General features: G+C 44.4%; 2 protein-coding genes across 4 annotated transcripts; both read right to left on the bottom strand.

Moving 5' to 3' along the window:
• Positions 1-39,878: 39,878 nt before the first annotated feature.
• Positions 39,879-59,347, bottom strand: rps21 (ribosomal protein S21). Of its 2 annotated transcripts, XM_086005631.1 has the most exons (6): positions 59,254-59,347; positions 55,728-55,811; positions 55,581-55,644; positions 50,517-50,588; positions 44,381-44,436; positions 39,879-39,957 (listed from the first exon to the last, which is right to left on the bottom strand). In XM_086005631.1, exons 2-6 carry the CDS (start codon positions 55,775-55,777, stop codon positions 39,948-39,950), a joined length of 252 nt encoding a protein of 83 aa, XP_085861757.1. In that variant the 5' UTR covers positions 55,778-55,811; positions 59,254-59,347; the 3' UTR covers positions 39,879-39,947. The 2 variants fall into 2 exon arrangements, with proteins under 2 accessions (XP_085861757.1, XP_085861758.1); XM_086005632.1 differs by lacking the exon at positions 39,879-39,957 and having other exon boundaries at positions 44,377-44,436.
• Positions 59,348-61,920: 2,573 nt separating this feature from the next.
• LOC147108793 (CDK5 and ABL1 enzyme substrate 2-like) lies at positions 61,921-140,570 on the bottom strand. Of its 2 annotated transcripts, none has more exons than XM_086005630.1 (9): positions 140,507-140,570; positions 81,140-81,232; positions 77,086-77,163; positions 74,281-74,389; positions 73,216-73,372; positions 72,227-72,330; positions 69,538-69,644; positions 65,463-65,667; positions 61,921-64,598 (listed from the first exon to the last, which is right to left on the bottom strand). In XM_086005630.1, exons 2-9 carry the CDS (start codon positions 81,166-81,168, stop codon positions 64,458-64,460), a joined length of 930 nt encoding a protein of 309 aa, XP_085861756.1. In that variant the 5' UTR covers positions 81,169-81,232; positions 140,507-140,570; the 3' UTR covers positions 61,921-64,457. The 2 variants fall into 2 exon arrangements, with proteins under 2 accessions (XP_085861756.1, XP_085861755.1); XM_086005629.1 differs by lacking the exon at positions 140,507-140,570 and adding an exon at positions 111,246-111,846.
• Positions 140,571-144,179: the final 3,609 nt, after the last annotated feature.

Genomic DNA, 144,179 nt, shown 5'->3' with positions numbered 1-144,179 from the left:
TCTACTTAAAATGTGGAACTTATGCACAAGGGCACCTGGAAAGTTGTGTGTACTTTTTATCAGAATCATTAAATTTACAACTGATATAATAATTTTCCTCTAATTTTTTTGATCCAATTGAACATGACAGAAGGACAGCTTCCATGCAAAGCCTTAGCATTCCGAAGTCAAATGTAGAAGGTGCAACTGTACATTGAAATATTAGATATAGCATTATCATCCCAAGTCATACAATGAATATTAAAGAAAGAACTTGCATTTATATAGTGCCTTTCATGACCTCAGGATGTCCCAAAACCCTTTACAGCCAATGAAGTACTTCTGAAGCGTAGTCGTTGCTGTAATGTAGGAAACGCGGCAGCCATTTTGCAAACTGCAAGCTCCCATAAACAGCAGAAAATAAGTAACCAGATCGTTTGCAAGCCTCATGCAAACATTTAATTGTGAGCTCAGTGTGCTTGTTAAAAGTGCAACCATCCATACTTCTGACTCTTGCTAATACTTTGTAATCATTACAATCGTTCTCGTCTAATTGAAAAGAACTACTGAGCTGGAAGAGCTAATGCCTAGTAACCCTTCAGTACATTCACTATTATAATTGAGTCACTCTTTTAATCGTGAAAGTGCTGAATATCATATCTCTCATTTTATCCTGTTATCCATGCAATAACTCAGGATAACGTGATTAATTCAAGGATAATCAAAGATAATTTCTCCTTATTCAAATGAGTATAGCGAGTATACTGGGTGCATTTGCAACATTGAAAGGCTTAGCCTCAAGGTAACTGTTGATAATTGAAGATGTTGCAGCTGAGAATTTTCCGTCGCACTTTTCCTCTAAGCTGTTGGACAGGTAGGCGCAGCCTAAGAAGTAGTTTAGGTTTTAACGACCATCTCTAATGTATGAGATTTTCTACTGTGACAAATTTTGCAGCATGTAAATAAACTAAGGCCGATATTGTCCACCGGGACTCCTATTTTGTCAGTTCCAAACAATAATTTGAAACAGAGTACAATGTGCTTGTATTTATGAAGGACAATCCATACAATTCACTAAAATGACTATCTGAGTGATAAGTACATCTTGTTAAATGCCTGATGTCATCTGTTTATGTCCTTTGTGGGTCACATAGTTGTGCTTGCAAAACTGCAGCGAGAAGATCCTAGCTGTTGTCATTATAGTAACACATTTGGAACATTAAACTGATTGGGGTAGACTTTGACTTTGTGCAATTGTGTAAAATGGATGATACCAAGTGGGTAGCCAATGGAAATAAAAACCAGAGAGATGTAAAAGGGGCTGCCGATTTGCTATCACTCGTTTGTTTACCATTACACGACGTCACAATCTATCCCATTGAGCCCATTACAATTGCACAATAGTAAATATTATTATGAATTAAATTGTGATTTACACAATAAATATTATTATTAATGAAATTGTGATTTAGCTTTTGCTAGATTCAGACCCTATTATTAGAAACTCATGGAGACTGACAACTCTTTTTATCAAGGGCTTCACCTCTTTTACTCACAAAGAAAGTCCATTAGAAATGGGGAAAAGTTTGCTATAATAAGAAGAATTTTTGGGAGGGTGTGGAACTCAACAGTGATGTGTCTTGTCATTTGACTTGCTCGCAATTTGCATGGGCAGGATTAGAAAGTCCAGCCATGCTGCAGGTGCGGAATGTGAGGCTCAGGTTACCCCTTTTGGAAGATGACGATGTTTCCTCACTTCTTCACATTAGGCTTCTAGTATTTCAGTGATTGAGCTGAAGCCAAATACAATACTGCTGACATGTGGCTAAGCATGTTGCAGACAGAAGTGGCAGGTCTTATTGGACAGAATTAATCTCTCTCATATCCTAATGGATCCAACTGATGTGGGTGGAAATGCTAAAGAAAACTACCTCAGGGTTTAATTCATCAGTTGAAGACAGAGGCTGACTTACGAATCCCAATTCAGTCTTGCATGGACTGTGGGACTGCAAAGACAGAGAGTAATGGACTACACCAAGCTGGAAATCTTCAGCATGGTTTTGCTTACGTCACTTCTCTTCCCTATGGTCATATATCTATATATCATGGACTATGGTCAAAATTTAAGATCATAACCTAGATTTTCCAATTGGCATTATTTAAACCAGTATTAGCCCATTTGAAATAAATCATTAATGTTTAAAGTAGTGCAATCACAAAATCTAGGTTCGTGAGTACAAACAGCAAATACTAGATTATTCTTCCAAGTAATATTTGAGCATAGGTTACAACATTTAGAATTTCTCTGGGAATTTACAGCAAAGTTTATTTCCCCCACTGGGGGGAAAGGTAGGGCAACTAAAGTCAGAGCTCCCTGGATGACGAAAGAGATAGACAGTAAAATGAAGCAGAAAAAGAGCGTGTATGACAGATGTCAGGTCGATTATACATCTGAGAATCAGGTTAAATATAGCAAGTTCAGAGGAGAAGTGAAAAAGAAAATAAGAGGGACAAAGAGAAGGGTATGAGAATAGAGTGGCAGCTAACATAGTGGTAATCCAAAAGTCTTCTGTAGGCATATAAATAGTGAACAGGTAGTAAGAGGAGGGGTGGGGCTGATTAGGGACCAAAAAGGAGACCTACATATGGAGGCAGAGGGTATGGCTGAGGTGCTAAATGAGTACTTTGCATCTGTCTTCACCAAGGAAGGAAATGCTACCATAGACATAGTGAAGGAGGAGGTAGAGGAGATGCTGGATGAGATAAAAATTGATAAAGAGGTACTAGAAAGGCTGGCTGTACTTAAAGTAGATAAGTCACCAGGACTGGATGGGATTCATCCTAGGATGCTGAGGGAAGTGAAGGAAGAAATTGCGGAGGTACTGGCCATAATCTTCCAATCCTCCTTAGAAATGGGGGTGGTGCCAGAGGACTGGAGAATTGCAAATGTTACACCCTTGTTCAAAAAAGGGTGTAAAGATAAACCCAGCAACTACAGGCCAGTCTGTTTAGCCTCGGTAGTGGGGAAGCTTTTAGAAACAATAATCAGGGACAAAGTTAACAGTCACTTGGACAAGTGTAGATTAATTAAGGAAAGCCAGCATGGATTTGTTAAAGGCAAATCATGTTGAACCAACTTGATCAAGGTATCAGAGGGTTGATGAGGGCAATGCGGTTGACGTGGTGTACATAGATTTCCAAAAGGCGTTTGACAAAGTGCCGCAAAATAGGCTTGCCAGCAAAGTTGAAGCCCATGGAATAAAAGGGACAGTGGCAGCATGGATACGAAATTGGCTATGTGACAGGAAACAGAGTAGTGGGGAACGGTTGTTTATCTGACTGGTGTTCCCCAGGGGTCGGTTCTAGGACCACTGTTTTTCTTGATATATATTAATGACTTGGACTTGGGTGTACAGGGCACAATTTCAAAATTTGCAGATGACACAAAACTTGGAAGTATGGTGAACAGTGATGAGGATAGTGAGAGACTTCAAGAGGACATAGGCTGGTGTAATGGGCGGACACGTGGCAGAAAAGTGTGAAGTGATACATTTTGGTAGGAAGAACGAGGAGAGGCAATATAAACTAAAGGATACAATCCTAAAGCGGATGCATGAACAAAGAGACCTGGGGTATATGTGCACAAATCGTTAACGGTGGCAGGACATGTTGAGAAAGTGGTTAAAAAAGCTTCACAGAGCTGTCAATCAAGGGAAAATAGCGTGGGTTGGCCACAAGTCGATGGAGGCAGGACTACAACCCACAAAGTGGGAGTCCCACCTCCGTCACGTCCCCATTGACAAAATCCAGCCCTCAAAGTCTTGTTAAAAGGTAGTTAAGCTCCATTTTCCCACGCACTTACCATTTTACCAGGTTTTTAACGAGGTTCCCGGAGAGCGTGTATCATGTCAGGTAAGCATGCCGTGTTCTCAATGACTCTCCATTGCTGGGAATAGGTGACAGCTGCAAAAGTGGTCTAAAACCTACCATTTCACAGCTGTCCACTTCCCAATCTTAGAAGCTGGAGCCTTCATGATTTGGAACCCACTTTTGAGCTTTATGCACTTTTGAAGTGTTTGCAGTAATCTCTCTATCCACTGTCACCTCCTTGGAACAACCTATCTCAACATTGACAGATTGCTTCTGTCATCTCAACTGCAGCTGCCATATATCACATCACAATGGACACGATTTATGTTATATCACCTTGGTCCTCCGAATCTGATGACGATCAGCCGCAGCAGCAGCAGAACCAGCAACAACAAGAGCGCCAACCTTCTCCTGAACCACCTGATGCTGCACAGGGCATCAGCGCAGGGCTGCACCGCACCAGAGGCGATACCCCCAACACAGGGTATACAGGCAGAGAATGAGCTTCCTCAACATGACTGAGCAGCAGTGCCAAAGGAGGCTACGGCTATCGCGCCAGGTCATCGCAGACATTTGCAGATTGCTGGAGCAAGACCTGCAGCCCAGAGGATCTGGTGGACACACCTTACCAGTGGCTGTCAAAGTCACCATCGCACTCAACTTCTTCACCTCAGGCTTATTCCAGGCATCTACAGCAGACATTTCCAGCGTCTCGCAGTCAGTCGCGCACAGATGCATCACACAGGTCACTGATGCCCTCTTTAACAAGTCCGCAAATTATACCCACTTTGCAAGTGAGGAAGGCAGTGTCAATGAACGGGTGTTCGGTTTCGCAGCTCTGGCTGGCTTCCCACGGATGCAGGGCGTCATCGACTGCACACATGTAGCCATCAGGACACCCCATCACAACCCAGTAGCATTTGTCAATCGCAAGGGGTTTGTAGTGTATGTACCTTGAAGAAGGAACTATATTCTGCAGCCCCTGTATACTGCAGTACCAGTAGTGACCACCCCTGTATATAAGCCTGTGTAGTAACTTTGTATAGTAGTTCCAGTTTTGTCTCCATTCAGTAAACACCTGTTATAACCAACTTCTGTAGTCCGTGTCTCAATTACACACGGACATTACAGGGTTCCACTCCCTCAACGTGCAGCTGGTCTGCAACCATAAGAAGATCATCATCCATGTGTGCGCCAAGTTCCCTGGCAGCTCCCACGACTCGTACATCCTGCACCAGTCCACGGTCTCTCAGTTCTTCGTACCGCCAAACAGTCTTTCTGGCTGGCTGCTTGGAGACCAGGGCTATCCACTAAAGACGTGGCTCATGACACCTTTGAGGAGGCCAGCAAACGAGGCTCAGGGACGTTTTAATGAAAGCCACATCTCCATGAGAAGTGGCATCGAGCAGACAATAGGCTTGCTCAAAATGCTCCTCTGATGCCTTGACAGATCTGGAGGAGCCCTTCAATATGCACCAGCCATGGTCTCCAGAATCATCGTGGTCTGCTGCGCCCTGCACAACAGAGTGCAGCAGCGAGGATTAGCGCTAGATGAGGAAGATGGTGCAGAGCGCACATCCTCTGAGGAGGAGGAGCATTAATCTAAAAACGGGGATGAGGAAGACCTGGAGGAGCCGGAGGTGCCATTGTGAGCAGTACGTGACCACATTGCTGCCTGGGATGCCCACAGCAATGGCACATTTACATAACTTTAAAAGCTCAGAAATGTATCTGCAACAGGCGTATGCAGGTTGCCATCACCCCACACCGTCAACATAGAGCAGTCTAACAATGACCATGCCATTCTTTTGACTCTCACCACCATTGGTGGATGTGAAAGGAGCCTTGACCGTTCACTCTGCCACTTCCATTTGAGCACACACATTTGGCAAGGACGGCAAATATTGAACAATAAATGGTTTATTACAGCTAAATCATAGAATTGCAACATCACATTATTAATGAAAAACACACCCGTGTGACTATCCTTGTGACTATTTGTGTGGGATCTTTCTTTTCCGAGTGCTTCTATGTGCTGCTACCCTGTGACTTCAGTAGAAGTAGACATAGCCTCTTCGATTCCCTGCTGCGCCTGCTTAGACACCTTTGGTGGTCGTCCTCTGGGTTTTGAAGCCTGTGAGGGCCCCGCTAAAGTCTGCTGCTCCTGCGACTGTGCAGGGGCGGACTCGGCCATCACTGTCCAGGGAGGCATCTGTGGCTCTGACCGAGGGGTTGGTAAGGGGGTGGAAGTCAGAGCGCTTGGAGAGGAGCCTCCACTTCCATGTCCCCTCCCACCATCATCCCGCACTTCCCTGCTAGCAAGGCGCTTGAGAGCGCCTTGCTGCACTACAGTGGGGCCATGAGGGCCCTCGTCTATACTGACACCCCTTCTAGAAAGGGCATCTATGAGCCTCTGGTTTCTCTCCTCCATAGAAGACCAACTACTTTGAAGTGAAACCATGTTCTCATGAGACTGGCGCCGTGTCTCCTCCATGCAGGTGGCCATCCTATCCATGGAGGAAGTTATAGTTGGCAGTGAGTGCACCACGGCGGTGCTCATGTTTGAGATGGACTCCTCCATTCTCTGCACACTCGCAGTCAAGAAACTGGTCAGAGCCACCTGCACTTGTTCCTGCAGCTCCAGGATCGCCCTCTTCCTGGATGGCCCCCGAGGCTCAGCATCTGCGTGCAGCTGAGCAGAGCTACGTGACACCTGTGCCCTCCGATGAGGAGTCTCCACCATCTGCTCTTGCTCACCTGTGATGTGAAATACACCAGGTGACAACATTACTGTATCTCGCGCCGGACCCACCGAGGTGTGTGTATCTGCGCTGGTGATGACTTGTGTATGAGGTGATGCTACACCCTCAGAGGCAGGAGGCTCCTCTGAGGAGTCTTCTTGCTCTTCGTCCTGGACAGTTGGTGGGGGTGATGGGTGGGGGGGAGGCTCTTGATGGACCTGTGGGAGAGTAAAGACATCATTTAGATATATGAGATGGCGACTGTTGACGCATACCATTATCCACTCATTTTCTGCTGACTTCAGACCCCATATGAGTGACTGATGAATGCCTTGCAAAAGAATTCTGTCACCAGTTTCTTCTAATGAGTCCCTCTCTCCGTCCCCCACTTCTGGCTGCTCCACCACTCCTGCTATATCGAGTGCTGCCTCCTCTGCTGTGGTCAAAAAGGCCATGGCTTGAGGTCCTCCTCCGGTTCTCTCCCTCTCCCTCTTATTGTGGGCTCTCTTCTCCTGCAAGGAGATAAAGAAGAGAAGGTTGAGTGAGAGTGATGGAATGAGTGTAAGGAATAGATGGGTTACTACTTTAGAGGGAGAATATGATACGGTGGGGTGCCAATACCAAGGTGCCTCTTTTTGTGTAGTTAGTTGATGTCATTGCATTACGATGAGGGTGAATGTGAGGGGTGCATAGTAAGATGGGGACATGATAATGTAAATAGAGAGAGAGGGATTGATGATGGTCGAAGGGATGTTGGGGTGAGTAACGATGTGCAGGAGTAGGGATGGCAATGCAGAGTGGTGGGGATGTAATGACAGGCAGAGCAGCATCACGGTAAGTGTGGCTTTATACTCACTTTTCCTTATCATAGAAGATCATTAAACCTCTTGCGGCATTGTACCCAGGTCCAAACCACAATTGACGTCACCAGATCCGCACCTTTTAACTGGGCCGGGAAACGCGCAGGGCGGGCTTAACAAGGCCCATTAAGGGAAGATCTTATTTTTCAGCAGGATCAACTCAGCGGCGGGGTCTCCATCCGCCACCGGCCTCTCCCGCCATGAAGCCGCAGCCTCTATCTCTCTTCCTGGGGTACTTGGAGCCCCAATCACATACCCTTTGTCTTCAAGTGACAAATCCCTCCATACAAAGATTGATGTCCTGGGCACTTCTATCAAGACCCTGGCTCAATCTATCAAACATATCTTCTTGCCTATGTAAGAACAACCTTTATTTCATTCTGAAACTCCATATGAACATCCTACCTCCAGATTTCTAATACTCCATTATCTTCTAAATGGGAACATGACTCCATAGCCATGGAGGATATTAAAGCTAGCGTATTATGGAAATTTATTTATCAGGACAGGACAGCATTCCTAAGTTTACCAAAGCTTTTAATTTGAAGGTTGCTAACCTCTGGATGACACACCTACAGAAGTTTCACGTACAAATATAGAGCACTTTTGCAATTTTCCCATAAGTCTTAGACAGTTTTATTCCCAGAATTCATCATGCTAGCCTTTTTCTGGGACATAGTCAACACCATCTGGGGAACATCTGGAAGCTGCTTAATGCTAAAGCTCAAGTGATTACAAATTATACATGTATTATGCTTTGGCTGAATCTTTGTATTACATTCTTGTTGCATACTCCATTGTGGTCCTGTCTTGCTTTGAGAAATCTGCCAGGCAACATTCATTAATCTGAAGCATTCTGAGCACAAATGCAATCTGGACATTATTCTCAAATGCTTATTCCCTCAAAAATCTAACCTAAGAGGGCGCTAATGGGTCGCAAAGCAACTAGCGCCTGGGCGTGGTGATGTTTGCGCCGCTTGCGAAATTGACCAGACATTTTGCGGCGGCGCTAAACACTACCGCCACGATCTCCTGTGCCCACAGATTGTGACATCAGTCGAGCGTGCAACGCCCGGTAGCGCCCCGGACTGGATATTGAGTGGCGCCCCCTGCCTTTCTGCCTGCCGTTAGCAACGACAGGTTGAGGGAAATGTTTTGCAGTTGGGAAGGGACTGGGGGAGCGCTGTTTAAAGGCGGCCGCTTCCTGCCTTTTTTTGTCAGTGACATTTTTGCACCACGCAGTCTGAGAGAGAGAGAGACTTCTGGAGAGATTCAACGCTGTGTGAAGGAGTTTTGGGTACTGAGCAGCACTTTGCAGGTTCATTTTGATTTGACCTTCCTTGCATCGATTTAGAAGAGACTATGGGGGCTGCACTCTGAGCTCTTTCCCTGGGCCTCTCCATTGTCCTTTCCAGCAGATTTGATGTACAGGTCTCTCCAGGCCGAGATTCAAGGCTGCAATGAGCAGGATGTGGATGGAGAGCAAGATCGACCCTCCCCTTTAAGAACTGGCCGACGCCAGTGTGTCTGTGTTCCATTGCTGACTGACATCGCATGAGCTTGCCAGCGCTCTGAGGTAGTGCCTCGCTCCTCAGACTTTGCGCCTTAAGACAGGTGTGTAGCGCCTGATTTAGCACTCCAATCACCTCCAGGGGTGATAGAAGCCAAGTTTGCAGTCGGAGGCAATAATTAGCGGCAGGCGCTAAACTTTGCGCACGGCTGATAATTGCACCCCAAACGGGGTGATATTGAATTTTCCCCCCCAAGTTTATATGAGGTACCGTCGGGCTCATTGGGCAGGTTTGGTTTATCACGATCCAGCATTGTCCCAGGACCCAAGCTATAGTTGGGTCAGATGACTCCTGTCTTCGGAACCAACAGTCCTGCATGCAATAAATTCCAGAGTCATCATTATGGCATTTTGCATTTTTGCCTGTAGATTGACCTGGCTGTAATTGTCTCACTCCTTGGGAAGCTGCACCAACAGTTCGTTGCAATTTCCACTGAAAGCAAAGCATCTTTGTTGAAACCCTGCTAGCCCCTTTTCTAAAGCACCATCAAAATCTTTGCATAAAGTCTGGAATAGACACCAGTGCCAGGGCATCTTTTCAGATCAGCTAAATTCCAACAAGATGGACCCCAACACTTACAGCCTCAATCACATTCCTTCTGTGGAACAGACCATGGTTTGAGAGCACCACATCACAACGCATCCTATTGTTCTGGTCACACTTCTGAAAGTTTCCAAAGCAACGCATGCAAAGGGAGATTGGAATGATGAAACCCTCCTGGAGGGGAAGGACCAAGACTCCGAGTGCCCTGAACAATTCCACTGGAAAAATACACTTTGTGGAGTTATGTGCAAGACAACGCGCCCAAAAATGTTCGATCCTGAGAGGGAGTGAGTTGCTATTTTGGTGTCATTGCTCAGTTGGTAGCACTCTCGCCTCTGAGTCAGAAGGTTGTGAGTTCAAACCCAACTCCAGAGACTTGAGCACATAATCTAGGCTGACACTGCAGTGCAATAGTGAGGGAGTGCTGCACTGTTGGAGGTACTATCATTTGGATAGTATATTCAATTCAATTTTATTTGTCATATATGCAGCAGACGTGTGTACTGCACAATGAAATGTTGATTTTTACGAGTCCTCCCAACATTGGAATAAATATGGCATAACAATGATAAAATACTAATAAGAAATACAGTAATAATAAAACAACAGTAATAAATAATAATAAATTATACGTTCATGAGTCTTATGGTCTGGGGGTAGAAGCTGTTTCGAAACCTGCTGGTACGAGACCGTATGCTTCGGTATCTCTTACTGGACGGGAGCAGGGCAAAGAGGTTGTGGCTGGGGTGACTCGCGTCTTTAATGATTCTCAGGGCCTTCTCCCGGCACCTCTCGGGGTAGATATCCTGCACAGCAGGTAGTTTAATTCCTATAGTGTGTTGTGCAGCTTTCACTACCATCTGTAGAGCCTTGCGGTCTGTGGCGGTGCAGTTGCCACACCAGGTAGTGATGCAGCCGGACAGGATATTCTCGATGGTGCACCGGTAGAAGTTGGTGAGAATCTGGGGGGCCATTCCAAATTTCTTCAGTCTCCTGAGGAAGAACAGGCGTTGGCATACCTTCTTGGTTACAACGTCGATGTGATGTGACCACGTTAAGTCCTCCGTAATGAATACACCCAGGAATTTGAAGCTGCTGACCCTCTCCACCTCAGCCCCTTCGATGTAGATTGGGGTGTGTCTCTCCCCCTGCCGCTTCCTGTAGTCCACGATCGTCTCCTTTGTTTTGCTGATGTTGAGGGAGAGGTTGTTGTACTTGCACCATTCTGCTAGAGCTCTTACCTCCTCCCTGTAGCCTGTCTCGTCGCCATCTGTGATCAGGCCTACAACGGTAGTGTCATCAGCAAATTTGATGATGGAGTTGGAGTTGTGCATGGCCACGCAATCGTGAGTAAACAGGGAGTACAGAAGGGGGCTGAGCACACAACCCTGGGGAGCTCCTGTGTTCAGGATCAGTGTTGAGGAGGTGTTACTGCCTATTTTCACCACCTGGGGTCTGCCCGTCAGGAAGTCCAGGATCCAGTTGCATAGGGAGGTGTTAAGTCCTAGCTCACTGAGCTTGTTGACAAGCTTGGAGGGGATAATGGTATTGAATGCTGAACTATAATCAATGAACAACATTCTCACATAGGTGTTCCTCTTATCCAGGTGTGATAAGGCAGTGTGCAGTACAGTGGCGATGGCATCATCCCTAGATCTTTTTGGGCGGTAAGCAAATTGGAGTGGGTCCAGTGTGTCAGTTAGTAAGGAGTTGATGTGGGTTTTGACCAGCCTCTCAAAGCACTTCATGATGACAGAAGTGAGTGCTATGGGGCGGTAGTCGTTTAAACAGGTTACTTTTGTTTTTTTGGGGACTGGAATAACCGATGTCATCTTGAAGCAGGTGGGGACGACAGACTGGTACAGTGAACGGTTGAATATATTAAACTGAAGCCCTGTCTGCCCTCTCAGGTGGACATAAAAGATCCCATGGCACTATTCGAAGAAGAACAGGAGAGTTCCCCTGGCATCCTGGCCAAAGGTTACCCTCAACCAACATCACTAAATCAGATGATCTGGTCATTTACTTCATTGCTGTTTGTGGGAGCTTGCTGTGTGCAAATTGACTGTTGCGTTTGCTACATTACAACAGTGACTACACTTTGAAAAAGTACTTAATTGGCTGTAAAGCGCTTTGGGACATCCTGAGGTCATGAAGGCCACTATATAAATACAAGTTCTTTCTTTCTTTCTATTTTTCTGCATTGAACCAGAAGTCCAACCCCTGGGTTGGATTTTCCCAGCGGAGGCGGGTTCGCAGTTTTGCTCCCGGCGGCAGCCGCTCTGTTAAAAGGATTTTCCATTAATAGGGCTTGTTAAGCCCGGCCTGCGGGGATCCTGGCCAATTAAAAGGAAGCAGGTCTGATGGTGTCATTTGATGACTCGTCATCAGCCGGTTTCCTTAAAGGGACCATGCCCACATTCATTTTGATATTTGTGCTGTCAGTGTTCTGCAGCATTGAGGTGCTGCAAACACTGACAAGCACTGCACAGAGGTGCACAGCTGCACCCAGGCTCTCCCATGACTCCCTCCATATGCTTATGGAGGGAGTCACAGCTGCAGGGAGATTCTCTTCCCTTCCCATGGGAAGAAGAGACTTCCCCAGGACACCAAAGCAGCCTGGTTGCACATTGCACAGGAGGACACAAACAGGGATGTCGTCAGGAGGACCAGGCTGCACTGGCGCAAGCCTTTCAATTATCTCAGTAGATCACAAAACGTTACTGCAAAGCCACACTCAAACTCATCCTGCTGTGCCACTCATCGCATCCCCATCACTCTGCCTTCCCTACCCTACTCTTGCACATCTTTACTCACACCAACTTACCTTGTACCTCCACCCAGCCCTCTATCTACATTATCACTTCCCCATCTCACTAGCCACCCCTCACACTCACCCTAATCCTAGTCCAATTATTCCAACTAACAGCACACAAAGGTAGGCATTTGGGTGTCTTATGCAATGTTTATGTAAATTTTCTGTTAATGTGTTGTCAAACATTGATATCTTTATTTTCAACACTTTGCCTTATTGTTCAGATCTGTGCGCACCTTTGGAAGTGTCTTGGTGAGTTGCAGTGAATGGTGAGACATAACAGTACCCCCCGCAATGGTGGTGAGTGTGAAAGGAATGGCTTGGTCATTGTAGGAATGCTTTACGGTGATGGTGTGGGGTGTTAACCTGATGCATCATGTGGCAGCCAGGGTGTACAGCGTCAAGTGAAGTAAATCTGGACATGGTGATGCCATCGCTGGCCTCCCGGGCAGCAGTGTTGTCGGGTACTGATGCCCTCTGTCCTGTGCAGCATCAGGTGATTGCGGAGAAGGTTGGTATTGTTGGTGATGTTGGTATGTCTGTTGGTGTTGGGCTGATCATGAAGGGATTCAGAGGACCAAGGTGAGATTTTTTCAAGGGCACCGATGTTGCTGGAATAGATGGCAGCTGAAGTTGAAATGACAGAAGCGATCTGTCAGTGGTGAGAGAGCTTGCTCCAAGGAGGTGACAGTGGCATAGTGGTTAGCACTGTTGCCTCACAGCGCCAGGGACCCGGGTTCGAATCCGGCCTCGGGCGACTGTCTGTGTGGAGTTTGCACATTCTCGCCGTGTTTGCGTGGGTTTACTCCGGGTGCTCCGGTTTCCTCCCACAGTCCAAAGATGTGCGGGTTAGGTTGATTGGCTATGATAAATTGACCCTTAGTGTTAGGGGGATTAAATACGTGGGGTTACGGGGATCGGGTGGGATATGTGTCGGTGCAGGCTCGATGGGCCGAAATGGCCTCTACCTGCACTGTGTGGTTTCTGTGATTTCTGTGAAACACTTCCAAACTGCATAAAGCTCAAAAGTGTCTTCCAAGTCCTGAAGGCTCAAGCCTCTGACATTGGAAAGTGACCAGCTGTGAAATGGTAGCTTTCATACCACTTTTGCAGCTGTCACCTATTCACAGCAATGGGGAGACATAGAGAACCCAACCTACTTACCTGACGTGATCTCCAAATGACATGAACACCATTAAAAATGTGGGAAAATAGAAAAACACTGGCAAAATAGTAGTTAACAAGCACTTAACAAGCAGTTAACTATCTTAAATGCCTCACCTGTCGCTTGGTGTCGGGTCTGTTCTGAAATCGCAGACCCGACACCTTGGAAACTTACATGGAGGCAGGTTTGTGGCGGGTTCCCAACCCGCCGTCAAATCATTTCAAATTTAACAGCTGATCCGCCTCCGAACCCGGTCTCTGAGTGCCGGCAAAATCGCGGCCCCTGTATCTCAAGAAGGAACTGCCGGACAGTGCACAGACACGATGGGTTGAAGGGCCTCCTTCTGTGCCGTAAATTTCCATGAATTTCTATAGCTAAGTGAATGGTTGAATATGTCGTGCCCTGCTACGACCTTTAGGACAAAAGGCCAGAAGTGGAATCAAAGCCCATTTTACCTGCTCCTAGCCGCACCAAAGCCCCTTCTCAATCAAGTGCCTATTGATGGCATCCATGAAGCTGCAGTGTGAAAAATCCCAATGCTGTACATTCAGGAAGCACTGTGTACTGGGTTATCACAGAATCACAGAAACCCCACAGTGCAGATAGAGGCCATTTTGGCCCATCGAGCCTGCACCGACACATATCCCACCCGATCCCCGTAACCCCTACACATATCCCACCCTATCCCCACGTATTTAATCCCCCTAACACTAAGGGTCAATTTTATCATAGCCAATCAACCTAACCCACACATCTTTGGACTGTGGGAGGAAACCGGAGCACCCGGAGGAAACCCACGCAAACACGGGGAGAATGTGCAAACTCCACACAGACAGTCGCCCGAGGCCGGATTCGAACCCGGGTCCCTGGCGCTGTGAGGCAACAGTGCTAACCACTATGCCACCGTGCTGTGGATGGTGAATCAATTGAAAGTTTCAAGGCTGAGATCGATAGATTTTTGTTAGGTAAGGTTATAAAGGGATATGGAGCTAAAGCGGGTGAATGGAGTTGAGGTACAGATCAGCCATGATCTAATCGAATGGTGGAACAGGCTCGAGGGGCTGAATGACCTACTCCTGTTCCTATGTTCCAGTGCCAGTCATAATGTGTGTTGATAAAGGTATACATTGACTCAGCTGTTGTCCACAGTGCTGGAAATAAAATCAATGCCACAATATTAACCATATTGGTTCATTAAATGATCAATAATGTTATTAGTAACACAATAATAAGGTTGTGGTCATATGGTTTTTATTTCCTATTGCAAATCAGTGAGCCGGCTTTCTGCTGAGAACTGCTTCACCTAAGTGGATTGCCATCCTTGCAACTGTGTCTGTGCAGCAGGTGCAAATGTGGACAAAATTATGAATGTCACATTTAACGCTTGAGTGTTGACGTGTATTGATCTACAGATAATTGGTTAATTAAATTATAGTTTCAAAATACTGTGACAGTGCAGGTATTATTGTGATGACTTCCACTTGACAGGTGAGCCGCCCTGTACTATGTCAGATGTGGGTTTGTGTTCTGCTGGGCAAGGCAGAGACAGGAGGATGTTTAAATAATAACCTCCGCATTTAACTGCCTTAGCTTGTTATTTCAAGCCATATACACACACCGGGGTAGATTTTTGATGGTACGACAGTGTAAAACAGGTTATAGCGAATCGGCAGCCCATTTTATATCGCTCCCCATTTTTATTTCCATTGAAGTCATGTGTTGGGGAAGAAACAACAAACAAAAGATTTACCAAATACTTTCCTCCCCCGCGCCCCCCCCCCCCCCCAAATTTTCACCCTGTTCTCCTGAAAGTGCTGCTGACCCTTACTGGGCTCTGGTGCTAAATGGTCATTCTTCATGAGCGAGTTCAGGCAGTTTGTTTGATTGTGGAGGGTATAACAGAACAGTCATGCACAATCTTGCCCTCACCCGATAATCACACTGTGCCTTTTCCACAGGGGTCACTAATAGCGATTGGGAGCAGAAACCCCAGCCTGATTTTACCCCTATTGTGCCCAGAGCCACTGAGGACAATTGTAGCACCCAACAGGCTGAAACTAGCCAACTCAGTACAGACCAACGGGTAGAAACTCATCTTGGGCGGTAGTGCAAAAATGGGCAGTGACATGAATCAGTCATTCATGAAAGAAAGACTTATGAAATAATACTGAGCGGCCTGCGGGTGGCGCTGTCCAGGGAGAGTATAAATACTCGGGCACGGGCCCATCTTGCGCAGAACGTTCTTAACAGGAACTAGTGAAGGACACAACTAGACCTCCGTGTTGTAAAACAGTTGATTAAAGCTTTGTTTAACGCTTAGACCAAGTGCCTAGTAGTTTTCTTATGTCAGGCAGTATCGCATGAGCCTCCCATTATACACCCTGCCTGATAGTCAGTTCTACTGAAGCCAATGGAACTGAATATCGGGCGGTGCGTATAACGAGTGGCCGATGCAATTATTTCCATCTTGCATTATTTCCCATGATGAATTTCTACCCCTGGAAATCAAACTTGGAACCCTTCAGGTCTGTAAGGCTTTGAACTATGCCAGTCAGTGCCTTTACCCACACCGCGCCAAGGGAAACCCTGCCCAACACTTATCAGTACCCCTTTCAAAGAAAAATCTGAAGCTTCCATTATTTAAAATGATACAACTGCTCTCTCTATAGTCAAAGGGTGTATCTGCTAAAAGAACATTGCTATTCAACGTGCCTTTAGCTTACTTCCACACCAATAGCTTCAAGTTGGGACGAGAGTCCGTTTATCTCATAAATTGGTTCTACAGTGGAATTCAGACAAAAGTCAACATTTACCACAAAATAAGTTGCAGTATTTCAATTAGTCTGGTAAGCTTCACTGCTGGAGCCGACATGAAAGCCAAAAAGAACGAGACAGGTTGGATGTTAATTATTATCATTGTCTGACTGCAAATGTGAACCAGACAAAACACAGCCTGTGGTTGGCCAAGTATGATCCCACTCACTTTGTGATGAAAGTACACTAAAATCAGCCTATGGCTAACCCTGAGACATTAAGCAGATCTCTCATACTTGTTGATAAAATGTTTCCCAAGCAACTGAAACTCTTGCTATTAGCTACCTTGGTGTGTGAGTATTGGCACCATCAAGATTCTGGATAGCAAATGATTGGTTGTGCTTGTATTTGTCAAGCAGCCATCACAATTCTAAGCCCAGAGTCAGTAAGTGTCTGAGTTTGCCCCTTCCCATCAGGCAGACCCAGAAACAGAGGAGAAAGCTACATTAAAAGGAGGAAACTTATCTATAAAAATACCCCCGCTGAAAAAAATCAATTGCAGGAGATTGTTTTTATAATTCGATAATAGAAAATCTGTAGTTTAAAAGATACAAAGGATATATTCAACTTTCCTATGGTTTAGAAACTGCAGAAAGCCAAGACAGCTACAGCAGCATAAATATCTCACAGAAATCTCACAAGGGGCATACCATCATCACTTCAGATGTTGTTGCGATTGCTCTGCCAAGTCCCTGATAGTTACTGAAAAGAATTTCTCAAGTTGGTGCAACATAGACATTTAAGGAAAAGATTGTGCTTGTCTTTTACTGCCAGCATTTCCTTTCATGGATGTCAATGAGGTTTCATTCCTTCCCTATTTCCACATGGCACGTTCCTTATTCCTTTTTTTTCCAAAAACACAGTCACAGTGAGATCACCTTACTCTGGTAAAGTGAAACAGAAAGAAATTGAAAAGTTGCTTAAAAAAATGGTAGGCTGTCAACATACCAGAGATGGTGAGCTTTATTCTACTGCTTAGTTTTTATGGGTGCATTTACATTCCAACTACAGGAAACTCTTTGGTATCCGGTACTGACGGGACCGGCGTGTTGCTGGTTGATCAAAAATTCCGGATGACGGAGAGGGTTATCTACCGAGGCTATTTTTAAACAAACAAAAATTAAAAAAATCAAGAAATATGCAGTATACAGTAATTGGGTACTCACCTACAGAATGTTGTGTTAAATGGATGGTGGAAGATGCTTGATTAAGTACAGTACTGCCAGTTGAGGGTAATCCATAACTCTTTAATTATTTAACAGTAAAACAAAACTTATACAGTAAACAGAAAAATGGAGGACCAGAAGAGACTACAGGCAGCGCGGGAGAGTCAGACTCCTGTTATTGAGGTGTTCCGACTTCCGACAGCGCCAAGAAGCCAAGTAGTGCCAGTTTGGAGGACTACCCCCACTGACTAACTCGGCCACCGCGGGAGACTCGGACTCGGCAACATTTCCAGTTATTGAGGTGTTGTTTTCGGAGTGTGAATTTCGCCGGTTAATAGAGAATTCCGGATATTTAGGTGCTGTTTAAACGAGAGTTTCCTGTACCAGGACGAAATGGTTTAGCTTCAACCCGATGCTACAGTTATATTGCTGCCTGAATTAGAAACCTAATCTGACACTGCGTGAAGCAGAGTGAGACTCCCTGGAGGAAAGTGTCTCTCTACTTTGCTCCAGAAACAGGTGGGGCCACAGATCTGGATTTACACGACATCAGTTTAGTCTTGCTGTGAAGTGTAAATCACTACACGTCGGTGCTCAACTTTAGGGGGTCATTTTAAGCGAACCTGCCCAGCGGGAAACTGATGGGATTGGGTCGGCGACCTGTTTTACACACTGCCTAATTATACTTTGACATCAAGTGGGTGTTAAATGGGTGGCGAGCCGCTCCAGGCAGTTTCACGCCAGGCGGTTTAGGTTAGAATTGCTCCCTCAGTGTGAATGGTATTCCAAGAAGGCTGTTCAAAGGAATAATGTTGAAATGAGAGGTAATCAAACAGTGAATTAAACATTGATTTTTATTATGTGGAGTATGGTGAATCTCTTTGTAATTTACCATGGAAATTAAAAGTGCATACCCTTTGGACTGAGTCACTCAGTTCATTGTGGTTTACATGGTGACAGCTGAAAGAAAGCCAATTCTATAGATCTGACACATAAGTTGTTTAAACATATCAGCTGTGCAGCATCACAAAAGCATAACTCCGGAGTCATGTCCCGATACGTCTCTGGAATGTGCAAAAAGCCAAGTGGTGTGAGACCCCCCTTGGGGAGGCCATCTTACACTGCTTGGGCCTGACACCATGTGGAGTACGATGTCAGTGCAGTATAATGCTGGGCTTAAATAGCGCTGAGGTGTTTGACGTCCTGAAAACTTTATAAACCTACAGCAGAGTCTTTCTTTCTTTCAGGTTTTAGGGACGTGGAGGCGTCTGTCTGCGCTCTGAAAACAAATAATTAAAAATTTGCTGCCTGGGGTGCGGTGTTTTGTATTTATGTGTAAGCACACATGAGCAAAGAGGGCAATTTGCAGCCCATGGTATAAAAGTAAGAACGTGCATTTACGCACTGCCTCTCACATCCTCAAGGTACCCCAAAGCACTGAGCGTGGTTCTTGCCAGCTGCACTTCATGCTGTCCAGTAGCTGATTTCAGACCAGTAGTACAATAGAACAACAGCCTAAATAAATCACAATGTTAACAACGCGTACCACAGAACTGTCTCTTTCCAGAGTAGCAAACAACTCCAATAAAGGATTTCCATTATATATTACTTAACGTGTATTGATTTGAATTTAAACTACAAGCAAAATTAGGATTTCATTGTTAGTAGGTCTGACATGTATGTTCATGCTTTGAAAAATGTCATTTGCAAACAGGATTCATGGTGGCACCCACTAAATTGGGTTTAAAACATGGACTGCTGGTGCTGGCCTAGTTCAATACAAACTAGTCTAACATCTGAGCTACCCTTCCCATAATTTAAGGTGGTGAAGGTAGTGAGTGGGGATGTAATAAAAGGGACAAAGGATGTTTAAATGTGTAAATTAGAAGAGTCACATTCAGTGTTTTTCTTTCAAATGATCAGAGGGTTCCTTCGGAATTTTTTTAAAGTAAATTGCTGCAGTGTTCCTGCCCAAAACAGATCAATCATTTGAGGTTCTCGACTTTCTGCCAGTGTTTGAAAAACCACACATGGCTCCGCGGCTGCTGGCCCAAACTGCACTGGTTTAGGTGTGTGCATTGTCTTTGCTGATTATTGGACAGGAGGTATGAAGTGTCTCCAATGAACAAAAGTTGAGTGTCTAAGCTGATTCCAATAGTTCTGTAGTAACAAATTAATTGGGCTCCTAGCAAAAGCAGGCAATTCAATATTTCACAGCCAAGTCGCACATTTTCTCACAGAAGAATGAGGATTCTCTGGAAAATGTTTGACAGGTTACAAAAGGAAACCCAAAACCATCCCTTAATTCGAGAAAGTGTGGGTGGATCAGGTAACAAAAGAAGTGAACCAATTTACTTGAGAGCATTTAACTTAAAACCGAGAACTGAAAAAAAAGCCCTCTTACTTATCTACAAACACGGACGGGCTTTTCACAAAAACATAATTGCTCTAGAAGTGAAAAGGAACTCTACCCTACTGATCCGAAAGGCAGTCCAGGAGCCCATTAGTAATACAATGTCTGAGAAAGCATAGGACTAGCTCCGTCCTCAAGGTCAAAAGTGTAATGGATGGGATTGTTGCCAAAGAGTGTAAACCGAAAGGAGACCGAAGAACAAGGTTTGTTCTTATTCCAATTGGCAAGATTCCATCGAGGTACTGTATCTTCTTTGGACGCAGCTTTGAAACGATGTGGGCGTGAGTTATCTCTTTAATAAGTAAGTCACTGTTAAGTAAATAATGACTTAGTAACACAAACTGAGTGGGTTTATCAGTCACGCTGTGCCTTCAATAGCATTAAAAACAGGTAAGTTCAGAATGATGTCATGCTTCATTCATGTTACTGCATGAATGACTCCAAGCTCCATAATTAGATGTAGGTTTTCTCTTTGAAATTTCACACAGCAACTCCAATTCACAATAACCTGGCCGATCAAAGATTGCAATTCTGAAATGAGGATCACCATTTCTGAAAAAGCACTGATCTAATGTAACTTGCTTAAGTGTGAATGTGTTTATACTTGAGCCACACATTCTGTCTTTGTGACTCAACTATTAGTGCACGCACGGATGACTTGAAGGAGTGTAAACTACATCAGCATAGACCTAATGGCAGCTTGCTTTAAGCAAGCAAATTGACCTTGGTGTTTCAATAATTTCAAAGGGGTTTTTATCAAATGATATGAAGACTTTCCTCCTCCACCACAGTAATCACTTGGAACCAAATGGCAATGCTTCAGACTACAGTATATTAGTAATATGCAGTTGTGCAGTTGCTGAAATGTATAAAACAACTGCCTCATAAAATATCTTAATAATGCAGAATGCCAAACATTGCATCACCAGTAAAACATTTCAGAAAATAGAGACAGTCAGCACCATAGTAAAGACAAGCTTTTGTATCCGTCGTCCACTATCTATGGAAATGACTAACTGAGGGAACAATGAAGCTGCATAACAGAACAAGAAATATATATGAAGGCAAAATACTGCGGATGCTGGAAATCGGAAATATAAACAGAAAATGCTGGAAATACTCAGCAGGTCAGGCAGCATCTGTGGAGAGAGAGAAACAGAGTTAACGTTTCAGGTCAGTGAGATCAGGTGAAAGGTCATCGAGCTGAAACGTTAACTCTGTTTCTCTCTCTCCACAGATGCTGCCTGACCTGCTGAGTATTTCCAGCATTTTCTGTTTATAAATGTATATGATTGTTCCTCACACGTTATTTCCCCTTTCAGTTTCTCTCAATTGTTGTTGACTGTCTATAAGATAGGTCTCCTTTATGCTTCTTCCCCCTTTCCACCATGGTTTTCTCCCCTGAAGTTACTCATTTCGTGGGGGCATCACAGCAAAGCCTGATCCTGTTGTCACCCAATACCAACAACTTGTGCCTTTAATAAATCTGTAAGTGTTAAGGTAAATAATGACTTAATATAATACAGAGTTCAGAATGACGTTGTGCTTTAGTTGTGTCCCAAGGTACTTCACAGAGGAGCAGCAGATGCTAAGCAGTACTGAAAAGGTTGAAAGGTTTTTGAGGAGACCTTTAAAGGTGAGGAGAGAGGTACAAAGGCTGTCGGATTTAGAGAGGCCGTCCCTGCGAGTAGCCTCTGCTATTGATGGTTGAGGGGAGATGAAAGTCAGAGTCGGAGGATCAAAGAGCACGAGCTGGGATGTAAGGCTGGAGCAGATTACACTGCTAGGATGGGGTGAGACCATGGAGGGATTTATAAATAAGGATGGGGATTTTGAATTTGAGGAGTTGGAAGTCAGGGAGCGAATGAAGTCAATGAGGGTGATGGGTGAATGGGACTTCGTGAGGAATTATGTGGGAGGTGAGGTTTTGGACATGGAGCTTGTGAAGAGCTGTATTTGGGAGGCAGTGAGGAGGCTGCTATATAAATACAAGGTGTTGTTGGAGAAGTTGAGGCTAGAGGTAACAAAGGCATTGATAAGTGATTCAGCAGCAATGGGAAGAGAAGAGGCAGAAATAACCAGTCGGAGATGAATAGGAGCGTGGTTCTCTATTGAACAAATAATCAAGATTGGACAGTCTTTGGTCTAGCCTGAGTGAGCAGCTAGAGTGTGAGATGGTGCCTGTGGTGTATGTAACCTGTTCCACCTTAAGAGAACTACCTTAAGAGATGTACTACTTTCTCTTGGCTGCTGTATACTGTAATACTGTAATACCAGTGGTGACCACACCGGTATATAAGTGTTGTGCAAGGATTTGCTGGGCAGTTCAGCCCTGACCTTCGAATAGTAAAGACCTGTTAAAAGTTATTCTTGTTGTCTGTGTCCAGTGATTGATCCTAAACCTAACTGGGACATACAGACTCAACAGTGGCGACGAGTCCGATCTTACCCTGCGGCAAATTTACATCCAAGGCAGCTTCGTCCTCAAAACGGGCGTCGAGAAGAGGCATCCGCCCTCATCATCCTGCTGAGCACCATCGCACGGGAGGCATCGAGAACCCGGGTTAAAAAGAAAAAGAATTCTGACCACGAAGCCCTCCATCAGCGACAGGCAGTGTTCATCCCTTCTACCACGGTGGTGGGTAAGCCGATCAGCGACACGAGCAGAAAGTCGGCCGCGTTGACTGTGGAGTAGGGGAGGGAAAACGGAGGAATAAGGGCGGAGAGCTCGACCACAGCCAGTAGAAAGGGCCAGGCTGCAATCGAGGCCGAGAGGCGCAGCGACTGGGGCAGCTTAAGGCTCGAGAGCCGCGGAGAACTCAAACGCAGCCGGTGTACAGGACCGGGCTGCGAGCGGGGCTGCGAGGCAAAACAGCGTCGGGGAGTTGAGAAGCTTAAGGCACGAGAGCCGCGGAGAATTCAAATGCAGCCGGTGTAAAGGACCGGGCTGCAAGCGGGGCTGCAAGGCAAAGCAGCGTCGGGGAGTGAGAACCGCTGGGGAGGCGAGAACGGCAGCAGCAAGGCAATCGCCATTGCAGCCAGTGGGGGAAGAAGGCAAACGCGGGAATCCGCCATTGTAGTCGGCGGGGGAAGAAGACTGTTAAGTATGTGTATTGTATTGAACAATTAACACAAAGACTTAAACGTATAACTCAAACAGGTCTTTACTGGTTGGAGGTAGGGACTGCACGTAGGTCTTTACTTCATGCCCACAGGCGGGAACTGAGGGGAGATCAGTACCCACAGTACTATTTATACCCCTATGGCCAGGAGTGGTACTGCGTATCACTACGCCCTACAAGTAGTGCAGTCCTGTCCATAGGTTCAAAGTAGCACACATATTACATACACAACATTCCTCCCTTCCTAGCTTTACAGTCATCTCCCCATTTAACATAACATAATAACATATATACATATATAACTTCAGGTTTACATAACAGAATAACATAGATACATAGATAACTTCATGTCAAAACAGATCACAGATTCAGTCTCTGCGGAAAACAGTTCACAGATTCAATCTCTGTGGTGTAGTCGGTTCACGTTGCTGGAGTGACTCATTCAATAGTCCTTCCATGGATTTAACAGTTTGAACTTCTGAACTGAATTGGCTCCGTTCGGAGGGACCACGTGTGTGATCTGGTAGAGGTAATAATGGTTCAGATGGGTCATCTTCTGTTTCGACTTTTTTCCTTTTCTGCTTCTTGGAGACTCTCTGGGCTCCACTGTCAGCTGCCAGCTGCATGCGCAGTTCCTCCTTCTCTTCCTCCTTTTTCCGTAGTAGAGCCACCTTCTCCCGATGTTCCGTAGACTTTCGGTGCTCCTCCATGATTTCTGTATGGTGGGAGTCGAAGTTACAAGTTGGGCAGGACAGGACATAGTAATATTCGGTGTCGTCCTGATTTAGGCCAGCGAGAGGGTCTTCTATTTCCTCCATACCCAGCTGGGCGTTAGCCAGCTTTTGTTCCAAGTCCAGACATCTTTCCTGAAGAGACTTCTTCATGCGTACCTCTTCATCCAGCTTTTTCTGGGCTTTCAGCAAGTCGTTTACTAATGACCTCATTTGAGATTTTACTACTTCAACTTCTTTTGGAGATTGATTGATCGGACTATTCAATCCCTCTACCGGAGCAGCTGTTTCAGCGGTCTGTTGTTCTACGTTGACGTGAGTCAGCGTACTTTTGGCATCCAAGGGCTGCTCTGTTGCAGTCATCTCAGTCTGTGTTGCCACCTCAGCTCTTCCAATAACCTTTGAGAGCTCCGAACCCCTTTTGTTTGAATATTGAAGTTCGTGTTCAAGTTTTTCCCATTTCAGAGTCCTGTCCTTCAGCATATGCAGGAGTTGGCTGACCGTTAACTCCTCTGACATCAGACGTTTTGTGTGCTCCTGCTCCATTTTCTCCATCAGCTGCTTCTGTTGTCTTTCCAGATTCTCCAGCTCTATATCAAAGAACTCTTTCGTTGCATTCAACTCTTGCTCAAAACGGCGAAGCATTTGTTCTAATTGCTGTTGTAGTTTGAAATGGAGTTGAGTTCGAGCCCGGTGTCCCTCAGAAATGGGCACATCAGTAGACTTGCCAGACTCAGAATCCACAGTTAAACTATGTTGTTGTTGCTCAGTGGAATTCTGTGCTGAAACTTTGTCTTTTGCACCTGAGTTGGGCTTACCATCATCCGTTCCAGAGTCTGGGCCGACTATCTTCACCGAGTTCTCACTCGTTATTGTTTGTAGGAAATGCCAGTCCATATTCATTTTCCTAATCCACTCCCGTCCTAGTAGTGGAGAACCTCCTTCAGATATCACATATAAGTCCATTATTTGACTGTCTTCGCCCTTGTGGACCACTGCAACCTCTATTTTCCCGATGGGGTACACTCTTTGCCCCGTGTATGTTTTCAATATAATCCCCGTATCCTGTAGGGGAATATGTTGGAATAACTTTCCGTAATCTTTCTTATTTATGACCGTCAATGCCGATCCAGTGTCCAATTCCAGTTTTACTTGGACTCCTTCTATCTGAAGAGTGACCCAAATTGTCTGGAGGTCTGCACCCTTACCAGCGTTGAGTACTCTTAAGCTAGCCAGTTCATTACAGCTTAAGCTAGCCAGTTCATTACTGCTAGCGTCTGAATCGGACTCCTGTTCGGTCACCTTGTGTACCTTTGCGTATTTTCCTTGCGGTGACTTCTTGTTGCTGGTCTTCTTCCCTGACCTGCATACTCTAGCTATATGTCCAAGCCTACCACAAGTTCTACATTCTTGGTTTTTAAACCAACACTGGTTCTGATCATGCGTTGTCTTTCCACAACGATAACATTTGCCAGAACTCACACCCAATTTGTGTGCACTGAGCTCCGGTGACCGTAGCTGCATTACTGCCGTGCCTCTCGCTGCGGCTTCGTGTGCTGCTGCCATAGTGACCGCCTTCTCAAGCGTCAGCTCATTCTCCTCGAGCAGTCGCTTTTGTGTATCCTGTTTAAATAAACCACACACAAATTTGTCTCGTAGTGCATCTGTCAGTCCCGTTCCAAACTGGCAATATTTCGCTAATTTACGCAATTCCAGCAAATATTCAGCATTGCTTTCATGCTGTAGCTGCCTTCTGTCGTAAAATTTAAATCGTTCCGCTAGCATCAGCGGCGTGGGGTTTAGATGATCTTTCAGGACAGTAACAATCTCATCGAACGTCTTATCCGCCGGTTCATCTGGTGATAACAGGTGTTTCAATTGCCCGTATGTCTTCGCACCCATTAAATTTAATAATGTTAGAGCTTTATCTTGGTCACGAATTTTATTGGCCTTACAATAATTTTTTACTCTTTCAACATATATGGCCCAATCTTCGAGGTCACTATCAAAGGTGCTAATATTCCCGTGTTTAGGCATTGTAGATTTGCAATTTCTCAGATTTTCTTTTCTTTACTTGTTATCAAAGATGGCGGCTTCCCGCTCTTGCCGTCGTCCTCCGCCCACAAAATGGCGGTTTTCCCGCGCTTGGCGGTCTTCACCCGTCCCCCGACGCCGTCTCCCTTCAGCCCCCGAGTGCGGCCCTTATCTTCGCCGCGATCGCCCGAGTGCGGCCCTTATCAGCGGATGCGATCGCTGGATCGCGAAGTGGCTCCCGACCGAAGCGGCTCTTGCTCGCTCCCTCCCGGGCTCTGGCTTACCCGCTCGCGCGTTTCACCGCGGCTCTTATCAGGGATTGCGATCGCCCTTATCTTCTCCAACTTCCCCAGCCCTGTCTTTGCAGCCAACGCTGCACGGCTTACCCCACCACCTAGGTTGAACAAGGAAACTGCAGAAGGACTTCTGTCAGTCGCTGGAAGCTGTCAGGATGGCTGCTGCACTCCAGTGCTCAGTCGCTGATGGAGGCTTCAGAGTCCTAAAGCCTGTCGCTTCTAGTGGGGTGGTGATGTTTGAAACCTCTCTTCAACTGCCGCAGGGTAAGAACCTGACTCGTCGCCAGTGTTAAGTATGTGTATTGTATTGAACAATTAACACAAAGACTTAAACGTATAACTCAAACAGGTCTTTACTGGTTGGAGGTAGGGACTGCACGTAGGTCTTTACTTCATGCCCACAGGCGGGAACTGAGGGGAGATCAGTACCCACAGTACTATTTATACCCCTATGGCCAGGAGTGGTACTGCGTATCACTACGCCCTACAAGTAGTGCAGTCCTGTCCATAGGTTCAAAGTAGCACACATATTACATACACAACAAAGACGAGCGCGGGAAAGACCGCCAAGCACGGGAAGCCGCCATTTTAGTAGGCGGGGGAAGAAGACAAGCGCGGGAAGACGCAATTTAAAAAAAAAAATTTTTTTTTTTAAACTTGCAAGGATGCCTAAACATGGGAGCATTAATACCTTTGATAGTGATGTCGAAGATTGGACCACGTATGTAGAATGCATGGAAGTTTATTGTCAAACAAATAAGGTACCAGATGATGAGAAAGCATTAACCTTATTAAGCTCAATGGGGGCGAAGACATACGGGCTATTGAAGCACCTTCTATCACCAATTAAACCGGCGGATCAGACCTTCGCGAATATTGTTACTGTCCTGAAAAATCATTTAAACCCCACGCCGCTGATGATAGCGGAACGATTTAAATTTTACAGAAGAACGCAGTTGAAAGACGAAAGCAACGCTGAATTTTTAATTGAACTACGTAAGCTATCGAAGTACTGTCAGTTTGGGACAGGGCTAGCAGATGCGCTGAGAGATAAATTTGTGTGTGGATTGTTAAAAGAAGGAACACAAAAGCGACTGCTTGAAGAGAATGATCTTACGCTTGATAAAGCTGTCACTATTGCAGCATCGCAAGAAGCCGCAGCAAGAGGCACTGCGGAAATGCAGCTACGGTCACCGGAACTCTGTACCAATCAAATGGTCTTGAGTACAGTAAAATGTTATCGTTGTGGAAAGACAACACACGATCAGAACCAGTGCTGGTTCAAAAATCAGGAATGCAGAAAATGTGGCAGGCTTGGTCACATAGCTAAAGTATGCCGGTCAGGAAAGAAGACCAGCAACAAAAAGTCACCGCAGGAAAAGTACAAAAAGGTACACAAGGTGACAGAGAACAGTTCGAACGAACAGAAGTCAGATTCAGACGCCAGCAGTAATGAACTGGGTAGTCTAAGAGTACACAATGTTGGTAAGGAAGCAGACCTCCAAACAATTTGGGTCACACTTCAGATAGCAGGAGTCCAAGTGAAGATGGAATTGGACACTGGATCGGCATTGACAGTCATGAATAAGCAAGATTACAAAAGGTTATTCCCACATATTCCCCTACGGGATACGGAGATTGTATTGAAAACATACACGGGGCAAAGAGTATACCCCATCGGGAAGATAGAGGTAAAGGTGGTCCACAAGGGCAAAGAAAGCCGAGGAATGGACTTATATGTGCTACCTGAGGGAGGTCCACCACTACTGGGACGGGAGTGGATTAGGAAAATAAATATGGACTGGCATTCCTTAAAAGCACTAACGGTAGATTCCGGCACAAAAGATGTCAAACCTAAACGATTGTCCAGAATATTGGACGATGCTAAAGAGGTGTTCCAACAAGGACTGGGAACACTGAGAGGAATTACGGCAAACATCAAGATTGAAGAACATGCAAACCCGAAATTTTTCAAAGCCAGACCGGTACCTTATGCGATACGACCTGCTGTGGAAGCTGAGCTGGAAGGGCTAGAACGTTCAGGAGTACTGTCTAAGGTAGACTGGAGTGAGTGGGCCACGCCCATTGTCCCAGTCATGAAGCGTTCATCGAGCAACAAGCCGGGGGAACCGGGGAAGGTTCGCATCTGTGGTGATTTCAAGATCACTGTAAATCCGGTGCTTCACATGGTGCAGTATCCGCTTCCACGGATTGAGGATATCTTCGCTTCATTGTCTGGCGGGAAATACTTCACCAAGATAGACCTGGCGCAGGCGTACTTACAGATGGAAGTTGAGGAAGAGTCATGCCAGTATCTCACGATCAACACGCATAGAGGCTTGTACCGGTATAATAGACTGGTTTTTGGAGTGGCATCGGCTCCAGCAATTTGGCAGAGGGCCATGGAGCAGGTATTACAGGGAATTCCAGGTACACAATGTTACCTGGACGATATTCTGATTACAGGAGATGATGACGAGGAACACCTTGCAAACTTGGAACTGGTGCTCACCAGATTGAAAGAATATGGTCTTCGAGTTAATCGCCAGAAATGTGAATTCTTTCAGAAGCGGATCTCGTACTGTGGTCATGTCATTGACCAGGAGGGGCTTCATAAGCCTCCTGACAAGATCGAAGCTGTTGTGAAGGCTCCCGCTCCGGATAATGTATCCCAATTGAGGTCGTTTCTAGGGTTGATTAACTATTACCATAAGTTTCTGCCAAATTTATCCGCTGAACGCTCTTTTGCAGAAGGGAGTACCATGGAAGTGGAGCGAGGACTGTAAGAGGGCCTTTCGCGAAAGCAAGGCATTGATCACCTCAGAGGAAGTGTTGGCTCACTTCAACCCAACGCTGCCTATTCGTTTGGCTTGTGATGCTTTTCCATATGGTATTGGGGCAGTACTCTCACACAAGTTGCCAAATGGCCAGGAGAGGCCAGTTGCGTTCGCATCCAGATCATTGACCTCCGCTGAGCGCAATTATGCTCAGATAGATAGGGAGGCTCTCAGCCTTGTGTGGGGAGTAAAGAAGTTTAATCATTACCTGCAGGGCCAAAAGTTTACGCTTCTGACAGACCACCAGCCGTTGGTATCCATTTTTAACCCTAAGAAGGGTGTTTCGGTGATGACAGCACAGAGACTCCAGAGATGGTCCCTTTTCCTAGGGGCACATCAATATCAGATTGAATTCAAAGGTACAAAGCAGCATGGTAATGCTGATGGGCTGTCGCGCCTGCCACTACCTACAGAGGAGGAGGCACCGACGGTTGGCCCTGTTGAGTTATTTCACTCGACCACCATCGAATGTTTACCAGTCACCAATGCAAGTATTGAAAGAGAAACCAGGAACGACCCGACACTGTCCAGGGTCTACGAAGTGACAGTGAAGGGATGGCCAGCACATGGTGATCCACTGTTACCGGCATTCTCAGCAAGACGAGAACAGCTGTCCGTCTGTCAAGGAACATTGATGTATGGAACAAGGGTGATTATTCCTCCTAAGTTAAGAGAGAGAGTTCTAAAGGAACTGCATGAAGGTCATCTGGGGGGAGTCAAGATGAAAAGCCTTGCTAGGGCTTATGTGTGGTGGCCGGGTATCGACCAACAGATAGAGGAGTTGACGAAAAGCTGCTCAGGGTGCCAAAAAGTGCAAAATGCACCTCCGATTGCACCGCTGCATCCATGGGAATGGCCTTCAACCCCATGGCAACGTGTACATATTGACTTTGCTGGTCCATTCATGGACTCCATGTTTTTAATTGCGGTGGACGCACATTCTAAATGGCCAGAAGTGATTAAGATGACTACCACTACCTTGGAAAAGACGATCGCGGTGTTAAGAACGATATTTGCGAGAAATGGATTGCCAGAACAAATATGTTCAGACAACGGACCGCAGTTCATGTCAGAAGAATTCCAGGGATTCATGAAGAAGAATGGGGTGAAACATTATACCTCTGCCCCATATCATCTGGCTACAAACGGGTTGGCCGAGAGATTTGTACAAACGTTTAAAAAAGCAATAAAGGCCATGAGCGAAGATCAGATTCCACTACAACACAAGGTGGACAAATTCCTACTGGCATATCGAAACGCCACTCATGCAGTGACAAACCAAAGTCCTGCCATGATGTTCTACAACAGGAGGTTACGGTCCAGGTTGGACTTGTTAAAACCAAATGTGCGGAGGGAAGTTGAAAACAAACAGTTCCAGCATATAAATAACAAGACCACTTGGAGTTTCGAAATAGGACAACCAGTGTTAGCCCGGGACTATAAAAACGAGAAATGGCAATCTGGAACAATTCGGGCCAGACAAGGACCCCTGATGTACACGGTAGATATTGGTGAAAATGTAATACGGCGTCATGCTGACCAACTGGTAGAATCGAGAACAAGGGTCGAACCCATGGTTACGGCAGAGACAACCGTGAAAGGAGTTAGTGAACCTGAAGCATCTACCTCAGAAGTGAATGTACCTGATGATGATGTCCAATCCATAAGAGACCAACTAGATGAGTCACCCCAGCAACGAGAATCAGAGACCCCTGAAAGGCGTTATCCAACTCGAATCAGGAGGCCTCCTCAGAGACTGAATCTTTGAACTGTTTTGCATGAAGTTGTATATATATATGTTATTATGTTATGTTAAATGGGGATATAACTGTTAAGCTAAAAAGGGAGGATTGTGGTGTATGTAACCTGTTCCACCTTAAGAGAACTACCTTAAGAGATGTACTACTTTCTCTTGGCTGCTGTATACTGTAATACTGGTGGTGACTACACCGGTATATAAGTGTTGTGCAAGGATTTGCTGGGCAGTTCAGCCCTGACCTTCGAATAGTAAAGACCTGTTAAAAGTTATTCTTGTTGTCTGTGTCCAGTGATTGATCTTAAACCTAACTGGGACATACAGACTCAACAGTGCCAGTGGCAATAGTATGGAATTTTTGACAGAAAATGAAAACAATGGCTTCAGCCGTCTCAATATTCAGTTGGACCAAATAGATGACTTGACGTCAGACAGGTACTCAACCAACACAGGTGATCGTGGACTCAAAGGAGATGGTGGAGTAGTAGGGCTGCACTCTGCACACACAAACTTTTCATAGAACATTGTCATTTTAATGGCTTGCAGAAAGGCCTGCGTGTTATATTTCAGCAGGCCTTTAGTGCCTGTCTGAAGCACTCCATTACCTACACTCATGCTTCTACGAGGTGCTCCCCCAGTGGTTGCAACATGGGAGGAGGAAGGCTGCTGTGGCTCATTCAAGGGCTCTTAAGAAACTCATGGTTGGTAACTCTAGGAGCTCAGGCCTGAATAGGGCCCAGCTGCAGACTGCAACAACTTGGTATCTTCCGAAGTGATCTGGCCCAGCTTGCTTACTGACACCAGGATGTCTGTTGCTTTAGGGAGTCGCCGGATTACAGAAGCGTTGTCATCATGGGAAATGGCAATCATATTCTATTCCCATTGTCCCTGCTACTTGGCCATAGCTCAGCACATTTTTTTTTTAAATTCATTGATGGGATGTGGGCATCGCTGGCTGGCTAGGCCTGCATTTAGTGCCCATCCCGAATTGCCCTTGAGAAGATGGTGGTGAGCCGCCTTCTTGAACCGCTGCAGTCCATATGGTGTAGGTACACCCACTATGCTGTTAGGAAGGGAGTTCCAGGATTTTGGCCCAGCGAGTGAAGGAACGGCGATACAGGTCCAAGTCAGGATGGTGTGTGGCTTGGAGGGGAACTTGTAGGTGGTGATGTTCCCATGTGTCTGCTGCCCTTGTCCTTCTAAGTGGTAGAGGTCGCGGGTTTGGAAGGTGCTGTTGAAGGAGCTTTGACGAGTTGCTGCAGTGCATCTTGTAGATGGTACACACTGCAGCCACAGTGCGCCGGTGGTGGAGGGAGTGAATGTTGAAGGTGGTGGATGGAGTGCCAATCAAGCGGGCTGCTTTATCCTGAATGGTGTCGAGCTTCTTGAGTGTTGTTGGAGCTGCACTCATCCAGGCAAGTGGAGAGTATTCCATCACACTCCTGACTTGTGCCTTGGAGATGGTGGAAAGGCTTTGGGGAGTCAGGAGGTGAGACACTCGCTGCAGAATTCCCAGCCTCTGGCCTGCTCTTGTAGCCACAGTATTTATATGGCTGGTCCAGTTCAGTTTCTGATCAATGGTAACCCCCAGGATGTTGATAGTGGGGGATTCAGCAATGGTAATGCCATTGAATGTCAAGGGGAGATGGTTAGAGTCTCGCTTGTTGGAGATGGTCATTGCCTGGCACTTGTGTGGTGCGAATGTTACTTGCCACTTGTCAGCCCAAGTCTGAATGTTGTCCAGGTCTTGCTGCATATGGACACGGACTGCGTCAGTATCTGACGAGTCTCGAATGACTGCTGAAGCTCCTATCCATTTGCTCAATGCCTTCCCAAGGAGGAGATGATTGAGCCCATAACCAGTCTGAGCATCCTTGAGAGATGTTATTACTTGTATCACAAATTCTTGCAAGGGGAACTCAGCTGCAATAGCCATCAAGGTGCTGTGTGAAGGAGCCCACAGGTTAACGTGAGTCAGTCAGTATTACCCTGGATTGGGGGAAATCCTGCAATTGTTGCTTGTGGATATTCATAGGGAAAGTGATGAATATATTTGTGCTCGCAAACAGGGCATCAATCTTCTGTTTAATGCAAGCGCACACTGCAGACTAACGGATGTTGCTGATATTCCCTGTGACAGCCTGTGAAAGGAGCCAGAGGCAAAGAAGTTCATGGCTGCAAGGACATTGACTGCAGAGCTTGTTGCAGGCTGTCACTGCCTCTATGGAGAGCTGAAGCCTTCTTACGCACTGTTCCTCAGAGAACTCCAGCTATGTTTGTCTGGGCCTGCAAACTCTCTTGGGAGGCTAAGAATTCCGAGCATGCTTCCTTCTTTCTATATGCTCTCCCTCCAGCTCGGTTTACTCGTCCTTCTACTCCTCTTCCCACTCCTCCCAGAGTTAGATTCCGAAAAAGACCCCCATTAAAAAAACAACTGCAATGCCAGAAGCCCCTTAACTGTTCAGAAGCCACAATAGTAACTATAAGCACTTTCAAATTGGTTGTCCAAAAAAAAACGTAAGTTACTACAAGAAAAACGTCTCCAAAAGAACTATAATGTTTTACCTGAGAACGGCTGAGAATCTGTTTAAATAGAGTTTGAAGTGGCTGCCTCAGGACCTGTACTGCCATGTCAGTCAGTCTGTAATGCACACATGTATCAAGTAAGTGAGAAATGGTATAGTTGCAAAAGGCAACACCTTCATCCAGTTCCCCATGAGAAAGAGGCATCATTTGTACTGGGCACCAAACTTTCACCGGGCGGTAGGGTCCCTTTAAGCGCAGGTCATCATAGATACCATGCATGTGAGAATCACATGCTCATAGAAACCCCATGGCCTACATGAACAAAAGGATTTCACTCAATTAACATCCAGGTGATATCTAACTACAGAAACAGTGTGATGCACGATATTGGCCATTATCCAGGAAGCAGCCATGATGCCTTCATTATGCAGCAGTCTATGGCACCTCTTATTTGAAGGAGGTGAAGTCCTCGAGACCAGAGCTATCCTCTGCAGCCATGGATGCTAACCCCACTGAAAAACGGCCATCAGCAAAGGATCGTCTTGCACGGAAAGGCTGGCCGAGCTGTTTTCTCTTTCTCTGTGGCCAGCTCCACCCGCAAGAGAAGGGTGTGTGGTGTGTGCAGCTTTGGCACGGTGCAAGACTGCAAAATGGTTTGCAGGCCCAGAAAAACGTAGCTGGAGTTCTCTGAGGGACAGTGCAGAAGAAGGCTTCAGCTCTCCATAGAGGCAGTGACAGCCTGCAAAATGCCCCGCTGCAGCTAGCACAACATGGCCCGTCGCAGTCAATGCCCTTGCAGCCATGAACCTCTTCGCCTCTGGCTCCTTTCAGGCTGTCACAGCGAATGTCAGCAACATCCGCTCGTCTGCAGTGTGCGCTTGCATTAAACAGAAGATTGATGCCCTGTTTGCGAGCACAAATACATTCATCACCCTGGTACCTCCTAGAGGCGGTTCCAAACTTTGGGTGTGTGGCACGTTTGATAGGCCTCCCAAGAAATGCGCGCAAGAGTGTGCGCCTGCTTTCACCTTCCTCCTGATACCCGCACATTTGCAGCCAGGTTTGAGCGAGGTGCGTGACTGCATTGACTCGCTCAGTGACGTCCCTCCAAGCAGCTGAGCTTTTCCCGAACAGGCTCACCCCCTCTGTTGATCCAAATTGCCAGCCTCAAAAGGAGCAGTTTGGCCTGCGTTTCCCCCCCCCATGTGCCACTCTGAACGATTACTGAGCTTGCGCGCCACCGCCGCGACCTCCCTTTAATGGCGAGTTGCCGCCTTGTCGGATTTTGCATCCCTTCCCCAGCCAACTGTGCGAAAGACCGTGCTCCCTCGGCATGTATTTCATGTGCTGGGTGCCTATTCGCCATCACGGGAGGGACGTAAAATTCGTCCAGGCCAACCCTCTGTGTGCCTGCACGATGGGCCAGCTCAATCCTAGTTTTGCTGTTCTAGCAGTCAGCTCTCTCATGTATGTACTTCAGAACACAACTACCTGTGTAAACAGCAGGGCCTCAGTGGAGGGTATTCTGTACATAATTGAGTTTAACACATTAGCCAATTGTGTAGATTTTGGTTAATAATCTAATTAATTTAATGCAAAACAAGAGGTAATCATAAAATAATTTGACAAATTTATCTTGCAAGGTAAGATTTTTTCAGGCAATCTCCCACAGAGTTAATCCATATAGTATTTTGGAGAATTTGCATCAGCTTGAATATATTTAGCACCACCTGCTGGTGAATGCCGGCTTCTGCAGAAAATAAGGGGCAGGGAAAATAATTTATAGATTTCTTCAAAGTTGTTTCAATTACTGCAATTTAATTGTGGGGAAACACTAGCAATTCAATGCCAGTATACCTCAAAATGATTTTGAGTAGTGACGTTCCAAGGTGTCTTACTGCAGTGCGTTTAAAAGTCTTTAAAAAAAAGCTGTTTAAAGAACCTGGTTACTGTACAAAAGCAGTAAATGCCAGAAACTCTCAGCAAGCATCTGTGAAGAGTACAGACAAGTTAATGCTTCAGGTGTAACCCTGCATCTAAACTGGGAAATATTATAGATGACCAACATTTAAAAAGGAACAAAGCAAAGGGGGGGGGGTGGAGGGATGTGCAGTTATGAGAAAGGATGTAGAATAACATGTTAGGTGCTTCAAAGGTAAACAGGGGATGGATAATAGTTGAAGTGGTATTAACACAAGGCAATAGGAAAAAATATAAAGGACTTGTGTAAGAGATACAGAGGACGTGTGAATAGTTGAGGGATTTGTTCTGATGATGACACCTTCCACAACATTTCTGAAATGTCCTTTTTCCTCAGCTGAGGATTCCCCTCCACCCTGGTAGACAGAAGCATCGATCAGTTTTGTCCCCTTTCTCGTGCTTTTGCTCTCATCCTATCCTGTCCCCCCAACCGTGATAGGGTCCTCCCTTTTCACCCCACTGGCCTCTGCATTCACCAAATCATCTTCCACCATTTCCATCGCCTCCACTAATGATGCCACTGCCAAAACACATCTTCCCCGTCCCCTCTCCTTTCTGAAGGGACCCTTCCCTCTGACACCCTGGTTCACTTTTTCTTCTCTCCTTTCACTGGCACCTTCCTGTGCAAGCACAGAAGCAACACCTACCCATTCACCTCCTCCAACAGCACTGTGCAGGACATGAAACAGCGATTTACATCTACTGTACTTCCTCCAACCTAGTATACTGTATCTACTCAGTGTGGTCTGTTCAGCACTGGGGAAACCAAATGACAATCCGGTGACCGCTTTGCCGAACACCTCCATTCTGTTCACAAGTGCAAATCTGGGCTCCCTGTCACTTCAATTTCTTATACCACGCCCACTCTGATCTCTCCATCTCTAGTCACCTACATTGTGTAAAAGCAGGTTTTCCTTTGATGAAAAGTGCTCTTTGAAGATGATCCTTAGAAAACACACATCACAGTGCTAATAGTCCCAGGAAATGAGCATTCTTCTGGTGATGAAGGTCACACCTTCCCACACAATGGCTCTTGCCATCTGATAACACTGGCCCCTCTGCATCTTTTATCAGTAGAGATCATCACCTTTATTACACCTGTTGTTATTCTAAAACAAGGAATAGAGGGACTAAACCAACTTTTGAGAGAGACTGTTACAATAATGCTGCAATTAAACCGCAGTTATTGATGAGGCTGTTATCTACCAACTGCAAAACCCTGGTTACACTCCAGACTGACAGGCGCCAAGAGGCAGCAACAGCAGAGCCTTGCTTTCTACAGAACTGCTTTCCCCCAACATTAATGAAAGTTTCCGACAGGTCCAAAAATCTTTCTGGGCATTTTGGAAATGCAGCTTTGCACTGGGCTGGAGTTATAATGCACCTAGTGTCAGCTGTGGCTCAGTTTGTAGCATTCTTGCCTCTGAGTCAGAAGGTTGTGGGTTCATAGTCCCACTCTAAGGACTTGTGCAAAAAGGCTGACATGCAAGTGCAGCACTGAAGGAGTGCTGCACTGTTGGAGGTGCTGTCTTTTGGATGAGACGTTAAATCAAGGCCTTGTCTGCCCTCTCAAGTGGACGTAAAAGATCCCATGGTATTATTTCAAAGACCAGGGGCGTTATCCCGTGTGTCCTGGCTAATATTTATCCCTCAATCAACATAAAACCAGTTTATCTGGGCATTATCCATTAACCAGTGACTAATTGAAATGGGAATGTAGTGGTGTAATAAAATCGCAGTCCACTCATTTGGAAATGAGTCTCATTTCCTTTCAGTAATTTAATGTCAAAAATCAAATAGTTGCAGAAAGTAGTGTACAGTAGCGACACTTCTCCTGCATTTTGGAAGTTAGCATTGAAAGCTTGGTAAGAAAAGCATTTCGATGGCAGTTCATAAATACTGTTTACTGAAATTTTGCATCAATAAAATATTCATTGCAATAATGTCAGGTGATATAAAGTATCTTGTGATACTTTTGAGTAATTAATCAGAACAATTTAAAACTGAAGCTCCATGTTTGTCACAATAAGTATAGTAAGCAATTGTTAAGACTATATCAAGTGAGTTGCTGAGCAAATTCATTTCTTGTCAGCTAATTGACAAAATGCAACCTGGTGAAATTGCTTGCCAGTGATTTGTAAAATCTATTTTGTATCAGTTGTGCAAACATTGGGATAAAGACAAATCATTCAAACTGGAAATAAAGTGCTTAGAATGAAATTTGGCATTTGTATCAGTGCTAATTGGGGAATGGCATCAACTGGGACATTGTAACAATTATTTCTCCTCACAGCTTGCTAGATGTCGGTGTTAGCTGTGGCTGGATGGGTAGCACTATTGAGTCAGTAGGTTGTGGACGTAAGTCCCACTCCAGAGACTTAAGCACAAAATCCAGGTTGACACTTCAGTGCAGTGCTGAGGGAGTGCTGCACTGTTGGAGATGCCGTCTTTCAGATGCAACTTAAAAGCCCCTATCTGCCCTCTCAGGTGGACTTAAAAAGATCCCCTGTGTTCTTGCCAATATTTATCCCTCAACCAACATCACTAAAACTGATTATCTGGTCATTATCACATTGCTGTTTGTGGGAGCTTGCTGTGCGAAAATTGGCTGCTGCGTTTCCTATAAGTGGCTACACTTCAAAAGTACTTAATTGGCTGTAAAGCGCTTTGAGACGTCCGGTGGTCGTGAACAGCGTTATATAAATGCAAGTCTTTCTTTTAGTGTAAGCTCCAAGTAGTACGACATGGCCTCTGGGAAAGGGTCTCACATCACTTGGTTTCACTCCATTTGAGCATTAGATCAAACGCCGCCCTGCTGTATGCCTCAGAGACCTGGACCATGTACAGCAGGCACCTCAAAGCATTGGAGAGGTACCACCAACGCTGCCTCCGCAAGATCCTGCAAATTCATTGACAGGATAGGCGCAACGTCAGTGTTCTCGCTCAGGCCAACATCCCCAGCATCGAAGCTTTGACCACGCTCGATCAGCTCCGATGGACGGGTCACATTGTCCGTATGCCCGATACGAGACTCCCAAAACTAGCGCTCTACTCGGAGCTCTGGCACGGCAAGAGAGCCCCAGGTGGGCAGAGGAAACGCTTCAAGGACACCCTCAAAGCCTCCTTGAAAAAGTGCAACATCCCCACCGACACCTGGGAATCCCTGGCCCAAGACCGCACAAAGTGGGGGAGAAGCATCCGGGAAGGCGCCGAACACCTCGAGTCTCTTCGCCGGGAGCAAGCGGAAGCCAAGTGCAGGCAGCGTACGTCAACCCAAGCACCCCACCCACCCGCCCCTTCAACCACCGTCTGCCTCACCTGTGACAGAGACTGTAGGTCCTGCATTGGACTCATCAGTCACCTGCGAACTCATTTTTAATGTGGAAGCAAGTCATCCTCGGTTCCACCTAAGGAGATTAGATCAAAACTCTTCTTGTGTTGATGAGCAACTGAAACTGGTTCGCATTGATACAGAAGTGGCATTAGAACTGAACCCTATGCTGATTTGACATTTATCTGACCTACATTTTGCATCCTCTCTGAAAATTGTCATACAATTCAATAGCTACGGGAGTGTGCCAGAACCAGTTTCCCAACAAGATCAGGTTGTCCTGTTCTATCAGGAACTATTCACCTGCGCAGGTGTGCATGTTTCCACTCCGAAGTCTGATGAAAAAATGAAGCCCTCCCATCAGATGAAGGTCAGCCAACATTAAGCTGCAGTAACAAGGGAAAATCCTCAATATGCCAGTACCTCAGTCTGCGAGAGCCCTTGTAGCTAACACAAGTGGCAAAACATCCTTGTTTTGATACAGCAATCCAAAGGTTACAAAACGGAGGCCCACGAGCAATGTTCCCTTTAGGCAGCGCAGTGCTCTGCAGCTCCCACGCAGCCGGCTCACTGGCTTTTAAAAAGAAAAACCGCGCATGCGCGGTACTTTGAACGGACCATGCACGCAAAAGAAATTATAGGGAACATTGTCCGCGAGATCAGATTTTTGTCTGCCAGGGACCAGGATATTGGCCACAGCAAGCACAGGAACTGGAGAATTCTCTATTTTTTTCCCCTGTATTTGGCAACTTAGCAGCATGTTTCTTTAAGAACGAGGGGGGATCTCATTGAAACGTATAAAATTCTGACAGGGCTAGACAGACTGGATTCAGGGAGGATGTTTCCCCTGGCTGGGGGGTGTCCGAGAACGAGGGGGGTCACAGTCTCAGGATACGGGGTAGGACATTTAGAACTGAGATGAGAAATGTCTTCACTCAGAGGGTGGTGAACCTGTGGAGGCCAAGTCACTGAATATATTTAAGCAGGAGATAGATAGATTTCTAGACACAAGGGGCATGGGGAGAGAGGGGGAATATGGTATTGAGACAGAGGATCAGCCATGATCATATTGAATGGCGGAGCAGGCTCGAAGGGCCTACTCCTGCTCCTATTTTTCTATGTTAACCCAAAGAAAAGTGTGAATACAATTCGGGCTAAATAACTAAATGATTCATTTCAACTTTAAAGAAATCCTTTCTTGTGATGTATATAATGTGGTGCACCTCCTCATTATCATTCAACGGGCAACAATAGAACCACCAACTGTTATGCCACTATTGAATTTTCTTTTTTCCCGTCACTCAGTTATAAAACAAAAATGAAGGCCATTGAGTTTTTGCTTGAGTCTTTATTTCTATACAAACATCAAACCTCCCATAACACAAGTCTTCAGCTTGTTAGACAGCCCTGAAAAAAATGAAACACATTAGTTACAAGACACATTCAGAATAAATACAGAGCAAATAAAATGAATACATTGAAGCCTGCTAGAATTTTACTAAATCGTCTTAATATTTTGCAATTTACCACAAGGTAACAGGCCCAAGTAGTAATGAAGTACAGAGCAAGCTAATGAGTATCCTATTGACTAGTATGATGTCGCAAGATTAATGCGTTTATGTCAACCCCTCTGGGTTGCCCACTCTAGTACACAAACTTTCAAAGAAAAACATTTGTTTTTTCTTGAATAAAAGTCAACAAAACAAGATTACAATTTTAAGCATTCAAGCAAGATACGAAAACAGGTTATATACAGTGATGGCTATTATAAAATATTACAAAGTATTTGCAGCGCAGAAACAGGCCATTCAGCCCAACAGGTCCATGCCAGTGTCCACATGAGCCTCCTCCCACCCTTCATCTAACCCCTATTCCCTTCTCCCTCATGTGCTTATCTGGCTTCCTCTTAAATGCATCTTTGCCTCTTGCCTCAACAATGTGTATTTATATAGCACCTTTGATGTAGTAAAATGTCCCACGGCGCCACACATATTATAAGACAAAAAATTTGACACCGAGCCACATAAGGAGAAATTAGGGCAGGTGACCAAAAGCTTGGTCAAAGAGGTAGGTTTTAAGGAGCGTCTTAAAGGAGGAAAGAGAGGTAGTGAGGCAGAGAGGTTTAGGCAAGGAATTCCAGAGCTTAGGGCCTAGGCAACAGAAGGCACGGCCACCAATGGTTGAGCGATTATAATCAGGGATGCTTATGCGGGCAGAATTAGAGGAGCTCAGATATCTCGGGGGGGGGGGGGGTTGTGAGGCTGGAGGAGTTTAGAGACAGGGAGGGTCGAGGTCATGGAGGGATTTGAAAACAAGGATAAGAATTTTGAAATCGAGGCACTGCTTAACCGGGAGCCAATGTAGGTCAGCGAGCTCAGGGGTGATGGGTGAACGGGCAGCCGAGTTTTGGATTACCTCAAGTTTACGTAGGGTAGAATGTGGTAGGCAAACCAGAAGTACGTTGGAATAGTCAAGTCTAAAGGTAACAAAGGCATGGATGAGGATTTCAGCAGATGAGCTGAGGCAAGGGCGGTGACGGGCGATGTTACGGAGGTGGAAATAGGTGGTCTTAGTTATGCCGCGGATATGTGGTCAGAAGCTCATTTCGGGGTCAAATATGACACCAAGGTTGCGAACAGTGTGGTTCAGCCTCAGACTGATATTAGGGAGAGGGATGGAGTCAGTAGCTAGGGAACGGAGTTTGTGACGGGGACTGAAAACAGTGGCTTCGGTCTTCCCAATATTTAATTGGAGAAAATTCCTGCTCATCCAGAACCGGATGTCGGACAAGCAGTCTGACAATTTAGAGACCGTGGATGGGTCAAGAGAAGTGGTGGTGAGGTAAAGCTGGGTGTCATCAGCGTACATGTGGAAACTGAAGCTGTGTTTTCGGATGATGTTGCCAAGGGGCAGCATGTAGATGAGAAATAGGAGGGGGCCAAGGATAGATCCTCGGGGGACACCAGAGGTAACGGTGCGGGAGCGGGAAGAGAAGACGTTGCAGGCGATTTTCTGGCTACGATTAGATAGATAAGAATGGAACCAGGCGAGTGCAGTCTGGAACCAGCTGGACGACGGTGGAGAGGCGTTGGAGAAGGATGGAGTGGTCAACCGTGTCAAAGGCTGCAGACAAGTCAAGAAGGACGAGGAGAGATAGTTTACCTTTGTCACAGTCACAAAGGATGTCATTTGTGACTTTGATGAGAGCCGTTTTGGTACTGTGGCTGGGGTAGAAACCTGATTGGAGGGATTCAAACATGGAGTTGCAGGAAAGAAGGGCACAGATTTGGGAGGCGACAACACATTCAAGGACTTTCGAGCAGAAAGGGAGGTCAACTGCTCCTTGTGGTAGCGAGCTCCACATTCAAACCACTCTCTGGGTAAAGAAGTTTCTCCTAAATTCCCTACTGGATGTATCAGTGATTATCTTATATTTATGGCCCCTAGTTCTGGTCTCGCCTGTAAGTGGAAATATCTTCTCTACGTCTACCCTATCAAACCATTTTATAATCTTTAAGATAGTCACCAAAAAATCAAATAGGGAATTCAAAAGAAACTTCTTTACCCAAAGAGTGGCGAGAATGTGGAACTTGCTACCACAGGGAGTGGTTGAAGTGAATAGTATAGATGCATTTACAGGGAGGCTAGATAAGCATGAGGGAGAAGGGAATAGAGGGTCATGCTGATAGTCAGATGAGGAAAGACAGGAGGAGGCTTGAGCGGAGCATAAACGTCGGCATGAACTGGTTGGGCCGAATGGCCTGTTTCTCTGCTGTATATCCTATGTAATCTTAAAGACCTCTATCAGGTCACCACCCAGTCTTCTCTTTCTAGAGAAAAGAGCCCCAGTCTGTTCAATATTTCCTGACAGGTATAACCTCTCAGTTCTGGTATCATTCTAGCAAATCTTTTTTTGAACCTTCACCAGTGCCTCTATGTCCTTTGTAGAAAATGGAGACCAGAACGGTTCACAATACTCCAAGTGTGGTCTAACCAAGGTTCGATACAAGTTTAACATAACTTCTTCTATTCAATTTTATCCCTCTAGAAATGAACCCCAGTGTTTTGTTTGCCTTTTTTATGGCCTTATTAGCCTGTGTTGACACTTTGAGGGATCTGTGCATCCCCAAGTTCCTCTACCCCATTTAGACACCTATTTTCCAAGGAGTATGTGGCCTCCTTATTCTTCCTACCAAAATGTACTACCTCATGCTTATCTATATTGGAGTTCATTTGCCAATTACACGCCAAGTTTATTTAGGTCTTACTGTATTTTGTCGCAGTCTTCCTCTGTAGTAACCACACACCAATTTGGTGTCACCCGCAAATTTTTAAATTGTACTTCTAACACCCGAATCCAAATCGTTTATGTAAATTGTGAACAACAGTGATCCCAGCACAGATCCTTGTGGAACACCACTTCCCATTCTTATTTGAAAAAGGAACTGGATTCATAAATTATTTAATTGAATGTTAAAATTATTTGTTAACCCCCCTTCCTTCTCAATTCAAAAGCCACTCCTTCCTCCCACAGCTCACCCTGGCACTCTTCCTCTCCTCAGTTCATGCTGTCACTCTTCCCAGATCCTCTCTGCACCTTCCTGGCTCCTACCTGTTATTGCTGCAGCGGGTTGAGTGTTGCTGTACTCTGCAGGCAGTATTCTAGCTCCCAATGTGCAGCAACATTACATAAACCAGGAGCGGAGGTAAGCAGAACAAGGCAATTTTTGCAAGGCAGCATGATTTTCCATTCCCCCCCCCCCAGCACACAATCTCAATTGGGATCAAATTCTGAATCACAGATTTGTAGCATTTGGTTTAATTATTCCTAATGTTGCCACCCATTTCCACATTTATAAGTCATATAATACATAACTACTAAACTGAGTATGTGTGGTGAAATAGTAAATGATAGAAACACCCAACAGATCCACAAGCATCTGGAAAAAGACAGGTTAACGGTCCATGTAAACCCGATCAGAACAGGACATTGAAAAACAAATGTTCAACTAGCTTTTCAGATGCTGAGGAGGCTGTGTATTTCCAATATTTAGTTTCTTCTTTCGTCAGTGTGTGTAGTGTATTATACTTACTTGAATATTTGTACAAAACAAATTTAAAATTATATAAAAAAGAACCTAAAAGAAAGCAACCTCAAACTTACACTTTAATGCACTGCTTGAGGCCATAAGGAGACTGAGAATTAGTACACTCGAAGAGACTAGAACCCAGGAGGAGATCGAGGAGGAAAGTGAGTGGGCCAGCAAGCTGGAGATTAGCTTTTCATTTTTGGTTCAAATCCAGTCTATATGGATTGGCTCAAGATTTCCTCGCTCCGTTGGCTGCAAGGATCCTACAAGCAATGTTCCCTCTAAGCTGCGTGACCGCGAGGTAAGGGAATGGTCCCGTGCAGGGCACTCGCCGGCTCCTCCATGTAAATACCGCGCAGGTGTGGAAATTTAAAGGGACCACGCGCTAAAAGAAACAGGCCGCGCAGAACAAAGCACAGTTTACAGGGAACATTGCCTACATGTAATCTGCTTGGGCAGTCTTAATCAAGTTCTGATGTAAGGTCATCAACCTGAAACGTTAAATTTGTTTCTCTCTCCACAGATGCCGCCTGACCGGCTGAGTGTTTCCAGCATTTTCTGTTTCTAATCAACTTCATAGCCCACAGTACAAAACTGTCCGTAATTTGGTACAGGAGGTGCTAGAAATGTAATGTGCTCCATCCCCCAGCACTGGCACCCCTCATGTATGAGTTTTATAAATATAACTGCACCACCACAAAGAAAATCATGGCATATAAAAGGCTCAACATTCAACTTACTTGGCCACAATGCCATCATTCTTAGCCAGCCTCAGGATACAATCATCTGATTCACCCTGTAATTAAAAAAAAATAATCAGAACTGTAATATCCCTCTTCAAATGCTCACATCAAGTCTGATTGAGTATTCTCTGGTTGCCAAAAAAAGATGTCTGATGTTATAAATGTATTTTTGCAGACACAGATCAAACTGTAATTTTATAAAGTTAGCTGATGAGCCAGATTTTGCAATAGTGACATGCAACACAAGTTACAGTACAAGTTTAAAATGAAAAACAGCCCTAGTTTTGTTCACAAGGACTTGAAGGCAGATTTTTTCATCTCCTATCCTGAAGGTGCTGACTCCTTGCTGAGGAATGGTTCCACATGTGCCAGTCACACTCTGGCACCGTGACCAAACAACCATTACTCACCTGAGTATTAACAGGATATTTTATCACGGGAGGAGTACAGCGGAGCATAGTTCCATCCTCACCTAGCATTCTCACACACACGTCCAACAGAATTACAATTAGGAGTGAATAAAACTTTACTAGCTAATTGAGGCAAGCGAGAAAATATTAAACTCCTATTTTGTGGGAGACTGGAAGTACCCAGCTCATTAGTGAGCCGATGGTCGGGGAGTTCAGAACCAGGGGTCACAGTCTAAGGATAAGGGGTAGGCCTTTTAGGACAGAAATGAGGAGGAATTTCTTTACCCAGAGAGTGGTGAACCTGTGGAATTCTCTACCACAGAAGGCAGTAGAGGCCAATACATTAAATATATTCAAGAAGGAGTTGGATATATTTCTTAAAGCTAAAGGGATCAAGGGGTATGGGGAGAAAGTAGGGACCGGGTACTGAACTTGGATGATCAACCATGATCTCATTGAATGGCAGAGCAGGCTCGAGGGGCCGAATGGCCTGCTCCTGCTCCTATCTTCTATGTTTCTATGAGTGGCTCCAGAGTCAATAAGGAAGACTGCTTTCTCCCTCAGCCTGGATACTGGCCAAGAGGCAGCTAAGCCAGGACACTTGTTACAGATGCTTGCTCTTGGGAAAATACACTAAAATTAGAGTTCTCTTGTAATAAAGGCCTATGTAAATCTTATGGGGAAGGGGTGGATTTTACACAGAGGATAAAAGCCTCCATTTGCTAAAAAGCACTTACTTTCTCTTATTTTCACATTTATTTTGTACACCGTAGAAAAGGTGAAACTTTAGATTTAAACTACGTCTGAACAGTGGTGGGTTCTTGCAAACCAAGCTGCTCATTCCTTTCAAAAGGGGTACTGTGTAAATAACTGAGTTCAGGTTGATATGCCTATCAATTAGTCCAATAAAAGGCGACGAGTTAAGAACGTAACTGAAGGTTTTTATTGGCTAAATAACAGAGCCCACCCTCGTGGGTGATCCGATCCAACAGGGAGGAATACTAGCCAGTCAGCTACCTTTATACCTGGGCAGGTAATGGGCGGAGTCGGAGGTGGTCAGCCCAGGTATAACAGTGCGACAAGAGGCGACCTCGTGTAGTGATGTGACAGTGAGAACAATATACAGTGATAACTATAACAGTGGTTTACCACATTCACCCCTTGTTTAGATTAGAGTCCGGCGGGGTGAAGTGTATTACCAGCTCTGGTATGTCAGTCTGTCCGGAGGCTTCGTTAGCCTCTCCGATCGTCGCAGCGGCGGTGTTACATTATCCGGTGTTAAAGCTGGTGTCTGCGTAGTCGGCAAAGGCTCGTGGGGTTCCGGCATGCCGTCTACCTCGGCTGGACTCGGGGGGTTGGGAGGGGGGGGTGAGGGTGCGAGGTCTCGTAAGGAGACAGTGTCCTCCCGTCCGTCTGGGTAAGCCACATAGGCGTACTGGGGGTTGGCGTGCAGGAGGTTCACCTTCTCGACCAGGGGGTCCGTTTTATGGGCCCTCACGTGCTTTCGCAGCAAGACGGGTCCCGGAGAGGTCAGCCAGGTTGGTAGGGTGGTTCCCGTAGTCGACTTCCTGGGGAAGACAAACATTCGAGCATGGGGGGTGGTGTTAATGGCAGTGCAAAGTAGTGACCGGATGGAGTGCAGCGCAATCGGGAGGACCTCTTGCCAGCGGGAGGTTGGGAGGCCCTTAGACTTTAAGGCTAAGAGGGTGGCCTTCCATACCGTCGCGTTCTCTCTTTCCACCTGGCCGTTCCCTCGGGGGTTGTAGCTGGTGGTCCTGCTTGCTGCAATACCCCTCTCCAATAGGAACTGACGGAGTTCCTCGCTCATGAAGGAGGCGCCCCGGTCACTATGTATATAGTTCGGGAACCCGAACAAGGCGAAGAGTTTGTTCAGGCATTTAATGACCGTGTTACTGGTCATGTCTGGGCAGGGGAAGGCAAAGGGGAAACGGGAGTACTCATCAACGATGTTGAGGAAGTACACATTACGGTCGGATGACGGTAGGGGCCCCTTGAAGTCGATGCTCAGACGCTCGAAGGGGTGGGTGGCCTTGATCAGGCTTGCTCTGTCCGGCTTATAGAAGTGCGGTTTGCACTCAGCACAGATCTGGCAGTTCCTGGTCATGGTCCTGACCTCCTCGATGGAGTATGGCAGGTTGCGGGCCTTAATGAAATGGTAGAGTCTGGTGACTCCGGGGTGGCAGAGGTCATTGTGGAGGGTCTGAAGTCTATCACTTTGCGCGCTGGCGCATGTAATGCGTGAAAGAGCATCAGGGGGGTCGTTCAGTTTACCGGGCCGGTACAAGATCTCATAATCATAGGTGGAAAGCTCGATTCTCCACCTCAAGATTTTGTCGTTCTTGATCTTGCCCCTCAGCTTGTTATTAAACATGAAGGCAACCGAGCGTTGGTCGGTGAGGAGGGTAAATCGTTTGCCTGCCAAGTAGTGCCTCCAGCGCCGTACTGCCTCCACAATTGCCTGGGCTTCCTTCTCGACCGACGAGTGTCGGGTCTCGGGGCCCTGTAGGGTCCTTGAGAAGAAGGCTACCGGCCTACCCTCCTGGTTAAGGGTAGCGGCTAGGGCGAAGTCGGATGCATCGCTCTCCACTTGGAAGGGGATTGACTCATCCACTGCGTGCATTGTGGCCTTGGCTATGTCTCCCTTAATGAGGGAGAAGGCCGCGCACGCCTCTTCCGTGAGGGGGAAGGATGTGGTTTTCAGGAGGGGTCTGGCTTTGTCCGCATAATTGGGTACCCATTGGGCATAGTAGGCGAAAAGCCCCAGGGTTCTCCTAAGTGCTTTTGGACAGTGGGGGAGGGGTAGCTCCATGAGGGGGCGCATTCTTTCGGGGTCGGGGCCGATGACTCCGTTCTCTACTACACAGCCAAGGATGGCAAGGCGCGCTGTGTTAAACACGCATTTCTCCTTATTGTAGGTGAGGTTCAGCCGTTGGGCCGTACGGAGGAATTTCTCCAGATTCACGTCATGGTCCTGCCGGTTGCGGCCGCAGATGGTGACGTTATCGAGATAGGGGAAAGTGGCCTGTAGTCCGTTCTGGTCAACCATCCGGTCCATCTCCCGTTGGAAAACCGAGACCCCGTTGGTGACACCAAAGGGGACCCTAAGGAATTGGTAGAGGCGGCCATTCGCCTCGAAGGCGGTGTACTGGCTGTCCTCCGGGCTGATGGGGAGTTGGTGGTAGGCCGACTTGAGGTCGATGGTCGAGAATACGCGGTATTGTGCAATCTCATTGACCATGTCCGATATGCGGGGGAGGGGGTATGCGTCCAGCTGGGTGTATCTGTTTATGGTCTGGCTGTAGTCGATAACCAGGCGATTTTTGTCGCCGGTCTTGACTACCACCACCTGGGCACGCCAGGGGCTGCTGCTCCCCTCAATAATGCCCTCTTTCAGGAGTCGCTGCACCTCAGAGCTAATGAAGGCTCTGTCCCCAGCGCTGTACCGCCTGCTCTTAGTAGCGACAGGTTTGCAGTCGGGGGTGAGGTTAGCGAACAGGGAAGGTGGCGGTACCTTGAGGGTGGATAGGCTGCAGGTGTTACGCGGTGGGCGGTTTAACTTTCGCTGGTTGTCGACTGTGAGTGGGGGGAGGGGTCCACCGTATGCTAGGGTTACACTTTGGAGGTGGGATTGGAAGTCCAGCCCTAGTATGACGGCAGCGCACAGCTGGGGGAGTACGAGGAGTTTAAAATTTTTATACTCTGTCCCTTTAACCGACAATGTCACGACACAGTAGCCGCTGATGTCTGTGGCGTGCGACCTCGATGCCATCGAGATGCGGCTGCGCGTTGGCAGGACGGGGAGGGAGTAGTGGCTCACCGTGTCTGGGTGGATGAAGCTCTCCGTGCTTCCGCTGTCGAACAGGCAGGTCGTGGCGTGGCCGTTGACTTTGATGTCCATCATTGAGCTGGCCAGGTGGTGCGGGCGGGCTTGATCCAGGGTCACGGAAGCTAGGGTGTAGATGAGCGCGTCGTTGTCATGACAAGATGGCGGCGAAGATGGCGGCCCCCGTAGTTCACATGAGGCTCTGTTTAAATCGTTTGCCCCGCACAAAGATGGCCGCCCCTGCTGTTCCCATGAGGCTCTGCAGGCTTCGGCTGCCCCGCACAAAGATGGCCGCCCCTGGTTTTCCCATGAGGCTCTGCAGGCTTCGGCTGCCCCGCACAAAGATGGCCGCCCCTGGTTTTCCCATGAGGCTCTGCAGGCTTCGGCTGCCCCGCACAAAGATGGCCGCCCCCAGGGTTCGCATGAGGCACTGCTGGCTTCTGAGGATTTGCTTCTGCAGGCCTTGGAGAAGTGGCCTTTCTTGAGGCAGGTTTTGCAGGTCGAGTTTTTGGCTGGGCAGCGCGACCTCGGATGCTTCTCCTGGCCGCAAAAGAAGCAGCCAGCGGCCCGATCGGGGTTGCCTGATGTCGGGGCCGGTACCGGGGCTAGCGGGCCCGGTCGGATCCGTGATGCAGACGCTGAGGTAGGTCCCGGGGGCAGCGCTGTGAAGGGTGGTGGGGTGGGGGTCGGGCCCGAGTCCCAGGGTCGCGAATAGTACCTGGCAAACGCTTCCTGGTCTTGCTGGGTGGCCTCTAGGGTGAGGGCGAGGGCTTCGGCCTTGTCCAGGTCTATGTCCTTAGCTTCAAGCAGTCTTTGCCGTGTGTAGTCGGAACGTAGGCCTCTCACCAAGGCGTCGCGGACATTGTCTTCCATGTTCGCAGTAGCCGTCACCGCTTTAAAGTCACAGTTCCTGCCGAGTTGTCTCAGCGCTCGTGAAAATTCAGCTATCGATTCTCCTGGCTGTTGCTGGCGAGATCTTAAGAGATGCCTAGTGTACATGTAGTTTACCGGGCTCCGGTACTGCTGTTTCAGTAGGTTGATGGCGTCGTCGTACGTAGTCATGTCCTGGATGAGTGTATATACTCTCGGGCTCGCTTGGGCTTTCAGGACTCTTAGTTTGGATCTCTGAGGGACGACGGCTTCCTCCAGGTACGATTCGAAGCAGTCCAGCCAGTGTTTGAAGTCGTTGGCTGAGTTTGGTGCCTGTGGGTTTAGATCCAGGTATGGTGGTTTCGGCTGGTGTGGCCCGTTGTCTGGAGGCTGCTGTTGCTGTGCTGCTGGGTGAGCTCCTTGCTGTTGCTGTTCATTATCAGACATCTTTAAAATTTAGTCAATAAAATTGATATGCCTATCAATTAGTCCAATAAAAGGCGACGAGTTAAGAACGTAACTGAAGGTTTTTATTGGCTAAATAACAGAGCCCACCCTCGTGGGTGATCCGATCCAACAGGGAGGAATACTAGCCAGTCAGCTACCTTTATACCTGGGCAGGTAATGGGCGGAGTCGGAGGTGGTCAGCCCAGGTATAACAGTGCGACAAGAGGCGACCTCGTGTAGTGATGTGACAGTGAGAACAATATACAGTGATAACTATAACAGTGGTTTACCACACAGGTCACTTTTAAAAGCCCTCAAAAATTCCCCATTAGGTATAAATTTAAAGTAAATTTGTTCTCTTTCTGAAATGTTATGCATGGGCACACTGGGGCTTATCTATAAAGTTCTTATACAATTTTCTTAAATTTGCAGGTACATAGAACTCTAAAGGACTGATGTCCTTCAGTAACACCAGCAGCCCGTAAGTTGTAGACAGATTAAAAACAACCCCGCCAATACAGTCAGTTTATTTGCTTCAGTGTGTCCAGGGATGGGTACATACCATCCTACGGATAGCTCCACAGATGGCATAGGTTTTGTGCTGACCATTGAATCTCCCTGTTACTTTGTCAACCTAAGACAAAACAAATCAAGAGGTAGATGATTTGGGAAAGCACCAACAGATATCTCTGAAGTCTTGAAAACAAATTCTACAACTCATCATCCAACACTATACATAAGAAATAGGAGCAGGAGTAGGCCATATGGCCCCTCGAGCCTGCTCCGTCATTCAGTAAGATCACAGCTGATCATCGACCTCAACTCCACTTTCCCGCCCGATCTCCATATCCCTCGATTCCCCTAGAGTCCAAAAATCTATCGATCTCAGCCTTGAATATATGTCGATCCACAAAAATGAGCAACTTTGATGAAGTAACAGAGAGGGTTGATGAGGGTAGTGTGGTTGATGTTATTTATATGGACTTTCAATAGGTGTTTGACAAAGTACCACATAATAGGCTCGTTAGCAAAATTGAAGCCCATGGGATTAAAGGGGCAGTGGCAGTGTGGATACAAAATTGGCTAAGGGACAGAAAGCAGAGAGCGATGAACGGTTGTTTCTCAGACCGGAGGGAAGTATATAGCGGTGTTCCTCAGGGGTCAGTATTACGACCACTGCTCTTTTTGATAAATATTAATGACCTGGACATGGGTATACAGGCATAATTTCAAATTTCATAATTTCAAAGTGTGCAAATGACACAAAACTCAGAATTGTAGTAAACAATGAGAAGGATAGTAGCAGACTTCAGGGGGATAGAGACAGACTGAAATGGGCAGACACATGGCAGATGAAATTTAACGTAGAGAAGTGTGAAGTGATACATTTTGGTAGGAAGGACGAGGAGAGGCAATACAAACTAAATGGTACAATTTTAAAGGGGGGATACCCGGGGGTGTATGTACATAAATCGTTCAAGGTGGCAGGACAAGTTGAGAAGGCTATTTAAAAAGAAAAGCATATGGGATCCCTGGCAGATGGAATACAATGTGGAGAAGTGTGAAGTTATCCACTTTGGTAGGAAAAATAGAAAAGCAGAACATTTTTAAAATGGCGAGATTGAGAAATGTTGGTGTTCAGAGGGACCTGGGTGTCCTTGTACACACATCACTGAAAGTTCACATGCAGGTGCAGCAAGCAATTAGGAAAGCAAATGGTATGTTGGCCTTTATTACAAAAGGATTTGAGTATAAGAGTAAAGAAGTCTTACTGCAATTATACAGGGCCTTGGTGAGACCACACCTGGAGTATTGTGTACAGTTTTGGTCTCCTTACCTAAGGAAGGATATACTTGCTTTAGAGGGAGTGAAGTGAAGGTTCACCAGACTGGCTCCTGGGATGGAGGGATTGACCCATGAGGAGAGATTGAGTAGACTAGGCCTATATTCCCTAGAGTTTAGAAGAATGGGAGGTGATCTCATTGAAACATTTAAAATTCTTAATGGGTTTGACCGGGTAGATGCTGGGAGGTTGTTTCCCCTGACTGGGGAGTCTAGAACTATTGGTCACAGTCTCAGAATAAGGGGTCGGCCATTTAGGACCGAGATGAGGAGAAATTTCTTCACTCAGAGGGCGGTGAATCTTTGGAATTCTCTCCCCCAGAGGGCTGTGGAGGCTCAGTCGTTGAGTATATTCAAGACAGAGATCAATAGATTTTTGTATATTAAGGGAATCAAGGGATATGGGGATGGTGTGGGAAGGTAGGAGTTGACATAGATCAGCCATGATCTTACTGAATGGCGGAGCAGGCTTGAAGGTCCAAATAGTCTACTCCTGCTCCTGTTTCTTGTGTTCTTAACAGGAGGAATAGAGTACAAAAGCAAGGGAGGTATGCTAAACGATTACAAGGCACTGGTTTGGCCTCAGCTAGAGTACAGTGTTCAATTCTGGGCACCACACTTTAGGAATGATGTCAAGGCCTTGGAGAGGGTGCAGAAGAGATTTACTCGGTGGTACCAGCGATGAGGGACTTCACTTACATGGAGAGACTGGAGAAGCTGGGTTGTTTTCCTTAGAGCAGGGAAGGTTAAGAGGAGATTTGATAGAGGTGTTCAAAATCATGAAAGGTTTTGATGGAGTAAATAAGGAGAAACTGTTTCCAGTGGCAGAAGGGTCAGTAACCAGAGGACACAGATTTAAGGTGACTGGCAAAAGAACCAGAGGCAACACGAGGGAAACGTTATATACAGAGCGAGTTGTGTACCCCTGCCCATCAAATCTAACGTCATCACCACCTCCTCAAAAAACCCACCCTTGACCCCTCTGTTCTTGCAAACTACCACCCCATCTCCAATCTCCCTTCCCTCTCCAAAGTCCCCCCAAATCTGTGCCCAGCTTTCCCAGAGCTCCATGTTTGAATCAGGTTTCCGCCCTTTCCAAAGTACTGAAACGGACATTATCAAAGTCACAAATGACATCCAAGACTAACCGTGGCAACTTATCCCTCCCCACCCGTCTCGACTTGTCTGCAGCCTTTGACACGGTTGACCACACCATCCTCCTCCAACGCCTCTCCCCCATCGTCCAGCTGGGTGGGACTGCACTCGCCTGGTTCCATTCTTATCTATTGAATGGTAGCCAGAGAAACACCTGCAATGGCGTCTCAGCATGCTCCCGCACCGTTACCCCTGGGGTCCCCCAAAGATCTATCCGTGGCCCCCTATTTCTCATCCACCTGCTGCCCCTCGACGAATCATCCAAAACCACAACATCAGGCTCCACAAGTATGCTGACGACAACCAGTTCTACCTCACCGCTCATCTCTCCACTTTCTCTAAATTGTCACATTGCTTGTCTGACGTCCAGCACTGGATGAGCTGAAATTTCCTCCAACTAAATACCGGGAAGACCGAAACCAGCGTCTTCATTTCCCGCCAAACTCTGTTCACTCGCCACTGACTCCATCCCTCTCCCTGGCAACTGCGAGGTTGAACCAGACTGTTCGCAACTTTGGGGTTATATTTGACCCCGAGCTGTGCTTCCGACCACATATCCGCTCCATCACCAAGACCGCCTACTTTCACCTCTGCAACATCACCGGACTTTGTCCCTGCCTCAGCTCATCCATGCCGCTGTTACCTCTGAATCTGACTCTTCCAACATACTCCCGGCCGGCCGGCCTCCCACCCTCCACAAACTTGAGCTCATCCAAAACTCTGCTGCCGTATCCTAACTTGTTGAGCAGCGATTTTAAAATTGTCATCCTTGTTTTCAAATTGCTCCTTGGCCTTGCCCCCTCTATCTTTGTAACCTCCTCCAGCCCTACAATGCTTCGATATATCTGTGCTTCTCCAATTCTGGGCTCTTGCGCATTCCCTGATTATAATCGCTCCACCATTGGTGGCCGTGCCTTCAGCTGCCTAGGCCCCAAGCTCTGTAATTCCCTCTCTATACCTCTTCGCCTCTTTCTTCCTTTAAGGCGCTCCTTAAAACCCACCTCTGACCAAGCTTTTGGTCTTCTTCCCTAATATCTCCTTATGTGGCTCGGTGTCAAATTTTGTTTCATAACGTTCCTGTGAATGTTTTGCTACGTTAAAGGGACTATATAAATGCAAGTTGTTGTGATCTGGAATGCACTACCTGAAAGGGTGGTGGAAGCAGATTCAATAGTAACATTCAAAACAAAATTGGAGGAATACACGAGAAAAAATTTACAGGGCTAAGGGGAAAGAGCAGGGGAGTAGGACGAATTGGATAGCTCTACCAAAGAGCTGGCACAGGCACAATGGGCTGAATAGCCTCCTTCTGTGCTGTATCATTCTATAATTCCTCCTCGCCCATTATCTGTGACTGAACAATGGAAGCGTATCAGGAAGTTATATTTAAAGTGTCTTTTATTTTCATACAAGAGGGAATTCTTCAAATGACTTTTGTTTTTTCTGTAACATCAGTAGTGATCCCATTTGCATGGAGCGCACACACTCTGCAGGGACATACTTGGGCATGAGCGGGCAAGAGTCAAGACTTGGGGACCTATTGCTGGAGTTTAACCAGCTTAAGCCGTGCAACTTAACTAGCACAAAATAATTGTTACATTGCTGCTGTGTCTTCCAAGGACAAAAATAACTTTCAGAGCACAGGCTTCCGAGGTTACCAGAAGTGGGGGAAGAATCCTAACCTCCCGTGATACATTCATCCCTCCAGGACACAATGAGCCAGACTGGCTGGTCAATCATCAACAGTGCTCTGGGGTACTGTGAACATGTCTAGGTCAGATGTTGGATGACTGAATCTGCCAGAGGGGATCAACTTCATACCAATCTCCCATTGCCAGGCTTCACTTTGGTACCAACTTAAACACAAAGACCCAGCTTATCCACCCCACCAGGGGATAGTTACTACTTGGTCAGACAATGACAGGTGTGAGTTTGTGCCTTCACTGGGCAGGCTGCAGACACCAGGAATTCCTTCCGAGTGCCATAGTCAAGCAGTACCACTCGCAATAAAGTGGGAGCGTATTACTGACTGCAGAACGGACACGCACCATACCCCACTGGACAGCGGCTGCATCAGCTAAGCTTCAGCACCAACTGCTTGCTTCCCTTCTGAGTGACATAATGAGCAGCACAACCCATCATAATCATAGAGCAGAGAAGGAGGCCATTTGCCAATTGCGCCTGGGCCGGCTCTTTGAAAGAGTTATTCAATTAGTCCCACTCCCTTGCTCTTTCCCGATAAGCCCTGTAAATTTTATCCCTTCAAATATTTATTAAATTGTCTTTTGAATGTTAACTACTGAATCCGCTTCCACCACCCTTTCAGTCAGTGCATTCCAGATCATAACTCGCTGTATAAAAAAAAAACACGTTTCCCCTGATTCTTTAGCCAATCACCGTAAATCTGTCTCTTCTGGTTACCAACCCTTCTGCCACTGGAAACAGTTTCTCTTTATTTACTCTATCAAAACCGTTCATGATTTGGAACGCCTCTATAAAATCTGAGTGTATTTTCACCAACCAGCTGGCCACAGCATGGGGACAAAAAAATTCCGCCAGTGCACATACACCTTCTAGCCTTAATACTACTCTAGATTTACATTCTGATATTTATCAAGACTTAACTCACATCAGCAAGGTTAATCTGAATGGAAGCATGGTCCTTGGCACCAATAATTCTGTTGCTAGCAGAGCTGAAAGACAAGAGTAACAATTTAGTCAACCACGATACTACATACAACACACAGGTCATTGTGTGCACACATTTTATACCCACCATTTGCGTGGAACGTAAAGATCAACAAATTCTCCAGCGTCGTTCTGCATGTTGTTGGATTTTGTTCAGTTGTTACGCAGGGATCTAGACACATACAAAAATAGTTAATATGTCAACAGGTCAGTGTCAATCGTGTTAAATCGGGTACCAAGCGTCAGCTAAATATTAGTCACCTTATTATATGTGTAAGTGTAAATTATTGAAGCAAGAACACCACTCGATGAGTCAGCATTATTACAGAAACATTTGTCCAAAATTATACTGTGATATAACGGACAGCATTTGAGTCATGGATAAGGGCTCTTATTCATCAATTTAACTCATGGATGCTTATTAATAAATGACCTACCAATAGTAAAACAAAAATGAACAAACACCATTTAATGTCGAAGGCAAGGCATGAATACAAGTTCCCGATATATATACACAAATAATGCATAGCCAGTGCTAACAACTTGCATTTACAAAATGTGGCACTTTGAACATAATAAAACATTCCATGGTGTTTCACAGGAGCACAGACAACATGTGGTACCAAGCCAAAAAATGAGACATTAGGACAGGTGACCAACAGCTTGGTCGAAGATATAGGTTTTAAGGAGGAGAGGAGGAATGGCTTATGGAGGCAATGTCAGAGCACAGGGCCTAGATGGCTGAAGGCCATCCCGCCATTGGTGGGATGAAGGAAGTGGGAGATGCACAAGAGGCCAGAACTGGAGGAACGCAGAGTTCTCCAAGGGTTGGAGGTTACCAAGAAAGGGAAGGGAGATGGGGAGATTTGAACACGATTATGAGAATTTTAATTAAAATTGGGTCTCTACTCATTGGAATTCAGAAGAATGAGAGGCGATCTTATTGAAACATAAGATTGTGAGGGGGCTTGATCGGGTGGATGTTTCCACTGATGGGTGAGACTAGAACTAGGGGGCATAATCTTAGAATAAGGGGCTGCCCTTTCAAAACTGAGATGAGGAGAAACTTCTTCACTCAGAGGGTAGTAAATCTATGGAATTTGCTACCTTAGAGAGCTGTGGAAGCTGCGACATTAAATAAATTTAAAACGGAGATAGACAGTTTCCTAGCAGATAAGGGAATTAGGGGTTACGAGGAGCGGGCAGGGAGGTGGACGTGAGTCTAGGTTCGGATCAGCCATGATCCTATTGAATGGCGGAGCAGGCCCGAGGGGCCATATGGCCTACTCCTACTTCTTATGTTCTTATGTAAAATCTAAGCGCTGGTGGGCCAGGTCAGCAAGCACTGGGGTTCTGGGTGAACAGGACTTGGTCAGAGTGAGGATACAGGTTTATGGAGGGTGGAAGATGAGAGACCAGCCTGTAGAGCAGTGGAATGGTCGATTCTGGAGGTAACTAAAGCATGGAACAAGGTTTCAGCAGCAGAGACGAGCGATATTACAGAGGTGGAAGTAAGCTGGATTGGAAGCTTATCTCAGGGTCAAATAGTGGTAAACAGTCTGGACCAGCGGCCAGGGAGGGGGTTGTATGTAGTTGGTGGCTAGGGAATAGAGCTTGTGGCTGGGGCCGACAATGGCTTTGGTCTTCCCAATGTATAATTGGGAGTAAGTTTCGGCTCACCCAGGACTGGAAGGCAGACAGCAGTCTGCCAACACTAAGGTAGTGGAGTCTTTGAGACAGGTTTTTGTGAGGTAGAGCTGGGTGTTTTGTGGCACGTGCACGGTGTTTTCGGATGATGTTGCTGAAAGGCAGCATGTAGATGAGAAATAGGAGGGGTCCAAAGCTAGATCCTCAGGGGACTCCAGAGATAACGGTGCAGGGGTGGGAAGCCATTGCAGGAGATTCTCTGGCTACGACTGGAACCATGCGAGGACATCTGGACAACGGAGGAGTGGGAGGATGGTGTGTCAATGGTGACAAAGTCTGCTGGCAGGTCGAGAAGGATGAGGAGGGATAGTGTACCATGGTCAGTCACATGGGACACCATTTGTGACTTTGATTAGGGCTATTTCAGTGCTGATATTTTAAAAAGGAGTCATGAGCTTTAATTGCAGTTATAGCTATTCCAGTAACATGTCACAAAATATAAAACAAAACTGACTTCATCCCAAGAGCAAATTTCAGACAGAGCAGACAGCAACCCAAATCGGTTTCCCAGATAGCAGATGGAACATTAACAGAAGTAATTGGCACTGTCAAGGCAGGGTCGGAGAATGACTAACAATTCACGATATAGACTACAGCCCCTTTAATATAGAAAGAAGTAAATTTGACTAAAAACATGTTAGAGAACTAAAGAAAGTTGAAAATTTGTGCATTCACAACTCACAATTGCTGTTGTGCACAAGAAGCTTGGTAAAGAAATGTCTAAGGAAAGCTCCACTGGGAGCACACAGCTCATTCTGACTGAGAACATAAGATATAGGAGTAGGCCATTCAGCCCCTCGAGCCTGCTCTGCTAATCAATAAGATCACGGCTGATCTTCTACCTCATCTCCACTTTCCTGCACTATCCACATATCCTTTGATTCCCTTAATATGCAAAAATCTATGGATCTCTGTCTTGAATATACTCAATGACTGAGCCTCCACAGCCCTCTGGGGTAGAGAATTCCAAAGATTCACCACCCTCTGTATGAAGAAATTTCTCATCTCAGTCCTGAATGGCCAACCCCTTATTCTGAGACTGTGACCCCTGGTTCTAGACTTCCCAGCAAAGGGGAAACATCCTCCTTGCATCTACCCTGTAAGAATCTTGAATCTTGCATGTTGCATGTTTCAATGAGATCACTTCTCATTCTTCTAAACTCTAGGGAATATAGGCTTAGTCTACTCAATCTCCCCGCATAGGACAATCCCGCCCTCCTACCCCCATCCCATCCCAGGAACCAGTCTGGTGAGCAGCCAGATGTTCAGCAGGGGGGAATCATAGAAACATAGAAGATAGGAGCAGGAGTCGGCCATTCGGCCCCTCGAGCCTGCTCTAATGCGATCATGGCTGATCATCCAAATTCAGCACCCTGCCCCTGCTTTCTCCCCATATCCCTTGATCCCTTTAGCTTTAAGAAATATATCTAACTTCTTCTTGAATATATTTAATGAATTGGCCTCTACTGCCTTCTGTGGTAGAGAATTCCACAGGTTCACCACTCTCTGGGTGAAGAAATTCCTCCTCATTTCTGTCCTAAATGGTTACCCCTTATCCAAAGTCTCTCAGTCTCTGGTGTGAAGTTCAGTCCTTTGGAACAGAGCTGGGGAGGTGTAAGGCGGGGAGCCGCGGCCCTCGGTGAAGGAGGCTGCCATTAACCAGGGGCTGGCCGGCCGGCGGGAAGGCAGCGTGTCCACCTGCACGGCCCGATCCGCGCCGGCTGAAAGCCTGCGGCCCGCCTCACACACGCGGCCGGCCTCACACACGCGGCCGCTCGCTCTATAGCCGCCTTTCTTTTCCACGTTACCCCGCCTCGCCCGGGGGCCCACTCTCCCCGTCCCCCGGGCTGCCACACCGGACGCCCAGGGCCCGCTCAGCTTTCCTTTCCCCCCCCGCCCGGACTTACCTCCACTCGCAAATGGCTGCCGCCGAAAAGAGAAAGAGGACCAGCACCGGAAGTATGGTCATACAAATCGCGCGCACTACTTCCGGGTCAGTTAGTGACCCACCCCACCCGTGCTGCGCGCGCACTGAAGGGCAGCGCCCATTCTGCGGGGCAAAAGATGGGCTGGATCCCAAATTCAGTCTGCCAAATGTCAGCACAACACATTCAGCTCATACCCCACCTCATGGCACCTAATTCTATTATAAATAAGCCCAATAGTTTTGCGCTGCTAATTGTTATAATTCTTTGGGTGAAGAAATTTGCTTTTTTACCCATTTCTATTTACAGAAGAACTAGAAGTAGGCCATACGGCCCCATGAGCCTGCTCCGCCATTCAATAAGATCATAGATGATCAGCGACCTCAACTCTACTTTTCCGCTCGGTCTCCATATCCCTCGAATCCCCGAGAGTCCAAAAATCTCTCTATCTCGGCCTTAAATATACTCAATGACTGAGCATCCACAGCACTTTGTGACACAGAATTCCAAAGATTCGGAGTGAAGAAATTCCTCCTCCTCAGTCTTAAATGGCTATCCTTATTCTGAAACTATGCCCCCTAGTTCTAGACTCTCCAGCCAGGGGAAACACCCTCTCAGCATCTATCCTGTCAATCCCCTTCAGTATCTTTTGTTTCAATGAGATCACCACTCATTCTTCTGAACTCGAGAGTATAGGCCCAATCTACTCGATCGCTCCTCATAGGCCAACCCTCTAATTACTGGGATCAATCTAGTGAACCTTCGTTGCACTGCCTCAGATAAGGAGACCCAAACTGTGCAGAGTACTCCAGGTGTCCTCTGGTCCTACTACAGTACCTTGATGTACTTTGAAATGCCATTTAAGTCTCACGAGGTGGCAGGACACTTCTTTTGGCTTAAAATTGTATAACTGCATTAACATGTATAATTGTAAAAATAAATGTCGTATCTTAATATACTTCTAGCTCTGGAAAAATAAATATTTCCATATATGCAAATACTTTTGATCCAATTCACTTTTGTTGAACATGAATTTCACTCCTACAATTTTCTTGGCATTAACTGTTTCACTAAGTTGTGCATCCCTACTCAATTAGAATGTTCAAGACCTATTTATACACTTCTAGGCAGAGGAATAAGAAGTTAGGACATTATTGACATAGTTTGAAACTACACAACAAAATGACCATTCGTGTTAGGACAATGGCATAGCATCACTTACACTGGACACCATGATGTGCAAGTAATGAAATAATACAGGGCTCTTCTGCTCTCCATATCATAAGATATGGTGAGGCACCCAGAATTTGTAGCATTCCTCTACCAAAATAGCCCCGCTTAAAATTTAATGACAATTTCCAACTTAAAGACACCACTGCTGAAGGCAATGACTCATGCTGTGTTAGTTGAAGGACTGCAGCTCAAGGACTGGTAGCCCTTGTGTGCCTTGCCCAACTGACAATGCTTCACGGGGGAGTACAGGCAATGTTTATGGAGTAGTTTTTGTCTCACAAAACAGCATGGGTAAAGCAATCTCTTTCTATTAGCATAAAACTGACTCAACCTATAAAGGTAGCAGGTGAGAGAGATAATGCAGCAGCAGTCAGGAGTGAAAATAAGTTTAACACTTGGCATTCAAAAGGATCAATTTGCAGAAACAGAACAAAAACAGGCTAAAACTCAGCTACAAAGAAGAAAGGAGACAGATGGTTAATGTAATATTGGGAAAATAGGTAACAAGTGAGGTAAGCAACAAAATTAACATACATAAAAGGGGAAAAATAAATTTAAGAGCAAGGGAAAATAAAGGCAATAAGCAACTAAGAAAATATATAAAACTGAGAAGGTTTAAAGAAAAACAAATGAAATAGCTGTGTTGGCATAGCAGGGTTACTACTCAATTCACAGGCACAGCATTCCTCATCATCTTTGGTGCAGGAAAGTGTAATCAATATAAACTCAGCCAAATACATCACCATAAAGAGATTATTCTGAGAAATCAAACTCCATGTCACTGGCATCAGTTGACTGCTATGGCTACAGGCTAAACACATGGATACGAGATCTAAAACAGGTAGTCTAAACAAAGCACGCAATCACTTGGGAACAGTGATTGAGATCACGTTTGTGCTGGAATCATTGAAATGGATGGGCGCTTGCCCCAACACACGGGTTTGAATGCTTTTAATTGGGAGGATCAGCATAAGATGGGATTGGGTCTCAAAACTTCTCCGGTCATATATACAATAATCAATTCACATAGCGGAGAATTGAGCGTCCAGTTTGCCCCAAGATTGGCTTCCTTCCTAAGTGCTTTTGCTAGACCTCTGGTATCTGGGTGTACCCATTCAATGGTGTAACTCAGTCCAGGTGAAACCCAGAGTGGCCTTAGTAAGATGAGGGAGAAATATTGGACTCAGTATTGAATAACCTGTCTTCCCATGAGTAAAGAAAGAACTTGCATTTATATAGTGCCCTTCATGAGCTCAAGACATCCAATTAAGTATTTTTAAAGCGTAGTTACTGTTGTATACTTTACAAAATATTTGATTACTAAATCCAATATTCCAGAACAGCATCAGGTTTTATTTCAGTTCTGCTCTCGGAAAATCCTCTCCTTCAGAGGCGAGAAAGTGACCAGAGACCTGATTATATTAAAATTGAAAATTTTACTTGAAATATTGCAGTTCCACTAATACAAAATGAATAAAAATATGCATAAACTTTTATAATACAGAAGCTTTTAAGTCCCTAGACAGTCATTTTGTGCAATAAGAGACGGTAGAAAAGAGACAGACCATTTAGAATTACCCAAATGTTTCCCGTTTATCTAAATCAAAACTGAGAAAGACAGACAACAAGTACCATTACAGAAGTAACTGGTTTCATTTTCCCCATTATACAATAAATAAATGAGCACATTTACTTTATAAACCAATTTGATTTGCAGCATCCATGTAGCAAAATAATCCACACTTTCAGTTAAGATAGCGTAACAAATGGGGAATGGACGAAATGTATAAGCTAAACCTTTATCCAAATAGCTACAAAGCAGAGTAAATGAGTGGGAAAAACTATGGCAGATGGAGTTCAATGGGGGCGGAGTGCGAGATCATCCATTTTGTATTTGAGAAAGACGAATCAGTATATATTTTTTTTTAAATGGCGAGAGACTAGGAGCTGCAGAGGAGCAAAGGGATTTAGGTGTCCATGTACACAAATCACTAAAAGCTAGTGCACAAAGTAATCAAAAAGGCTAATGGAATGTTGGCCTTTATCTACAAATAGAAAAGTGATGCGTCAGTTATACAAGTCCTTGGTCAGACCCCATCTGGAGTATCGCGTTCAGTTTTGGCACCAAACCTCAGGAAAGATATATTGGCCTTGGAGGGGTACAGTGCAGATTCAGCAGAATGATACCAGGGCTTAAAGGGTTAAATTAGCAAGACATAAACTTGGCTTGTATTCCTTTGAGTTTAGAAGGTTGAGGGGTGATCTAATCAAGGTATTTAAAATGAGCAAGGGATTCAAAAAGCTACACAGAGAAACTATTTCTTCTGGTGGGGGAATACAGAACAAGGCGACATAATCATAAAATTGGAGCGAGGCCATTTACGAATGAAACGTTTCACAAAGCATAGTGGAAATCTGGAACTTGCTCCTGAAAAAGTGGATGCTGGGTTAATTGAAATTTTCAAGACTGAAATGGATGGATTTTTGTTGGGTAAGGAGGGTCAAGGGATATGGAGCAAAGGCTGGTCAATGGAGTTGAGGTACAAATCAGCCATGATCTGAATAGCAGAACAGGCTCAAGTGGCTGAATGGCCTACTTCTGTCCCTATGCAAGACAAACACAAATGGACAGGTAGCCAATGAAAATAGTACAGAAACGGTATGGTATTGTGCTTTCAGTTTTTAAATTTGCTGACTGATCCATAGTTCATTGAAAGGTGGCATCATATGTGAGCATCAGAATTTGCTCACTGTTGGTTCCACTACTAATACCTGAAATGGCTTCACACTGAAGCAATTACATAAAATGTAGACAAAAAGCACAATATTGCAGATGCTGGAAATCTGAAATAGAAACAGAAAATGCTGAAACAGTCAGCAGGTCAGGCAGCATCTGTGGAGAGGTAGGGTTAACATTTGCAGTCGGACGAAAGGTCATCGATCTGAAACATTAACCCTATCTTCCTCACTCCACAGATGCTGCCTGACCTCCTGAGTGTTTCCAGTATTTGCTGCTTTTATTACAAAAAAATTAGACTCTGGGATGACAAAGATAGGACATCAAATTGTAGAAGCTAAATGTAAACTTTTTTTTAAAAAAAAGGACAACACATTCAACATTTAAGCATTAAATAGTTGTCAAAGTTAGCATTACTCTGTTTAAAGAGAAAACTAAAGCTGGGCTTCGACGTTACTTTCCAACATACTGCAATCTGTAATAAGAGCCTTTAAGTGCATCTGTTAACTACTCCCATTGGTAAGGTTAAGAATTGCACAATAGGAGATCTAAAAAGGGAGGAGAGTTTTTAAAAAAAAAGACAGTTTACATTTTACAAACATGATGATTGAAAGGAATACATTTTCACTGAAGACTGGACACATTTAGCATACTATGCACAATTATGAAAAACAGAAAATTCAAAAAAAGTTTAAATATTATCTGCACAGCACTGTAAACGTGCTTAATTTGAATCTCTAACATAGAGTGGTGGCTTATGTGCAACTAACAGCAGAGTCATTTTTACCACTACAGTAGGACAATGCTTGGAAGAACAATAGCATATAGAGCGTGATATCACAGCAACGACAAGTCACCATGTTGGAAAGTGCTGTTGCCCATTACTGAATTTTTGGTAGTAGTTATTACTATAATTTGTCATGTGACACATGACAAGCCATCACTCAAATATATCCCTTTAAAAGATTCATCCAATTTTGAATAAAAGGTGCTTTAATTTTTTTTAACAACAGAAAAACTGGCACGAATCAGTTTTTAAATAATAAATCGGACAAACCAACAGTGACTGTTACTAACTAGCACTGTAGAAGTTACTTTGTTACAGTATTTCCTGTGCGAATACACAAAAAACACAATTCAACTAGTGCAGCATTTTAGGGAAGAACTTCTTGCTTCTCCTAAGTGCCCGTCATCTTCAGTAGGAATGTAATTGCATCTAGGATTGCTGGACAAGGCGTCTGTAGTGAGGTAACACTTTTTTCTCAGGAAGGTAAAGGCCAAACTCTAAAGCCACAAGTGTTGTGAACTCAAAAGAAACCAGCTCCTTTGAGTTCAATCTTAATCGCTCTTCCAGTTTCTGTGTAGAAGGATTAAAAAAAGCCATTAAAAACTGCTATAAAAATGGAACATACTATACCACACATCAAAAACAGGCTTTTAGCTAAAAGAGACTGAGTTTTTAATATTTACAGGACTGACAAACGTGCAATAACAAATTTACACATACTTCACAATGTTGACACATTTAAACTGAACCAGGAGGCTCTGACCAGACAAGTTTAGGAAGTGCAGAAAAATGACCCAACTTGCATACTACCATGGCACAGATTTCAGCAAGGACACTGTTTGGATGTTTACTAAAACCACACAATACAAGTCCAATCAGGATTGATGTATTTTTAAGCAATTTTTCATTTGCACTATATTTAATTGGTGCTTTCATTTATGCATCATTAAAAAAGTAAAAAAAAAACAAAGTTGGTTAAAAACTGGGAACTCTTTAGTATCAGCCACATATTGTGTCGTCTGCTGAAACAAGCACTAAATTCAAGAGGACTATAGGCCAGAAAGTTGGGATGGGATCTTGAATTGTCAGATGTTCTCAATAATTGAGATTTACACTGAAGAATACATGGATATGGTGTTAAGACCATGTTCACACTGGTTTTATATTGATGTGAAAAACTGAAGCATCAAAATATTGGTGGAAATATTCAAGCGATAAACTTGTGTATACTTGTAATTTATGTCTAACTAGACAATTATTTGGCAATTAGTTCTACAAAACTGAAAACGAATACAGTATTAGACTACTCCTTCAACCGATCACAAAATAGCTTTTTTGAAATACCAAGGTATTTTTTTCCACAGCGGTTTTTAAACTAGTTATTTTTAAAGTTCAACGGCGATCGAGAGAAATTGGTCAGCTCCATATACTTACGTCAATCAGTTGTTTAACTTCATGCTTCTTGAGATCACTGCTGATTTTGGCTGCTAGCAGTAAGCAGGCACCAGAGCAAAGCTTTCTGTTCTGCTTATTGGCTTTGCCTTGGAGTACAAGCTTCTCAAAGTAAACAAATGATAAAGCCACAGTACAAGGTTCCAAATTACACTCTTCCGCCAGGTTCCGCATCTCCCGTTTCAGACTGCCAAGGAAACAGAAAAATGCACTGAAACCATTTGGTGACTTTAAATTCATAGTTAACACTAACACATCAAAACCATTACATTTTTATTTGCTCTTATTCCCTCCCAGGCACAGCAAGTCATCATTGTTACAACTTTCTCATACTGTCACTCTGGTTTGACTGATGAAAAGACTGCCTCCACAGACAGATGCAATATGTTTACTGACTTTATAGTGGACATATCTTTAGGTCACACTGAAGTTTATGCAAGCTTCTACTGAAATTACGAAGGTTGCCTTTATAGTAATATAAACCATCGAAGACCACAAAAAGTACCTCTGCACATACTAAAGACCTAGAATGAGCACAATATTAGATCAATACCGATAGGAATACTTAAGTATTTTAACTGGAATAAGTTGATGTGGGCATCTTGCCAATTGATTCACTACATAGAAACACACTGATCACAAATCTAACCAAACACAAGGTTGATTATTACTTCATGCCTGAATACAATCAACAGAAACATGGCTTCAACCGCCATGCAGAAATGCTACTAGAGTCAGGATAGTACACTTACCCTTGTAAGTAGATAGCAAAACAATTAATGCTAGCGACAAACAAATTTCCGTAAATACCGCTGAAAGTCAGCCTTTTATATTGTTAACTTGGATAAAAGCAATTTAAAGCTAATCAATTTAGCTCTGATCTACATTTTGAGATTTACTGAAATCATGCCACTAGAAGCAAGCGTAACATAAAGAGGCACTCAAAGGCTATTCATGATTCTGCAGGTAACTGTTCCATGCGGAGAGCCACAGATCAGAATGGTCCCAAATTCAATCACTAGTCTGTGCTGAGTTAGCCAATCTCAGCCAATTAGATTTTAGGGATATTGCAACTGGGTTTTGTGGTTGGGTGGAGGGGGAAACAGAACAGCCAGGGTTACCACTCCAGGTCACTATCCAGGGACACCTGCTTGAAGGAGTTGTTGGAGAACAGGAGCCAGGTCAGATAGTTGAATAGTCTGCTGGTTTAAACTCACTCCTAAACAATGGCTACTTAGGCTGAGTACAGGAGGACAACCGGTGCCTGTGGAATTATAACCCAAGCAAGGTGCCAATACCTTTAGGAAATGGGAGAAAATTAGCAAAAAATATAAACGTTTAAAATGATGGAAGGAAAACAAATAGTAATTAATATGAACAAAAGAAAGACTCTTAATAGGAACAGGAGTAGGCCATAGGGCTCCTCAAGCCTGCTCTGCCACTCAATAAGATCATGGCTGATCAGCGACCTCAACTCCACTTTCCCGCCCGATCTCCATATCCCTTGATTCCCCACGAGTCCAAAAATCTATCGATCTCAGCCTTGAAAATACTCAAAGACTCAGCATCCACAGCCCTCTGGGGTAGAGAATTCCAAAGATTCACTACCCTCTGAGTGAAGAAATTCATCTCAGTCTTAAATGGCCGACCCCTTATCCTGAGACTATGCCCCCTAGTTCTAGACACTCCAGCCAGGGGAAACAACCTCTCAGCATCTACCCCTGTCAATCCCCTTCAGAATCTTGTATGTTTCAATGAGATCACCTCTCATTCTTCTAAACTCCAGAGAGTATAGGCCCATTCTACACAATCTCTCATCATAGGACAACCCTCTCATCCCAGGAAATCAATCTAGTGAACCTTTGTTGCACCGCCTCCAAGGCAACGCAAGGTTAGAAATGGGGATGTTCGCTGATGACTGCACAGTGTTCAGCGCCATTCACAACTCCACAGATAATGAAGCAGTCCATGCCCGCATGCAACAAGACCTGGATGACGTTCAGGCTTGGGCTGAGAAGTGGCAGGTAACATTCGCGCCTCAGAAGTGCCAGGCAATAACTATCTCCAACAAGCGAGAATCTAACCACCGCCCCTTGACATTCAATGGCATTACCATTGCCGAATCCCCCACCATCAACATCCTGAGGGTCACCATTGACCAGAAACTTAACTGGTCCAGCCACATAAATACTGTGGCAACAAGAGCAGGTCAGAGGCTAGGTATTCTGCAGCGAGTGTCTCACCTCCTGACTCCCCAAAGCCTTTCCACCATCTACAAGGCACAAGTAAGGAGCGTGATGGAATACTCTCCACTTGCCTGGATGAGGGCAGCTCCAACAACACAAGAAGCTCGACACCATCCAGGACAAAGCAGCCCGCTTGATTGGCACCCCATCCACCACCTTAAACATTCACTCCCTCCACCACCGGCGTACCGTGGCTGCAGTGTGTACCATCTACAAGATGCACTGCAGCAACTCGCCAAGGCTTCTTCGGCAGCACCTCCCAAACCCGTGACCTCTTCCACCTAGAAGGACAAGGGCAGCAGGCGCATGGGAACACCACCACCTCCAAGTTCTCCTCCAAGTCACACACCATCCTGACTTAGAAGTATATCGCCGATCCTTCATCGTTGCAGGGTCAAAATCCTGGAACTCCCTCCCTAACAGCACTGTGGGAGTACCTTCACCACACGGACTGCAGCGGTTCAAGAAGGCAGCTCACCACCACCTTCTCAAGGGCAACTAGGGATGGGCAATAAATGCTGGTATTGACAGCAATGCCCAGATCCCATAAACGAATAAAAAAAATATCCTTCCTTGGATAAGGAGACCAAAACTGTGCACAGTACTCCAGGTGTGGTCTTACCAAGGCCCTGTACAATTGTAGCAAGACATCCTTACTCTTATACTCCAACCCCCTTTTAATAAATGCCAACATGCCATTTACCTTCCTTATTGCTTACTGTACCTGCATGCTAGCTTTCTGTGTTTCTTGCACGAGGACACCCAAATATTTAAAAGTTTCTCACCATTTAAAAAATATTGTTTTTCTATTCTTCCTACCAAAGTGAATAACCTCACATTTCCCTACATTATACTCCATCTGCCACCTTACTGCCCACTCACTTAGTCTATCTATATCCCTTTGCAGACTCTGTGTTCTCCTCACAGCTTAATGTCTCACCTAGCTTTGTACCGCCAGCAAACTTGGATACATTACACTCGGTCCCTTCATCTAGGTCATTAATATAGATTGTAAATAGCTGAGGCCCCAGCACTGATCCTTGCGGCACCCTACTCGTGACAGTTTGCCAACCTGAAAAAGGCCCGTTTATCCCTACTCTCTGTTTTCTGTCTGTTAACCAATCCTCTATCCATGCTACTATATTACCCCCAACCCCATGAGCCCTCATCTTGTGTAATAACCTTTTATGTGGCACCTTATAGAAACTTTTGGAAATCCAAATATACTACATCCACTGGATCCCCTTTGTCTACCCTGCTAGTTACATCCTCAAAAAACGAATAAATTTGTCAAACACGATTTCCCTTTCATAAAACCATGTTGACTCTGCCTAATCATGTTATGATTTTCTAAGTGCCCTGATACCACTTCCTTAACAATGGATTCCAGCATTTTCCCGATGACTGATGTCAGGCTAACTGACCTGCAGTTCCCAGTTTTCTCTCTCCTTCCTTTCCTGAATAGCGGTGTTACATTTGCTACCTTCCAATCCGCTGGGACCGTTCTAGAATCTAGGGAATTTTGGAAGATCAAAACCACCATCTCTGCAGCCACCTCTTTTAGAACCCTAGGATGTAGGCCATCAGGTCCAGGGGATTTGTCGGCTTTTAGTCCCATTAGTTTCTCTAGTAACTTTTCTCTACTTATATTAATTATGTTAAGTTCCTCACCCTCATTAGACCCTTGGTTCTCCACTATTTTTGGTAATTCTTATATGTAAAATACATTTGTGCTTGGTTTATCTTAAATATGAGAGTTCCTAAAAATGGCATATCCGCTTTGTATTTTTCCTTCATTAGATTAAATTTACCTTCTTATCTTACTTAGCGTCAGCTTAATGTGAGGAAATTTCTCCTTGAAGGTTTCATTCATATCCTTTTTCAGGTCGGACGGTTTCACATAGTCAATCACTGTGGTCTGCCAAAAAGCAAGAAAATTCATTGGTGAAGTTGATCACAAGATTGTACAAAATGGTTGCGGGTTTCAATTACTCAATAATGTTGAATATTAAACACATGCACACCAATAGCTATTAACGTCATTGAGAATTAGTAATGGAGGTACTCTGCATTTATAGTGACAAAGTGCCCAAATGCAATAGTTTTACAATGGTAGTATAGTCATTAATGTTACATGTAACCTAATCAGCAGCATGATATGAATCCTACTGTGCTGATTGCATTTAATTTGAATTGGTGCCAAACAACATACATATAAATCTTATATGGCCCTTTCCCCCCCCCCCTTTTTTTCTCTCCCACATGGCAGCTGTCTCCCATTCTGCCAGCGCATTTCACACCTAATCTAGAGCCGTCTTTTGTCTCCACTAGTCCTATCACCATCTCGTCTCGTTTTGAATACCTCTTAATGTCTCTTCACTTCTCTCTTGTTCTCTCCCAGCCCCCATACTGGCCTTTTAATCTATTTCATTTCCTGTGCTTCTTCAGTCTTGACAAAGGGTTTCGACCCAAAACAGTGACTCTATTTTCTCTCCACGGATGTTGCTTGGCCTGCTGAGTTTTTCCAGCATTTTCTGTTTTATTTCAGATTTCCAGCATCTGCAGTATTTTGCTATCGTACATATAAATCTTGCCTGGTGAAATGCCCAATATGAGGAGCAACTGAATATTTTCAGGGCTCTTTTAGAGCAAAATTTTTTTTTTTTTTATCTGGTGGAATCTTGATATGAACAAAGAATAAATACCGACAGCAACTTCTAGTTACCGTTTTTCACTAGCTTCAATGACACAAAGTAATTCTACGATACCATCAACTGAACTGAACGATAAACCACTATGGCTACAACATACTGTACAACATTGTGGTTTTCAGTTTGTGCAGTGAGCCTATCTTTATAACAAGGTATGTAGGTATGCACATTATATAAACAAACACACCCCTTCTTCCTGATTGGTCCCTGCTAAGTATGCGCTGGATAATACCACATGGTTAGCACAGACCAAATCAGATCCAGGGTTTCTAAGAAAGGTAACCTGAATTCAACTCTGGAACCAGTTCTCACCAGTATGAGAAACCATGGAAAATCATTTATGTATGTCTAAATAAAAACTCATGTTAATTGAAGGAAAAGGAAGCTCATCTCCATTTACTCAAATGACAGTTTTACTCAGATATTAATGACCTTTAGGGTAAATAAAACACCTCAGACAATAATTTTTTTTAAAGAGAATTTGATCATAAAGAATAAATATGAATGAGGCAAAATGATGCAACACAGTACTGCAAAGTCTGTACAAGCTAAATTAAATTCCCTTATTGTTATAGTTTATTCTTTAGAGTCTGAATTGCAGGACACAATGATGACTGTCAGAGCTACGAACAATGATGGACAGGAAGAGACCCACTGGTCCATCCTGCCTGTCTCTCACAATTGTGATACCTTGTGTATCACAATATATACACCCAAAACCATGTGATCTCCTGGGAGAGGCAAACAAAAGATAGAAACCCAGGCCAATTTGGGGGAAAATATCTGGCAAATTCCTCTCCAACCCCCCCCAGGCGATCAGAACTAGTCCAGATCACATCACTCCGGCCCTTTGATTTGAGCTTTTAAAAAAAAAAAAAAGCCTTCATCTCACAAATGACTTCCTAGGTAGGACTAATTTCATTAATCTAGCTGTCCATTCAAATTAAATGCAATCAGCACAGTAGAATTCATAGGACGCTGATTAGGTTACATGTAACATTAATGACTCGGTATACTAGCATTGTAAAACTATTGCATTTGGGCACTTTGTCACTATAAATGCAGAGTACCTCCATAACAATATATCATCCCAAGCCAGCTATACAGAATATGTCAAAAGAGACAAGGTTCACATTTTGGTCAAGATTTCAACAGCAGTGCAATTGTTTTTAATTTGCGGCATTTCAATGAAACACCAGAGTGGTCGCATTCAGAATACAGATTAAATCACTAATACTGGTATAACAAAAACAGAAATAACATTTTTTTTTTTTTTAAACTGCCATTTCTTAGTCCACTTCTACAAATTTATTTTATTTGCTTGGCATGGATCTCAACAATCTCAATTCATTTACCTGTAATGAAATGTGGATAACTCAACAGTCCACAATCTCTTACTATTGTGAAACAGTCATACAAACCACGACAAGTTTCTGTGGTGTGACATTCTACATTTACATCAACAATGTCTTGGCTCGCTAGAAATAAGTTTATGTTAAAAACAAAATGTCTGCAAAATCACAAGACGCTTTAAAAAAAAAAAAAAATCTATACGAAGAGTATTAATCTTTTTTCTTCCTAAACGATTCAGTAGCCACTATTAATCACTGAGGCACCAGAATTTCAAGAACACAATGGAAAGAGGAATTAACAACAGTTGTGATTGATTAGAATGAAAAAGGTTTTAAATACCATGCAGAGGATCAGAGGAATTTGGTATACTTTTACAGAATTGGAAGTAGAAAATTGTATTTGAAATACAGTTGAATATTATTCAAAAAGTTCTTACCATATAGGATGCAAAGATTAGAACCCGTTTGTGTTTTCCACATGGCCACTGGGGGTCATCAAGAAGATTAGGATCATATTCTATTAGATCTCCAGTTTCACTACCTAGATGATGACAGAAAGCAACACAGGCCTGAGATATGCACCTTTATTATTAGACACTCAATATGCAGTATACAAGCTTAACATTCAGAATAATTGGCTTGGGGCATAATGCACACTAACAACTGGATGTTCAGACAAGAGAAAATCTCAAGCAGTTTAGGAGACAAATCAACTCAGACTATAGTACGGCCTCCCAATGCATTGCAAATCAGGCAGTGTCTTCCACTAGTCTTGCCATTCAAATGTGTTCGCAGTGGGGCAGCAGATCATAAACAGGAAAGAGAGCTATACTTAACAGGGTGGGTGAAGCTGTTCACCATTTTATACAAGCCAGATAATTTTGATACAAGTGGTTAATGCAAATCTTGGCCACATACATGAGGGAAAAAAGTTAAGACACTAGGTAATATACTTATTTCCAATCCAAATGCTTTCAATAAACTACAAATTTGGGAATTCAACTTTCAGTTTAACTGTAACAAATTGGTATTCCCAGAAGGAATTTAAAGTCTGCATTAAAAACATTGCTCATTGACATAGACAATGCAAGAGCCAAGACTTTAAAACTTTTTTTTTTTTTAAAAAGGTATGCAGCTTTGAAAGTCTAGTCACATACGGCTTGAATTTTCCATTATTTTTAAATCAGTAAAGTAACATTTAAAAGTTGCTCATGTAGCAAAAATAGCTATTTCTCTGGGTTTAGATCTGTAAATGTCTCTCCGGTCCAAGGTACCTGTACGAGTACATATACAAGTCACACTTTCTTTTTCAATGTAAAAAAAACCTGGTTAAATAGTAGGTGCAGTTTAGACTGTAGTTCTACACTATCCAAACAGCACATTTTCCTTCCAAAAATACTTTAGACATATACCACTTTTATTTTACCTAATTCCATTGCTATTGTGGCAGTTCCGTGTCTTCCTGGTGTAAAACTCCGATGGATGCTATTTCGAACCTGTGCTACTGAAGCGGAAATCTCTGGTATAGCTTTTGGCATCACAAAGGCATTGGTTGGATAAAGGAATTGTGCATATGAAACGGACTGTGAAACAGGAAGAAACACACAGTAAATAATGTTACACATTACTCCCGGGTCTATTACGACGACTGAAAAATGTCGCTTGGAGTTTTGTAGTTCAGTCAAGTAATAAAATGAATTTTACAGCTGATGTAGTAAAATAAAGAAAGTGTCACTGAATTTTTCAGATCACATTTTAAGAGATACACAAAGTGCACAAAAATAAATGATGCATCTAAAAAAAAATAAAAAAATCTGAGATTTGTAAAGTGCAAAACAGAAGCCACATCAAACTTCAGACAGGATAATCTAATGTAGGAATTCAAATCCATCAATACTGCTTCGTGATTGAGTCAGGAAGTATATTCATCAGAGCCCAGGCTTACACTGGTTAATTGTACAAGATTGGACTCTTAGTTATTGAACTACCCCAAACTTGTAAGTATTTTTAATTCACCTTTCAAAAGATGCAGCTACTTCATTAAAACAACTACATTTTAATGACAAAGTAAAATGAGAAACACACACAAACAAAAGCCAGCCGAGTTAATAAGTTGGGATATGTTTTAATTTTCAATTTGGACAAACACAATTGTTGTCTTGAAGAGTTATAAACAACTCCCTACACTAACTCATTTTATAGACAATGTTCAATGCAGCTCATTTTAGAATACTTAAAAAAAAATGACAATTTAGTTAGTTCTTGCACAAAAGTTATCTTAACAGAAGGATGAGCTAATTAAGATATTACTAGAGCTCCCAATCAGCCTAAATTTATTGTTTTGCTGCCAGATTAACAAATGGATCAGCAATAATTTTAGACCCTGTATGTATATTCTAACATTGAATAAAAACATCTGAAAATACAATCACCCTATACACCCTATAAAAGCTCTCACTGCCTTGCCTTATGCAACACAGATAATTGTTACCTTTCCATCTGCAGCAAGTTCAACTCCCTCAAGTCCAAGCAGCATGTCTGTGGAGGATGAAACACCACCAGAAGGATTACGTTGTCTTGGTCCCTCCAGTTTACTGTCGCTGTGTGAAGAGAATGCCAAATCCAGGTTCTTATAGCAGTTAGAAAACACTGAAGATATGGATAAATATTGAAGGAGTGGTCTACACATATAATAGATGCAAAGTACACAATGAAAGGAACTTGTTTCCTTTATAGCTCATTCAGAAATCAAGGCTGCATACTAACAGGAAGTCTTTTCACATAAAGTATAAAAATAAATGGAGAAACTTATCAAACTAAACATCACAAAGCAACTAGAATTTTGAATTTCAGTTATTCATTGGCTGCTTTGCACTCGTTAGACCCAAATTAATTTTGGTGACAGAGCTGCAGTTTACCAAAATAAACTTCCCAAACACACACTATGCTCAAGCCAAAACCAGATCACAAGGCTTTTTCCTGATAATGAAGAAAACAATACACAATTTTCCTATGGGTCTGCCAGCTATAATTTTCCATTCTGCCCTTTGCAGGCTTATGGAATGTCTATTGCAGTTTCCTCTTCAAAGCATCCGTTCCCATCGCAGTGGCCCCATAAATTACAAAAAGGACGACAACAACACACGATTTATGACTGCAACTCCCCCTCGGTATAAAATGGTTACTAGCAGGAACAAAAATGAGAGCTTCTAAAATATTAATGTAATTAATAACTACCATAGAAAGAAAGACTTGCATTTCTATAGCGCTTTCACAATCTCAGGTTGTCCCAAAGTGCTTTACAGCCAATGAAGTACTTCTGAAGTGTAGTCACTGTTGTAATGTGGGAAACACGGCAGCCAATTTGCACACAGCAAGCTCCCACAAACAGCAATGTGATGATGACCAGATAATCTGTTTTAGTGATGTTGGTTGAGGAATAAACATTGGCCAGGACACCGGGGATAACTCCCCTACTCCTCTTCGAAATAGTGCCATGGGATCTTTTGCATCCACCAGAAAGACAGCACCTCAGACAGTGCAGCACTCCCCCAGCCTAGATTTTTGTGTGCAAGTCTCAGGAGTGGGACTTGAACCCACAACTGTCTGACTCAGAGGCAAGAGTGCAACCAACTGAGCCACAGCTGACACTCACCATAGACCTCAACTGTTGCATTGCATTTTCGGCACTGAATACCTAATACTGTGGAACCTAAAAGCAGAAGCAGGCCTGCAGTTCCAGCAGCAGCACCCCGCCACTGGTGCTGCTGCCATCTTAACAGCATCAGCAGAAACAGTTAGTGCTACAGCTTCAGCTGCACTCAGGCTGCCTCTTCAGAAAATATGCAGAATGTTGGTCAATTTTTATCCAGTTAGTGCAAAAAAACCTCACTTTGCACTGCAAAAAGTACCAACACAAAGCAGTAGCGGAAATTCGTCAGTTTAGACTTTGGATCACAACCAACATTTCAAACTGCTGCAAATCTAGATGCTAAGTAACAGTCAGGGACATCTTGTGTAATCAGTGCCTCATTCTCAGCAGAGTCAATACAACACAAAGTAGTAAAGGCAGACTGGGTCCAGAAATCAGTACTCCGAGATAGGCAGATTAAAAACACACAATGTGTGGGTTAAATTGATTTAAGCAGCATTTTTTAAATGTTAACCAAATTTATGGCAAGCTGAGCAGCCTTCAACGTGGCCAAATGGGATGGATCATTCTAGTTTGAGCTGAGATGGGAAGTGTTAAATTTGTCCAACTTTGCTTTGGTTTGCCAATTAGTGCACTCTTCTGTTCACACTTATCTCCATGGATCGCAAACAGATTCTTCACTCTAAACAACTACTAATTAACGTAGCTTACAAGAATGAGCTAGTTTCAAGGTGATCTCCGATATGTGTGATGGAGTAAAATTCTCAAGTACACAGAGGACAGGAATACTAAGCAGCTTTAAAAGGGGTGTAAAGGGTGACAGGACAGGTCAAACTGGGAATTCTGGTTGTTATCCATAACCAAATATTAATTACCAAATCATACAAATATTAGAACAAAAATTGTGACCAAAATTACATCGACGATTCCCAATGTAGTGGGCAGTTCACCCACCAGTTCATAGAAGGGGCATGAAAAGTAGTTCACATCATGTTATAGCATCAACAAGGAATAACTTCAACCTTTTTCCAGAAGTTGAATTTACAGACAATGGCATAATACATTCAATTCTCCTTTATAATCACAAACTGGAGCTGAACAGGTTTTTAAAAAAAAAATTTTAAGTCCTGCTTGCAAGTACAAATGCCACAGCCTTTTCCAATTTGCAATTTATGAAATTTTGAAGGGGTTTTATTCCAAGTATCATATTCCTGACAGTATAGACACTGGTGGGCTCCACAGCTGAATACCAGCAAGAGAAACTCATTACTGGTCATTTTTTTTTTTTTTTTTTTTAAATGGGTTTGGCTTCTCACTACTGGCTTAGCATTGGTGCAAGTTGTTACGGCTTCATAAGCTTCGCCAGTTTAAATTAGGTATTAAGGCCCAAACTGACTACGAAGCGGAGTGAGACTACCTTCTCCAGGGAGTCTCACTCTAGACTAGTGTCAGCTCAGGACCGGAGCCAGGATTCAGGCTGCAAAGTGCATAACAAAATTGCTTTACAGCGATGCTACAGTGTAGTGTGAAAGCACTCTTGGATTGAATTTCACTTGTGTATAATGAAGTTTAAAAAAAATGATTTTATCCAGTACAATAGAAAATTCCAACTATTGAGTTCAGTTTAAAACAAAATATTCTTACCTATTCTGATTACATTCTCCATAAGGCAGTACAGAAAAAGCAGAGCACAGTGATCTTTTAGCACAGATGAGAACTATCCTTAAATGAAACAAATAAAAATCAGGCATTAGTTCACTATTGTACACAGGGCTACATGTAGCGGAAAAGAGTTAAGTGTAATTTTTACATACCATAACCTGAAGACTATTCAGGGGGAAATATTTTACAGCAGAATATGTAGCAGACAATAGAATATCTCACGATTTGTCCACACTATAATAACACCATTGACAGGTTGTGTGTTGGCTCTGACCACATAGTTTAAACATACTTGGATATGCAAGTTGTGCTAGAGGACTGGAGGGTTGCTAATTTAACAACTCTGCTCAAAGAGTGGAAAGAAAAGACAGACTTGCATTTATATTAGTGTCACTCACGTCCACCAGATGTCCCAAAGTGCTTTACAGCCAATTAAGTACTTTTGAAGTGTAGTTACTGTTGTAATGTAGGAAACGCGGCAGCCAATCTGTGCACAGCAAGCTCCCACAAACAACAATGTGATAATGACCAGTTTTTTTTTTGTTATGTTGATTGAGGGATAAACATTGGCGAGGATAGCAGGGATAACTCCAACTTTTCTTTGAAATAGTGCCATGGGATATTTTGCGTCCACCTAGAGCGCAGACGGGGCCTCGGTTTAACGTCTCATCCGAAAGACGGCACCTCCGACAGTGCAGCACTCCCTCAGCACTGCACTGGAGTGTCAGCCTAGATTTTTGTGCTCAAGTCTCTGGAGTGGGTCTTGAACCTACAATCTTCTGACTCGGAGGCAGGAGTGCTACCCACTGAATCACAGCTGAAAGGGATAAACTAGGTAACAATATGCAAGCCAGCCTAACCTGCTTGCATACACTCCCAGATACAGGATAAAATTACTCACTTAAGTTTAGTTACAAGCAGCCAGCACATATTTGTAAAAGTCAAGTCATTTAATAGAGCTCTGAGGAAATGATGGAGTGTATTGATGCAGAAAATTCAGTGGCTGTTGGGCATATGGATTTTCAAAAGTCATTTTGATAAGGTGCCTTGATGGCATTGAGTCAGGGATGTGGTAGCATAGATAGGAAGTTACAGGGCAGTAAACCAAAAATAGTGATTAATGGATATTTTTCAGACTAGAGAGGGTATATAACAGTGTACTTCAGGGGTCAGTGTTGAGAACAATGCTCTTCTCAATATATGAGATCAGGACTTTAGGTATAGAAGAGACTTTCAAAATTTGCAGACAAAAATGGGGAGCCTGGTTCACTGTGAAGAGAACTTCAGGAGTACAAATATAGGTTAGTAGATTGGGCCGATAGGCATCACATGACATTTAATTCATTGGTTAGGCAGTTGGAATAGCATGTCCAGTTTTTTGTACCTTACTGTGGGGCAAAGAGTTAAGGCCATGGAGAGGGCGCAGAAAAGATTCACTATATCATGGACGAGAGCTTTTATTAGGGGAAACTACAGAAACTGAGCCTTTCTTGTACTAATAAAAAAAAGCCCAAGAGGAAATCTGATAGAGCTGTTGAAAATTGAGATTTTTGTTAGGCAAATGGGGAAAGTATTTCTACTGGGTGATGAGTTGGTAACTACAGGCCATAAATTTAAGATTACTAAAAGAATGCAGAGAGGTGTTAAGAGTTTTTTTTAATATACAGAGAGGGCTGTTAGGATATGGAATTCACCATCAGAAAGAGTGGTGGAAACAGAATCCATAATAGCTTTGCAAAGGGACTGGATAAATATTTGAAAAAAATAAAAACCAAGGGTACGAGTCTTAGTGTATAGCTTTTCCAGAGAGTAGGTACAGGTGTGAAGGGTTGAATGGCCTCCTTCTGCCCTGTAAAATTCTACGATTGTGGTATGTTTTTTACATTCTATGGTCACTTGACCAGTGTTCTGTTTCTGCCTTGGAAAGGAGTACGGTTTAAAAATATAATTAGAAGTTTGAGTTACATATGCTTACACATTTTTTTTGTTAAGTCAGTGCACATCACTCCAGAGTTTGCCCAAAGAGACACTGCAATATGAAATCAATCCTGCACATTTAAAATGATAATACACATCAAAAAGGTTGATACTGCTTGTTGGCAAAAGGGCAAGGCCATGAGGACAAGGCACAAGGGAAGGGAGGAGTTCATAGCGGGATAGTGGCAAGGGAGTGAATAGATTATATGGGCATGAATTATTTCCCTTAGTGGAGCTCAGTGAAGTAGGGTATTGATGACACTTTGGGCTGGATTTTCATTCAGCAGTTGGGAAGGAGGCGAGACTACAACTTTTGGGTTCTGGTATCGCCTCCATCGACGTCCAACCAATCCACGCAATTTTCCCTTGATTGACCTTGTTGAGCCTGCCCAGGGCCACCCGGCAACAGGTGACGTCACAGACTGAAATTTCATCTGTCAAGAGGTGTTGACAGATGAAATATCAGTGTTTCACAGCTGTTTGAAGCTGTCAAACACTGACAGTCTGACTTCTAACCCGAGTCCTTCTACGCAGACTCAGTTAGAACTCTCACCGGCACTGAAAGTTGAAGGCTGTCACTTTTGACAGTTCGCAGCCATTCAGCTTTCAGTGCCGGCTGAGTGATGGACTCCCGACGCCTAGAGGAAGAAAGGCTGTTAAGGTAAGTACAGGTAATTTAAACTTCTTTACACGCTTTAAACACACCAAACACACTTACCTTTGTACTCATGCACCCATCACTCACCTGAACACCGACATCGCGACCCCTCCAAGTCCTTCAACCCGACGGCCCGCCTGCTCTAACCTGGCGTGGATTGGAGCCGTCGGGAATCCCACACGACACCCCTCAAAATAGGGATTAGGCTAAAAACTGCCTGTTAACTACCTGTTAACAGGCAGTTAATTGGCACTAATCCCTTCCCGCCTCAGGTCGGCGGGTCCCAGTGCGGGGCGGGTGCCCGCCTCCTTTGAAACTTACGTGGAGGCGGGTTTTGGGCGGGATGGTGTCGGGAACCCCGAATTCTGGATTTTTGCCCCCCGCACGCCTAAAAGCCCGCTTCACGGCACACTGAAAATCTGGCCCCTTGTCTCTTCCAAGTGTACTTACCTGAGGAATATGACACACAAAATACTAAAGTTAGGAGTGGAATCTGGGCTGAGCACATATGCAAATATACATACCAAGTTTGTTGTAGGTAAGCATACATCATGAACAAGCATAGCTTCTTTGAAGGTGGATAAAATGTAGCAATTTCATTGCAAGAACCACCCAAGTAAAGTAGGGAAACAAGCAATTTAACATCTGAACATTCTTATAGGGTCCGAACAGTAAAGTTCTTATTTTGAACCTAGTTAAGGGTTCTTTGTAATAAGAGATTAAATGAAAAAAAATAGCAAGCTAGATGAAGGTTTAAAACATTACATATGTTTAAAACAATTCATCTGCTGCTAACAAAACAATTTTCACCCTCCCTGGTAGTGCAGGTTTTGTTAAATGGTTGCCTATTCGGTCGAGGGAATGTCTCGAATTTAGATAACCACTCGGATATGAAACATAGCCACTTAATATAAATGTCCACACTATGTCATTACAAAAATAAGAATGGTTCTACTACTTTTTGTGCTCAGTAATCTCACTGGAATGGGATTTTGAGAACTCAGGGACTCCAATTAAGGATGCATTTACCAGACAAGCGTGGCATCAGTACAAAATGGTCGAAGCTTTGCACCAACATTAGAGTGTGAATAAAAGGTCACGGTCTCAAAGTCTCACCCACTTCGCTGTCAGGTTGGGTCCCCAACTCCAGCTTCAGGCTGCAATCACACTAGGACTACAGCAGTGATGCAACATATCGCACCGATACTACATTGTAGTGTGAATGCACCAAAGTATATACCTTGATAAACATGAAGCCACGAATGTTAAGAGGGAAGTTACACACACACATACATTTAATGAAGTGTTAAGATACACCAATCCACTAAGCATAATTGCTTCTCACGTCATTTGCGCAAGTTACCATTGACAGTTTTGTATGTCTACTTTTATACAAATTACCTGCTATTTTTTGTGTCATATTGCCGCATATTTTTGATAAAGTGAACCTTCTTTGTGTTTTTTGGATGGGGAGATCCTGAAGAAGTTCTGCTTCTGGAAAATAAAACAAGTTTGTTAAATAATGACACCAAGAGAGAGTTACAAGACTGAAGCGGAACAGCCAAGACTTTCTGCACGGCCAACAAAAACACCAGTCATTGAATAGTACCTCGCTACAGAGGTACATTTTCACTGTTCTGACATCTCTATTGCACATTTGTAGCTGAGACACCCAACTTCTGTGAACAGAAAGAGGAGCTCAACCACAAAGAAAATGACTGATGTGAAATGGAGTAAACGTTTGAATAACTTCGCCATTCAGATGATTTTTATAAAAATGATCAAGATTTGTCCCTTTGGTTAACAGTGAGATCTGAAGTCAGTGACGAGGTATCCCTATAGGGGCATTCAAACCTCACTATAAATCACAAGTCAAAACTTGAACATTTTAAGTTATCTAAACCCAAAACTTGTAATAACTCCCAGTTGTCTATTATTCTCATCAATGTACACCTTGAAGTTGATGGGCCAGCTTGGCTCAATTTCTAATCTGTATTTTGTTGGGGATGGGTACTGTGCTAGAGGCATCCACATCATGTTAGGTAAGTGATGAGTGATGCCCCCATTGAACAATCATCACCCCATATTTATTGTTATGTTAACTATTACCAGGAACGTCACTGCTGGTATAAAGAATCTCTAGCTCAGCATTGTGATCTATAGGCTCATCAGGAAGCACCAAAATCAGGCAAATTTTCATTCTCCTTTAAAAGAACTAAAAGATTATACTTCGATCAACTTCCAAGAGTCTGGGCATGATGTACATTCCAGGTTAAAGAGGATTGACAAGTTTTTTTCTCCTCCTTCACATGTACCATGTACAACAACATCGTTGCGTGTGTGTTTTAAGCAGTTCTGCTGGTGACTTGAAGAAAGTGACGCTCGAATGGTTCATCAAGGTCATCTGAAATGTGCAGCTACTGATCAACGCACAACTAATTACGGTTTCTACTTACCAGATTCATGTTAAACTTGTACACAAAATAAAATTGTGAGCATTATGTGCAAGCGAAATTGGAAAAGTGATATGGACTTGACAGGTTAATGCCTGTAAGTGATATACAGTACTTTGCATATTATAGCAGGCCAGTTTACAGCAAGATCATAGAAAATACTAAATACCACTTAAGAGTGTTACCTGGACTACAGTTTGTGATGGCCAGGATAGGGTACAAGTAGTAATGGTTTATTACAAGTCATTTGTTACACAATTCATCAAGCAGCTAGAAGTTTTGTATACATCTACTAAAAGGAGATAAATACAGTAGCGGAAACCTGACTGTGCTAAATGTACAAGGCGATCCAATTAGAATAATCTAAAAGAGAGATTTAAATCTCGCTGCAGCTGATTATCTAACTGTTGTATTTTCTGCCCCTTTAATAGGGTTTGTTTCCTTTCAACTGGAATTTGCATCAATCTTGCATGCATAAATGGAATCTGACTTGATTAGATCACTATATAGCTCAGCGCATATCCATCACATTCAGCTCTCCCTGCAGTATGACCAGGGACGTACAGCTGCTTCAAGTCAGCTCATATTATGAACCACAACACTACTTCCAAGTCAGGCGGTTGTGGGTTCAAGTCCCACTCCAGTGACTTCAGCACAGAATCTAGGGTGACCCTTCAGTGCAGTACTGAATGAGTGCTGCACTGTTGGAGGTGCTGTCATTCGGATGAGACTTTAATTTCACGAGTACAGAAATCAGCTAAAATTCCCCCATGGCCAGGTAACAGGATTTAATTCTTTAATCCTATTCTTAGCCGAGTTCAACTAAATGAAGAATAGGGTCTATGAAAGTCCCAGGCAGTCCATTAACACCTGCACTGCATTATGGTGGCAACTGTTGATGAGCTCTTAGGCACAATGTTAAGCCAAGTGACACAGATTTTTGTGGCATAATCCATAATGATTGATACTTCAACTTGTGAAAATATTATTGAAACTTGGGGGGGGGGGGGGGGGGGGGGGCGCGCAGGGGCAGAGAAGAAACACAGGAGGTCCAGATTTAAACCGAGGTCCACTCTTCCTCAACTTCTCTTTCAATTCCTTCAAGGTCCATTAACTATATTTAAATAATTGTTCATCCCCCAAAAGATTTACAGTGCTACTTGATGGTGCTGTATCAGTACTTAATTTGTATTCAAAGTATTCCATTTGAAATTTCAACACAAGTAGGTTCAAGTGTGTGAATTCCCTCATTGTTCATGCTGAATGATGTATTTCTTTAACATGTCACTTTCTTACCACAGTTCTTTCAACATATTCTAAAAGCTATTACAGCAGTCCTGTAGAAAATAGTTTTCTAATTAAATTAAGACAAGACAATAAAACAAGCAAACATGGTACTTTACTATCTCTTATGCTGTCAGCTTAAGTAAGCATCATGGAAGCAGGCAAATTGTTAAGTTAATTTTTGACCATCTTAATTTTTTTTTTAAGTTCACAGAGCACGCCATAAAAGGTTCGCTGTGAACACGACCAACATACTTTCAATGTTCTCAAAATAAAATTGGCTTGTACATTGCATACCTGCGGCAGCTGCAAAACTGGTTTGCGTCAGTAGTTTCTAGTTTGACTGAAGAATTTGAGGCTTTCTCCTGAACTATAGCATACAAATAAATGGTCATTCGGAGTTGGCACACAAATGGGCTTTTGTTGTACATGCAACACTTGCAGTTTCACACTTGAAGGTCAGTTATAGAATAGTTTCGGTGCTAAAACAGCACACACACCATTACTGCACCAAAGTGTCGGGATTCATGAATTATGGTTGGCTTTCTTCCTCCCCTTTTAAGATTTTCAAACGAACATACCAAAAAGGCAGAATAAAAGAGGCAAAATTAGCAGAAACTGGCCCAACATGGTAACCAGCAGCCAACAGTGACCAGAATCACAAACACGGGAGGAACCAGGGGCAAGAATATATCCTCCCCCACCCCCCATTATTTATCCATTTTTGACCCCTTGGTAACATCTGCAAATACAGGACCAGCTTCCACATGCACTCTGATGACACCCAGCTCCAACTGTCCAACCACTTTGCACGACCCCTTGACCATCTCTGTGCTGTGCTTGTCTGATATCCTGTCTTGGATCAGTCATAATTTTCTCTAGCTCAGCATTGGGAAGATGGAAGCCAGTCGTTTGTCCCTGCCACAAACTCCACCCTCTTGTCATCGATAGCATCCGCTTCAATAGTCTGCTTTCCCATCACCCCTATCCTCACTGGCCTACATTGACTCCCCATCCCTAACTCTAAATTTATAATCCTTCTCCTTCAATCCCTCCATGGTCTTGCTCCACCATATCTCTGCAATCTTCTCCAGTCTTAGAAACATGAAAAATAGGAGGAGTAGGCCATTCAGCCATTTGAGCCTGCTCCACCATTCAATATCATGGCTGATCCTCTATCTCAATCATATTTCCACTCTCTCCCCATACCCCTCGACGCCTTTTGCATCTAGAAATCTATCTCCTTCTTAAATATATTCAGTGACTTGGCCTCCACAGCCTTCTGTGGTAGAGAATTCCACAGGTTCACCACCCTCTGAGTGAAGAAATTTCTCCTCATCTCAGTCCTAAATGTCCTGCCCCTTATCCTGAGACTGTGACCCCTCATTCTAGACCCCCCAGCCAGGGGAAACATCCTCCCTGCATCCAGTCTGTCTAGCCCTGTCAGAATTTTATACATTTCAATGAGATCCCCTCTCATTCTTCTAAACTCTAGTGAATACAGGTCTAGTCGAGCACGGTGGCATAGTGGTTAGCACTGTTGCCTCACAGCGCCAGGGACCCGGGTTCGAATCCGGCCTCGGGCGACTGTCTGTGTGGAGTTTGCACATTCTCCCCGTGTTTGCGTGGGTTTACTCCGGGTGCTCCGGTTTCCTCCCACAGTCCAAAGATGTGCAGGTTAGGTTGACTGGCTATGATAAATTGACCCTTAGTGTTAGGGGGATTAAATACGTGGGGTTACGGGGATAGGGTGGGATATGTGTTGGTGTAGGGGTTACGGGGATCGGGTGGGATATGTGTCGGTGCAGGCTCGATGGGCCGAAATGGCCTTTATCTGCACTGTGGGGTTTCTGTGATTCTGTGAATCTCTCCTCATATGACAGTCCTGCCATCCAGGAATCAGTCTGGTGAACCTTTGCTGCACTCCCTCTATGGCAAGTATATCCTTTCTTAGTTAAGGAGACCAAAACTGCACACAGTACTCCAGGTGTGGTCTCACCAAGGCTCTGTATAACTGTAGTAAGACATCCTTGCTCTTGTACTCAAATCCTCTTGCAATGGAGGCCAACATAGCATTTGCCTTCCTAACTACTTGCTGCGCCTGCAGGTTTGCTTTCAGTGACTGGTGTACAAGGACACCCAGGTCTCTTTGTACATCAACATTTCCCAGTCTATCACCATTTAAATAATACTCTGCCTTTCTGTTTTTCCTACCAAAGTGGATAACTTCACATTTATCCACGTTATACTGCATCTGCCATGTATCTGCCCACTCACTCAACTTGTCTAAATCGCCTTGAAGCCTCTTTGCATCCTCCTCACAACTCACAATCCCACCTAGTTGTGTCGTCAGCAAACTTGGAAATATTACATTTGGTTCCCTCATCCAAATCATCATTGATATATATTGTGAATAGCTGGGGCCCAAGCACAGATCCCTGTGGTACTCCACTAGTCACCGCCTGCCACCCTGAAAAAGACCCATTTATTCCTACTCTCTGTTAACCAATTTTCAATCCATGCCAGTACACCGTCACCAAATACTATCTCTGACAGTCCTTTTGTGCATCCTTCTCCCACACCATAAGTGGCAAAGCCTTCAGCAATCTGGATCCTAGTCTCTGGAATCCCCTTCCCCAGCTTTTTCTCCTTGGAAAAACCTCCTCAAATTCCATCACTGACCAAGCTTTCCCAATCTCGATCTTCCTGGCTCAGGTTCTGCCTTCCTTACATCTATTAAGTGGGACTTCTTAAAAAAAAAACATTAAAGGTGCTACATAAAAATGCAAGCTATAGTAGAAGTGCTAGTCTCAAAATAATGAATACTGAAATGAGGAGCCAAACATTACATGGTAATTGATCGATACTAATTAAGAATTATAGGTGTTTCTAGTCTTTATAGAGAATGATAAAATGCAAATTTCCAATTAGCACCTGTCAATTCACTTATATTTTTGTTCATTGGTGAAACAGACTATTCAGCCCGAGTACGCAAAATGTGTTAATACAAAATTCAAAGATAGACAGCAATATTCCAGGACATTTTATACATTCAATAACATTAACAGCCAGCAGCTTCATGGCTTACCTTTTTTAAAAAAAAAGGTAATTTTCCAATTAAAAAAGATAGGTTGTACAAATTTTGAATTTATTGTTCAGGATAAATCTGATCCTCGTTATCCACAGTTGTAAATGAATAAGAGCCATTGTGTATATATTCAGTTAAGACAGATACTTTCTTGTCCAGTACTTTCCTAGGCTGAAAATGCTACTAGTCTATGATCCTGAATTTATTTATTTATTATTATTATTATTATTTTTTTTTTTTTTTTTTTTTAAGGGAAGTAGGGCTTGACATTAGCGAATCTGACAGACAGTGGAAATTAGCTGTAGAAGACTCTGGGGCAAGCTGGTCTTTTCCTGCCTGTTTAATTAATGGAGAGGTACTCATCAAGGACAGATGCCCGCTGGAAGGAGCACTTTGAAGATCTCCTTAACCATGACTGTCTTCGACACGAGTGTCCTCAACTCCATCCCACAGCATGCTACCCGCCACCATCTCAGCACAACCCCAGCCCGGCATGAAGTTGAAAAGCCATCCGACAACTGAACAACAACAAGGCCTCAGGAGCAGATGGAATCCCCGCCGAGGCACTAAAGCATGGCAGAGAAGCACTACTGGTGCGAATTCATGAACTAATGTCTCTTACCTGGAAGGAGGAGAGCATGCCAGGGGATCTCAGAGACGCCGTAATTGTGACCATCTTCAAGAAAGGTGACAAGTCCGAGTGCAGTAATTACAGAGGAGTTTCCCTGCTGTCTGCCACGGGGAAAGTCATCGCAAGAATTCTCCTCAATCGCCTTCTCCCGGTGGCCGAGGAGCTCCTTCCCAGAGTCGCAATGGACATTATCTTCACCGCACGTCAATTACAAGAGAAATGCAGGGAACAGCACCAACCGCTGTACATGGCCTTTGATCTCACAAAGGCCTTCGACACTGTCAACCGTGAGGGATTATGGAGTGTCCTCTTCAAATTCGGCTGCCCTCAAAAGTTTGTCACTATCCTCCGCCTGCTTTACGATGACATGCAAGCCGTGATCCTGATCAACAGTTCCACCACAGACCCAATTCACGTACGAACCAGGGTCAAGCAAGGCTGTGTCATCGCACCAACGCTCTTCTCAATCTTCCTTGCTGCAATGCTCCATCTCACCCTCAGTAAGCTCCCCACTGAAGTGGAGTTAATTTACAGAACAAACGGGAAACTGTTCAACATCCGTGCCTCCAGTCCAGATCCAAGGTCGTCCCATCCTCTGTCGTCGAATTACAGTATGCAGACGACGCTTGCGTCTGCGCTCACTCGGAGGTCAAACTCCAAACCATAGTCAACACCTTCACCGAAGCGTACGAGAGCATGGGCCTTACACTAAACATCCATAAGACAAAAGGTCCTCTACCAACCTGCCTCCCGATTATCAAAATCCACGACAAGGCCTTGGACAAAGTGCACCACTTTCCATACCTCGGAAGCCTACTGTCAACAAGGACAGACATCGACGACGAAGTCCAACACCTCCTTCAGTGTGCCAGTGCAGCCTTCGGTCGCCTGAGGAAGAGAGTGCTTCAAGACCAGGACCTCAAACCCGGCACTAAGCTCATGGTCTACAGAGCAGCAGTGATACCTGCCCTGCTGTATGCCTCAGAGACATGGACCATGTACAGCAGGCACCTCAAAGCACTGGAGAGGTGCCACCAATGCTGCCTCCGCAAGATCTGCAAATCCATTGGCAGGATAGGTGCACCAACATCAGTGTTCTTGCTCAGGCCAACATCCCCAGCATCGAAGCTTTGACCACGCTCAATCAGCTCCGACGGATGGGTCACATTGTCCGCATGCCTGATACGAGACTCCCAAAACAAGCGCTCTACTCGGAGCTCCGGCACGGCAAGAGAGCCCCAGGTGGGCAGAGGAAATGCTTCAAGGACACCCTCAAAGCCTCCTTGAAAAAGTGCAACATCCCCACCAAATGAGTACCTACCTCTCCCTGGGAATCCCTGGCCCAAGACCGTACAAAGTGGAGGAGAAGCATCCGGGAAGGCGCTGAACACCTCGAGTTCTCTTCGCCGGGAGCAAGCGGAAGCCAAGCACAGGCAGCGCAAGGAGTGCACGTCAACCCAAGCACCTCCACCCACCCGTCCCTTCAACCACCGTCTGCCCCACCTGTGACAGAGACTGTAGGTCTCGCATTGGACTAATCAGTCACCTGCGAACTCATTTTTAATGTGGAAGCAAGTCATCCTCGGTTCCGAGGGACTGCCTAAGAAGAGAAATTTTGTATGTTTCATACATTCGAATATGCTTAGAATACCGAGATTCTGCCACTAAAGGTCACTGTAGCACTTTTGAGCCAATGGCACAGTACTGATCAGTTAGGTGGAGTTTGGGTGCAGAATTAAACATTTTGACCAAATTTCTGAATCAATTTTTCACCATAGAAATAATAAATCAACTTTTTTTGATCTTATCAGTCTTTCAAGTTTCTTAAAGGTGGGAAAACTATTTCAACTGCAATCGATTTAAAAAATGCTATTAAGATTTACATGAGAACATACACTGTAACCTTAGTTAGAATTTTCCTAAATTTAGTCAAAGCCTCATCCTCAATATCTATCATTTTGGAACCACAAATAATCTCATTAAAGGTTTCCATTTTGAGTCACATCTCTATGCAGCAGAGGCCTATTACATCACTTCTGTAATGCAATTTTTGTCTCTTCCAATAATATTGCACCAAAAGCACAGGGGCTTACTATACCACATTTGCTTGGCAGCAGTGACATCACCCTTGAAGCCATCAAGTCTGTGCTGGTGTGCTCACATTATTCACAATCTATTCCTCTCATTTCTATCTCGGGTGCAAGTCACTTCTACCATTTAACCATCTCCTGCTCTCTGCCTAAGCACTTTACAAGTCATTCTATTTATTTTTGTGTGTGTGCAGCCAGTGTGCTCTACACCCACCACCCCATCCCCCTCCCCCCAGCCCCTTTCCATTGTTCTTTTTAAAGTTCTGTTCATCTGTAACATCTTCCAGTTGTGAGGAAGGGTTCCACACCCAAAACATCAACTTGTGCTCGCTTGACGAATAGTGCCCGATCTACTTTGCATTTCCAACGTTTTCTACTTTTATTATAGTCTGACTCGCCTGCTCACTTTTCTGGCCCATTAATATTTCCCTTTCCAAGCAGCCACCCAAACCCCTTTTAAAAGTATTTATGGACTCATTTTCAACAAGTCTGTGGCAGAGAATTCCAAATTCTAACCATCCTCTGTATAAAGAATATTTTTAACCTCCCTTTTAATTCTTTGTGATCATCTTCAACTTGTTTCTAGAGTCTGTTTCTTAATGGCCTTATCTACTTGTGCTTGCACCTTTAATGCCATACATATCTGTACACCACCCTCTGCAGCTCTACTACATTTTAAACCTTAATTATTCAATGTGCATTTTTGGTTTCCTGTTCTTACTTACAAAATACAGTACTTCACAGGTTTCCACACGGAACTGTATCTCCACCTATCCTGCCCAAGCTGCTAGTTCCTCGTGCAACTTTTCATAATCCTTGCCAATTTTCCACATCACTAAATTTAATGGCAAACAAATGTCAATATTGTTTCTTCAATTCTTAAAGTTCAAGACATTTATGAATATAGTAAACAGCAGCAGCTCTGGCACCGACCCATTTGGAACATTCACATCTTTCCCAGTTCAAGAAACTTTATTCTACCTCCATTCTTTGCATTCTAACCTCCAACTGTATCTCTATCCATACGGCCACATTTTGTTCAATTCTGCTGGTCTTTATCCCAAGTTTCTTATGTGGCACCTGTTCAAATGCTTTTGAAAATTCATATACTGTAACACACATCCATGCATTTCCATCCTCTTATTTCTTCAAAGAAGTCTATAACAGTTGATCAAGCTGGCCCTGTTTCTCCCAGGTGTTTAGCAATGTCATCCTGTGTTATACACTGATAGCTTATCAACTGAAATAAGACTAGCCAATCATTTACTGGTTTATTTCAGTCTCCATTTTGAGGAGGGGAGTTACATTTCACATCCTCGAGTCCTGTGGTGCGACTTACCTTTCGACCACATTTTGCAGCTCTATAGTCAGAACTTCCACCATCTCTTCCATAGCTCCCCTCACTGTCCTTGGATGCAAACCATCAGGTGTCAGTGAGGTGTCTACCTTAAGTTTGAGCAACTTCTTTAGTATGACTTCTCTTTGAATAGTAACCTCCACTAGCTGTTCTACATCCAACTTTGGTAGTTCTACAATTTCAATATCCATCTCTTGAAAATTGAGGCAAAGTACTTAAGTATCTCAGCCATTTCATCATTTTCTAAGACAACCATGGCTCCTTTATTTCTTTGCAACCCTGGTGCTACCTTGATTATCCTCTTTTGACTAATGTGCTTTTTGCTAATTTTCTCACTTTTCCCTAAACTCCCTTTCCTTGGCTTTTCTATATTCTTTATATTTGCTGTGATTTTTATTATCTAACCTGTAGGTGCTGCTTTTTTATGTTTCAAATTTGATCTAATCTCCTTATTCATCAATGGAACTCCAGCCTTCAACACACTCCTTTTTCCTTCTTAAAATATGCTTCATTTGTATCCTTTCCAACTCCCCTGTTTAAATATTTCCAATAGTTATTTTCCCCCTCGCATTGAATTTGGGTAATGTAATCTCACTACAAGTTGTTTTCTCCCCCACCCCCCCCAGTCAAGTTTTCTTGTTCCTGACATTTAAAAAAAATCTATTCTTACACTGGACCTATTGTGATAACTACTTCCCAAATATTCCCCTATTTTTAGATTGCCTATTTCAATACCCAGAACCAGGGTTGGAGATGCAACTGAGTATTGACTGAGTAAACAGCCCTAAACAGTTTTTTTTTTAATCCTCAGCCTCACATATCTCCTACAATTATAACTCTATTGTTAATACATAGTTCTCTAATTTGTCTATAAATATCACTCAACTTTCTTTTCATTGTTCAGCAGTCTAATATAGAGTAATGCGACCAATTCCTTGCTATTCCTCAGCTCAATCCAAAGGGATTCTATTCGGACAATTTCTCTATTTAAATGCTTACACGCTTTTTGCCTCTAATTAATAGCACTCTTCCCCTTCGCTATTCCTCCTGAAAGTTTCATACCGAGGTATATTTAAAGGCCAAAACTGACTCAGCTACCACAAACCTGCTTTCCATTTAATGCTTTTTTCCAGTTCTGACGAAAGGTCATCGACCTGAAACGTTAACTCTGTTTCTCTCTCCACGGATGCTGCCCTGGCCTGCTGAGTTTTTCCAGCGTTTTCTGTTGTTATTTCAGCTACCGCAATGTTTGTTATTGCTACTATGACATGATTTTTCTATTTTAAATAAATGACTAGACCTTCATTTTTTTATTGCAATCTTGGCCATTAATGTACGTTTTAGAAATAACAACAGAAAATGCTGGAAAAACACAGCAGGCCAGGCAACATCCGCGGAGAAATAGAGTCAACATTTCAGGTCGAAACCCTTCTTCAGGACTGAAAAAACACAGGAAATGAAACAGATTAAAAGACCAGTTTGGGGGCTGGGAAATGGGGACGAGCGATTTACTTGTACTTCTTGCAATCTAGTACACTGTATTCGCTGCTCACAATGTGGTCTCCTCTACATTGGGGAGACCAAACACAGATTGGGTGACCACTTTGCGGAACACCTCCGTTCAGTCCGCAGGGGTGACCCCGAGCTTCCGGTCGCCTGTCATTTTAATTCACCGCCCCATTCCCACAGACCTCACCGTACTCGGGCTCTTGCAGTGTTCCACGGAAACGCAGCGTAAGCTCGAGGAACAGCACCTCATCTACCGATTAGGCACTTTACAGCCTTTCCGGACTCAATATCGAGTTCAACAATTTCAGATCCTAACCTCGGCCCCCATTACATTTTTACATATATTTTTTATCCACACCTTTGTTTTGTGCCCTTCCCCCTTTTTTTCCTCTCCCACATGGCAGATGTCTCATTCTGCCAGCGCATTTCACACCTAATCTAGAGCCGTCTTTTGTCTCCACTAGTCCTATCACCGTCTCGTCTGGTTTTGAATACCTCTTAATGTCTCTTCACTTCTCTTTTGTTCTCTCATCCCCGTTTCCGAACCCCCAAACTGGCCTTTTAATCTGTTTCATTTCCTGTGTTTTTTCAGTCCTGACAAAGGGTTTCAACCTAAAACGTTGACTATTTTTCTCTCCACGGATGTTGCCTGGCCTGCCGAGTTTTCCCAGCATTTTCTGTTGTTATTTCGGATTTCCAGCATCCGCAGTATTTTGCTAATGTACATTTTAGCTTGGATTTCCTTGGTCTGGTCATTTTCCCCTTTTTTGGGGCTCCTGTTATGTTCTGGTTTCTTGATCCCTCTCCCTGGCAGCTGTCTGAGGCTGAACCAGCCTGTTTGCAACCTTGGTGTCAGATTTTGACACCGAGATGAGCTTCCGACTACACATCCGCGCCATCACCAAGACCGCCTATGTCCACCTCCATGACATTGCCCGACTCCGCCTCAGCTCATTTGCTGCTGAAACCCTCGTCCATGCCTTTGTTACCTCTAGACTTGACTATTCCTGGCCAGCCACCCACATTGTACTCTCTATAAGCTTGAGGTCATCCAAAACTCTGCTGCCTGTGTCGTAACTCGCACTAAATCCCATTCACCCATCACCCGTGCTTGCTGACCTACACTGGCTCCTGGTTAAGCAACGCCTCGATTTTAAAATTCTCATCGTTATTTTCAAATTCCTCCATGGCCTTGCCCCTCCCTATCTCTAATCTCCTCCAGCCCTACAACCCTCCAAGGTATCCACGCTCTTCCAATTCTGGCCTTTTGAGAATCCCCGATTTTAATTGCTCCATCATTGGGGGCCGAGCCTTCAGCTGCCAAGGCCCTAAGCTTTGGAATTCCCTCCCTAAACCTCTCTGCCTCCCTTTCCTCCTTTAATACACTCCTCAAAACCTACCTCTCATCTGCCCTAATATCTCCTGATGTGGCTCCGTGTCAAATTTTGTTTGATAACGATCCTGTGAAGCGCCTTTGGATGTTTTACTACGTTAAAGGCGCTATATAAATATGTAAGTTGTTGTTGATCGGATCGGTTAATTCCCAGAAAATATTTGGGAATTAAGTGTTGCATTTTAAGACAAAGTGACTTTGCACAGGTTTAAAAAAAACAAGAGACTCTGGGTTGAAAATATTAAAACCAGTTTGTGGAATGTCTCAAGTCATGGTCTATTTCAAAGTGATACAATAAGGGTCAACTATCACAACAGGCCCATTCAGCCAGGATGGCTCCTATTCAGTTTAATAACAGGAACTGTTTTCTTGAAACCCGCAACCCAAAGAGGAAGAGGAGATAGCCAGTTTTGTTGACTGTCCTACTGGCAAGTCACTGATCTAGAATGGAGTCAGAGGGACAGCCCTCCCACTCTCAAGGAAGGCAGCGAAGAGGAGTAGTCAGTCAGCCACTTATGCCTGGGTAGGAACCTTAGCCCAACAAGGGGAAACTCTCTTATCTCAAGTCCAGAGCCAGTCAGGATCAGATAGCTGATCAGCAAAATTAAACAAGTCCATTAATAGCAATATTATTTTTCTTGTTAAGGGGAGTTATATAGTTAGTTAAATCAAGGTGAAATTTGATTACATCTGTTACTCTGTGCATTCATAGGAAGATAAGAACAGGAGACCATTCAGCCCCTCAAGCCTGTTTCACCATTCAATGAGATCATGGTTGATCTGTATCCTAACTCCATATCCCTCAATACCCTTGGCTAGCAAAAATCTATTGATTTTCTTGCTGATTGCCAAATAAAGTAGCTTTATCTCATTCATATCTGACCGCATCTCACTCGTGTTTCAGTCTGCCTTTGGAATGATTATAGAAGCACACATGTGAAAGACACTATATCCAGTTCAGATCACAAGGGGGTCCGATTGACACACTCCTTGGTTACATCATGTGGTTAGATATCGGGAAGTAGAAGAAAGCTCCTGAACACAAGGTCCTTTGGGCCACTTATAGGAGTGACCCGAGAGAATATTTAAGACAGACCAGAATCTTGCAACAGCTCCGTGCATTCTGACTTTATAAAAAAAACAATTTTTAACCTCTTCATTACCAAAACATTTAAAGATTACTTTCCCTTCCAAGCAGCCTACTCTGCACGCTTAGTTTTCTACCCCCACTTGCTATATTAGCTTAAACTTTCCCCTTTACTTAACCTTCTGCGATGATATTGAGCCCAGCTCTGTTTTGAGTGTAGACTGTTCAATTGGTACAGAAACAGCACTTGAGCAAGTCCATCTGACACTCTTTACATCTGTGGTTGTCCTGGACAAGCAGTTTCTAGAAAGTCCCACATCATGCAAGTCCCACATAACACTGGATCCCATTGTCCTAATTAATGGACTCAAAAGGACTTACATTTAATTAAAGTGATTTGAAGCCAAGTACACTTTGGCACTGAAATCCACTTCAGTTCAAACTTCCTGTACTCATTCAGCTGCTGTCTCATTTTGTTTTGGCCCCTCGCAATGCAAGTGACCTTCTTGTAAAACCCATTTAAATTCGCTCAAAGCAACAGTCAGCATAAACAAACAGCCAATTCAAACACATGTACCACTTCCAAAAGAACCACAGAAAAATCAGAATCAAAGGTTGTTGGAAATCTGAAAGAAAAACAGAACATGCTGGAAGACTCTCAGGTCAGGCAGCATCTGCGGAGAGAAACAGAGTTAACGTTTTAGGTTGATGACGTTTCATCAGAACCTTTTCATAGAAAAATCACATCCAGCCACTTCCTTATCTCCCATCAGGCCAAATTCTCTGTGCTCACTCCACCAACCTCCCAAGACAAATATGGAAGAATGACATTCGACCAATCTTAGTTTATCTATACAGAAAGGCCCCACCTTTCGTAATGTGATTGAATGTTAGCAGTGTTTCTTTCAACTGATACTCTAACCACAGTTTTCCAACACTCCCCTGCACAGGCAATGATGGAGGCTTAGCTCAATTTTCTTTCTTATGCCCAGCAGCAGAGTACATAATTTGTATTTTCTTAGCCCTCTCAGACAGTTGGAGTCCTGTCCTCAGTCTCACAAGACATACTGAACTGTAGTTATCCTAATTCACCAAAAAAAACCTCCGACGTAAGGGGCGCTCTACGCAGAGTGAACACACGAAAGGCTGCTGGACCGGATAGCATCCCTGGACGGGTACTCAAGGAATGTGATCAGCTGGCTGATGTCTTCACCGCCATCTTCAATCTGTCATTGGCCCAGGCAGTAGTCCCTACATGCTTCAAGACCGCCACCATCATTCCTGTGCCTAAACAAGCGGCTGTGACTTGTCTGAACGACTATCGACCTGTCGCACTCACACCCATCATAATGAAGTGTTGAGAGAGACTGGTCTTAGCCCACATCAAAGCCAGTGTTCCTGCCTCCCTTGACCAACACCAGTTTGCCTATCGTGCAAACAGATCAACGGAGGATGCAATCACAACTGCTCTACACTCGGCACTGAATCACCTAGATGGTAAGGAGACCTACATCAGAATGCTGTTCATAGACTACAGCTCAGCATTCAACACTATCGTCCCCAACAAGCTGGCCACCAAACTCCAAACTCTTGGCCTGAACACTTCCCTCTGCAACTGGACCCTGGGCTTCCTAACAAACAGACCCCAGTCTGTCAAATTAGGTAACCACACCTCCCCCCCCACCCTGACCCTGAACACGGGGGCCCCACAAGGATGTGTGCTGAGCCCCCTCCTCTACTCCCTCTTCACCCACGACTGTGTGGCTGTTAATGGTTCCAACACCATCATCAAGTTTGCAGATGACACCACGGTAGTAGGCCAGATCACCAACAACGATGAGTCAGCCTACAGGGAGGCGGTCCAGCATCTCGTGAAGTGGTGCGCCGACAACAACCTGGCCCTTAACACCAAGAAAACAAAGGAAATAATCGTGGGCTTCAGGAAGTTCAAAGGCGGAAGTCACACCCCCATCCACATCAATGGGGCGGAGGTGGAAAGGGTGGCCAGCTTTAAGTTCCTCGGAGTCCACATCACGGAAGACCTCTCCTGGTCCCTCAACACCTCCCCTCTGGTGAAGAAGGCCCTGCAGCGCCTATATTTCTTGAGGAGGCTGAAGGGATGTAATCTGTCACCCCTGATCCTCTCTAACTTCTACAGCTGCACTATAGAGAGCATCCTGACAAACTGTATCACGGTATGGTATGGCAGCTGTAGCTCCCATGAACAGAAAGCCCTGCAGCGGGTAGTCAAAACTGCCCAACGCATTACCGGCACCCGGCTACCGGCCATAGAGCATATATATCAGAAACGCTGCCTACGGAGGGCACGGTCCATCATCAAAGACCCTACCCACCCCAGCCACAGTCTGTTCGCCCTCCTACCATCTGGAAGACGCTACAGATGTATTCGCACCCGTACGACCAGATTTAGGAACAGCTTCTTTCCCAGGGCTGTCATCCTACTGAACTCCACAAATAAACACTAAAGCCTGCACATCTGCCAATGCACTTTATTATGGTCATATTTATGCTAATATACTGCAAGCCAAATGTATAAATATATGTTGAATGTTTAAGTGTCCTAATCCAAATGTACACTCTCGGGAGCCGCAAGCCTACATTTCGTTGTACTGCACTTGTGCACTAACAATGACAATAAAAGTTGATTTGATTTGATTTGATTTTGATTTTGATTGCCAGTTTAGTGATCATAAATTGGTGCACTTCTAGCTAGGAGACAATTAAGTTTACATACTTCAAAGTAACCGAAAAGGAAACTTGCAAAGCAATGACCACCAAATCACAGCTAATTTAGGAACTAATCTGGAGATGAATCAGCTTTGACGGTATAATTGGTCCAAACAGCACTTTCAGAATCATCATCACCTACTGTGACTCAAACAGTATCTATTTTTGTTCATGAGGAACAGCATGTCTACACCTGTTAAACAGCACTGCAAGCGAGCCGAGGATAGCCATGGAATTAGATCGGGATCAGACATTCGAGTATTCATTGACAAGAACATAAATAAAAGGTTAATCTCTAATGTACAGCATATAGCGTGCAAAATTAAGGCACATGGGATTGGGGGCAAGGTATTAACTTGGATAGAGAACTGGTTGGCGGACAGAAAGCAAAGAGTTGGAATAAACGGGTCGTTTTCCGAGTGGCAGGCAGTGACTAGTGGGGTACCGCAAGGATCGGTCCTACGACCCCAGCTGTTCACAATATATATTAATGATCTGGACGAGGGAATTGGATGTAATATCTCCAAATTTGCAGATGACACAAAGCTGGGTGGGAGGGTAAGCTGTGAGGAGGATGTTGTGAAACTCCAGTACGATTTGGACAGGTTGGCTGATTGGGCAGAAACATGGCAAATGCACTATAATGTGGATAAATGTGAGGTTATCCACTTTGGTGGCAAAAACAGGAAGGCCAATTATTTGAATGGCAATAGATTGAGAGAAGGGGAAGTGCAAAGAGACCTGGGTGTTATTGTGCTCCAGTCGCTGAAGGTAAGCATGCAGGTGCAGCAGGCGGTTAAGAAGGCAAATGGTATGTTGGCCTTTGTAGCAAGAGGGTTCGAGTACAGGAACAAGGATGTCTTGCTACAGTCGTACAGGGCCTTGGTGAGACCGCACCTTGAGTATTGTGTGCAGTTTTGGTCACCTTACCTGAGGAAGAACGTTCTTGCCATGGAGGGAGTGCAGCGAAGATTCACCAGGCTGATACCTGGGATGGCAGGAATGACGTATGAGGAGAGATTGTGTCGATTGGGCTTATACTCACTGGAGTTTAGAAGATTGAGAGGGGATCTCATCGAAACCTATAAAATTCTGTCAGGTCTGGACAGACTAGATGCAGGAAGGATGTTTCTGATGGCCGGGAGGTCCAGAACCAGGGGTCATAGTCTAAGGATAAGGGGTAAGCCATTTAGGACTGAAATGAGGAGGAATTTCTTCACCCAGAGAGTGGTGAACCTGTGGAATTCTCTGCCACAGAAGGCGGTGGAGGCCAGTTCATTAAATATATTCAAGAAAGAGTTGGATATATTTCTTGAGGCTAAAGGGATCAAGGGATATGGGGAGAAGGCAGGGACAGGGTACTGAAATTGGATGATCAGCCATGATCTCATTGAATGGCGGAGCAGGCTCGAGAGGCCGAATGGCCTACTCCTGCTCCTATCTTCTATGAATCGTCTCTCTTTCTGCAATGGATTCTAAAATGCTTGCTGCATAATGTGAAATGTAGTTCAAAGCAGTCAGGGTAGATGAACTAGGATGTTCAAGAAGGAACAGCTGAATAGCTGACAGCGCCTCCCTGTAACAGGACTATAATGCCCAAAATGGAATACCATACTTGGACAAAAACAAACTTTCATGACTAAAATATGTTATATACTAGTGGCATCATTACTCTAAGGTACTTTTTACAGATTTACACAAACACATTCCTGACCCAGCCGACAACAACTTGCCTTTAATGTAGTAAAACGTCCTATGGCGCTTTACAGGAGAATAATCAGACAAAAATTGACACCGAGCTGAGGAAACAGTGGTCAAAGAGGTAAGTTTTAAGTTGCGTCTTATGGAAGAGGGAGAGCTGGCGAGGTTGAAGGAGGGAATTCAAGAGCCTGGCGCCTAGAGGACTGAAGGCACGGCTGCCAATGAGGGAGCAAAGGAAGTGGGGAATGCATATGTGGCCAGAGTTAATTCTCGGAGGGTTGTAGGTCTGGAGACAGTTATAGAGATAGGGTGGTGCGAGGAGCAAGGTCATGGAGGGATCTGAACACGAGGATAAGAATTTTAAAATCAAGGGGTGTCAGTGTAGGTCAGCGAGCACAGGGGTGGTTGGGTGAACAGGACTTGGTACGATTTAAGACTCGGGCAGGAGAGTTTTGGATGAGCTCAAGTTTATGGAGGGTGGAAGATAGGCGGCTGGTCAGGAGAACATTGGAATAATTGAGTCTGGAGGTAACAAAATCTTGAATGAGGGTTTCAGCAGCAGATGGGCTGAACCAGAGGATATTACGGAGGTGGAAGTAGGCGGTCTTTGTGATAGGAGAGGATATGGGAACGGAAGCTCAGCTCGGTCAAATAGCAGTGAGGCTGCGAACAGTCTGTTTCGCCCCGAGACAGTGGCCAGGGAGGGGGATGAAATCAGTGGCTAGGGAATGGATTTTGTGACAGGGGCCAAAGGCAAGGGCTTTGGTCTCATCAATGCTTAATTGGAGGAAATGTCGGCTCATCCTGGACTAGGTTGTCAGACAGTCTGACAACACAGAGGCCTGAATTTTATTAGTTGCAAGCCCGAACATTTCTATTTATTGCAAACAGTTGCAACCAAACATATAGTACAGCTGTTGAATAACTAACTGCTCCTTCTGAATAGCAACTGACCACAAAAAGGCCAGAAACTGGCTTCAGGCAGCTGGAACCAATGGGATAGTTTTTCTTCTCACAAAAACTCAAACATTTTCAAAGAACTATTTGAGAAATGGGTTAAAGTCTTGCTCTTTTTCCAGTGCTTTACTGGTACAGTAAGTATGTGACACGTACGGATGCTACTTGGAACTAAATTAAACTTAGCTCTTCAACAATGACCCCAATTTCAAGTGCTAGCTCAACAGCCAGCCCAAAAGAGGCTTAAAGCATCCTTTCTAAACAAACCCTCAGGCTGGATCAACATCGCAACTTCCCCCCACCCCCCCATGCATGTTTTTTTTAAAGCTATGAGACTAGGGCCAACTTTTATTAGTCTACAGTGGCTGTATGAAGTTGTACAATAGCAGCCAGTTAGGCTGCGCCTTTAACAGTCATATCAGAGACATCCAAGGGTGCATTTACACCAAAACCTGTATGAAATGGTTTCCACTTCACATTAATGGTAAGGCTGCGTAAATAGAGAGTTAGGGCTTGACCTGACTCCAGACAGAAGTGGAGAGAATTTCTGGAGAAGGAAATTTCGCGGCACTTCCGTTTGACGCTATAGAGAGGGTGTAAATCCAGCGCAATGGCAAACCAATGTAAAAAGTGTCTCTGGAGTAAATTTGACATCCTGGACACTTTTTATACCTACCTACAATTAATTTGTTCACAACAGGAGTGTCCAAGCTATGTCTTCATTGGTCACTTAAGTGCGAATCATGGAGCCTCAGGGGTTGCACACAATATTTAAGTCAATGCTCCCATTAATTTGCTTGCATCTCAAGCTGTAGATATCAATAGATCGGCGTGTTCTGATTTAGGATTTATCTACTAATGAGGCAACAGCACGAAGAACAGCCCCCGCCAAACCTCAAGTCCCACAAAATTCAAAAGGACAATCCACCAAGCAAGAAATACAAGTGCCAATGGGATTGAACTGACTGGGCTTCATGTGCCCCAAGTATACATATGCAGAGCTCGCTCCTGGGCAGCAGAATTTAGAGGTCAGCGGGAACCGAAGGGGTAGTTTTATAAATGGGGCACTGCCCAGCTGCAACCCAAGCTGGTCTCAGACCAGTAGCACCCCAACACCCTGACAAGTAGATTGTCTTGTAAGAAGCATTCCACAGCAAGAAGCTGCAGTCTTATTGAAGAACTCGGCCCAAATTCCATATTTAAGTTACCCACAGCAGCTGGGCTCCCACCCAGAGACGCTAGCTCCATGGCATTTCTGTTGCTGGGCTCTAAAGCACGGTGCTTCAGAGCTCAATCTGAAATCAGTAGCAACAGGGAAGAAAGAAAGAATGATGCTGAGAGTTGAAACTATAATGTTTCATAAATAATACAAAGATAGTGAGTAGTTCCAATCAAGAGGGCAAGTATTACATCTCCTCCCACATTTACAAATGAAGTACGGTCATGATTTATGCATGAATATTTGCATAGAAGACTGAAATACATTATATATTCCCACAATAAATTCTCTAAGAACGCTGACAAAAATCAATTGTTAGCGAGACAATCCTTGCTTTTAAAACAGCATTCAGTGCACAGTTAAAGTTTCAGTTCAATTTTTACCAACTAGTAAAAAGCCGCAAAATTTCAGATGGAAACAAGTTGGTCTTTAATAGAACACATAAACGGAAGCATTTCTTTAATCCACAATATCCTTACTATCAGCTATCCAAAGCATGCATCACGATAACACCAGCATATATTCTATACATCTTCAGGTCTGACAGTGTGAACAGCTAAATGTCCATACCTTCACAAAAGTAGGACTACATTCCCACCAAAAATGTATAGTTTAAAACCAACAATTCCATTACCAAACTATGGCCTAGATTTTCCATCCATTCATAATCAACAGGCAGAAAACCTATTCCGACAACCATCAATGCAAAAGCAAAAAACTCAATTAAGTTTTTACTAAATATAAACACTAACTGCTAAAGATACACAAGAGTAACTGAACAGCAATATTCTGGTAACGATATAAAATAAAATTCTTCACGTCTCCCCGGTTCTTTTGCCAATTATCTTAAATCTGTCATCTGGTTACCGACCCTCCTGCCAGTGGAAACAGTTTCTCCCTATCTACACTTAGCAAAACTCCTCAATTTTGAACACCTCTATTAAATCTCTCCTTAACCTTCTAAGTCTCTCTAGTCCTTCACAACTGAAATCCCTCATCCCTGGAATCATTCTAGTAAATCTCCTCTGCACCATCTCCTAGGCCTTGACCATCCTTGCTAAAGTTAATCATTACAGTACTGAGGGAGTGCTGTCATACTGTTGTTCGGATGAGACATTAAACCGAGACCCCCATCTGCTCTCAGGTTGACATGAGATCCCATGGCAATAGTGGGAGAGTTTCTCCCCGTGTCCTGGCAAATGTTTTCCTTCTCAACCATCACCACTTACAGATTATCTGGCCATTTATCTCATTGTTGTTTGCGGGATCTTGCTGTGAGTAATTTGGCTGCTGCATTTTATTACAACGGTGACTACACTTCAAAAGTGCTTCATTGGCTGCAAAGCATTTTGGGATGTCCTGAGGTCATGAAAGGTGCTTATATAAATGTAAGTGGGCAAGGGAAGAAAGAGAATGATCCCAAGATAGGCCGCATGGCCGTCCTCATCTGTAACATTTCCCTTGTGTCAGCTGTGGCTCAGTTGGTAGCACCCTTGCCTTGGAGTCAGAAGGTTGTGGGTTCAAGTCCCGCTCCAGGGTCTTGAGCACATAAAAAAAAAAAAATCTAGGCCGACACTCCAGTGCAGTGCTGAGGGAGTGCTGCACTGTCGGAGGTACCGTCTTTCGGATGAGACGTTAAACCGAGGCCCCGTCTGCTCTCTCAGGTGGACGTAAAAGATCCCATGGCACTATTTCGAAGAAGAGCAGGGGAGTTATCCCCGGTGTCCTGGCCAATATTTATCCCTCAACCAACATAACAAAAACAGATTATCTGGTCATTATCGCATTGCTGTTTGTGGGACCTTGCTGTGTGCAAATTGGCTGCCATGTTTCCCACATTACAACAGCGACTCCACTTCAAAAAGTACTTAATTGGCTGTAAAGCACTTTGAGATGTCCGGTGGTCGTGAAAGGCGCTATATAAATGCAAGTCTTTCTTTTATTTCTATCATTCACCCCTTTTTCGTAAAGCAGGACAGGTTGAATGCTTTGGTTGGACACATTTGCCAAGCAATATATTTCAGGAAGGGATGCATTTCACTTCTGCATTTCAAATAGGCTATTATGAATTCTTGCAGTCTCCCTTTGAAAATCATTGCAAATTGATAAACAAAAGATTAAACAGAACAGCTCAAAAGGTTCTTGTGACCATCAGATGCCCCACATTTAGGGGACTGCAGGACTGAATCAATACTGCAACAATAATGAATGAAAATATAGTAAGCCCTTAAAAGATACATTTGCTTTGCAAAAAAAAATTAGTACCTAAAATGTTTTCCTGAAAAACAATTAAAAATGACAATGTTCATTATGGCTGGTGCATGAGAAATCTAAACTTCCATCAGATCAAAAACAGTTGGAAGGATCCAGAGAGACAGTATTTGAAATCAAGAGAAACTGGAAGCAACAGTGTAGAACCAAAACCACTGGTAAATGTGAATAGGAAGGGATCCTTTAGTCATCTCCTATCTTTAAAAATGTGTCCTCAAGTTTTTTTTTATGCTTTAGACTTCAATTTTAACAGGATATTTCCTAGGAGCTGAATGAAGGTGAGGAGAGCAACGAGAGGTCAGAAAGCCAATAAGGAAACATTGTGACTAATCCTGATGAGTTAGGAGATAGCCAAAGTGTAATGCACTAAAAAGTACTGCAATACCTTCTATTATCCATTTGCTTTGATATGATCTTTTCTTGAAAATTCTTCCACATGGCAAAAGTATACACTAACATTATGTTGACATTGCAAGGCTTGAGAACTAATTAGTAGCTGTAACTGCAACAAGAATTTTACAACTTGCAGGTAGTCTTGGGTGTTGAAGCTTTATCTTTTGAGTCTTTTATATTGTAGCTATCTTTTGTACTGAGTCAGTGACTGCACCTGAAGAGCCGCTTTGGCCTGGTCAGATTCACTTTCCAAACAGGCCCAGAGCATTAAAAAGTTTCAACGTTAATGCACTTGCAACATCACTGCCACCTGTCTCATGGCTCCAAAATCTTACTGCCTTAAATTCTTGCTGACAGTTTTAATATAATTCTAGAGACTATTCAACAATAGATTGTGATGTTCTCGTCACTGCTACACTCCTGTCAGGTTATTAATGGTAACTGACAATCGCTCCAAAGCAGCAAACGTTAAGTAAAAAAAAAAATTAAAACGTGTCTTTGCTATAGAGTTGAAATGTAAAACTATTGCTGAAAGCTTCTGTTGTTTACATTTCTTGCAGCCTGGAAATTCTTGTTTCATATTTAATATTTAACACAAACATGTAAGCAATTTTCATATATACCCCTGATCATGGCTACCAGTACCATGCACAATGCAATACTGTACATCTGAAAGGTACCATCAGGAATATAGTGCTTCAGTCAATGTGATCTATTGCTGTTAGAGGTTAAAATGAACATAGCTGACTCGATCTTTATCAGTGCACTGCAAACACTATGTAAGCCCGTACTCTCCTCACTGTCCACTTCCCTCTGCAGTCTCACTTAGTATGTTTCCACTCGACAAGTATTTCTGTCCAGTTTCTTATGTTGTTCTCAGTCATTATATTTACTCATTCTTTCACCGTATCATACCCTAATATCCTTACTGAAGGTTATCATGATACAGGGACTGTGTTGAGGTATGTTAAAGTCTGACAAATACACTTTTAACATGAAGATTAAGCATAAAATAGAATAGACATCAGCATATGGTGGTTTATGCTACTCTTAACATAAGAATTAGGAGCAGGAGTAGGCCACACAGACCCTCGAGCCTGCTCTACCATTCAGTAAGATCATGGCTGATCTTCTACCTCAACTCCACTTTCCCGCTCGATCCCCATTACCCTCGATTCCCCTAAAGGCCAAAGCTCCATCGCTCTCAGCCTTGAATATACTCAATGATTCAGCATCCACAGCACTCCGAGGTAGAGAATTCCAAAGATTCACCACCCTCAGTGAAGAAATTGCTCATCTCAGTTCTGAATGGCCGACCCCTTATCCTGAGACTATACCCCCTAGTTCTAGACACTCCAGCCAGGGGAAATAACCTCAGCATCTACCCTGTCAAGCCCCCTCAGAATCTTATGTTTCAATGAGATCACCTCTCATTCTTCTAAACTCCAGATGTATAGGCCCACGATAACACTCATGACAAATTACTTATACTGCAGCATTTTTGAATTATACACTTTTTTTGTAAACTGCCTTATCTTCTAAGTTCTCTATCTGAATGCACGTAGCATTCGTAACAAAATAGACGAGTTAATGGCACAAATAACTACATATGGGTATGATCTTGTGGCCATTACAGAAACATGGCTGCAGGGTGACAATGCCTGGGAATTAAACATACCAGGTTATTTAACGATCAGGAAGGACAGGCAGGAAGGAAGGGGAGGTGGGGTGGCTATGTTAATAAAGGAAGGAATCACTGTAATACAGAGAAATGATATTGGGTCAAAAGATCAGGATAATGAAACAGTTTGGGTGGAGGTAAGGAATAATAAGGGGAAAAAAACACTAGTGGGCATAGTCTATAGGCCTCCGAACAGTGGCAACTCTGTTGGACGGAGTATCAATCAGGAAATAGTTGAGGCTTGTAATAAGGGAACATCTATAATTATGGGGGATTTTAACTATCATATTAATTGGACAAATCAAATTGGGCAGGGCTGCCTTGAGGATGAGTTCATTGAGTGTATTAGGGATGGGTTTCTTGAGCAGTATGTAACTGAACCGACCAGGGGGCAAGCAACCTTAGATCTGGTCCTGTGTAACGAGATGGGATTAATTAAAAATGTCCTAGTAAAGGATCCCCTTGGAATGAGTGACCATAACATGGTTGAATTCCATATTCAATTAGAGGGTGAGAAGGTTGGATCTCAAACAAACGTGCTAAGCTTGAATAAAGGAGACTATGAAGGTATGAGAGCAGAATTGAGTAGAGTGTGATTGGGAAAATAGATTAAAGGGTAAGACGATACATGATCAGTTATTTTACAACTTCCAAAAAATATATATTCCACTGAGAAGGGGTGTAAAAGAAAAGACAGCCATCCGTGGCTAAGTAAAGAAATTAAGGATAGTATTCGACTAAAAACAAGGGCATATAAGGTAGCCAAATCTAGTGGGAGGATAGAGGATTGGGAAAACTTTAAAAGACAGCAAAAAATAACAAAAAGATTGATTAAGAAAGGGAAGATAGATTATGAAAGTAAATTAGCAAAAAATATAAAAACAGATAGTAAGAGCTTTTATAGTTATATAAAAAGAAAAAGGGTGGCTAAAGTAAATGTTGGTCCCTTAGAGGATGAGACCAGGAAATTAATGGTGGGAAATATGGAGATGGCAAAAACACTGAATGAATATTTTACATCAGTCTTTACAGTAGAAGACACTAAGAATATCCCAACACTGGACAAACAGGGGGCTAAAGGGGGGGGGGGGGGGGGGGGGGGAGGAGCTAAACACGATCAAAATCACTAAGGAAGTGGTACTCGGTAAAATAATGGGACTCAAGGCGGATAAATCACTTGGACCTGATGGCTTACATCCTAGGGTCTTGAGGGAAGTGGCGGTAGGGATTGTGGATGCATTGGTAATAATTTTCCAAAACTCCCTGGACTCGGCAAAGGTCCCAGCAGACTGGAAAACTGCTAATGTAACACCCTTATTTAAAAAGGGCAGTAGACAGAAGGCTGGAAACTATAGACCGGTTAGCCTAACATCTGTGGTAGGTAAAATTTTGGAGTCCATTATTAAGGAGACAGTAACAGGACATTTGGATAATCATAATTTAATAGGACAAAGTCAGCATGGTTTTATGAAGGGGATGTCATGTTTGACAAATTTGCTGGAGTTCTTTGAGGAAGTAACGTATAGGGTGGATAAAGGGGAACCAGTGGACGTAGTGTATTTAGACTTCCAAAAGGCATTTGACAAGGTGCCACACAAAAGATTATTGCTTAAGATAAAAAATCACAGGATTGGGGGTAATATTCTGGCATGGATAGAGGATTGGCTATCTAACAGAAGGCAGAGAGTTGGGATAAATGGTTCATTCTCAGACTGGCAATCAGTAACTAGTGGTGTTCCGCAGGGGTCAGTGCTGGGTCCCCAACTCTTTACAATCTATATTAACGATTTGGAGGAGGGGACCGAGTGTAACATATCAAAGTTTGCAGATGATACTAAGATGGGAGGGAAAGTAGTGTGAGGAGGACATAAAAAACCTGCAAGGGGACATCGACAGGCTAAGTAAGTGGGCAGAGATTTGGCAGATGGAATACAATACTGGAAAGTGTGAGGTTATGCACTTTGGCAGGAAAAATCGTAGAGCAAGTTATTATCTTAATGGCAAGAAACTGGAAAATACTGAAGTACAAAGGGATCTGGGGGTCCTGGTGCACGAAACTCAAAAGGTTAGTATGCAGGTGCAGCAAGTGATTAAGAAGGCCAATGGAATGTTGGCTTTCATTGCTAGGGGGCTAGAATATAAAAATAGGGAGGTATTGCTTCAGTTGTACAAGGTATTGGTGAGACTGCACCTGGAATACTGCGTACAGTTTTGGTGTCCATACTTAAGAAAGGACATACTTGCTCTCGAGTCAGTACAAAGAAGGTTCACTCGGTTAATCCTGGGGATGAGAGGATGGACATATGAGGAGAGGTTGAGTAGATTGGGGCTCTACTCATTGGAGTTCAGAAGAATGAGAGGCAATCTTATTGAAACATATAAGATTGTGAAGGGGTTGGATCGGGTGGATGCGGGGAAGATGTTCCCGATGATGGGTGAAACTAGAACTAGGGGGCATAGTCTTAGAATAAGGGGCTGCTCTTTCAAAACAGAGATGAGGAGGAACTACTTCACTCAGAGGGTGGTAGGTCCATGGAATATGCTGCCCCAAAAAGCTGTAGAAGCTACATCATTACATAAATTTAAAACAGAAATAGACAGTTTCCTAGAAGTAAAGGGAATTAAGGGTTACGGGGAGCGGGCAGGAATTTGGACATGAGTCTCGGTTCGGATCGGTCATGGCCCAGTGGGTAGCGGAGTGGGCCCAGGGGCCATGTAGCCTGATCCTGCTCCTATTTCGTGTGTCTAATTCTGTTAGATTCAGGAGATGGTTCTGTGATAGTGGATTGGCGGTTAGGATCAGATCAGCCATGATCTTATTGAATGGTGGAGCAGGCTCGAGGGGCCGATTGGCCTACTCCTGCTCCTATTTCTTATGTTCTTATCTAGACACATGCTCTCTATTTAGGCACTTATTTGGATGGTATGTGGTGACTTCCAGCTCGATGCCACTATTAAAATGACTCAAAAGCACTGTAATGGAAGTATGAAGTTAACCCATTGAAATTAACAGGACCGTCAGCATTTGAAAAAAGAAAAACCACTTTCTGGGCGCAGACTTTTCATCGAGTCCTGGAAGAGGATGTACACCCAAAATTAATTATTTTAGATAATGACAGACCCGCTGTACATTTTGTAAATTAATTCACATTTCAACCAACTCCCCCCAAAACAAGGAAATATCTCATTAAAAAAAAAAAATTACACTTACTCCTGAATAACTCGACAACTCACTGGATTATTGAGTACAAAGTTACAGATGGATAACCTTCAAAGGATCACAAATGGCAGTTGGCAAGATTACCTGTAAACATCTGACATTATTCTCTGACTATATAAGCTGTGTCTTTATGCATTTCTCCACTTCATCTGACGAAGGAGCAGCGCTCCGAAAGCTTGTGATTTCAAATAGAGCTGTTGGACTATAACCTGGTGTTGTGTGACTTCGTACATCAGAACAAAGTATTCGAGGTGTTACCTTTTCTTTTGTAATCTAACTAACCTCAGGCGCACTCTCGTCACCCAAGCATTTTACAAGAGTACCAAGATGCTGGATCATCTTGTGTCTTGAATGATACAATTGAACACACATTTGGAAACCACCTCCCAGTAATCTGGAACTATTTCTACTTCAACATTGTCCTTTAAAACTCTCCTCTACAGGTCTATTTAAAATTGTTTACTCATTAACTGCTCCAAACTCTGCACAGCATTCAAATTTTAAAAGGAACAGTATATTAGAGATTATTTTTCTTTTAAAAGGTTTATCCTCAACCCTCTAATCAAATATTAATATAGTAAATCCTCAAACCAGTGCCACAAGTCACCACATACCATCCAACGACGTACTCTTGGAACATGGCTGAGAAACAGACTCGATAGCAACACTGACACTACTGGCTAGCACGGTTGCGCTGCCATGGAAACATGGAGAGGCTGCAGAGGGGAGGGATTTGGGAATATACATTTCCCACAGCTTACCAAATCAAAAAAATCAGTCCACGGGGAACAGCAGTTTCTTTTGTTCAAAAAAAAATGGTAAAATAAATTTAAAATTCAGTGTTGGGAGTGCAGTTACATAATTGTCATACAAAATCAATATGCATGTTCACACAATGACCGATTCACAAATGATCAGTTTTCTGGTATGAATCGGGTAAAAAAAAATTGTTTCAAAATAACATTTTGTAGGAATGCTTTGCCACAGGCAGTGGTTGCAGCAGAGACCACTGTATTGTTTAAAGGATAAATAGATACACATTTGAAAGAGGCAGATACTGGGTTATGGGGAGAGAAGGGATCAGTTTTTGATTGCTCTAGCAAAGAGCTGGCAGACACAATGGGCCGAATGGGCTCCTTCCCTGCTATAAACTCCACACCATGCTATAAACTTGTTTGCTCAAAAAAGACTGCCTACAGAAATGTCTTTAAATGGTTTTGTAATTTAGGATGCATTTACACTGCAAGTTTAGTGCTGGCGCAAAGCAGTTTCTGCTTTGCACAGATGATAAAAGTTGCAATGTATATCTGGAATCAGGACTGAACCCAACTCCAGGCGAAGCAGAGCGAGAATCCCTGGAGGGAGTTTGACTTCACATGAGGCATAAATCTAATGTGGTTTCAAACATCTGCTACTCCTGTGCACTTTTAAAGCTACTTTACATAAACGTTGAGAGCACATATTAATATATAGTACATCCTCAAACCAGCACCACAAGAGCCTATGTTCTCTTGGAACATAGCTGAGAAACAGACCCGACAGCGACATTGTCACTACTATCCATCATGGATACACTGCCATGGAAACATGGAGAGGCTGCAGAGAGGAGGAATTCTCCCTCTTTACCACCCCCCACTAACTCTGTAAACATTTATATTTCAACTGTTAGAAGATTCTCCACATGCATATAACCAGGCATGGCTAGAACTCTCTCCTTAAAAAAAGAGGGTAATTAAGCCACAGTACCCAAGAAACTTAACCAACATTGCCTTTTTCTGTCTGCCTGCAGTTATAGGTCTTAAACCAGTAGTTGCAGTGTACGCACCTTTAAATATATTGCATAAAAGATAGCAACCGACAGGGAAGTAACACACCCTGAAGTTTCAGCAGGGACTTATAAGATTAACACACAATAGCTTAATTCCAACCTTAAAATGTACTAACTTGACATATGTTAACAACTAGTGATACATTGTAATTTAAGCAATCATTGGCTACAAAATAGATTTAAGAGTTACCAACTTCACAAAAAAAGGTTTAAGAGTGACAGAATGAAATGGGTCAATTTGAAACTGACTTAGTAATTACTGAACACTCCCTTTTACCAGGACTTTTGCAGCGAATTTACTAACATCTAAACAAAAGGCACCATCCTCATTTTTAAAGGAGTGTTTGGAAAACCTTCTTTTCCCCTAATGTGGCACTAGAAATTAAACATTTTGTTATGACACAGGGCTATTCGCCTGATTAACAATTACAGCCTTTCAGGCAACAGTTTAAAGGCTGGAGCTGGGCAAATCTGAAGGTGTGTGTGTGGTGTGGCTGGAACGTTTGAGAAGCGGCACAGGGCGGTGTTTGTGTGTGTGTGAGGGAAGCCGATAACCAAAACCTCCCGGAGAACCACAAAGCCTCCCCAGGCACCCACCTCTGCCTCTGCAAGTCCAGGCCCAGGGCACCGGCCGTTTGTGCTGGCACTAGCCCGCTCTTGGGTAGAGGCGTCCCCAGCCCCGAAGCCCCTTGCTGCCCAACGAAGGCGGTGACTCCATCACAGTTGGCATCGGCTCCCAAGCCCAGGCTCGGCTCCCCCGGCAACGCGGCAGCGGGTCCGGGGTAGAGGGTGCCGGCCGGAGGCCCGAGACCCCGGGGGGTTTGGGCGATCACCGCCGCGCTCGGCACCCCCGAGAAGCAGCTGATGCAGCCGAGCCCTGTCCTGCCGGCGGCGGCTGCTGCAGCGCTAATGACCACCGCCGCCTCCTCCTCCCGCTCCGCCCGGTAACCATTGACGACCTCCACAGGCCGCCGGCCGTCCAGCGAGATGTTGCTGAGGAAGCTGAGGGCGGCCTGCCTCCGCCGGGAGTCGGTGCGTTTCCTCGAGGGCTGCGGCGGCTGCTGCTGCTGCTGTTGTTGTTGTTGTTGTTGATAATGATGCTCCTTCGGGCCGCCGCCGTGCTTCAGGCTCGGAAAGCGAAGCGAGCCGCCGCAAGCAGCGGCCGCCATTATCCGCAATAAAGAGCGGCGGCGCAAGGGGTGGGGGGAGGGGGGCGGGGCTTCGTGGCCGCTGACAGCCCCGCACGCCCCGCCCCTCATGACCTCACTCGGACCCGCCCACCGCTCTATGACGTAACGGCACCCTCCAGCAATGGGACGCCGCTGACGTCACACAGGGGGGTGGAACGACCCCAAGGCACCTTTGCATCTTTCTTGCTGAAGCCATCAGGAGACAATCCTCAGACAAAAACAACTTGACAGCAAGGAAGTGATTGCACTAGAGAAAGAAAGGCTTGCATTTATTTCGACCACCGGACGTCCCAAAGTATTTTTTGAAGTGTAGTCACTGTTGTAGGAAACACAGCAACCAATTTGCCCACAGCAAGCTCCCACAAACAGCAATGTGATAATGACCAGACCATCTGTTTTTTTGTTATGTTGATTGAGGGATAAGTATTGGCCAGGGCCCTGTGGCTAACTCCTCTACTCTTCTTCGAAATAGTGCCATAGGATCTTTTATGTCCACCTGAGAGAGCAGACGGGGCCTCGGTTTAACGTCTCATCCGAAAGACAGCACCTCCGACAGTGCAGCGCTCCCTCAGCACTGCACTGGAGTGTCAGCCTAGGTTTCTGTGCTCAAGTCTCTGGAGTGGGACTATGAACCCACAACCTTCTCACTCGGAGGTGAGAGTGCTACCAACTGAGCCACGGTTGACACTCCAGCAATGGGATGCCGTTGACGTCACAAAGGAGGGAACTAACCAAAGGCACATTGGCTCTGGAGAGGGTACAGAGGAGATTTACAGGACAAGTCTGGAGAATTTTAGCTTCATTGGCTCATATGGCTATACATATAGCTCTAGTTCAGCTGTGGCTCAGTGGGTAACACCATTGCCTCTGAGTCAGAAGGTTGTGGGTTGTGGACCCACTCCAAGACACTTGAGCACAAAAGTCTAGGCTGACACTCCAGTGCAGTACAGTGTTGCACTGTCGGAGGTGCTGTTTTTCAGATGAGATGTTAAACTGACGTCCCGTCTGCTTTTTCAGGTGGATGAAAAAGATCCCATAGCACTATTTTGAAGAAGAGCAGGGGAGCTATCCCCAGTGTCCTGGCCAATATTTATCCCTTAATCAACATCACTAGAAACAGATTATCTGGTCATTATCACATTGCTGTTTGTGGGAGTTTGCTGTGCGCAAATTGGCTGACGTGTTTCCTACATAACAGTGACTACACTTCAAAAAGTACTTAATTGGCTGTAAAGCGCTTGGGATGTCCGGTGGTTGTGAAAGGTGCTATATAAATGCAAGTCTTTCTTTCTATGAGGAAAGATTGGATAGGCTGGGGTTGTTTTCTTTGGAACAGAGGAAGCTGAAGGGAGACTTAATTGAGGTGTATAAAACTATGAGGGACCTAGATAGAGTGGATAGGAAGTGCCTATTTCCCTTATCAGTGAGGTCAATAACCAGGGGCATACAACAACAACAACTTATATTTATATAGCACCTTTAATGTAGTAAAATGTCCCAAGGCAGGGTAGGTGACCAAAAGCTTGATCAAAGAGGTAGGTTTTAAGGAGCATCTTAAAGGAGGAAAGAGAGGCAGTGAGGCGGGGAGGTTTAGGCAGAATTAGAGGAGCGCAGATATCTTGGGGGGTTGTGGGGCTGAAGGAGATTACAGAGAAAGGGAGGGGTGAGGCCATGGAGGGATTTGAAAACAGGGATGAGAATTTTGAAAAAGTTGCTTAACCGGGAGCTAATGTAAGTCAGCGAGCACAGGGGTGATGGGTGAATGTGACTTGGTGCGAGTTAGGACACGGGCAGCCGAGCTTTGGATGACCTCAAGTTTATGTAGGGTAAAACGTGGGAGGCCAGCCTGGAGTCCGTTGGTATAATCAAGGCTAGAGGTAACAAAGGCATGGATGAGGGTTTCAGCAGCAGATGAGCCGAGACATGTTACGGAGGTGGAAAGAGGCGGTCTTAGTTATGCTGCAGATATGTGGTCAGAAGTTCCTTTCAGGGTCAAATATGACACATTTAAATATGATACATTTAAAGTAATTGGTCAAAGGATTAGAGGGGAGTTGAGGAGAACTTTTTTCATCCAGAGGGTGGTTGGAGTCTGGAACTCACTGCCTGAAAGGGTAGTAGAGCCAGAAACCCTATTTTAAAAAGGACTTGGATATGCACTTGAAGTGCCGTTATCTACAGGGCTACAGACCAAGAGCTGGGAAGTGGGTTTAGGCTGGATAGCCCTGTTTCGGCTGGCACAGACACAATGGGCCGAATGGCCTCCTTCTGTGCTGTAAATTTCTATGATTCTAACCCTTTTTAGAGGGGTACAACCAGTAAATGATTAAACCATAAAACAAATTGAAACTTATAATATTAAATAATAACATTATCACCCGTGTCCAGTACACACACCAGTGCCTACGGTGCCCACCGATCACGGAAGTCTTCAGGTATACTGGCGGACACCACCTGCTCCTTCTCCAGGGCCACCTGGGCGTGGACAAGACTGTGGAAGAGAGGCAGGCAGCCAGAGCGACCACCCCACAGGCCGCATCATAGCTATGTTGTTGGGAGGCTGGCGAAATAAACATTTATCCATCTATGTATAAAACTTTTTTCCTCTGCTTCTGGCCTCATCCTTATCCCCCACCACCCACAACTAAGATAAAGTCTCCCTTATCCTCACCTGCCATGCCTACAAGCCTCTACATTCGACTAATCTTCTTCTGTCATCTCCAGCATGATCTCTGACATGAATCTTGCCATTCATGTGGAAATGATTTATGAAATAATACTGGGCGGCCTGCTGGTGGCGCTGTCCAGGGAGAGTATAAATACTCGGGCATGGGCCCAGCTTGCTCAGGACATTCTTTAACAGGAACTAGTGAAGGACACAACTAGATCTCCATGTCAAAAAACAGTTGATTAAAGCCTTGTTTAATACTCAGACCAAGTGCCTTGTAGTTTTCTTATGTCAATCTCATTACCAATCACATCTTCCCCTTTCAACTCTCTGAACAGCCTGTTCCCTCCATGACATCCTGGTTCATTCTTGCACCACCTTTCCTTGCCCTCTTTTCCCTGGCACTTGCGCGTTTCCTACGTTACAACAGTGGCTACACTTCAAAAAGTTATTCATTGGCTGTAAAGTGCTTTGGGACGTCCGGTGGTCGTGAAAGGCGCTATATAAATGTAAGTCTTTCTTTTCTCTTTTTCTTTGCATGCAGGCACGGGAGATGCAACACCTATCCATTCATTTCCTCCCACACCACTTTCCAGGGCTCTAAACAATCCTTCTGAGTGAGATAGCAATTTATCTGCGGTTCCTCCAACCTAGTGTACTGCTCAGGATGCAGTCTCCTTTATACTGAGGCGATCAAATACTATCCACCTCCATTCTGTCTGCAAGTACGACCCTGAGCACCTTGTCACTTGTCACTTCAATTCTTCAGCCCATTGCTACTCTGACCTCTCTGTCTTTGGCCTACTACAATGTTCCAATGATGTGCAACACAAGCTTGAAAAACAGCACCATAACTTTTTATCAGGCACTTTGCAGCCCTTTGTTCTTAATATTCACTGTAATAACGTCAGATCTTAACTATAGCTTCCACTTTCTCCTCAGCAGAAAGTTCTGCTAATGGGTATGCTGACATTAAGAAAAGACATACTTGCTCTCGAGTCAGTACAAAGAAGGTTCACTCGGTTAATCCCGGGGATGAGGGGGTGGTCATATGAGGAGAGGTTGAGTAGATTGGGACTCTACTCATTGGAGTTCAGAAGAATGAGAGGCGATCTTATTGAAACATATAAGATTGTGAAGGGGCTTGATCGGGTGGATGCGGTGAGGATGTTCCCAATGATGGGTGAAACTAGAACTAGGGGGCATAATCTTAAAATAAGGGGCTGCTCATTCAAAACTGAGATGAGGCGAAACTTCTTCACTCAGAGGGTGGTAGGTTTGTGGAATTTGCTGCCCCAGAAAGCTGTGGAAGCTACATCATTAAATAAATTTAAAACAGAAATAGATAGTTTCCTAGAAGTAAAGGGAATTAAGGGTTACGGGGAGCGGGCAGGAAATTGGACATGAGTCTAGGTTCGGAATGGTCATGGCCCTGTGGGTAGTGGAGTGGGCCCAGGGGCCGTGTAGCCTTGTTCTGCTCCTACTGTGTTCTAATTCTGTCAGATTTCAGGAGATGGTTTTATTCCTGTTCCTGGCTGGGGTGGAGATCGCCTTTACAGAAGGTAAGTACTGTAGAAAATATAGGGACAGAGTGATCTCCTGGAAGAATTTCGATCGCCTAGATGGGTCGGAGAGGAATTTCCCAGATTTTTTTCTCCCAAATTGGCCATTGGGTCTTTATCTGGTTTTTCGCCTCTCCCGGGAGATCACATGGGTTCGGGTGGATGCAGAGTGATAGAAGATTTGAGGTTAGGATCAGATCAGCCATGATCTTATTGAATGGTGGAGCAGGCTCGAGGGGCCGATTGGCCTACTCCTGCTCCTATTTCTTATGTTCTTATGTTCTTATGTTCCGGGGATGGAGGGAGCGGTTTTGTGCTTGGACCCTGCGTCAGAATACCATGCTGACAGGGTGGTCTGCATTCTAGTGTCAATCTTTTTTGTTGTGTTGAAAGGTTATTGATCTAAAACATTGGCCCCGATCTTGACTGGGGCGGGTTTTCCGAGTTGGGGGGAGGAGTTGTGGTCAGGCCCCGCACACTGTGGAGTTCTGACTGCTCAGCATGCGGCTTTTTTTCCCAGCAGGTTCCCCACCCGGAAGCCAGCTTGATTGACAGGCTTGGATCCCTGTTGGGTGGGGAATGCTCCGGAGCAGGCCGCAGCCCAGGATCAGGCAGGGAGCCTGCAGCTGGACTAATGATAGCGCGGGGGGGTATGGAGATGGGTGCGATTCCTGGGGGGTCTGATCCTGGGGGGGGGGGGGTCCGATTCTGGCGGGGGGTTCGAGCCGGGTGGGGGTGGGCGGGCGAGGAGGTCGCAATCCTGGATGGGAAGTCGGCGATCTTGGCGGGGGCAACCGATCGCGGGTGGGGTGGGAGGTCCGATCCTGGGGGATGGAAGCAGGTAAGCTTCTGGGGCCGGGGAGGAAGCACTCTTGGGCCATGCAGCAGCCCTCACCTCTATTTAGCCGCCGGGTTTCCCGAGGACTGGGAACCCCAGCCGGCCAGGCTTAAACCTGGAACATAGCTAAAATCTGAGGCAAAAGCAAAATACTGCGGATGCTGGAAATCTGAAATAAAAACAGAAAATGCTGGAAATACTCAGCAGGTCAGGCAGCATCTGTGGCGAGAGAAACAGAGTTAACGTTTCAGGTCAATGACCTTTCGTCAGAACCTGCTGAGTATTTCCAGCATTTTCTGTTTTTGTGTAAAATCTGAGGCATGCAGCCTCATTGTAATATTTAAATGACAAACCCGCCTCCTGGGAGCAGGTTGGTTGCCCCCCCATCCCCCGTCCCACCTCCGTTAAAACTGGAAGTGGGCGGGTTCAGGGCGGGTTAGGGTCGGGTTTGAATTTTAATATCCCACCTGACCAAAACCCATCTGTTTTGGGGGGTTAAAATTCCCCCCATTAACTCTGTTTCTCTCTCCACAGATGCTGCCTGATCTCGGAGAGTCATACAGCTGGAGGAGATTACAGATATAGCTTCACCAACTCATGGCTAAGGGCATAAGAAAATGTGGAACATATTGAAAAATATGACCTACCAGGCTTACTCCTTCCAAATAGGCCAAACACAATTTGCATTGCAATGGATTATCCCATTTATTTAATTTCCTCAGGGAGATGACTTCCAACAACAACAACAACTTGTATTTATATAGTGCCTTTCACCTAAGTAAAACGTCCCAAGGCGCTTCACAGGAGTGTTATAAGACAAAAAATTTGACACCGAGCCACATAAGGAGAAATTAGGGCAGGGTTGGTCAAAGAGGTAGGTTTTAAGAAGTGTCTTAAAGAAGGAGAGAGAGGTAGAGAGGCGGAGAGGGTTAGGCAGGGAATTCCAGTTTTGATGGATAAGTGCCTTTCCTTTTGGAGTTAAATTTGGTCTGATAGCTTTGGTCTGGGAGGTGAGTTAACGGTCATTGCAACATCTTGGTTAGAGGGTGATGCTACATATTGAAAAAGACGATGAAGCCAAAAACTGTGCTGGTATGTTTGTCTGCTGAGCCATAATTATTTTTATAGCTGCACAACCTCAGTATTCTGTTCGGCTCTGAGCTAAGATCAAACCCCACATCCAGTCCACGCCAAGACCACATGATACTGTGTCCCAGTATATTGATTTCAAAATCCTCGTCCTTCATCTTCAAACCCTTCCATAGCCTTGCCCCATCCTATCTCTGTAGTCTTCTCAGGCTCTATGTCCCTGAATGCATGCTCCACTCTTCCATCTCTGATCTATTGTTTGATTCCCCATCCCCTTACCTCCTCTTCACAATAGGTGGGATAGCCTTCAGCTACTAAACCTACATACTCTGGAATTCTCCTCCTTGCCTCACTAGCTCATCCCCATCCTCAATACCTCTTTAGCTGTTCTTTTGGCTGCCTTCCTTAGCTTCTCTCTTACTTCCTGCCCAGTATCCGCAGCTCCCCTGTAAAGTGTCTTGGGATGCTTTGTTATGTGAGAGGCATTATATAAATGTAAGTTTTGTTAAAACTGGCATTATTATTCAGTATAATACATGTTTTGTTGATTTGCTGCAGATTTATGTATAATAATAATTGAAAAATAAAATATTGCTCTTTTTGTGTGGCTAAGTGGTCCATTAAATGCATAGGGGGAGGAATTTGTGTGGCTTGCATCACACAGTAAGTGCCACTGACAGCTGTAACAACAGCTGATGTTGGTTGTAGCGGCGCACGCCATATCAGTGTTGCCGGTAGCGCTGCCGGTAACCTCGATCGCCAGGGAGCTCGATATGATGGAGATTGTGACATCAGTGAGTGTGCAACGCTCACTGGACACCCAATATCCCAACTTCATTTTAGGCAATGTACTTACCGGGTAGAGAAAGCAACAACAGCTTCAGGCGGCATGCAGCAGCAGGAAGCCAGCTCCAATGATGCTATTTAAAGGGATCCTCACCAATCACTCGTGCCTGTGGCTGTGTGCTATTTCCTGCCACTGGAAGAGTTTTCCTTAGTTAGTTCAACATTCTCTGGTATCAGGGACTGTTCTGGCAAGTATAAAACTCCCTCAGGAGGAGGACGAGGCAGAGGAGGATGAGGAGGAAGAGGATGAGGAGGAAGAGGATGAGAAGGAGGAGGATGAGGAGGAGTAAGAACAGGAGGGAGGGAAGAGGCAGCAAGACAATCGACCTTCCAGATGGGCTGTCCGTTACCGGCTCATCAGACTGCGATTTGAATGAATGAAACCCCAAATCCCCGTTGCTCACCACATCCCCATCATACCATCCCTGTCTCACGCCATATCACAGCGTCCTCCTGGGCGCAAAGGTGAAATGAGAGGGGCCACAATATATTCCAAACACCATTAATAAATGTATCTATAAACATATCACACATATCACATTAATTCTAATAACTAATGACCCTTGTGCCTGCCATAGCTGAATACCTGTCATTACGTGCAAGGTGTGAGATGTGGGTGTGAGTGTTGCTAGGTAGAGGTTGTTGGTGGGTGAGTGAGTGCTGGTGGTGTGGTGCATTGAGCAGTGTGTGAAGCTTGTGGTACAGATGGTGGTATGTAGCATTTGCTGAAGCCTTCACTCACCCTGACCACCTGTGTGAGCTCGTTAAACTTCCTCCTGCACTGTGTGGGACCTGGGGACCACAGTGCTGCCCGTGACGTGGTGTGCCACCTCCCTCCACATAATCCGGCAAACTTGTGCCGAGGGCCTCCTGCCAGTTGGTGCAGGAGGATGAGGATGAGGAGGAAGAGGATGAGAAGGAGGAGGATGAGGAGGAGTAAGAACAGGAGGGAGGGAAGAGGTGACTGGAAGCCTGTGTCCAGTGGGGTACCGCAGGGATCGGTGCTGGGTCCCATGCTGTTTGTGGTCTACATTAATGATTTGGATGTGAATGTGAAAGGTATGATCAGTAAGTTTGCAGATGACATGAAAATTGGTGGGGTGGTAAATAGCGAGGCGGGAAGCCTCAGGCTACAGGACGATATAGATGGGTTGGTCAGATGGGCGGAACAGTGGCAAATGGAATTTAACCCTGAAAAGTGTGAGGTGATGAATTTTGGACGGACTAACAAGGCAAGGGAATACACAATGAATGGTAAGACCCTAGGAAAGACAGAAGATCAGAGGGACCTTGGTGTGCATGTACATAGATCCCTGAAGGCAGCACAACAGGTGGATAAGGTGGTTAAAAAGGCATATGGGATACTTGCCTTCATTAGCCGAGGCATAGAATATAAGAGCAGGGAGGTTATGATGGAGCTGTACAAAACGCTGGTAAGGCCACAGCTGGAGTACTGTGTGCAGTTCTGGTCGCCACATTATAGGAAGGATGTGATTGCTTTGGAGAGGGTGCAGAGGAGATTTACCAGGATGTTACCTGGGCTGGAGCGCTTCAGCTATGAAGAAAGACTGGACAGGCTGGGGTTGTTTTCCTTGGAGCATAGAAGGCTGAGGGGGGACCTGATTGAGGTATACAAAATTATGAGGGGCATAGATAGGGTGGATAGAGACCGCGGGTGTCGGCGGGAGGCGCGAGCGGGAAGCTTTAAAAAGCTTCAGAGACCCAGGTAAGGCCTCAGACCGCGGGTGTCGGCGGGAGGCGCGAGCGGGAAGCTTAAAAAAGCTTCAGAGGCCAGGTAAGGTGTCAGACCGCGGGTGTCGGCGGGAGGCGCGAGCGGGAAGCTTTAAAAAGCTTCAGAGACCCAGGTAAGGCGTACCAGTCTCCAGTCTTGGACCTCAGAGGGAAGGAGAGAGGTAAAAAGTAATCCAAGTGTGACGTCACCAGAAAGCGGGTAAGTGATTGGTTGGTGAGTATTTCTCTCTTTTGAAGCTTAAACTCTGTGGTTTCTAGAATCGGGGCAGAGGGTATTTAAGAATAATATTAATAAATTTAATTAATTACATAGAATGGGAGAACAGGTGATGTGTTGCTGCTGCAATATGTGGGAGCTGGTGGACACCATTGATGCTCACGGTGATCAAATTTGCAGTAAGTGTTGGCTGCTCGAGGAATTCCGGCTCCATGTTGAAGAGCTGGAGTCCGAACTTCAAACACTGAGACACATCAGGGAGGGGGAGAGTTACCTGGACTCTGTATCAGGAGGTAGTCACACCAATTAGATTAATTAATTCAGATGTAGTCCGTGGCCAGGGTCAGGATGGTGTGACTAGAAGTGAGGCAGGTACGGGGATCCAGGAGGTAGTGTTGGAGGAGGCGCAGCCCTTGCTCTTGTCCAACAGGTTTGAGGCTCTTACTCCCTGTGAGGATGGGAACGGGGACTGCGGGGAGGATGAGCAACCCGGCCACAGCACCGTGGAGCGGGGGGCCATTCAAATGGGGGGAGATAAAAGAAATATTGTAGTGGTAGGGGATAGTATCGTTAGGGGGATAGATAGAGTTCTTTGCAGCCGAGAGCGAGAGTCCCGAAGGCTGTGTTGCCTGCCCGGTGCCAGGGTTAAGGACATCTCCTCTGGGCTGGAGAGAAACTTGGAGTGGGAGGGGGAGGATCCAGTTGTCGTGGTCCATGTTGGTACCAACGACATAGATAGGACAAGGAAGGAGGTTCTGCTGAGGGAGTTTGGGCAGCTAGGGGTCAAATTAAAAAGCAGAACCACAAGGGTAATATTCTCTGGATTACTACCTGAGCCACGTGCAAATTTGGCTAGGGTAAATAAAATTAGAGAGTTAAATAAGTGGCTCAAAGCCTGGTGTGGGAGAAATGGGTTTTGCTTCCTGGGACACTGGCATCAGTACTGGGACGGGAGAGAGCTGTTCCGTTGGGACGGACTTCACTTGGCCAGTGCTGGGACTAGAGTCCTGGCGAATCAAATAACTAGGGCTGTAGAGAGGGCTTTAAACTAATTAGTGGGGGGGAGGTTTTAAGAGAGCGAAAAATAAAAATGACAACGGAGAAGGCAATAGAGCAAGGTAGCAGTGGGGGAATTAAAAACCAGAGCATGTCAGGAAGGGACAGAATGTATAATGATAAAGGTAAAGTAGTAAAAGGGGTAAAAGCAGGAATAAATTGTCAGAAAACATATTTGAAAGTTCTTTATCTGAATGCACGCAGCATTCGTAACAAAATTGACGAGTTGACGGTACAAATAACTACACATGGGTATGATCTGGTGGCCATTACGGAAACATGGCTGCAAGATAATCATGACTGGGAACTAAACATACAAGGGTATTTGACAATTAGGAAGGACAGACAGGAAGGAAAGGGAGGTGGGGTTGCTATGTTAATTAAGGATGGAACCACTGCAATAGTCAGAAATGATATTGGGTCAAAGGATCAGGACAGTGAAATAGTTTGGGTGGAGATAAGGAATAAGAAGGGGAAAAAGTCACGAGTGGGTGTAGTCTATAGGCCTCCTAACAGTGGCAACTCTGTTGGTCGGAGTATAAATCAGGAAATAGTTGGGGCTTGTAATAAGGGAACAGCTATAATCATGGGGGATTTTAACTTTCATATTGACTGGACTAATCAAATTGGGCATGGCAACCTTGAGGAAGAGTTCATAGAGTGTATTAGGGATGGGTTCCTTGAGCAGTATGTAACTGAACCAACCAGGGGGCAGGCAATCTTAGATCTGGTCCTGTGTAATGAAACAGGATTAATAAAAAATGTCCTAGTGAAGGATCCCCTTGGAATGAGTGACCATAATATGGTTGAATTCCAAATTCATTTTGAGGGTGAGAGAGTTGGATCTCAAACCAGCATACTGAGCTTAAATAAAGGAGACTATGAAGGTATGAGAGTAGAATTGACTAAAGTGGACTGGGAAAACAGATTAAAGTGTAAGACGGTACAAGAGCAGTGGTCTACATTCAAGGAGATATTTCACATCTTTCAAGATAAATATATTCCACTGAGGAAAAAGGGGAGTAAAAGAAAAGACAGCCATCCATGGCTTAGTAAAGTAATAAAGGATAGTATCCAACTGAAAACAAGGGCATATAAAGTAGCCAAATCTAGTGGGAGGATAGAAGATTGGGAAGCATTTAAAAGCCAGCAAACAATAACTAAAAGATTAATTAAGAAAGGGAAGATAGATTATGAAAGTAAACTAGCAAAAAATATAAAAACAGATAGCAAGAGTTTCTACAGCTATATAAAAAGAAAAAGGGTGGCTAAAGTGAACGTTGGTCCCTTAGAGGATGGGACCGGGAAACTAGTGGTGGGGAACATGGAGATGGCAAAGACGCTGAACAAATATTTTGTATCAGTCTTTACTAGAGGACACTAAAAATATCCCAACACTGGACAAACAGGGGGCAATGTGGTGGGGGGAGCTAAAGATGATTAAAATCACTAAGGAGATGGTACTCAGTAAAATAATGGGACTTAAGGCGGATAAATCCCCCGGACCTGATGGCCTACATCCTAGGGTCTTGAGAGAAGTGGCGGTAGGGATTGTGGATGCATTGGTGATTATTTTCCAGAACTCCCTGGACTCAGGAAAGGTCCCGGCAGATTGGAAAACTGCTAATGTAACACTCTTATTTAAGAAGGGAAGTAGACAAAAAGCTGGAAACTATAGACCAGTTAGCCTAACATCTGTGGTTGGCAAAATGTTGGAGTCCATTATTAAGGAAACAGTAACAGAGCATTTGGATAAACATAATTTAATAGGACAGAGTCAGCATGGTTTTATGAAGGGGAAGTCATGTTTGACAAATTTGCTCGAATTCTTTGAGGATGTAACATACAGGATGGATAAAGGGGAACCAGTGGATGTAGTGTATTTGGACTTCCAAAAGGCATTTGACAAGGTTCCACACAAAAGATTACTGATCAAGATAAGAAATCACAGGATTGGGGGTAATATACTGGCATGGGTGGAAGATTGGCTATCTAACAGAAAACAAAGAGTTGGGATAAATGGTTCATTCTCGGGCTGGCAATCAGTAACTAGTGGTGTTCCGCAGGGGTCAGTGCTGGGACCCCAACTCTTTACAATCTATATTAACGATTTGGAGGAAGGGACCGAGTGCAACATATCCAAGTTTGCCGACAATACAAAGATGGGAGGGAAAGCAATGAGTGAGGAGGACATAAAAAACCTGCAAAAGGACATAGACAGGCTAAGTGAGTGGGCAGAGATTTGGCAGATGCAATATAATGTTGGAAAGTGTGAGGCTATGCACTTTGGCAGAAAAAATCAAAGAGCAAGTTATTATCTAAATGGAGAGAAACTGCAAAGTGCTACAGTACAAAGGGATCTGGGGGTCCTGGTGCATGAAACACAAAAAGTTAGTATGCAGGTGCAGCAGATGATCAGGAAGGCCAATGGAATCTTGGCTTTTATTGCAAGGGGGATGGAGTATAAAAACAGGGAAGTCTTGCTGCAGTTATACAGGGTATTGGTGAGGCCACACCTGGAATACTGCGTGCAGTTTTGGTTTCCATATTTAAGAAAAGATATACTTGCTCTCGAGGTGGTTCAGAGAAGGTTCACTCGGTTGATTCCGGAGATGAGGGGTTGACGTATGAGGAAAGGTTGAGTAGGTTGGGACTCTACTCATTGGAGTTCAGAAGAATGAGAGGCGATCTTATCGAAACATATAAGATTGTGAGGGGGCTTGATCGGGTGGATGCGGTGAGGATGTTTCCACTGATAGGTGAGACTAGAACTAGGGGGCATGATCTAAGAATAAGGGGCTGCGCTTTCAGAACTGAGATGAGGAGAAACTTCTTCACTCAGAGGGTAGTAAATCTATGGAATTTGCTACCCCAGAGAGCTGTGGAAGCTGCAACATTAAATACATTTAAAATGGAGATAGACAGTTTCCTAGCAGATAAGGGAATTAGGGGTTATGGGGAGAGGGCAGGGAAGTGGACGTGAGTCTAGATTCGGATCAGCCATGATCCTATTGAATGGCGGAGCAGGCCCGAGGGGCCGTATGGCCTACTCCTGCTCCTGCTTCTTATGTTCTTATGTTCTTATAGAAAGGAACTTTTCCCCTTAGTAGAGTGGTCAATAACAAGGGGGCATAGATTCAAGGTAAGGGGCAGGAGGTTTAGAGGGGATTTGAGGAAAAACTTTTTCACCCAGAGGGTGGTTGCAATCTGGAACTCACTGCCTGAAAGGGTGGTAGAGGCAGGAACCCTCACAACATTCAAGAAGCATTTGGATGAGCACTTGAAATGCCATAGCATACAAGGCTACGGACCAAATGCTGGAAAATGGGATTAGATTAGATAGGGCTTGATGGCCGGCGCAGACGCGATGGGCCGAAGGGCCTCTTTCTGTGCTGTATAACTCTATGACCGCCCGCCTTCTCTCCACCAGTAAAACCAATGCCTCCAAAGCTTCCTGTGAAAACCTCCGGGCTCTCTCCCTGGGGCGGCGATCTGCCATCAGCATTTGTAAATAAGCATTCTTTCTCTTTGTCCTTCTTATGGTTGTTGAGGCAGCTGCGCACCCAACAATGCCGAGAATGAGGTGCTGCAGCATCAATGGACCTCCCCTTTAAGTGGTGAAAAAAGCCTGTGGCAATCATTACTTGCTTTTAGACTACACCCGATATTGGTCCATCTTTTCAGTGTCACGCCAATGAGCTTGGGTTTTTAGACGAGAATCATGACTGCGATCATTTTAATGAGGAGTGAGGACGAATTTTGCGTGTAGCCTAGAGAATTTTCAACTGCTGCTAGTTAACCATGTTGGGCTGGATTTTGCAGGGAGTCAGCAGGCGCTATTGGTGGTGGGTCGGATGGGAAAGTGTTTTTTTCCCCAGCAGGTCAGGACCCCGCTGTGAACCCACTGCCACGTGCCTTTACCAAATGTCGGGTCTGTCAGCGCTGAGCAGACCCGACACGCAACGGCGGGGGAGGCAATTAAAATCATTAGTGGCTTGTTTACAGCCACATATCAATGTTTTTTTCCCCCGAGTTTTGGATTTGACAGGTCACCCACCAGTTTTCCGCTGTGCCTAGACCTCGTCTGTGAAGCTGGGGTGTGTTGTTAGTTGGTATCATTGCACTAGGGTGAGTGTGAGGGGTGGCTAGTGGGGATGTGATAATGTAGATAAAGAGGAACACAAGGTAAGTTGGTGTGAGTAAGGATGTACAGGAATAGGGTACAGAAGGCAGAGTGATGGGGATGTGATGAGTGGCACAGCGAATGAGGTTGAGTGTGGCTTTGTACTAACGTTTCGTGAGCTACTGAGATCATTAAAACATTTGCGGCACTACACCCAGGTCCTCCTGACCACATCCCTGCTTGTGCCCTCCTCTGCAATGTGCAACCAGGCTGTGTTGATCTCCTGGGGAGGTTTCTTCCGCTTATGGGAATGGAAGAGGACCTCCCTGTGTGCTTTGACCCCCGCCATAAGCATATGGAGGGAGTCATGGGAGAGCCTGGGTGCAGTGTGCACCTCTGTGCAGTGCTTGGCAGTGTTTGCAGCACCTCAATGTTGTAGAACACTGACAGCACAAATGTCAAATTAAATTTGGCCACGGTCTCTTTAAGGAAACCAGCTGATGATGCATCATCAAATGACGTCACCAGACCCGCTTCCTCTAATTGGCTGGCACATGCGCTGGGCGGGCTTAACAAGCTCAATCAGGGGAAAATCATTTCAGAGGCTGGGATGAAAACAGCAGCGGGGTCGGGACCCGCCACCGACATCGTCTGCCACGGACCCGCCGAGGTTCGTAAAATTACGGCTTTTTAGTCTAAACACTGCCCAGTCCTTGGCTATAACGAATTTCTAGCCCATAAACTTTTATTATCCCAGTCGAGAATGCCATAGATCGTATCCCTTGTATTCCAGCTGGGAGGTTTCTGGCTTCCACTGGGACCTGCTTGTTGATGTGAGGCACAAAGTGGTTGACACATCCATTAACTTAATCCCACTTACTGATTTAGCAATATGCATTCCCCATTCCCAAGAACATATAATGCGCACAGTGCAGCTCTAAATCAAGATGAACATCAAGTCGTTAATGATTTCCATAATATCTATTTTTAATAACCATGAACGTTCCAACTTGAAATGCTTTTAAGTTGTAACTCCTACAGTAATACCAATCACTCTGCACATGTGCACTTTATGAAAACACTTATAGCACTTTCAATATACAAAACTTTCCAAGGCACTTTATTGAGTGGTAAAACACTGATTTATTTAAATGGGGAAGGTGAACACTCTGCAATAATTAGTTGCCAGGCCAACCTTGCTGATTAAAAGGGATTAATATAATCAGATATGGGATAATACTTCAGGAAAATGGATTACTTTTGCTCCCTAAGATGCAGGCCCTTATAGATCTTTTAATCATTCCTACTTGCATGCAAAAAAAAAGTTTTTCTTCTGTCTGAGTAAGTAAAGATTGTGCATGTGTAAGGTGGGGTGTAAGTAATACATTTAAAGCTTGCTAGTTACTGACTCTGAGATAAATGTTAAGCTCTAAATCAATAGGATGTTAGAGAATAGAACAGCCCCAAGAACCCTTGGTGAGGAAGAGGGAGGATGCACAACTCATACATAGTGGCCCCAAAATTCCCGGGGACCCGTTCCATCTGCGCTAACCCTGAGCCAGACACGCCATCCCAAATCCCAGCTACAGGGTCGTTTACATGACTGGGACAAACACTTCAGCAGCATTTACTTTGAACTGGATGGTGGAGCAGCCCAAAGATGAAACCCTAGGGCCCATCCCAGGGCTGATGAAAACGTATAAATATCTTCAGCTCTAAAGGAAACCATGCATTTCTTTTTTAAAAAAAGGTAATTGATCCTACCCTAGTTGGATTACTTGAAGTGTCAGCCGTGGCTCAGTGGGTAGCACTCTCTAGGTGGGAGTGGCTAGCAGTGAGCAGGTGCTGCTGGTTGCTTGATTACTGCAGGGAGTTTGACTGAGTTTGTAAAAAGTTGGTGGTGGTTTTTTTTTTCCAGATTTTAGGGCCTTTTTGGTCCATAAACAGCAGCCATCAGTCCGGAGTGCCGGGCCCCTCAGAGGGCAATGTTTCCAGGATGAATTTAATCAAGGGTGAAAATGTTGGAGGAAGGGAGAAAAAAAGGCCCAAAGATTCGGGCTGGGACCCCAGGAGGTTTGGAAAAGAAAACACGTTGGTGGTTCAGTGCGAGGATAAGGAGATACGAGCTTGGGATATTATCCAGGTGGTATATGAGGACTGCGGCGAGGGAAGCTGCTTTGCCTGCCGACCAAAGCCGAATGTTTGAGGTGATGGTCAGTGACCGAGAGGAGGTGGAAAGACTTTTACTGAGTTTGAAGGTTGGAGATAAGTTCTTGGAGGTATCTCTGCTATATTCTGAAGAGGTGGTGGTCTCATTCTTAAACCTGCCGGTTTATATTGAGGACGATGTGCTAATAAAAAAGTTGGAGTCGTGGGACATTAAAATTTGCTTGGCAATAAAGAGGAGATACTATCCAGGAACGCAAGTAGCAGATGGAACCCGTGATGTAAAGGTACGGTTCTCAGAGGGGGTGAAGTCATTCCCGTACAGCATATAATTCGAGACAATGGAAGGAGTGCAGTACTTCAGCGTACCGCACAATAACCAGGTGAAGGTTTGTTATTATTGTCTTGGACACAACCATCTTGTAAGAAGCTGTTATTACTGCGGTGAGTCTGGACATATCGTTCGGAGCTGCAAGGTGGAGAGCTGTGGGGTGTGTCACAAAGGCCCCACCCGCTGTGAGTGTGTGGCAGAAGGAAGCCCCTTGAGTGACGATGAGATGGGAGAAGGAGAAGGAGCAGGAGGTGCGAGTGGAGCAGCTGGAGGAGCGGAGCAGGCAGAGTACACAGCTGGTGAATGGAAGGAGAAAAGAGCGCAGGAAGAGGCAGAAAATTGCAGAGCAGAGAACAGGGTGGAGATGGTGGATAACACCAAGTACGGTGGAAAAGGACAAAGACAGCAGTGGGCAGCACGGGTCGAGGGCATAGTCGAGCAATAATACAGCTCGGCTCTCCCTAAAGAACCTGGGGTCCGCGGGGGGAGAGGAGGCGGGAGCGGGGTGCAGGGTAAGTGTAAGCACTCGAAAGAAAGACAGGGAGACGGCCATCTCAGGGAGCAGGAGGGGGCAAGACAAGGAGAGGGTGTAAGAGGCAGGAGCCTTAAAGGGGCATCAGGATGGAAGCGGGGAGACAAAGACGCCAGAAGGGAGCAAAATAGGTGCAGGTACGCCATTGTCCCAGAGAGAGAAGAAACAGGGAGCATGGGTCAGTGGTGGAGATAAGGCCGAAGGGAGCGGCACTGTTGGAGAAACCATGATAGCTGGAAGGCTCTCTAAGGGAGATTATGGGGCGATTTTATTAATGGGGGCGCGTTGGAGGCGGGACTGTTGCTTGGTGGGTCGACGTCCCCCCTCCGTCGCTTTGTGGCCAACCCACACTATTTTCCCTTGATTGACCTTGTTAAGCCCACCCAGCATGCTTAGCAGGCCAATTAAGGGAAAGCCAGTTGCAGAGAATGTCAACGTATGACGTTTCATCTGTCAAAAAATTTTGACAGATGAATTGTCATCATTTGACAGCTCTGTGAAGCTGTCAAACAGTGACATTCTCTGCAGTTTGATGAGGTCTTGAACACAAGACCTCATCAACCTTCTTTGTTTTACAGAAATGAGATGGTTGTTGCATCTGAGAATGCAACGGCCACCTCTCATCTGCAACACGGCGGGTCCGAGACTCTCCGCATACAAACCGACTAAAGCCTGCAGGAAGAAACAAAGGTAACTACACTTTTAAAAACACTTTGCACTTACCTCAGATACTCACCTCTACACTCTTGCACCCATCACTTACCTTCACACCACACTTTTGCACCCCCCTCGACCCCCGCAGACCCAGTACTCGCCTCGCTGAGCTGGCGTGTTTTGGAGCCTTCGAGAAGCCCGAACTTGTGTGAGGGGAAAAAGGGGAGAATCCTATTTTCTGCCTGTTAACTACTTGTTAACAGGCAGTTAATAGGCTTTAATCCCTTCCCGCCTCCAAGGAGACAGGACTCGGCGCGGGATGGCTACCTGCCTCCTAGGAAGGTGGTATGGAGGCAGGTTGGGAGCCCGCCCCCAAATTCTGCCATTTTCCCGGCAGTCCCGCCTCCGTACCCGTCTCCCCAGGGCTGGCAAAATCGCCCCCATATTATCTGACGGGGAGCAGGGACGGGAGGTTACAGAAGAGCTCGAGAGTGAGGAGCCAGAGGGGGACGGAGACATGGAAGTGGGGGAGGGGGTGGCATCGTATGGAAAGGGAAAGGTTAGTGAGGGGCAGAAGGAGAGAGAAGGGGCAGCTTCTTGGCCCAAACCTAATGTAAGGAAGAGGCTGAAACTGCAGGGAGGGTTCAAACAGGAGGTGAAAAAGAGCCGGAGGAAAGCAGCAGCTGCCCGAAAAGTTGGGAAGGAGCATGAGAGGAGGGAAGGGCCGGAGATTAAGGATGGGGGGATTATCACGCACACTTCCCTTATTCAGAGCCATGATTACTGATCAATTTTTAAAGTACAATAGATTAGTTAGTATATGTTATGGGAGACAAATTAAACTTCAGGTTTTGATGTTAATATGTGTTGGAGGAATGGTTGTGCAGAGTGGCGTAATGGATTTGTATGATACAATGGAATGATCACGATGTAGTAAATGTTTTTAACGTTCAATAAATAATATATATATATTTTTAAATGTGTAGCACTCTTGCCTCTGGGTCAGAAGGTTGTGGGTTCAAGTCCCACTCCAGAGACTTGAGCACAAAATCTAGGCTCCCAGTGCAGTACTGAGGGAGTGCTGCATTGTTGGAGATGCCGTCTTTCAGATGAGGCATGAAACAGAGTGCCCCCTCAGATGGTCATAAAAGATCCCATGGCACTATTTCGAAGAAGAGCAGGGGAGTTCTCCCTGATGTCCTGGGCCAATATTTATTCCTCAACCAACATCATTAAAACAGATTATCTGGTCATTAGCACATTGCTGTTTGTGGGAGCTTGCTGTGTGCAATTGGCTGCTGTGTCTCCTACATTACAACAGTGACTATACTTCAAAAGTACTTCATTAACTGTAAAGTGTTTAGAGATGTCCTGACGCTGTGAAAGGTGCTATATAAATTAAAGTCTTTCTTTTAGTTTTCTCTCGGGAGTTTCTGGGGCCTTGCCTGGAGTTTCGGCTGTACTCAAGTCAGCTGGCATAAGTTCTGCTGGAGTGTACGGAAGGCATAAATGGCGGAATTTCCCAGGGAAGCCTGGAAACCTCCCCTTTTGATATAAGGTAGATCTAGCCACGGTCCTTCTAACACAAAAAGTTAACTGTGGAGAACGGGAAACTAGGAAATTGAGCGGAGCAGCAAATTTGCAGAATCCACTTTTTAATCCACAGTAATTGGTATAACTACTAATGGGGTGTTCAGCTAGTTCTTAACTCAACATCATCGCTATAGGATGTACCTATTTCATATTTTACCATTATCCGTGTCTTAATCTCCATTTTAATTTTAAAAGAAACCATTTTGTAGGAACTGGTGTAGGCATTCTCTCCTCAAGCCTGTTCTGCCATTCAATCAATCATGCCTGATCTGTACCTCAACTCCATTTACCCGCCTTTGATCCCTATCCCTTGATACCCTTACCTAACAAAATAGGCAGATAAAAGCCGCGGCAGCGAACGAGGCCCGACCAATTCAACAGCAGAGGAGGTAAAAAGTAATCCAAGTGTGACGTCACCAGGAAGCAGGTAAGTGATTGGTTGGTGAGCATTTCTTTTATTACAAGATTAAATTCTGCGGTTTATATTTTCTTGGGTCTCTGTGGTGTAGTGGGGACAGTTGGTAAATAAGCGCCCTAGAGTATATCTTTAACTGGTGGTATTGAATTAATTTAAATTAATTAAAGGGGTAAGTCATGCCAGGAGAGCCCAGCCCCGTGTTATGCTCCTCTTGCTCTATGTGGGAATTCAGGGACGCTGCCGGTGTCCCTGATGACCACGTGTGCCAGAAATGCATCCAGCTGCAGCTACTAATGGGCCGTATTGAGGCACTGGAGCTGCGGCTGGATGGGTTGTGGAGCATTCACGATGCTGAGAGGGTCGTGGATTACACGTATGATGAGTTGGTCACGCCGCAGGGTAGGGCTGCACAGGCAGAAGGGAAATGGGTGACCACCAGGTGGCGCAGTAGAAGCAGGCAGGTAGTGCAGGAGACCCCTGTGGCCATCCCCCTTTCAAACAGGTATACCAATTTGGATACTGTTGAGGGGGATGACTCACCAGAGGAAGGCAGCAGCAGCCAACTTCCTGGCACCGGGGGTGTTGCTGCTGCTCAGGAAGGGAGGAAAAAGAGTAGGAGAGCAATAGTGGTAGGGGATTCTATCGTAAGGGGAACAGATAGATGGTTCTGTGGCCGTAGACGTGACTCCAGGATGGTTTGTTGCCTCCCTGGTGCCAGGGTCAAGGATGTCACTGAACGGCTGCAGGGCATTCTGAATGGGGAGGGTGAACAGGCAGAGGTCGTGGTTCACATTGGGACCAGCGACATAGGTAGGAAGAGGGATGAGGTCCTGCAACAAGAATTTAGGGAGCTAGGTAGCGGATTAAAGAGCAGGACCTCAAAGGTTGTAATCTCTGGATTACTCCCGGTGCCACGTGCTAGTGAGTATAGGAATAGGAGGATAGAGCAGATGAATGCGTGGCTAAAGAGTTGGTGCAGGAGGGAGGGCTTTAGTTTCCTGGATCACTGGGCCTGCTTCTGGGAAAGGTGGGACTTGTACAAGTCAGACGGGTTGCACCTGAACCAGAGCGGGACAAATATCCTTGCGGGGAGGTTTGCTAGCACTGTTCGGGGGGGGGGTTTAAACTAAAATGGCAGGGGGTTGGGAACCTGAGCAGGGAGACAGAGGAAAGGAAAACAGAGATAAAAGCAAAAGATAGGAAGGAGAAAAACAAAAGTGGCAGTCAGAGAAATCAACGGTTTAAATCAAAAGTGGCCACAGTAAATAATAATTCTAATAGGTCAAAGAGCATTAAAAAAACAAGCCTGAAGGCTTTGTGTCTTAATGCGAGGGGCATTTGTAATAAGGTGGATGAATTGGCTGCGCAAATAGAGGTAAACGAATACGATTTGGTTGGGATTACAGAAACGTGGCTCAAGGATGGCCAAGATTGGGAACTCAACATCCAGGGGTATTCGATATTCAGGAAAGATAGGCAAAAAAGAAAGGGAGGTGGGGTAGCATTACTGGTTAAAGAAGGGATTAATACAATTGTAATGAAGGATATTAGCTCTGATGATGTGGAATCTGTATGGGTAGAATTGAGAAATACTAAGGGGAAAAAAACATTAGTGGGAGTGGTATATAGACCTCCAAACAGTAAGGTGGAGGTTGGGGATGGCATTAAAAGGGAAATTAAAGAAGCGTGCAATAAGGGCACAGTAGTCATTATGGGTGACTTTAATCTACATATAGATTGGGCCAACCAAATTAGTAACAATACTGTGGAGGAGGAATTCCTGGAGTGTTTACAGGATGGTTTCCTGGACCAATATGTCGAGGAACCAACCAGAGATCAGGCCATCTTAGACTGGGTATTATGTAACGAGAAAGGATTAATTAGCAATCTTGTTGTACGAGGCCCCTTGGGTCGGAGCGATCATAATATGATCGAATTCTTCATTAAGATGAAGAATGAAGTAGTCGACTCAGAGACAAGGGTCCTCAATTTAAATAAAGGAAACTACGATGGTCTGAGGAGCGAGTTGGGTAGGATTGAGTGGGGAATGGCGCTCAAAGGGTTGACGGTGGATAGGCAATGGCAAACATTCAAAGACCGAATGGATGAGCTACAGAATTTGTTCATCCCAGTTTGGCATAAAAATAAAACAAAAAAGGTGACTCAACCGTGGCTAACAAGGGAAATTAGGGATAGCATAAGATCCAAGGAGAGGACATATAAATTGGCTAGAAAAAGCAATAATCCTGAGGATTGGGAGCAGTTTAGGAGTCAACAAAGGAGGACAAAGGGATTAATTAAGAAAGGGAAAATAGAATATGAGAGTAAGCAAGCAGGGAACATAAAAACTGACTGTAAAAGCTTTTATAGATATGTGAAGAGAAAAAGATTAGTGAAGTCAAGCGTAGGTCCCTTACAGTCAGAATCAGGGGAATTTATAATGGGAAACAAGGAAAGGCAGACCAACTAAATACATACTTTGGTTCTGTCTTCACAAAGGAGGACACAAATAACCTCCCAGAGATGCCGGGAACATAGGGTCTGATGAAAGAGAGGAACTGAAAGAAATCAGTATTTGTAGGAAAATGGTGTTAGGAAAATTGATGGGACTGAAGGCCGATAAATCCCCAGGGCCTGATGGTCTACATCCCAGGGTACTTAAGGAAGTGGCCCTAGAGATAGCAGATGCATTACTGGTCATCTTCCAGAACTCGATAGACTCTGGAACGGTACCCATGGATTGGAGGGTAGCTAATGTTACCCCACTATTCAAAAAAGGTGGTAGAGAAAAAGCGGGGAATTATAGACCGGTAAGCCTGACATCGGTAGTGGGGAAAATGCTAGAGTCTATTATAAAAGATGTAATAGCAGAGCACTTGGAAAGCAGTGACAGGATCGGACAAAGTCAACATGGATTTACAAAAGGTAAATCATGCTTGACTAATCTACTGGAATTTTTTGAGGATGTAACTGGTAAAATAGATAAGGGAGAACCAGTGGATGTGGTGTATTTGGACTTTCAGAAGGCTTTCGATAAGGTCCCACATAAGAGATTAGCGTGCAAAATTAAGGCACATGGGATTGGGGGCAAGGTATTGACTTGGATAGAGAACTGGTTGGCTGACAGAAAGCAAAGAGTTGGAATAAACGGGTCATTTTCCGAGTGGCAGGCAGTGACTAGTGGGGTACCGCAAGGATCGGTCCTAGGACCCCAGCTGTTCACAATATATATTAAATGATCTGGACGAGGGAATTGGATGTAATATCTCCAAATTTGCAGACGACACAAAGCTGGGCGGGAGGGTAAGCTGCGAGGAGGATGTCAGGAAACTCCAGTACGATTTGGACAGGTTGGGTGATTGGGCAGAAACATGGCAAATGCACTATAATGTGGATAAATGTGAGGTTATCCACTTTGGTGGCAAAAACAGGAAGGCAGATTATTATTTGAATGGCAATAGATTGGGAGAAGGGGAAGTGCAAAGAGACCTGGGTGTCCTTGTGCACCAGTCGCTGAAGGTAAGCATGCAGGTGCAGCAGGCGGTTAAGAAGGCAAATGGTATGTTGGCCTTCGTAGCAAGAGGGTTCGAGTACAGGAGCAAGGATGTCTTGCTACAGTTGTACAGGGTCTTGGTGAGACCACACCTTGAGTATTGTGTGCAGTTTTGGTCACCTTACCTGAGGAAGGACGTTCTTGCCATGGAGGGAGTGCAGCGAAGATTCACCAGGCTGATACCTGGGATGGCAGGAATGACGTATGAGGAGAGATTGTGTCGATTGGGCTTATACTCACTGGAGTTTAGAAGATTGAGAGGGGATCTCATCGAAACCTATAAAATTCTGTCAGGTCTGGACAGACTAGATGCAGGAAGGATGTTTCTGATGGCCGGGGAGTCCAGAACCAGGGGTCATAGTCTAAGGATAAGGGGTAAGCCATTTAGGACTGAAATGAGGTGGAATTTCTTCACCCAGAGAGTGGTGAACCTGTGGAATTCTCTGCCACAGAGGGCGGTGGAGGCTAGTTCATTAAATATATTCAAGAAAGAGTTGGTTATATTTCTTGAGGCTAAAGGGATCAAGGGATATGGGGAAAAGGCAGGGACAGGGTACTGAATTTGGATGATCAGCCATGATCACATTGAATGGCGGAGCAGGCTCGAAGGGCCGAATGGCCTACTCCTGCTCCTATCTTCTATGTTTCTATGTTTCTATCGATCTCAGTCTTAAAAATTTCATTTGACCCAGCATCCACTGCCTTTTGCGGGAGAGTGTTCCAGCTTCCCACTACCCTGTGCGTGATGCCATCAGGATACCATTGTTAATGATGATGAAATGGTGTCTAACTCTGGTTATTTCTATGAAGTTTCAGTGTTTAGTTAACATGTGTAACTACAATTAGACAGGAATGAAAGTTTGGAGGAAGAGTTGCCACTTAAATATCACAGGGTTCCAGGAGGTGAGTGCTTTCCTATCAGCGGTTTCTCTGCATCTATCAGTAATTTTCAGTGTTGCAAGTAATATATTCTTATTTAAAATAGATTGTAGATCAAAAAAGTAACTGGGATTTATGTGCTCATGTCAGCTTATAGGAACGCTGGGACTGAAATCTCTAAGTCAACCAGCTCACTAAGTTTCCCACCTTTAACCAGCTCCTTTGGACTATATGTACTGAATAAATACCAGCAATGTACTGGACATTTCTCAGTATTTGTACAACCTGCTGCTAGCACGTCCCCGCATGTTCTGTTCTCTAATACCTATGATATTCAATAACTGACTTATGACTCCAAGCAGCATCAGCAACCTCATAGATCACACACAACGTCTTTTTTTTTGACCAATTCCAGACATAAATTTTGGTCTGTAATTCTGTTAGCTTATGGACTTTAAATGTAATTTTAAAAATCAGCTTGAGAGAGTGTTTGAGTGGCTCTAATAGGATTATCTTTCAATGCCTGGTCTCATACAAGCTGAGACAAAAGTCATTAAAGCCAGTGTTGCGGCAAACTTATTTCAACTGGAAAATGGCCTGAGAGAGACTGAACCCATTCACCATTTGATTTAAGCGGGCAATTGTGACGTCGCCCAAGGTTTTAGTAGAGTTTTGTGTTCTAATTGCTATCATGTTATTGCCGTCTATTCCTTTTGCTGCACTACGGCCCTGGGTTCTTTCAATCTCCTTCTGTGATTTTGGCAGCAGATCAGCAGTAGCCCTGGAGCGAGGTGTTGTTAGCGATTTTATGCCATTTCTCCGGTAGTTTTAGTAAATATCTTGCCAGATAAACCCCCGCGGCAGACGTATGTGTTCAATGTCGATTTTGACACCACAGGGCAGAAATTCCAAAATGATGAAGTTTACATGCAAATATGCTTGTATTACATGCCTGTGTGCATTTTTTCTTCATGCAGGTGTGAATCCATTTAAAATAAACGGGTTCACGCTGGCATGTCCAATGAGCAAATTATGCAATTGCATGAGAACTTTGCCGATTGGAACATAAAAACATAAGTAGGAGCAGGAGTAGGCCATACGGCCCCTCGGGCCTGCTCCGCCATTCAATAGGATCATGGCTGATCTGAATCTAGACTCACGTCCACTTCCCTGCCCGCTCCCCGTAACCCCTAATTTCCTTATCTGCTAGGAAACTGTCTATCTCCATTTTAAATTTATTTAATGTTGCAGCTTCCGCAGCTCTCTGGGGTAGCAAATTCCATAGATTTACTATCCTCTGAGTGAAGAAGTTTCTCCTCATCTCAGTTTTGAAAGGGCAGCCCCTTATTCTTAGATTATGCCCCCTAGTTCTAGTCTCACACATCAATGGAAACATCCTCACCGCATCCACCCGATCAAGCCCCCTCACAATCTTATATGTTTCGATAAGATCGCCTCTCATTCTTCTGAACTCCAATGAGTAGAGTCCCAACCTACTCAACCTTTCCTCATACGTCAACCCCCTCATCTCCGGAATCAACCGAGTGAACCTTCTCTGAACCGCCTCGAGTGTAAGTATATCTTTTCTTAAATATGGAAACCAAAACTGCACGCAGTATTCCAGGTGTGGCCTCACCAATACCCTGTATAACTGCAGCAAGACTTCCCTGTTTTTATACTCCATCCCCCTCGCAATAAAAGCCAAGATTCCATTGGCCTTCCTGATCACCTGCTGCACCTGCATACTAACATTTTGTGTTTCATGCACCAGGACCTTTACATATGTTTACATAGGCTGCAAAATGCCATTTTACAAGTGTTCACATTGCTGAGTAGGAATAGCAATATGATCAATGCTCAGAAGGGCTGGATATATTTATCTGGTTTTATGTTATAAGAACATAAGAATATTAAAAAATAGGAGCAGGAGTAGACCATATGGCCCCTCGAGCCCGCTCCGCCACTCAGTAAGATCATGGCTGATCTTCTACCTTAACTCCACTTTCCCACCCTATCCCTTGATTCCCTTAGTGTCCAACAATCTATCGAGCTCAGTCTTGAATCTATTCAATGACTCAGCATCCACAGCCCTCTGGGGTAGAGAATTTCAAAGATTCACATTCCCCTGAGTGAAGAAATTTCTCCTCATCTCTGTCTTAAAATGCCGACCTCTTATCCTGAGACTATGCCCCCTAGTTCTAGACTCCCCAGCCAGGGGAAACAACCTCTCAGCATCTACCCTGTCAAGCCCTCTAAGAATTTTATACATTTCAATGAGATCACCTCTCATTCTTCTAAACTCCATCGAATATAGGCCCATTCTACTCAATCTCTCCTGTCATCTCAGGAATCAACCGAGTGAACCTTTGTTTCACCCCTTCTAAATCAAGTTTATTCTTTCTTAAGTAAGGAGACCAAAAATATACACAGTACTCCAGGTGTGGTCTCACCAAGGCCCTATATAATTGCAGCAAGACTTCCTTACTCTTAGACTCCAACTCCCTTGCAATGAATGCATTTACCTTCCTAATTGCATGTCAACTTTCTGTGATTTGTGTACAAGGACACCCAAATCCCTTTGCATACTTACTCGTCTCTCACCTTTTGAAAAACATTTTAAAACCAAAACACATTCCTGTTGAACTACATAATGATTAGAGCACAATGAAAATGAGAAACTAGGACTAGAGATGCTTTACAAATCAACATTACACCAAGGGAAAACCATTATTGAAAAGATTTTTTATGATGATTAAAATTATACAATTAAAGTTTCATCTTAAAGTTACTGTAGCTCAGCATCACGTTAATAACTGGCTGCCTTTGATACTGATTTTCTGAAAAATCATTGTACATGTTTTCTGTGGTATGGTAAAGCAATAGGGAAATCTGACTGTTATTATTATTTATATTACAGGGACTTGCATAATGTAATATAGATTTGTGGTTAAAAAATTACATGAAGAGAAAATAATTAGAAAAGCTAACACGGATTTCACAAAGGAAGATTGTGCTTAACAACCCTGACAGAGGTCTTTGAAGAACAAACTGATATGGTAGATGGGGGAAATTCAGTGGATGTGGACTTTCAGAAAGCCTTTGGCAAGGTACCACACAGGAGACTATTGGAGAAGATCAAGGGGTATGGAATTATGGGGAGGGTAACAGATTGGATTAAAACCTGGGAGGAAACAGAGAGTAGGAGTTAAGGGCAGTTCCTCAGAGTGGGTGGAAAAGGGTAGCAGTCTCCCACAGGGTTTTATTGTGGGACTGCTTCTGTTTACTGTGTACGTCAATGATTTGGATATAGGGCTGGGGGGAGTGGTGTCCAAATTCACAGATGATACCAAATTAGGGGGCATTATAAATAATTCTGAGGATTAAAGGAAACTAACAGAGGAAATTGATAAGATGGCAGATGGAATTCAATGTCAGTAAATGTGAGATGGTAGATTTTGGTTAAAACAAAAGTAATAATTATACTTTGGATGTGGAAGAAAAGAGGGTTTTGGGGGTTCGGGCTCACAAGTTATGAAAAGCATCACCTCAAGTGGATAATGAGCTGAAAAAGCTAATAAAATACTGGGTTTTATGGCAAGAGTTATAGAATATGAAAGGAGATGTAATGGTGAATCTATATAAAACCTTATTGTACTTCATTGGCTGTAAAGCACTTTGGAACGTCCTGAGTTTGTGAAAGACACTATATAAATGCAAGTCTTTCTTTCTTTTTCCTATTAAGACTATAGCTGGAGTACTGTATGCAGTTTTGGGCTCCATACTGTAAGAAGGATGTTGAGGCACTAGAGAGTGTGAATGCTGGTATGAGAAAATACAAATACAAAGAAAGATATGGAAAATGGGACTATGTTCATTAGAGCAGAGCAGGGTTGTTGAATAGCAATCAAGAGCAGTAATCTTGAATGATTTTCTCTTTCCTGAATCCAAGGATGCTGAGGCAAATTGTAACATCTCTACTGCCACCCTGACCGAGATCAGCTCATTCAGCACAAACCAGGGATCCAACCTGGGAGCTTCCAGGATGATATTGCTCAGCATCTCACCAACTGGAGTTTTGCCTGGTTTTATCAAACACCTTAAGAACAAAACTAAAGCATTACTATGGAACTAGGACTAGAGATTCTTTTCAATGCAAAACTGTCTGGGATCTCACAGGCTGATGTAACTCAAGATACTCGCTGACTGATCCCCTATACAGCTAATAATATATTAAATTTTTTATATCTGTCTACTAAATGTTATTTCCTATTGCCATATTTTTGTCACCTTTTGTGTCAACTTTTTCCATTATAAATTCTTGGCCCATAATTTCCGATAGGAGGCTTCCTGCGTGCGGGTGCCTCCTATCAGAAAAAAATCGACGCACTTACCTGAGGGCTCCCGAGGTCCGGACACTTCCGATACCGGGCCTCTCCGCAGTCGAAATGCGCAGGACCCAGGTATCCCAGGGGCGCAGGTGGTTCACAAGCATCCCTGGGATCACGTGGGCCAGGCCAGCCAATGAAAGAAGGGAATCTCCCTTCATACTTTTAAGACAGATAGACCTGTCAAATATATGAATTGGGATCACTGAAAAAAGACACTAAAACATTATTAAAAAATCACATTTTTAAACTTAGTTAAAATTACACTAAATTAAATATTTTAAACAAAAATTTAATTTTTTGAAAAAAATAATTAAAGTTTTTTACGGGGCTAAAAATAACCTTACCTGTTTTTAAAAGTATTTTTAAATTAAAAATGAGTGGGAAAAAAAGATTTTTAAAAGCTTTTTTAAACTCTTATGTTGGTAAAAGCAGGCCTTACCAGGCATAAGATTTTTAAGTGTTTTCAGCAGGCGGAGGTTCTGCAGAAAGCAGAACTCTCCGCCTGCAGAGGCCCTTCTCCAGGGCAGGCGTACCTGAAACCGGCATTTCCGATGTCCCTACGGGTGTGTACACAGCTCGTACACACCCGTGGGCATCGGAAAATATGGGCCAATATGTCTGCATTTATAAGGAAAGAACAGCCCATCTAAACTTGTCATGTTGCGATTACATCCTCCTACCAATGGCAGTGCTGCAGTGCCTCAGTTGTGCATCTCCAGTTCCTTAGCCTGTACTGCAAAGAAACTCCTCTGCTCCTAGAAACTCTGCTTCTTTGCTTCCCAAATTGCCAAAAAGCTTTGCTATTTAACTATAAATAATATCAAATAATAGTATTATCTAAAAATAAGGACAGAATGTATGACTTTAAAATGGGGACTGAATGACATCTGCAAACCCTGGCCCAATTATCCCCCATCCTTTAACCTTGCTTCACCTGACAACTACACTTGGTCTTGACTCCTCATATGCAATGTCCGAGGAGGTCGACGAGCATTTTAATAACTTTTTAACAATGTGCTTTAAATCCCAAAATATTAGAAGTATATGTATGAATAAATTATAATTTAATTGGTTGCAAACATTCCATTATTCACTTCAGTTCCTTCCTCATCTAAAATAAAAGTGTTTATTCTAAACAAATACTTAGGTGTCAATGAGTCATGGAGCTAGAATTTTAAATGGTATGACAAGTTTTTACAATATACAGTAATCTGGTTTCAAGGGTTTTATTGAGGACTTCAAATGGAGATAGAAGAGCGGTTCCAATTTCTGCACCTGAATAAGTTATAAAGGTGGATCACATCAAGTAATAAAAATGGACTTGATTGGACTGTACAGACAAAGTTACAACCTAAGATTTTTATTAAAAATGCATAATTAACAATTTATAAAAAACCCAACAAAGATCAGTCGGATATGGGAGTCTCAGTGAGACTCTAAGAACAGTCCAAGAACTGTAATATTTACCAAACGTCAGTGATAGCTGTGTGGTCAAAAGAAGATTGATTAAAAATCCATACAGGGGAAAGAAGGTTGCATAGAAAGCGGAAGTTTCCAATATCCTGCAATATTGTCGCATTCCCACTCAAAGGTTGGTGGACTTTTTTTTCATCTTTATTCTGCCATCAGGCAATTTTTGAGCAGGAAAAATGGTATAACCATAATAGGATTTAATACAGAGAACTGCTACCGATTCTTATCATCCTCACTATGTGTGAAAAAGGATCAGTCTTGGACACCTAGGCCGGAATTTTCTTTACCTGGGCGGGTCGGGTGTGGGCGGTCGGTGTGGCGGGCCGCGACCCCGTTGTTGCTTCCATCCCGCTGCAGAAATCGACTTTGCGCTAATGGAGCAGATTAAGCCCGCGCTGCACGTTAATCGGCCCAATTAAATGGTGTGGGTCTGATGACGTCATCCATGACGCATTTTCAGCTGGGATATTTAAAGGAGCCATGGCCACGTTGCATTTGAAGGTTCACCTAGGAGTGTGCAGTCACTGTATTGGAGGCTTTGATTGCTCCAAACACTTGGAGACATGACTGCACAGAGACAGAGAGCTGTACCTAGGTTCTCCGATGACTCCCTCCATATGCTTGTGGAGGGAGTCAGAGCACGCAGGGAGGTCCTCTTCCCTTCGAATGGGTGGAAGAGACCTCCCCAGGAGACAAAAAGAGCCTGGCTCCAAATTGCAGAGGAGGTGAACAGCAGGAATGTGTTCAGGAGGACCTGGGTGCAGTGCTGGAAACGTTTCAATTATCTCATTAGATCAGGAATGGTGAGTCCAAAGCCACACTCAACTTCATTCTGCTGTGCCATTCATCACATCCCCATCACTCTGTCTTCCCAACACTACTCCTGCACATCCTTAGTCGGACCAACTTACCTTGCATGTCCACCCATCCTGCTCTGCCTATTTACATTATCACATCCCCATCTTACTAGCCACCCCTCACACTCACCCTCATCTTAATGCAATCATACTAACTAACAACACACAAGGAGGCCACTTGGCATTGCCACCCCGATCCATCATAGTCACCCTCTATTGGGAAAATAGATTAAAGGGTAAGACGATACATGATCAGTGGTGTACATTTAAGGAGTTATTTTACAACTTCCAAAAAAAGTATATTCCACTGAGAAGAAAAGGGTGTAAAAGAAAAGACAGCCATCCGTGGCTAAGTAAAGAAATTAAGGATAGTATTTGACTAAAAACAAGGGCATATAAGGTAGCCAAATCTAGTGGGAGGATAGAGGATTGGGAAAACGTTAAAAGACAGCAAAAAATAACAAAAAGATTGATTAGGAAAGGGAAGATAGATTATGAAAGTAAATTAGCAAAAAATATAAAAACAGATAGTAAGAGTTTTTATAGTTACATAAAAAGAAAAAGGGTGGCTAAAGTAAATGTTGGTCCCTTACAGGATGAGACCGGGAAATTAATGGTGGGAAATATGGAGATGGCAAAAACACTGAATGAATATTTTGTATCAGTCTTTACAGTAGAGGACACTAAGAATATCCCAACACTGGACAAACAAAGGGCTATAGGGGGGGAAGAGATAAACACGATCAAAATCACTAAGGAAGTGGTACTCGGTAAAATAATGGGACTCAAGGCGGATAAATCGCCTGGACCTGATGGCTTACATCCAAAGGTCTTGAGGGAAGTGGTGGTAGGGATTGTGGATGCATTGGTAATAATCTTCCAAAACTCCCTGGACTCAGCAAAGGTCCCAGCAGACTGGAAAACTGCTAATGTAACACCCTTATTTAAAAAGGGCAGTAGACAGAAGGCTGGAAACTATAGACCGGTTAGCCTAACATCTGTGGTAGGTAAAATTTTGGAGTCCATTATTAAGGAGACAGTAACAGGACATTTGGATAATCATAGTTTAATAAGACAAAGTCAGCATGGTTTTATGAAGGGGAAGTCATGTTTGACAAATTTGCTGGAGTTCTTTGAGGAAGTAACATACAGGGTGGATAAAGGTGAACCAGTGGACGTAGTGTATTTAGACTTCCAAAAGGCATTTGACAAGGTGCCACACAAAAGATTATTGCTTAAGATAAAAAATCACAGGATTGGGGGTAATATTCTGGCATGGATAGAGGATTGGCTATCTAACAGAAGGCAGAGAGTTGGGATAAATGGTTCATTCTCAGACTGGCAAT

This window comes from Somniosus microcephalus, chromosome 13, assembly GCF_052327205.1.
Source record: "Somniosus microcephalus isolate GS21.2 chromosome 13, FLI_Smic_1.0, whole genome shotgun sequence".
NCBI classification, from domain to species: Eukaryota; Metazoa; Chordata; class Chondrichthyes; order Squaliformes; family Somniosidae; genus Somniosus; species Somniosus microcephalus.
Note: the sequence above shows the minus strand (reverse complement) of the source record. Positions and strands in the feature narration are given on the sequence as shown.

Bases quoted from the DNA above. Each gene is read 5' to 3' on its own strand.
- rps21 (XM_086005631.1), bottom strand. From the start codon at position 55,777: ATGCAGAACGACGCTGGAGAATTTGTTGATCTTTACGTTCCACGCAAA. The intron at 50,589-55,580 runs GTGAGTTAAGTC...GTTTTGTCTTAG, and splicing joins TTCAGATTAACCTTGCTGAT to GTTGACAAAGTAACAGGGAG. The intron at 44,437-50,516 runs GTATGTACCCAT...TTTTAATTACAG, and splicing joins GTGGAGCTATCCGTAGGATG to GGTGAATCAGATGATTGTAT.
- LOC147108793 (XM_086005629.1), bottom strand. From the start codon at position 111,817: ATGGCGGCCGCTGCTTGCGGCGGCTCGCTTCGCTTTCCGAGCCTGAAG. The intron at 77,164-81,139 runs GTAATTTGTATA...GTTTCATTTAAG, and splicing joins TATGACACAAAAAATAGCAG to GATAGTTCTCATCTGTGCTA. The intron at 73,373-74,280 runs GTAACAATTATC...CCTGTTTCACAG, and splicing joins AACTTGCTGCAGATGGAAAG to TCCGTTTCATATGCACAATT.